The 144159-nt window shown below is 40.7% G+C and overlaps 4 protein-coding genes across 8 annotated transcripts; all 4 read left to right on the top strand.

Annotated features, from left to right (window-relative positions):
• The first annotated feature begins 13249 nt into the window (after positions 1 to 13249).
• LOC124150235 (putative ammonium transporter 1) lies at positions 13250 to 35156 on the top strand. 2 transcript variants are annotated; one of them, XM_046522193.2, is made up of 12 exons: positions 13259 to 13485; positions 20436 to 20482; positions 21205 to 21294; positions 22670 to 22897; positions 23428 to 23528; positions 24596 to 24733; positions 28468 to 28701; positions 30217 to 30355; positions 31488 to 31582; positions 32750 to 32876; positions 33802 to 33918; positions 34714 to 35156. In XM_046522193.2, the coding sequence occupies exons 3-12, from the start codon at positions 21207 to 21209 to the stop codon at positions 34872 to 34874; spliced, it is 1428 nt and encodes a 475-aa protein (XP_046378149.2). In that variant the 5' UTR covers positions 13259 to 13485; positions 20436 to 20482; positions 21205 to 21206; the 3' UTR covers positions 34875 to 35156. The 2 variants fall into 2 exon arrangements, with proteins under 2 accessions (XP_046378148.2, XP_046378149.2); XM_046522192.2 differs by lacking the exon at positions 20436 to 20482 and having other exon boundaries at positions 13250 to 13485.
• Positions 35157 to 42875: 7719 nt separating this feature from the next.
• Positions 42876 to 49906, top strand: LOC124150236. The gene is made up of 6 exons (XM_046522194.2): positions 42876 to 43072; positions 44019 to 44193; positions 45434 to 45558; positions 46860 to 46956; positions 47754 to 47882; positions 49721 to 49906. Exons 1-6 carry the CDS (start codon positions 43033 to 43035, stop codon positions 49725 to 49727), a joined length of 573 nt encoding a protein of 190 aa, XP_046378150.1. The 5' UTR covers positions 42876 to 43032; the 3' UTR covers positions 49728 to 49906.
• Positions 49907 to 56252: 6346 nt separating this feature from the next.
• Positions 56253 to 80713, top strand: LOC124150237 (monocarboxylate transporter 14-like). Of its 4 annotated transcripts, none has more exons than XM_048391294.1 (8): positions 56253 to 56773; positions 66059 to 66117; positions 70397 to 70490; positions 73179 to 73775; positions 75293 to 75436; positions 76572 to 77408; positions 80100 to 80150; positions 80548 to 80713. In XM_048391294.1, exons 4-8 carry the CDS (start codon positions 73580 to 73582, stop codon positions 80694 to 80696), a joined length of 1377 nt encoding a protein of 458 aa, XP_048247251.1. In that variant the 5' UTR covers positions 56253 to 56773; positions 66059 to 66117; positions 70397 to 70490; positions 73179 to 73579; the 3' UTR covers positions 80697 to 80713. The 4 variants fall into 4 exon arrangements, with proteins under 4 accessions (XP_048247251.1, XP_048247249.1, XP_048247250.1 ...); XM_048391292.1 differs by having other exon boundaries at positions 66059 to 66167; XM_048391293.1 differs by lacking the exon at positions 66059 to 66117.
• Positions 80714 to 103507: 22794 nt separating this feature from the next.
• On the top strand, positions 103508 to 131963 carry LOC124150238 (monocarboxylate transporter 14-like). Its single transcript, XM_046522197.2, has 6 exons — positions 103508 to 104098; positions 107712 to 107909; positions 124680 to 124823; positions 128837 to 129673; positions 130530 to 130580; positions 130929 to 131963. The coding sequence occupies exons 2-6, from the start codon at positions 107714 to 107716 to the stop codon at positions 131090 to 131092; spliced, it is 1392 nt and encodes a 463-aa protein (XP_046378153.2). The 5' UTR covers positions 103508 to 104098; positions 107712 to 107713; the 3' UTR covers positions 131093 to 131963.
• The last annotated feature ends 12196 nt before the right edge of the window (positions 131964 to 144159 follow it).

The following is a 144159-nucleotide window of genomic DNA, read 5'->3' as shown; positions in this document are numbered from 1 at the left end:
AAGCGCAACAGCAAAAGTTTACATTTTCGCACCTTTTCTCGCTCATCGTATTGCACCTGTACATCATACTGGCTACATAATGATGAAAGAAAAATATACTACTATTTTTCATGATTCGTGCACTTTACGCTACATCCATTTTTAATCAGGTTGGTTTCGGATTTATGAGTTAAAGCTCTCCACACAATCATCTCTACATGATTATGTCATGAAACCCAGCAATATGAGTTAATAATCCAGTATGTGTTAATCCAGTATTCTACCAATTCGTTATCCTCGATAATTCGGTGTTTTGTCTCTTCATACTGTTAATTGTAAATACACTGAACTAAGAAGTTCCGTTCAGGAAGTGACGTCACCATCTCAATCTCTGCTATTTGTGAACGGAAATCTCGCTCATGAGTGTAATTTGATTGTATGGCCAGGTTTAATGTCGCTACATGTGTACTTCCATTCCGCCTCAGAACGAAGCAGTGTATTTTTTTGTGAAAGAATATAAAACTAATCCACTGTATAATCGATTATTATTTGTCAGTCAGAAATCAACATAAATTGAAAAAATAAGACTAGATTTATATTAGAATAACAAATAACATGATTTTTTTCTATTAATTGATCAGTACGTGCTAATCTTTCATGTGCTGCTATTTTCACGTTATCCGAACGTTAAGGTTTTGTGTGTTTGTTGTTTTACGCCGCACTCAGCAATATTCCAGCTATATGACGGGGTCTGTAAATAATCGAGTTTGTACCAGACAATCCAGTGATTGACATCATGAGCATCGATCCACGATATCGGGATCGAGGACATGCTTTAACCAAGTCAGCCAGCCTGACCACCCGATCCTGTTAGTCGCCTCTTACGACACGCATAGTCGACTTTACGGCAAGCATGGGTTGCTGAAGACCTATTCTACCCCCCGATATTCACGGGTCGAACTTTAAGGTGAAGGCTCCCGTCAGTTTTTATTTTTTGAAGCCTTCCTTACTCAAACTAGATCTCTCACATTCTTTTCAATTGCACGTAAAGAAAATTATTTATCTGCTTTGATACAACACAGTAATAACCTATATTATGATAGAGAATACAATAACATTGTCTTAATTTTTTTATGGAAATAACAAGACTATTAAAAGGAGTTTGAACGACATATCACCACAGATATAAACATGGATATATTGCATGTGTATGTTTTCCAACACGTCTGTGTAGATAGATCGACAAAACCATATTGATTACAAATGTAGAAATATAATATTATGTTTGGTGTTTAGTCATTTATCAATCTATATAATTACAGTAAACTACGGTTATAACGAACACGCTTATAACGAACTAACGGATATAACGAACTAACTTTTTAGTCCCGACTATATGCTGTAGTTATGCTGTATATATGCTTATAACGAATTTCGGTTATAACGAACTAAAATTAGTAGTCCCTTTGAGTTCGTTATAACCGTAGTTTACTGTATATGCAATAATCATTTAGAATTACCATATGTATAGTTACAGCTGCACATCCCGCCATTCCCCGCCAGTACACGAGACAGTCCCCAGTGTGACGTTGTGACTGAGACAGTGACTGAAGCGGACATAGAAGTTACCTGTTCACGTGTTATCTGTTGTCTGTACAAATATCACAATGTCTTCACTTGACTTAGTTGTCGTTTTTATCGCATTCTATTTTGTACAAGAGAAGTGTAGAATTCACGTAGCTATAGTTGAAACATGAACTTATACAAATATTTAAAATATATATTTGTATGTGTTTATGGAGGTATATAAAAGAGCTACGCGATAAATCGCACATTACAATGAAGAAGGAAGCGTGGTTTATTTCACCATTAAACATTGTTCTATCATGACGTCACTTCTGGAGATACTAGCATCCTTAAAGAGGCTGCACGTACTGTAATCAAATATAAGTAATAAACGTAAGATTTATGCAAATTGTACAAAAAGGTTACACGTTTATAACTCCATAAGCGTATGGAAGTATTTTTCTTATAAATTAATACCTGAACAATAATTTCACGTATTGACTATTTATGTATTAACGAACAAAAACACAAGTACAAGTGCATAAAAAAATACCAAATATGTGACATCGTTTAGCCGAAAATGCAACACGCCGTCCATTCTATTATCAGCCATCAAGGAATCAGAAGGTCATTTCAAATCGTTTTAAGCCAAAGAACGTGTTTAGTTAATCACTCAAATGCCACAGAATCACGGAATCTGACCATATATCTGGACACAACAGACTGGAACAAACGTCTGTGTCACAACACGGAGTATAATAACAAAACCCAAATATGGATTAAGAATATATTTATTAAATAAAGTTAAGAATTATGTTGATAATGACGTAACCAACGCATCACACCCATTCAGCTACCTTCCGCTTACTATCACCCTTCACACACTTCACACACTTCACACTCTTCACACACTTCACACTCTTCACACACACACTGTCCCTCTAACATACACTTTCCAATTACAAATACTTACGGTTACTCAACCCTACTAACAAATACACAAATATTGTGCTAATGCTCTATCTCCTAAATCCCTACTAATACATCAATAGACCATTGCATCAATATCAGAACATATTAATACATTAATGTCATCTTGAGAATCTGTTACAATTGTTTTATTTTGGTGGGAATTGTTTTCTTAAGTAAGCCACGTATAAACTTCACTTAGAATTCACATACAAATAGTTTTACAGTATTTTTATTCCGATCTGAGTCACAATAATGACCGAATGGACATACAGTGAATCTCACAGTCGAACAGTTAGCGCGCTGTTTACAGATATTCTCTCTTGGGGGTGGAAATGTCTGTGTAGTAAGTGTATCAATATTCCAGCAATATTACGGCGGGGGACACCAGAAATGGGCTTCACACAATGTACCCATACCCGGGTCTTCGGCGTGACGAGAAAGGCTTTAACCCCTAGGCTACCCGACCGCCCCTATTTCAAGTTAAAAGAAAGTTACGAAGTCTGCTAAATGTGATATTTTACTTCACGAGAGGATTGTACAATATGTACAAAGTATCAACATTTATCATATTAATATCTTTATGTTGAAATTATTGCTGTAGTGACCTCCAACATGAGACATTGTGTGATGTTTTCAAATTTGATGTGATACGATAATTAGTCACGTGGCTTAGTCCATGTTTTCGGACTTATCTGTGTATTATAACAGTTCTCAATCTAAACATGAATAGTTTCTTGATCATATTACATTATGGACGCAACTCCTATAACTCCGTATGGAGTGACTCATACATATTTTGTCTACACTTTTTAAATGCAATTGTGATGAAACTCATACAAACAATCTGCAGCCAAACTGCCTAGCATCACCGACATAACTGTGTTCTTGGCTGACTTCAGTATTTCAAACAATGAGTTCAAGGGTCATTGTTAGGGTCATACCGCCCCACTGAATGTGCGGTGAGCCGAGTGGGTTGAATGAGGTGAGGTGAAATGGGGTTCAAGATTATTGTATTAACAAAACGACGAGAGAGTGGCTGACTGTACTAAAAGAACTAGTTTATTTATGTGTCACTCGTTAAATGAGCTGTTTCGTCGCTATAAGGCTGAAATAATGCCCATGTGACTACATAAACTGTGCATATATAGAAAATGGAAAATCATTTAATTTACAACTAACGCCCAGATATAATGATTATGAGACAGAATAAAACCATAAATACATATACAGTAAACTACGTTTATGACGAACACGCTTATAACGAACTGACGGATATAACGAACTTACTTTTTTGTCCCTACTATTTGCTGTTGTTATGCTGTATATATGCTTATAACGAACTACGGTTATAACGAACTAAAATTAGAGGTCCCATTGAGTTCGTTATAACCGTAGTTTACTGTATACATAAAACATAAGAAGGATACTGTTCGTATTCTGTACGAAACAGTATTATGCACGGTAATATACTATAAATAGTTAATACAATCTTCATGAATTACATTGTAAATTGTTTACGTTTATAAATTTGGCCTATTGTTATTTACATTATTTCGATCAACCCCACAGTTATCTCTTTTTTTAGTTTGGGGCGATGTTAAAATGTCATTTAGGTAATTATTATTACAGTTGAGTACAGCGTTGAGTACAGTGATTTATGCTGTACTGAACTGATGGGAGAACCCACAGAGATGACGGTGGCAGCGATATGCGGCAAGGATGGAATAATGTGTTATGGAGTTGCAATTGAGCTACGGTTAGCTTTAGGCTGCCTTCGTGCTTGCTAATTCAGTATATGGGTTTATGAGTGAGTTTATTACTTCCCGCGCTCTTATTATGAGAGATGTTCGGCATGATCCTTCGTATCAGCTTTCCGTTATATCTGAACAAGACTGCCATGTCGCCATAACGCTATGTCGCCGTACTGAGTTACACTATCGCAATGTCTTGTCATGTTATCGCCATGCCGTGTCGTATTAACGCAATGTCGTGTCGTTCTATCGCCATGTCGTTGCGTTTTATCGCTATTTCGTTTTTGGCTGTATCGACATATCGCTATATCATGTCGCGATATCGCAATATCGTTTCGTGCTATCGCTTTGTCCCCATATCGCGTTGATATCTCAGGACGATATAGCGATGGCCCTTGTCAGGCACCATACTATTGCTATGTCGTTGCATGTTATCGTTATTTCGTTTGTTGCTGTATCGCAATATCACTATGTCGTGTCGCGATATTGCAACGTCGTGTCGTACCATCACTTTGTGGAGATATCGCGTGGATATCTCAGGGCGATATAGCGGTGACGCTATAGCGATGACGCTATAGCGATGACCCTAATCAACCACCATAATATCGCTATACCGTGTCGCGATATTGCAATATCGTATCGTACCATCTCGTTGTCGCGATATCGCTTTGCTATCTTAAGGCGATATGGAATGGCCCTAATCAGCCACCGTAAGATTCGTTTGGGTTGCTACAAATGCAGACCTTATAATTAAGCGCAACAGCAAAAGTTTACATTTTCGCACCTTTTCTCGCTCATCGTATTGCACCTGTACATCATACTGGCTACATAATGATGAAAGAAAAATATACTACTATTTTTCATGATTCGTGCACTTTACGCTACATCCATTTTTAATCAGGTTGGTTTCGGATTTATGAGTTAAAGCTCTCCACACAATCATCTCTACATGATTATGTCATGAAACCCAGCAATATGAGTTAATAATCCAGTATGTGTTAATCCAGTATTCTACCAATTCGTTATCCTCGATAATTCGGTGTTTTGTCTCTTCATACTGTTAATTGTAAATACACTGAACTAAGAAGTTCCGTTCAGGAAGTGACGTCACCATCTCAATCTCTGCTATTTGTGAACGGAAATCTCGCTCATGAGTGTAATTTGATTGTATGGCCAGGTTTAATGTCGCTACATGTGTACTTCCATTCCGCCTCAGAACGAAGCAGTGTATTTTTTTGTGAAAGAATATAAAACTAATCCACTGTATAATCGATTATTATTTGTCAGTCAGAAATCAACATAAATTGAAAAAATAAGACTAGATTTATATTAGAATAACAAATAACATGATTTTTTTCTATTAATTGATCAGTACGTGCTAATCTTTCATGTGCTGCTATTTTCACGTTATCCGAACGTTAAGGTTTTGTGTGTTTGTTGTTTTACGCCGCACTCAGCAATATTCCAGCTATATGACGGGGTCTGTAAATAATCGAGTTTGTACCAGACAATCCAGTGATTGACATCATGAGCATCGATCCACGATATCGGGATCGAGGACATGCTTTAACCAAGTCAGCCAGCCTGACCACCCGATCCTGTTAGTCGCCTCTTACGACACGCATAGTCGACTTTACGGCAAGCATGGGTTGCTGAAGACCTATTCTACCCCCCGATATTCACGGGTCGAACTTTAAGGTGAAGGCTCCCGTCAGTTTTTATTTTTTGAAGCCTTCCTTACTCAAACTAGATCTCTCACATTCTTTTCAATTGCACGTAAAGAAAATTATTTATCTGCTTTGATACAACACAGTAATAACCTATATTATGATAGAGAATACAATAACATTGTCTTAATTTTTTTATGGAAATAACAAGACTATTAAAAGGAGTTTGAACGACATATCACCACAGATATAAACATGGATATATTGCATGTGTATGTTTTCCAACACGTCTGTGTAGATAGATCGACAAAACCATATTGATTACAAATGTAGAAATATAATATTATGTTTGGTGTTTAGTCATTTATCAATCTATATAATTACAGTAAACTACGGTTATAACGAACACGCTTATAACGAACTAACGGATATAACGAACTAACTTTTTAGTCCCGACTATATGCTGTAGTTATGCTGTATATATGCTTATAACGAATTTCGGTTATAACGAACTAAAATTAGTAGTCCCTTTGAGTTCGTTATAACCGTAGTTTACTGTATATGCAATAATCATTTAGAATTACCATATGTATAGTTACAGCTGCACATCCCGCCATTCCCCGCCAGTACACGAGACAGTCCCCAGTGTGACGTTGTGACTGAGACAGTGACTGAAGCGGACATAGAAGTTACCTGTTCACGTGTTATCTGTTGTCTGTACAAATATCACAATGTCTTCACTTGACTTAGTTGTCGTTTTTATCGCATTCTATTTTGTACAAGAGAAGTGTAGAATTCACGTAGCTATAGTTGAAACATGAACTTATACAAATATTTAAAATATATATTTGTATGTGTTTATGGAGGTATATAAAAGAGCTACGCGATAAATCGCACATTACAATGAAGAAGGAAGCGTGGTTTATTTCACCATTAAACATTGTTCTATCATGACGTCACTTCTGGAGATACTAGCATCCTTAAAGAGGCTGCACGTACTGTAATCAAATATAAGTAATAAACGTAAGATTTATGCAAATTGTACAAAAAGGTTACACGTTTATAACTCCATAAGCGTATGGAAGTATTTTTCTTATAAATTAATACCTGAACAATAATTTCACGTATTGACTATTTATGTATTAACGAACAAAAACACAAGTACAAGTGCATAAAAAAATACCAAATATGTGACATCGTTTAGCCGAAAATGCAACACGCCGTCCATTCTATTATCAGCCATCAAGGAATCAGAAGGTCATTTCAAATCGTTTTAAGCCAAAGAACGTGTTTAGTTAATCACTCAAATGCCACAGAATCACGGAATCTGACCATATATCTGGACACAACAGACTGGAACAAACGTCTGTGTCACAACACGGAGTATAATAACAAAACCCAAATATGGATTAAGAATATATTTATTAAATAAAGTTAAGAATTATGTTGATAATGACGTAACCAACGCATCACACCCATTCAGCTACCTTCCGCTTACTATCACCCTTCACACACTTCACACACTTCACACTCTTCACACACTTCACACTCTTCACACACACACTGTCCCTCTAACATACACTTTCCAATTACAAATACTTACGGTTACTCAACCCTACTAACAAATACACAAATATTGTGCTAATGCTCTATCTCCTAAATCCCTACTAATACATCAATAGACCATTGCATCAATATCAGAACATATTAATACATTAATGTCATCTTGAGAATCTGTTACAATTGTTTTATTTTGGTGGGAATTGTTTTCTTAAGTAAGCCACGTATAAACTTCACTTAGAATTCACATACAAATAGTTTTACAGTATTTTTATTCCGATCTGAGTCACAATAATGACCGAATGGACATACAGTGAATCTCACAGTCGAACAGTTAGCGCGCTGTTTACAGATATTCTCTCTTGGGGGTGGAAATGTCTGTGTAGTAAGTGTATCAATATTCCAGCAATATTACGGCGGGGGACACCAGAAATGGGCTTCACACAATGTACCCATACCCGGGTCTTCGGCGTGACGAGAAAGGCTTTAACCCCTAGGCTACCCGACCGCCCCTATTTCAAGTTAAAAGAAAGTTACGAAGTCTGCTAAATGTGATATTTTACTTCACGAGAGGATTGTACAATATGTACAAAGTATCAACATTTATCATATTAATATCTTTATGTTGAAATTATTGCTGTAGTGACCTCCAACATGAGACATTGTGTGATGTTTTCAAATTTGATGTGATACGATAATTAGTCACGTGGCTTAGTCCATGTTTTCGGACTTATCTGTGTATTATAACAGTTCTCAATCTAAACATGAATAGTTTCTTGATCATATTACATTATGGACGCAACTCCTATAACTCCGTATGGAGTGACTCATACATATTTTGTCTACACTTTTTAAATGCAATTGTGATGAAACTCATACAAACAATCTGCAGCCAAACTGCCTAGCATCACCGACATAACTGTGTTCTTGGCTGACTTCAGTATTTCAAACAATGAGTTCAAGGGTCATTGTTAGGGTCATACCGCCCCACTGAATGTGCGGTGAGCCGAGTGGGTTGAATGAGGTGAGGTGAAATGGGGTTCAAGATTATTGTATTAACAAAACGACGAGAGAGTGGCTGACTGTACTAAAAGAACTAGTTTATTTATGTGTCACTCGTTAAATGAGCTGTTTCGTCGCTATAAGGCTGAAATAATGCCCATGTGACTACATAAACTGTGCATATATAGAAAATGGAAAATCATTTAATTTACAACTAACGCCCAGATATAATGATTATGAGACAGAATAAAACCATAAATACATATACAGTAAACTACGTTTATGACGAACACGCTTATAACGAACTGACGGATATAACGAACTTACTTTTTTGTCCCTACTATTTGCTGTTGTTATGCTGTATATATGCTTATAACGAACTACGGTTATAACGAACTAAAATTAGAGGTCCCATTGAGTTCGTTATAACCGTAGTTTACTGTATACATAAAACATAAGAAGGATACTGTTCGTATTCTGTACGAAACAGTATTATGCACGGTAATATACTATAAATAGTTAATACAATCTTCATGAATTACATTGTAAATTGTTTACGTTTATAAATTTGGCCTATTGTTATTTACATTATTTCGATCAACCCCACAGTTATCTCTTTTTTTAGTTTGGGGCGATGTTAAAATGTCATTTAGGTAATTATTACAGGCATTTTTTACAACACTATTTCTCTACGAATGCTTATACTTAATAGCTTCTTGCTCACACCCTAACTGGGTATCAGTTTCATCACTTGGCTTTATATAGAGTCTAAAATAGTGTATATGTTGTTAACTACTGGTGATATATAGAAAATCTCACCCGAGTGCTTTTTGTAATCCAATATATAAACGAGTGTTGATATATTTGATATCAAAAGACACGAGGGTGAGATTTTATTTATCATCCAACATCATTCGTCCAAGTTTTTCAGTTTGTAGACAGTATTAAGCAGTGTCTAAGGTGTAAAAAGTACTGCTAACAGCTTCAGTAGCAGAGCCATTAGTGATGTCATTTGAATGGGACGTCATGGTAACAATGACGTCACAATGGTCTGCACAGTACTGTGATGCAATTTCATTGCAGCGATACCTACTATGTTGATATCGCTTGAGCTCATCCCAGCGATATCTCCTTTGGGAGCCAGTTTTGGATGATAAAAATCTCATATCTCCGTTCGAAACTACATTGGAAGAGCGCTTAGTGATGCCAAGGAAATACGTACTTTATTGGTATTTATACCCCAAATCCCTGATCCATAATACATAACTGGTTCAACAAGGGTTTCATATAGTTTCTTAAACACAAGTTATGGCATACCTCCATCTACGTTAAATTTTGCAATTGAAGATGATAGAGCGCGAATCGAAGATTTATACTATTCTCTAACAGTCTTCTTCATGTCTAGGTTCTCATTTGTAACCATATGCATAGACCAAAGTATCTATGAAGTTCAATATAATCAATTGTAAAACCATTATATTTAAAATCAAACTGCGATCTGTGCTGTACTACTCCGGACGTATGCCGGTTTTATAGTGTTAGCCAACTGAGATACCATGCCACATACTGACTTCGGGCCGACCAGACCTTCTTTTCTCACATTCATACCGAGCGCCAGGCAAGGTCAATGTAGGCACAGTCATTTGACTTTAGTTTGGTATGACCCTGCCAGGGTATCGAACCACGGACCCTTCCGCTATCCTGACAGGGGCTCTATCCACTACACTACAGAGGCGACTTGGAAAGAGTAGGTGTAACTGTTTTGAACAGCATAAGGAATGCGGCACGTCAGCTTGATGACATGGGAGGGAATTATCATAGACGTATATAGCGTTTATAGTGCCGGTGTGATGCTGTCAAATGCACGGTGTTAATGTGGGTGAACTAGATTCGAACTCAAACAACGTATCCTGGCGAGATAAAGGGACGCAGCTTAAACCACTGTCACATTATAGCATTATAACAAACATACAAACAATAACAAAAGCATTAATCAAACAGACAAGAATGACACACTGTCGAAACGCAATGTTCACCAAGGAAATGGTGCATATACCCTCTAAAACTAACCTGGATTATCAGATCTGTTGAAATGCTATATACAAGGCCGAACATACAAAGCTTTCGCTTTCGAAATGTCACGCTTGCATCCAAAGTACCAAATTGTCCGACTCCCCATTGTTCTCTGTGCCTTAGGTTTAGTACCTGCAAATCTGTTGACTGACATTGGAAGAGTACCCGTTTAGAAATAAAAATGTGCACAAATCTAAATATCTATATTTGCAATTGCAGAATAGCAAAATATAAAAAAATAGATGTGAGAAGAAATTGTAAAAAAAGGTCCATAGTTGATTATGTTATCTCTTGCGCTATGTGTCTGCCCCTCTCGAGGGACTTTGAAAGACTGGATATCTCACCTCTATATTCAGATGTCTGTTGTCCTCCTTCTGTCACATTGTCATCTCAAGACACATCACCAACGACCATGAACAATCACGAATCACAGTAAATCCAGAGTACGTCACGACATCCACAGCTAAGCCAAATCGGTGTGGTAGTCAGTGGAAAGTTGACCATTGGAAAGTCGAAGTCATCCCTCTTGTCATACAGTCTTGTGGAGAGTGGTTTGTCATAAAGATTCAGAGTGACATTCAGAGTGATATATATATATATATATATATATATATATATATATACGCACACACACACACACATTTATATGAGTCAGAGTGACATTCAGAGTGATACACACACACACACACACACACACACACACACACACACACACACACATATATATATATATATATATATATATATATATATATATATATATATCAAATCCAAAAGAATCATTACATTCTGTCATTAAACTGCAATATACATGTATGTACTGAGTGTGTTGTCGAGGTTGCCGTAGTATAACTTGTACCTGGAGTTTACAAGTGTGATGCTTCCATACGCCACAGGGTCTCATGAGCACTGGATTAGGGTATCACTGTTATAACACCTTGACCCACAGTGTCAGCACAACGGACTCCAGAACACATTTACTAAAACGTTTATGAATGAAATTGAAACGTATTATCATTTTTCAGTACCTGACAAACTGGTGACTTGCCCGTCTTTGCTAAACGTAACAAGTGACGCACTTCCTCTGAAGATACAGGTGTATTAATGTCTCCACCACAGTCTCTATTTACACAACAGTTGACCAAGTCCATAAGATGCATTTGCCCATGCCACTGATACAGTATGTGTGTATGTGACAGTCATCCTTCAGTTTCAACTCCATGAAAAAAAATCTTCATATCATAGGTTCGCTGTAAAAGGCGACTATGCTTGTCGACTAACGGGATCGGGTTGTCAGGCTCACTGACTCAGTTGATGCATGTCATCGTATCCCAATTGCGTGGATCGATGCTCATGACGTCAATCACTGGATTGTCTAGTACAGACTCGTTTATTTACAGACCGCCGTTATATAGCTGGAATATTGCTGAGTGCGGCGTAAAACAACAAATAAACAAACAAATCCTACACCAACCTTGCCGATCTTCCACCACAGATATCACTGTGTCGAACTTACATACCTATGTGGTGAGTTTAATAGCAGGAATGGGATTCTACTTGACTACATTGTAGGGGTGGGGGCACGGGTGGCCAAGTCGTCTAAGGCGCTGCAATTCGCTGTGCAGAGTTGCGTCCCTTGGGCACGCCAGAAACCTATCATTGTGGGTTCGAATCCCGGGTCGCGCCGATTGTGTTTCTAGGTTAGTCAGCACCATACCCGTGCTCGTGGGTTTCACCGAAGTGGTAAACGTCTAAGACCTGCATCACTTCGGGCTTTCCTCCCACATTAAACTGACACGCCGTGATATCACTCGAAAACTGTTAAAAGCGGCGTTAACCCCAACTCACTCACTCACTCATTGTAGGGGTAGATAACCTACTGTTCGGAGAGGTGTTCTTTAATACGAATAACTCACACAGGCGTCCGTTTACAGATCGTCTAATAAATGGTCACCACTGCACTGTAAACGGGAGAGTAAACGCCGGTTCTGACTTCTTAACGCCCTCATTCTCATTACAATCTGGCTATCGCTAAACAAAGATCTGATGACATCCCCTTAAGGGCCACGTCAGAACGACCTTTCATCCAACCAATCAGAGCGTCGCTTACCAGATCATGAAAGTGACAGTCAGAATGTGTGTTCTAATCATGCAACCACGAAATATTTATTCCGAACGACAGTTATGGGTTTTCTGATTATATCCATACAATTTAGGCCATCTATTAGCCATTCCAAAATGTTCTTATCAGTTTTAATTTATTTTAATCGAGAATATGTCAAAATATGTTTCGAAGCGTAGTCGCCAGTTTGAAACTTGTGTCGTAAAGCTCGAGAAAACTGCCTACTGATTTGATAATGTCGATTTCGTGTCAGTCATTTCATTGTTCGGTCAAAATTCGCGAAAGGTCGTTCTGACATGACCCGTAATGGAATGTCCTCAGATCTTTGTTTAGCGGTAGTGAAAACTAAGATCTGATTTGAATGAGATTGTAACGCCCTACACCTCAGTGTCTTGAAACTGGTTCTCCCTTGTGATCTTTTTCAGTATCAATGTTTACGATCAACCCACTGCCCACAATAGCTTGAAACACATGCTTCGTAAATGCATTGACACACCACGTGCTTCACGCATGACACAGCGTTCACCAGAGCGTGGCCACCTGGCCAACCTGAGATACATAGCCAATCGCCTGCGGTTTAAGCGCTTGCAATAATCAACAGTTAAAATGCACTTGGTTTTCATTTCGTAAAGTTTTGCGCACTAGCGAAGACCTGGTGACAACAGGCGTATCAACAACATGGCGGTCGTAAACGTAACTTGGGAGCAGTATACGAGTCTTCAAAAGGGTTTGGATGACCTTAAAATTAATCTGGATCAGTTCTTCCTCATTGTGATGGGCATGGTAGTGTACTGTAAGTACAAATTTGTTCTTGTTGTATCTATGTTGTATGCATTACGTAAATTCAAACGGCGGGGAATAAGCAGTCTCGAAAATATGTCGTTGGAGTTTCCATCGAGTGAAAAAAGCAAAATAGTTGTTAACATTTTATGATAGGATCACTGAAAAGCATTGATCTTTTGGGATGGCCTTGTGTTTGAAGCATTCACTTGTCACGCCGAAGACCCAGGGTAGATTCCTCACACGGGTACAGTGCGTGGAGGCCACTTTTTGGTGTCCCCCGCCGTGCTATTATTGCGATATGTTGCTAAAAGTGGAGTAAATCGATACCACTCACTCCAACACCCTAAATGCATCCCAGCCAAGTTCGACCGCCTCCGTGGTCTAGAGGTTGAGCGTCCGCCCGGAGAGCGGAAGGTGCAGGGTTCGATCCCCGATACTTGTTGTTACCCTGCCTGGCGCTCGGCATTAAGGTACTAAAACAAGGATTGGTCGGCTGGATTCAGTATACTGGGGTATTCATGTTAAACTGCGGCATGGTATCTCACTGGGCAAGAACTATAAATCAGCATCAGTCCGGACTAGTACTAGCAGCCACACACACTTTTTTTTTCTATGCAACTCTCCCTTCACTACAGCCTCTGGCTATTGTTGTGACATGTGCCACAGTATTTCGTGAGTTGGTGGCCCAGTCGTCTAAGGCGCCGCAATTAGCTGTGCAGAGTTGCGTCCCTTGGGCACGCCAGAAACCTATGATTGTGGGTTCGAATCCCGGGTCGCGCCGATTGTTTTTCTAGGCTAGTCAGCACCATACCCGTGCTCGTGGGTCTAGACTCGATTATTGACAGACCTCCGACAGGCGCCATTGCTGTGAGCCGCACCTGTCAGTACATTTCTTTCTTCAATGCTTCTGTCAATCGTTTTCAGACACGAGGCTTTATAGTACACTAAAAGGGATGCCTGCCACACATTTAGGTGTACATAATGACCCCTACTTGTGTAGACTGTCAGTTATTTTTCACAGTAAGACACTGTAAACCGTGGGAAGGGACTGCAGTGAACGTCGGGTTAGTAAAAGGGTACCCGTCAGGTTGCATTTTATGTTTTTTTTATTCTAGATGCATTTGCACTACATCATATCCATACATACTGTTGTTGAGATATACCTACATAATATCGACAGATGTTAATTTGCCGTAGTTCTTCATATAATGTATGACCCGAGAAGATCCCGGGTAGAATAGGTCTTCAGCAACCCATGCTTGTCTTAAAAGGCGTCTATGCTTTTCGACTAAAGGGAGGCGACTAACGGGATCGGGTGGTCAGGGTCACTGACTCAGTTGATGCATGTCATTGTATCCTAATTGCGTGGATCGATGCTCATGACGTCAATCACTGGATTGTCTAGTCCTGACTCGATTATTTACAGACCGCCGTCATATAGCTTGAATATGTGGCGTAAAACAACAAACAAACAAATCCTGCCATAGCCAACACCAACCTTGCCGATCTTCCACCACAGATATCACTGTGTCGAACTTACATACCTATGTGATGAGTTTAATAATAGGTATGGGATTCTACTTGACTACATTGCAGGGGTGGGGGCACGGGTGGCCCAGTCGTCTAAGGCGCTGCAATTAGCTGTGCAGAGTTGCGTCTCTTGGGCACGCTAGAAACCTATGATTGTGGGTTCGAATTCCGGTTCGCCCCGATTATGTTTCTAGGTTAGTCAGCACCATACCCGTGCTCGTGGCTTTCACCGAAGTGGTTAACGTCTGAGACCTGCATCGTTTCGGGCTTTCCTCCCACATTAAGCTGACACGCCGTGATATAATTGGAATACTAAGGCAGGGCGGGACAACTTAGGAATGGCCAGGAGTCCGAACTTGACCACACAGAAGGAAGCGAGCTACAAAAACATGTTTTATATCATTGGAAAGCTCTCGAGAAGACGAATCCAAATAATGTGTGTCCCAGTGTGTTCACATGTTCATAAGCTCAAAAATTGGCTCAGAAAATGCATTACTGCAGAAATTTCTGGCAGTATTTTTTTTTGCTACAGAAATTTCTGACAGAATTTTTTTTTTTTCTGCCGTAATATTTAGCAGAATTATTTTAATTCAGGAGAAATAAGATTCAATCATTGGATAGTTTAACCTGGAGTTGCTTCAAATGACCTTTTTCCTCAAAACAAACATTTTTAGTTCACATTATTACAAGCAATAAAATAAAACTAATTTCGTGAGATATTTCAAAAAAAATATTTATTCACGTGCTATATTACAAGACAATTCCTTGGGAGACTTTGCACTTTTCATTCTCATGATTGAGTCGTATTTTCATGGGTGAGGTGAATTTTTCAGAGATGGGTCCTGTCACAAAAGAAAATAGATGTATAGATGAGTGGATCCATATTGTCTAATATAATGGATAATGGCAGCCTATACGCAGCTAGAGTTTAACTTTACAATAGAGCCTGCGGAATAAAATGTATTATTAATGTAAATAGTGTGTTTTACTTACGTTTTCTTCTCAACATACTTGAAATGAATTCTTTTTTTCGTCTGGTCATTGAAAGCTATGTTCATATTCTGAAAAGATATGAAAAAAACATTAAAATGCTTTTCATTTCAGTAATTAACAGATTCCACAAGCTTTAGACACATGAACAAAGTAAGATAAGAGAGGTGAGTTGAAATTGGGTTGAATGTCTAGTCCAAGATAATTGCACTTATATAGCATGTGCGTGCGTGCGTGTGAGTGTGTGTGTGCGTGCGTGCTTGTACTAGTCGTCTGCATCTTCCGTTTTGTACAGGTCACTCCATAAGTTGTCAGTGACTGCATACTTGTGTAGGGGGCACTCAATGTTCACACTGTCATGAAGCTTAAATTATATAAGGATGAGTATACTGCGAAAATTACATTGGATTAATTCGTTAAAAGAGACTTATGTATCATGTTTGGGAGAGGCATTCAGATAAGCAAAATTTGCTTGTTTGCCAATCCCTCCACTTTTGGAAATAAAGATGTTTATATCAAGAGACTTGTAAACCATAACCGAACTCAAAACTAACCCCATGTGTCGTAAATGGGTGATCTAAGGTAAAAGGATGGTAAACACGTGTTTCATTGGCAAGGGATACTCAACCCTTATGATCGGAAAGGGGGTCCAAGGACAAAGGAGAGACCAGACCTACTACCCAGAGGGGCCAGCCTGGTATAAGACTTAGTGTAAAGCTAGCCTAGTCTATGTCATCAGCAGCTGGTCACTGCGGCGGAATGTGGTTTTGGCGTTGCTGTTCAAGTTCGAATTTCCGATAGGCATGTCTCCACTAAAAAAAATAGATAAATTTTCGGACAGCATAATCTGGTGTCAGATCTTAAAAAAGTTCCGAACGACTGTGAAACCATGGTAAGAAGTATTATTATTATTGAAGCAACCTTCCCAAATGTGTGTGCTGCATAAGCTGGAGTGGTTCCCCTTGAATTTTTCAGAATATGAATCGACAGACGAAACGAAAATTAGTTCGCTTGACATATCCAGTTGGGGGTTATTCTTTTTTAGTTTGGTGGAAAAATGATATGAAACACTGGGGTCTGACTGACTGATATAGGAGATTTAACGTGCGCTTTCCGACTGTAGGGTATTTCGCACACGGGCCTGGCCGGACCATTTATTGTATTTCCGAAAAGGGTGAAAGTGATGTGTGCAACCCAAGAGGGGGCTTTTAGGGGTTGCTTATATTAAAGTTTTGGAATTTTTAAATTTGGAATAAATGCCGAGGTGGGTGGAGGAGGGAACTAAGGGAGCCGGGTGAGGTGGGTGTTTGTATGTTTATTGGATTTTGGATTGGTAGATTAATTAGTTTTTAGATGCGCTTAATTAGGTCTGTTTTGATTAGGAATACGCATAGGGCCTTGAAGTTTTCTAGTTTATTTTGAGGGTTTAGTATTTCATCTAGAGTTGGAACCTTATTTAGATTGAGGGTGGTTTGTAGTGTGGTTCTGTGTGTTTGGTAGTGGGTGCAGTGGATGAGTGCGTGTTCTGTGGTTTCGGGTTGTTTGCAGTGGGGGCAGTTGCCTGTGGTGTGTCTTTTAAGTTTCTTTAGGTGGTTATTTAGGTTCGTGTGTCCTGTTTGGAGTTTTGTAATAAATCTGTCAATTTTGTTTAAAGGGGTGTAGGATTTTAGGTTTGGCTAGTGGTTTTCTGAGCACTTTTTTGATTTGGCTATTTGAGTTTTGCTATTGATTATGCCATTTTTTGGTTATTTTTTGCTTATTTACGCTTTTAATTTCTGATTTTGAGATGGGTAAGTTTAAGCTTATTTCTGGGATTTTGAGGGATAGTTTAGCTGCCTTATCGGCGTTTTCATTACCGTATATTCCTACGTGGGCGGGTATCCACAAGAAGGTTATTTGTTTGCCTGCGTTAGTTAGGTCGTTGGAGCTTTTAAGTATTTTATTTATTAATTTAGGTGGGTTTTGGGTATTTTTGTTTTGGAGGGCTTGCAGTCTACTTAGGGAGTCGGTAAGTATTAGGATTTTATTGTGGTTTTTGGATTCTTGACTATGGAGGGCTGAGGCCATGCCCATTAGTTCTGCCGTGAATATTGATTGGTTGTTTGGGAGTCGGAAGGATTGTGTGGTTTAAGTTGGTTGTGTGGTATTGACTCCGAAACCTGTGTGTTTGGAGGTCGGATCTGAAGATCCGTCCGTGTAAATGTGACACCAATTTGGCCAATTTTCGTGTATGTATGCTAGTGTGGTGGTTTTAGCTATGTTTGGGTTTGTTTGTTTATTTATTTGGCTAGCTAGTGTTGTGTCTATTTTGGGTATTTTAAGTTTAGGGGTGAAGATATCTGATTGTTTGCAGTTTTGTTTAAGATTTTTAATTTGGTGTTCATTTAGGTAGTTTGTTATTCTTTGGGATATTGGGGTAAGTAAGGGGTGTTTACGAGCTAGAGCTTGGTTTTTGGGGCTGATATTTTGGTTTATTAAGTTTTGGATTAGAGGGTTTGATTGGGATGCGGCCCAGAAATTTAATAAGCTTAGCTGTTCCCTGCGTAGATTTAGTGGCATTTCTCCTGTTAAGGCCTGAAGTGAGGTGTAGGAGGTGCCATGTTGGGTGCGTGTAATTAGTTTGAGAGCCTGATATTGTATTGAGTCAAGTTTTTTAGATAGGGAGTTATTTAGGGTGTTGTATATGGCGCAGCCGTAGTCTAGTTTTGATCTAATTAGTGATATGTAGAGTGAGAGGAGGGTATCTTTGGAGGCTCCCCAGTTTGAGCCAGTTAGGCATCTTAGGGTGTTTAGGTCTTTACTGCATTTAGTTGTTAGGTTTTGGATGTGAGCATCCCAGGTGAGATGTTCATCGAAAATAAGTCCTAAAAATTTCGTTTGTTTTTGAAATTTGATTGTTTGGTTGTTTAGCTGGAGGATTGGGGAGGCGGGTTTCATGTTTTTATGTTTGAATACTATTCCTGTTGTTTTTTCTGAGTTAAGGGAGAAGCCCCATTTGTCAGCCCATTGTTGTATTTTATTAAGAGATTTTTGGAGTAAATTTTGGGCCATTTTAATGCTTTTAGTGCGGATCCAGAGGGCTCCATCATCCGCGAATTTGGATGTGTTTATTTTAGGGGATAGGCCCTCGAAGAGATCGTTTATCATTATATTAAAGAGTGTGGGGCTGAGGATACTGCCCTGGGGAGTGCCATTTTCTAGGGGACACTGGTCCGATAGAGTATGGTCTATCCCCACTGTTATTTTACGTTCGTTTAGAAAGTCCTGAATGTAGTTTATTATTTGTCCTTTTAGTCCTATTTTTTAAAGTTTTTGTATAAGCCCGTTGTGACAAACAATGGAGTAGCACGCTTACGGTTTTCAATATATACGATAACATACTACTTAGATGCGAACTGTTTAATTGACAGCTGTTAATTGGTAACGGTCAAGCCTCAGTGAATTTGCATTGGGTGTGTGTGTGTAAGGTGAGTCTGAAATAAAGGTGGATTCAGTCGGAATAAAGATAAGATAATGATCTCATAAATTTTATTGAAGGCTTTGAAAGTTTAGGATCGGCGAGACCGTAACACAGAGTAATTAACAAAACGATCACGTGATCGTTGCGCTGATAGACAATACCCACCGACCACGTGCGCGAGACAATGTACCATCGCATGAAGTGACAATACCCGAGGATATTTAATTGCCAAGTTGGCAGGAAGTCTGGCGGCACGGCACGTACGATATGCGTCGTTTGGGTATTCTAAATTGTCTCAGCACCAGCTTTGATGGGGCAATAAGAGAAGATGATATATATGTATATTTTAGGAAAACATTAATACAATAATTTGTTATATTAATAAACATTGGGTCTATAAAGTTAGTTTTATCTAAATATTTCTAACGTTTTAAATAACAGAAAACTCGCATGTAAATTATCAAAATACTGCATGGATTGGTATTTTGTAATTTTCCGAGTTTTCACTTTCACTGATCACCACAGGCAAATTCATGGTCACATAGCTAAACTACAAGTGTCGCCATACAGCTACAATAAGTTGCCTAATGTACATGTAGACAGTATACAAGTCGCAATAACACCACAGGGGATGGAGATATCTCCTTTTCAGATTAGATTGTTTGCGTATTTTGTTTATCAACAGTGGTAGAAATAACTACACTAAAATTAGACTCTTACAAAACGCGTTTCGCATGGCAGCAGAGCCACACATTAACTGTTTGGAGTACAGGTTGTTATTTGGTTGTTGTTATATGAAATAACCGTGTTACCAAAATTCCACGTTCTAGGGTCGGCGTTTCCAGAAATAAAACAATAAATATTTTGACGTCTTACCTGTATCGTAACTGCAAGATGGTAACCAGACGCTGTAACTCTGCTGACTGCACGTGGTTCGGGATCTTTGCTGTGGCTGAAATAAAGAGTGCTATTTTTTACAGAAAGAGACCACATTGCTTGTGTCATTGTGCAAAGACATTGTGCGAAGGTACGATTGTTTTGTTGTTGCATTAGGTGTTTAAGAGGTCGCCTTCTGCCTAGGCAATTTCGGCTGACCTGTCCCTCTTTGGGACTCCTGTGTGTGAGAAGGGTTCACATATCTATTGTGAGTTCGGTGTTCACATAATTTCTGTTTTTGCATTGATATAATTTCTATTTTCTTATATTGATATGATTTCATTTTTATCCTTGGCTGCTCTGTTTATATACGTTCGAGCAGCTGTCCATCTCTCAGAAATAGAGTTAGTTTGGCCTTCGCTATTGCATCTCTTGGCTTTAGGAGATCTATGACAGATAGCGGATCTAACTGCAATAAACAAATCTTGTTTTAACCTAGCCCGGGCTGGGGCATGGACATTCTAGTAACAGGTGGTCAATATAATAATAATACAGTTAAAAGCAGCGTTAAACCCAACTCACTCACCCACTCCTTTCTACAGTTAACCACGTGAGGTATTCGGTTACGAATAGGTCAACTGCAACATGTACTTGGTCAGACTCGGTCATTGATTGGTGGGTGTGGATCGTTGCTCATAATATCAATCACTTGATTGTTCCAGATTTGATTTACAGACTGCTTTTATTTTATTGGAATATTGCTGAGTGCGGCGTAAAATATCAAACAAACAATATCTTAACACAAGAAAAGCCTAAATAACTGGCTACGTACTACATATGTGTTAAGTTTTGTTGTGTTGTTTTTCATTTCAGTGATGCAATGTGGTTTTGCGTTTCTGGAAGCTGGCGCCGTACGGAGCAAGAACTCCACCAACATTTTGATCAAGAATCTTATGGACTCCTGTGAGTTTGCATGAATTAGTTAAAAAGCACCACTACTCGCTGTGGAGATTTGTGTCTTCAGGCGTGCCGGAAACCTGAGAAAACGGGTTCGAATCCCAGAACAAAATTAATGTAGAAGATCTATTCTCCCCCGGATCTTACCCAACACAGTTGTTTAATTTATTCACGCATTATTCACGACTGTAATGATTCCGGATGAGAATAGATCCCTGGTGGACGTCACAATAGATATGTTTTACCTTGAACTTTAACCATCCAGCAGAGTTTGGCGTGGTTTCGAGGGTTCGAGGACGATGTTAGAGTGTCCTGTATGGCGGTGGGGTTGTGGAACAGCTCGATTCCCAAATCGGTACAATGCATATGTGTGAAGCCTATGTATGGTGTCTCCATCTTAATAGGGATGAGTGGTCCAGTCGTCTAAGGCGCCGTAATTTGACGCCGGGAGTTGCGTCCCTTGGGCACACCTACATGTCTGATTGTGGGTTCTAATCCCTGTTCACCCCCATTATGTTTCTAGGTTTGACAGCGCCTTACCCGTGCTCGTGGATTTCATCAAAGTGGTAAAAGCCAACCATTAGGCCTGCATTGCCTTGGGCTTTCCTCCCACATTAAGCTGACGCGTTTTGATATAACTGGAATAATGTTAAAAGTGGAGTAAAACCCAACTCACTCACTCACCCATCGTCATATGGCTGGAAGCTTTGATAAAAAGGATGTACATTTCACTCATTCACTGCGATGTTTCAGCACAAAATGTAATTGAGAATCAGGTTTTGACGATATCACCCAAAACTTGCTTCCAAAGGAGATGTCGTTTGGGTGAGATCGGGTGAGATCGGGTGAGATCGGGTGAGATCCTAAAAATGAAATGATCGATCATTGTGTTGTCGATGGCTACCAAAACGTAACGCTCAAATAGCGTCATTTATCTCCAAGCTGTTGAAGCTGGTCGATGTGCTTTTACACTCGAGACACATGTTTGCATGAACCCGTGAAGATCCGGGTGAGATTTGGTCTTCATCAACCCATGCTTGTCGTGAGAGTCACAAGGTACCCGATAACTCACAAGCAAATCTACAATACTTTAGCAAGTCAAGCTGTCTTCTGAATATGAAGCTATCCTGTAGGCTCCTTTGTAGTACTCTTTAAATGTTATGTTCCTGAGACAAAGTCGTATAAATTAGTATACGGGATGACCTGCATATGTTATTTCATCACCTTGCTCCTTCTGGGGCGGTCGGGTAGCCTAGGGGTTAAAGCGTTCGCTCGTCACGCCGAACACCCGGATTCGATTCCCATTTCGTGTGTCCCCTGCCGTGATATTGCTGGAATATTGCTAAAAGCGGCGTAAAACTATTTCACTTGTTCCTTCTAGTTGTGGCCGGCATTGCCTACTGGACAATAGGGTATCCCCTGGCGTATGGTGCGGGCAACAGTTTTATCGGCTACTCCTACTGGGCGTCTAAAGCTCTGCCGGACACGGAGTTCGCGAGCTTCTTCTTCCAGTACGTCTTCGCCGCCACCGCTGCCACCATTGTGTCCGGCGCCATGGCCGAGAGGTGCGAGTTCCTGGCCTACTTCATCTACAGCTTCTTCATAACGGGTGCGTGCAATAAAGGATTTAATATCAATTGTTCAAGTCCATATTGAAAACTTACCTCATTACCTCCCACAGCTGCTGTTCGAGAAATTGTCCACGTTTCTCGTTTTATGTGTGTAAATACGTACAAGTAGATATGAATGTGCTTACTTCCATTGTTAGCACTTTGAGCATTTCAGGCACGTTATTATTATTGTTATTGTTGTTGTTGTTGTTGTTGTTGTTTCGATGTATAAGTAGAAGCAAAGTTTTGGTTGTGTGATGCCGTCATTTTCATTCAGACTTGCGACGGTCATTAATAAGTCAAAAATAATCTTTCATCCATATTACCAAAAGACGCTTCCAACTCATAATCTGCATCATTTGTAGTTTTACTAATCACACAGAGGAATGGTGCAGTTAAAGAGAACAGTTATATAACAGTTTATAGACTGTAATTTGTGACCTGACTACAACGAACAATGTCTTCAAATTAAGGTTACTAACAATTGATTGATCGTTGTCAACAGTATGCATGTTCCCCTTCCCCTTAGGCTTTGTCTACCCTGTGGTGACACACTGGGTGTGGTCACCTGCCGGCTGGCTGGCCGTCGGCGCCACGTACGACAATGGCACCATCACCGCCGTCTATCAAGTTAGTAAACTCATAACATCAGGGTGATCATTTGATTAATTAAATAAATAACATACAAAAAGCATTTGTCTTGAAGCAAATGGGGCGGTCGGGTAGCCTAGTTGTTAAAGCGTTCGCTCGTCAAGCTGAATACCCGGGCTCGATTCCCGACATGCATGGGTACAATGTGTGAAGCCCTTTTCTGGTGTCCCCCGCCCTGATATTGCTGGAATATTGCTAAAAGCCGCGTAAAACCTAACTCACTCACTTACACACTGAAGCAAATGGTTTATTGTTGATGTCATGTGACCGTGTTATCAGTACAATGGTTCAAAAAGGGTAAGCAGAGATCGATGCTCATGATGTCAATCACTGGATTGTCTGGTCCAGACTCGATTTTTTTTACAGACCGCCATCATATAGCTGGGATATTGCTGAGTGCGGCGGTATACAACAAACAAACAAGCACCATTAAGGGTAAACGCGTTGGAGACAACAGAAAATAGATCTCTTTGTCGCCTCTTGGGTGGTGGATTAGGCTAGTGGGTAAAGTGTTCGCTCGTCACGCCGAAGATCCGGGTTCGATTGGCTTCATGTGTACAATGTGTAAAGCCAATTTCTGATATTCCCCGCCGTGATATTGCTGGAATATTGCTGTAAGCGGCGTAAAACAATACTCGCTCACTTTGTCGTCTCTTAAGATACGAAAGCAATAGGATGCTGGGGGACCTATTCTCTCTCGGAGTCTCTCGAGACACCATTGTGAAACAAACAGTGTAGACCCGTGAAGATCCGGGGTAGAATAGGTCATCAGCAACCCGTACTTGCCGTAAAAGGCGACTGTGCTTGTCGTAAGAGGCGACTAACGGATCGGGTGGTCAGCCTCGCTGACTTGGTTGATGCATGTCATCATATCCCAAATGCGTGGATCGATGCCAATGATGTCAATCACTGGATTGTCTGGTCCATACTCGATTATTTACAGACCGCCGTCATATAGCTGGAATATTGCTGAGTGCGGCGTTAAATAACATACAAACAACAAACAAACAAAACAAACCGTGACAGTAATGCTGATTTGTCTCCAGGACTTCGCCGGCAGTGGTGTCGTGCACATCCTGGGAGGAACTGCTGCCTTCTGCGGGGCTCTCCTGCTTGGGCCAAGACTTGGCCGATTTCATCGTGACAAGCGCGGACCAATCGACCTCCGAGGACATTCAGTTCCTGTAAGTAATAGTTCCAGAACGAGTACTTGACGCATGTACCATTGATCATCTCAATATAGACCACTGAGTCCCCCGTCAGATACGTTGTTTATTACAACTCGACCACTTCGAGCGAAAACGATTTAGATACGTTTTGAAATACACAAATTGTTATAAAAAAACTGCATCTCACGTGAACGAGTGAAGTAATTGATTTTATTACTCTCTTAAAGTTTGCATATTATCTTAATTAAACGTTAAAAAAAGATGCTGTTGTCATAAGAGTTGCATACGGATACAACATTCGAAGCTCATGATTCGATTATAGATTAACTCTCAAGGTGCGACCTGAACTGTTAACCTCCAGTGACGTCATCCTATTGTCCTCCAGTCGCGTTAAATCGTAAAAACAGGGATTTCATATAATATCCCAGGGATTTTATAAACATAACTACCGTTTATATTGTAACATATGATTGTTTCTCGCTAGATATTTATTTTGCATTTGAACACAATGTAATGAAATGTAAAATCAAATGACAAATGTTTTCTTCATATTCCCGAGGACTGAACAGGCAACCTTCGTATCGGTAGCCCAGTTTGTATATCACAACGCTAAAGAGGCGCTGACAAATCACAATGCTTTTTAAATGTCTTATTCGTACGCCAGCAACAGATATTTTACGCCCGTTTCCAATGGTTCATGGAGAGAATGGTTGAACGCTACAACGCATTCAGAACTATGCAGCTAGATGCATCTCTAAAGTTCCAAGATCCAATCATATCAGTCCTGTCCTCAAAGCACTACATTGGCTTCCAGTCTCCTTTCGTATAAACTATAAGATATGTATCATCACTCACGACTGCCTCAACAATAGCGACTATCCAGACTATCTCAAAGATCTTATATCCCTGTACTCTCCAGAGCGTGCTCTCCGATCCTCTGGTGGAACTCTACTGTATCAGCCTCTGTCTACTTCTGCTATGTCTGACCGTGCCTTCTCCTTTTGCAGTCCACAGTTATGGAACTCTTTGCCTTTGAATCTGAGAAACTCTGCTTCTAAGGAAACGTTTAAGTCTCTCCTCAAAACCCACTTCTTCACTTCAGCTTTTCAATAGATCTCCTGATTGTTGGCATATGTACATAGACATTACATTTTAACTTTGTCACAGCGCCAGTGAGCAACTGTCGATGGATATTAGGCGCTTTACAAATCAATTATTATTATTATTGAATCATAAAAATACATTGATAAATGTTGTTTTATGATATTTTTTTCGGTTTATAAGTTACATAAAACACCAACCCTCGGGTTTTTCTGAGATTTAAAACCCTCATCCTCGGGATAAAATCTCGGGGCTGACGGACTCATTTTTATTCCTTAGATTTGGGTTTTATATCTCATAAAAAAAACCTTTGACGTGTTTTATCCTCCATATAAAGTGCGCAGCTGTATCAGAGGTCGATGACACGAAACAATTAGACGACAATTTTAAATCGAAGTTCAAGGTCGTATGTAAACGCGACGATGACTGTCGTGATGATCTTTCGAGATCGTGTTTTGTTTATTAGTGATGCTCTGAACCTTTATGTAGTCTTTGAATGACATTTAGAAGTGATACACATAAAGAAGAGAATTTATGGATATCGACTTCTTTATTATGAGGAACACAAAATTTCGGAGTACATACTTACTCCTTCATCAGGTGAATTAATGCTATGAAGCACAGAACATATATATGTAGCTGTAAGAACAACAAACGTAATAAGTTAACAAACATGGAAACTAAGCAAGGAAAGCCAACAGTTAATTGGCGCTCATTTAATAGCGGATTTCCGGTCTGGTGTTGAGTGATCTGAGGGTTTCTCCAATGTATTGGTGGCCACACTTGCAGGGGATCTGGTATATACATCTTATGGGACTTGCGCTGCTGGTGCCTCTGCCATTGGCCCGCAGACTGTTAACTGTTCCATTTTACCATAATGATTGCTAATCACCTATCACCCTTGTGAAGTTTCCACCTTAATCATGTTATTACTTTGTTGTTCTTACAGGAAAATATATATGTTCTCTGCTTCATAGAGAAAGTATTTACTCCCAAACGTTGTGTTCCTCATAATAAAGAAGTTGACGACCATAAATTCTTTTCCTTATATACCTCTACGTGTCTTGTGATTGAGTCCACAGTATCATCTGATTGTCCATTTTGAGGGGGAGCAGCTATTTTGTGTGTCTTGTATAAATCTATTTTTAATGAAATTAGCAATGGGAATATAAAAATTACACATTTTGACAAAATTAGAGGCGGGGTAAAATATTACTAATTTAAAAAAAAAAATCATAAAAGCTATGTGGATTTTGAACACTGCCGTCTCCTCATAATACTTATAATTCATTACGGTTCATTTTCCAATAACTGGAAAATGAAAATAGAGCAAAATTTACCCCGTTTTGGCTTATTTGTACATATATCTCAATTTGTGAGAAGCTATAATTAAATAAATAATAATAAATCAAGTCTACTATGTGTTAACTATCACATAAATCATAAAAATAAGGACTTAATGCATACACTACCTTTGAAGGGGACTTTATTTTATTTTCTCTTTTTTTACAAAATAAGAGTGCATTTTGACCCCAAAGCAATTTGCAAAAGTTTGCTTTGTTCTACAACGGGGAGGGGTATGTCGGCAGTTTGAGGGTCTGGCCACTGCTCTAAATGTGCTCTGACGTTTGACGTCAACTTACTTCAGTTAAGATCGCCATGTGTGCGGACTGTAGAAGAAAATGATCTTATATCTTCTCTCGTTAGTTCGTAATGTAATACAAACGATATGTGTAAAACCTGCAATTATTACATAAACAGTTATACGTCGGAAACTGAGTCCAAATGTTTTATGTCATGTATCTCTGTAATAACTATGAATTGGTGATTGTGAAGTTTTGGGTTCCGAAGATACTGTATAGTTTTGAATATAATGAAAAGTTCAAATGTCATTTTTCACGTATAAGGCCCCTTATCTCATGGTTGGTCACAAATAGAGTTTTGAGATGTATGCGTATTGTGTCCATGCATCTCTGGTGATTTTGTGGACGATAGAAGATGCCATAAAATTAACTTACATGTAAGTGGAGCCTGATTAATATATATGTTGGTGTTTGTTTGACGACTATAGTTTTAGCAATGAAGTCTTATCTCAGTCTTAGATGAATCTTTGATTCTTCACAGATACTACTCTAATAAACCTCGTCGGGAAATATGATAACCGGGCTGAAAGTGTCAATGTATTTCGGAATACATTTATATAAATAAAAGCGACAAAAAGCATTTTCATGATCATAAGAAAGCGCTTCTAAAAGCAGAGTCCATTGTAAGATTCCGTCTATGTTATGAGCATGTGTTTATAAATCACTACCAGGTGTTCGTGAAAAGGTGAGCGTATCCTGTCAAAACGGTGGCACACGTCACAAACAAGTCAATTGTTCACCTGGAAAAAGATGGTACAAGAGAAAAAAGGGAATTTATTTTTGTCACTGATGCGTCAACTTTGGAAATATCCTCCACATTCCTACAAAAAAAACTTTCTGAAAGTTTTGCTGAGCCTTTTAATAAAACTCGAATGAAAGTCTTGAAGTCTTGTCGATTTCCTCCCGAGCTTTACTGCATTTAAACAAGGAGTACGAATATCCGTTGAAGACAGATACTGTATTCGGGGGAATCTCGTGGATCATGTATGTCTTCATGTGTTCCAGTTGGCCGCTCTTGGAGGTTTTATCTTGTTGTTTGGTTTCCTGGCCTTCAATGGCGGGTCTGCTCTGAATATCTCCGGCGAGGGTAGCGGGGCCGTCATCAGCCTCTCCGTTGTCAACACCATCATCTCCGGTTCAATGTCAGCCTTCGTCTCCCTCTTCATCCACAAGACTGGATACTTTGGAACGCGCCACTGGAGCCTCCTAAACACCCTCAATGGTGCCCTCACAGGCATGGTAAGTTTGTTTGTTTGTTTGTTTGTTTGTTAATGTAGTTATATTCCAGCCTATGACGGCGAGCTGAATATATTCGAGTCTGGGTCAGATAATCCAGTAATTGACAACATGAGCATCGATCTACACAATTGGGATACGATGACATGCATCAACCAAGTCAGCGAGCCTGTCCATCCGATCCCGTTAGTCGACTCTTACGGCATGTATGGGTTGATGAAGACCTATTCCACCCTTGAATTGTCATTACGTGATGTAAGAATAAATATTGTAATTTAATCGTATCCTGTATTAATTAACAAAACACAATTGTTCTTGTTTACAAAGTCATACATTTATCCTGAAGAACAAAGGTAGATATCGTTTAACTAATGGCTTGTTTTGCAACCTTTCCATGATGGTAGTTCTTTGACTACCCTGGTCTATGCTTCATCCGCTTCTTTGCATCATTGCCGATTTCTCGTGTCCCCCGCCATCATTCGCCTTGTAAAATCATACTCACTCAGCTACGCTTTGCATCGTGCTGACAACCAGAAGAGAAACATAGATTGTTCTTTGCCAACGTTTTGGTAGGTATTGGTGGCATCAAAGACATATACTGACTGAGTGAGTATTGTGTTACTCCGCTTTTAGCAATATTCCAGCAACATCACGGCGGGGGACACCAGAAATGGACTTCACAGATTGTACCCATGTGGGGTATCGAACCCGGGTCTTCGGTGTGACGAGCGAATGCTTTAACCACTAGGTTGCCCCTACGCCCCAACACATAGACTTAGAGAAAAGGAGATTAATGCCATCAACGGATCTGTTACAAATGACACAGTCTAATCTCATACAGGACACACCCGTGAATATCCGGGGTAGAATAGGTCTTCAGCAACCCATGCTTGCCGTAACGGGATCGGGTGGTCAGGCTCGCTGACTTAGTTGAAGAATCCCGATACCGTGGATCGATGCTCATGATGTCAATCACTGGAGTGCCTGGTCCAGACTCGAGTCTTTACAGACCGCCGTCATACAGCTGGAATATTGCTGATTGCGGCGTAAAAAACAAACAAACAAACAAACAAACAAATCATACAGGACGCACTGTGTAGTGCTTGTTTAACGCTGCTCTTGGACAGTTGTGTAAGTCACTGGTATATCACAGTTGGATTAGTACAAATTAAACCCAAAGTCATGATGGTGTTGGAAATTTACAACTTTGGCATTTGGACATGCTGCATTGGTCGGCTCTTTTCCAACAGATACATAAAAGTTCAAGCTATCTTAACATAAAAATGGGTAGTACATTACTTGTTCCATGAGTGTATGTGACCCATACCTTTTGCAGACACGCTGCCAAGCCTATGTTTGTTTGTTTGTTTGTTCTTTAACGCCGCACACAGCAATATTCCAGCTATATGACGGCGGGACAAGCGAACAAATCAGAGGCCCAGACCAGATGCTATCTTTGCATTTCCGACTGTCAGATGTCCAGGTTTGACTACCCCAATGACGGAATTGTTTCTACAGGTCGCAGCATGCGCTGGGTGTAACGTCTTCTCTCCCTGGGGTGCTCTCGTCGTCGGCTTCTTCGCCGGAATCTCGTATAAAATGTGGTCCAGTCTCGTCGGCAGAATAAAAGTCGATGATCCATTGGACGCTGTGGCAGGTGAGGAAGGAAAACTCACATTGTCTCACTCGTAGAATACAGTTACAATATGTCATATAAAAACATATAAACATAAAGTTCTACAACCTGTCGCTAGGTGACTTACCAAAGACAATATGTCATTAAAGTAAACAGTAATACACAGCGATAAGATGTACATATGTACATTAATGACATAAAATCGAGCGCCGTTATGCTGAAATGTTATTGCAGGTTTAGCCACGCAGAAAGTAAAATCAGCGTTTGATAAAATATGTGTAATCATTTCACTATAAGAGTAATTATTAAATTAGTAAATTTAAGACTTCAGCAATTGAGAAGATCACCCCTCGCGTCGTCGTATAAAGGGCAAATAAGTAAAACATGGATCTCGTCTTCCTCCCGGTCTGTACAATAAAAGCAATATCTCTTTTATTGGTATATTTGTGGAACGTCCAGTTTGCCTTAAAAGGAGCCATTCCGCATCTGAATTTACCTTGAGAGCTCCTGTGAGCACGGTTGAGAGTGTATTCACATATTTTCTGTGCTATAGACTTTCTTAATTCGTTTCTTCCACGGTTTTCTTTTTAATAAATAATGAGTGATGTTCTTCTTCATAACTAATCGACCGTCCAATATTGGGGTGGGATTGGCACCGGGACCCTGGATTTTAAGATGTCCTTTTAACACGTTTCTTAAAACCCGTGAAGATCCGGGGTAGAATAGGTCTTCAGGAACCCATGTTTGCCGTAAAAGGCGACTAACGGGATCGGATGGTCAGTCTCGCTGACTTGGTTGATGCATGTCATCGTGTCCAAATTGTGTGGATCGATGTTCATGATGTCAATCACTGAATTGTCTGGTCCAGACTCGATTATTTACAGACCGCCGTCATATAGCTGGGATATTGCTGAGTGCGGCGTTAAACAACAAACAAACAAATTTTAGTCAGGATATTCAGCATATCATGTGAACAATGCTTTTGTGTGTATGAAACATGAGACCAGTATTTCATTTCAAACAAATTATGTTTCTGAACTATATTTGCGCCCACTCTTGAACCTACTGCCGAACACTATTTATACGACGAAGCAACGAAGTGGTCAGTTGTTTATTAATGTCGTTTATCTCTGATACTCTTTTCATGTTTCAGTTCACTTCGGGGGCGGTCTGTGGGGTGTGATTTCTGTAGCGTTTCTTAAAAAGGATGAGGGCATTGTTTTTGCCTGGGACAAGAAATCAGGACTGGTAAGATTACTTTATACTTAATGTTGGATACAAAAAGTGCAAGCGTCCTCGTGCTTTAACTATACCAGTTCAGGGCAAGACTATACCTTTTTACACTGCACGAATACACTTCGTGTGAGGGTGTCAATACTCTGAATTTCTTGTTTCGTCTCATCAACAACCCCAAAAGGATACGAAAGGGCGGGTACAGCATAAGTATTTGTAAAATTATAATTCTGACGAAGTAATGGGCGCCTACGTTACAGTCCATTTCAGTAAAATTGTCGATACGATTCCATGGTACTGCACTGTTACAGCCCACATGAAGGTAGATTGGTAGATACTCGATTTTTCATAAGCAACAGTCTGTAAAACACTTTATCTTGTCCGAACAGGCAAAAAGCATTTTTCGATCATTTCCGACGGTACTTTCATTACGTCAAAGTCAGACAAGAGTCGAGATTGACTGAAGCACGGGCATGTGGTTGGGCTCATTTGACTTTTGTTTCAGTACCTGACATTAGACAAGTTGGTGGAGGAACGGCTTGTATACAAACCCCGTGACGTATTGATGATAAACTTGCAAAATGACATCATGCGCGTGTTATTTATATGGAAGAAAATGGCGTCATCAAAGCGCCCATCATATGTGATAGTGGGCAAGCGGTCAAAAGCGCCAGGTGCTCAGATCGTATCCCGCTAGTAACCGGGTTGTTATCCAGCCTTGGGACCTACAATGTTTACAAGTCTTTAAAGTGTGTCACTGACCCTAGTGTACAGTACATATACCCTATGCACTCAAAAGAACCCGTACGTACATACGTACATACACCCGAAACACAAGTGTCAAAACGTGCAGTGTACAATGGGCAAGTGACGTAGTCCAAATGTGCCTCTGTTCACCCAGCAGGGAAAGGGTACTCAATATTTGAAGGGAATGTAAAAATCTTACTGTGCCCCTAGGCAGCTTGGGCTGTATACTCCGCAGGGAGTTGAGAATGATAACTGAAATGCAAACGGATCCACTGGTCGGGGAACAAAATAAACCGCATTTGAGCGGAAACGAGCACCTGGATACCTGCGGTATATAAACGTATATGGTGATGATGATGATGATGATGATGATAACATGTCTGTCTTGAAGTGGAACCATGATTGCAAAACAAATAATTAGTCTGTTAACTTCAGAATCTGGCGTGGCAGCTTGCAGGCGTCACGGCCATCACTGCATGGACAGCAACACTGTGTCTCGTCATGTTCGGCATTCTCCGGCTGCTCGGTAAACTTCGGGTGGACGAGGCTGTCGAACGCAAAGGTTTGTACTGCCTGCTCTTAATGTACAATAGATCCATGTTTGACCTTAGTCGGGAACAACACTGCGAATATCTTTTTTTCATTAAACGTAATGGTTGAGGAAGGGTTAGAATGTTAACGCAAAATCTAATTTGATATTTTAAATATCTTTTCAATAAATTCATATCAGCTTTTTCCACATTAAACGAGTGTATGACGGCTATATATATTCTTTGTTGGTTTTGTTAATGAAATATATAACCAAATAGAATATCTTCACGAGGCAAGGGCGTTAACTGACTATGAAAGTCCAGTTTTTCCGCTTTCAAAGTCAGTTAACTCCTTGCCTCGGGAGACCGCCTCCGTGGTCTTGTGGTAGAGCGTCCGCCCGGAGAGCGGAAGGTCCAGGGTTCGATCCCAGGCCGCGTCATACAAAAAGACGTTAAAAGATTGTACTTGTTGTTACCCTGTCTGGCGCTCGGCATTAAGGGTCTAAAACAAGGACTGGTCGGCTCAGAGTCAGTATACTGTGTCTGAGTGGGGTATTCATGTTAAACTGCGGCATGGTATCTCAGTGAGCATCAGTCCGGACTAGTACAAGCAGCCACACACACACATACACGTGCATGCACGTCGCTATATAAGTGCAATAATCTTGGACGCGACGTTAAACCCAATTTCACCTCACCTCACCTTGCCTCGGGAAGATGATTAATGACATGAATACGTTGATGTTATGGGGCGTTTAGTTAGCCAGTTGCTTAAATTGTTCACTTGTAACGTCAAAACTCCTAAATCGATTCCACTATACAATACGCTACGGTACAGTATGGTGTCCCTGTCGCGATATTGATACTGCTTAAAGGTTTACACAATAATTCGTGATAAACAGTATGTTTTCGTTATCATGATGGGCATATGTTGGAGTGTTTTCTATATCTGTATAGGTCTCGACATCCATAAGCACGGCGAACCAGCGTACCCCATGGAATCGTATGGGCACGGTTGGGTGGAGCGCATCTTAAAGGTCTTGGAGGACGGTAGACTGTCAGAAATAAAGCAAGGTTTGGTGCTACTATAACTTAAATCTAATAATGATTTGGTACCGAATTGTAGGCATTGTAAGCGTTTTATTTGTTTGTGGCTTTTATATTTTTTTTACTTTGAAATCTATTCTTATTTTGTATTAAACCGATGATGCAGAATACTAATAAATCTTTTTTCACTATTTTTCTTTACATTTTTACTCATTGCCCTATCAGCTGCTAACACATTTTGTAAATGACTTAAATGTAATACCAAGCATAATGTCACACATATTTCCAGCATATTATTCATTATTTGCGTGACAGCCGTAATCAAAATTGAATAATGTTCAAAGTTGCGCTAACCCGTGATTTGGTTGGTTGGTTGGTTGTTTTACGCCGCACTCAGCAATATTCCAGCTATATGACGGCGGTTTGTAATAATCGAGTCTGGACCAGACAATCCAGTGATTGACATCATGAACATCATGAACGCCTTTTACGGCAAGCATGGGATGCTGAAGACCTATTCTACCCCGGATCCTACGGGTCGGAGAGCCCATATGACGTTAAACCCTTAAAAGGCGACAATGCTTGTCGTAAGAGGCGACTAACGGGATCGGGTGGTCACACTTGCTGACTTGGTTGATGCATGTCTTCGTATCCCAATGGCGTGGATCGATGCTTATGATGTCAATCCCTGGATTTAGTGGTCGAAGGCCACATGAACGGACTAGGTACATTTTATTGATCGAAATATGAAAATGACTGCTATTTTGAGGATTTCTTTCATCAATGTTGTATTTAAAATGGGAACTTTTTTAATATATTTAGTTGTTCCTGGCATTGACAACGATGGATACAAATATGAAGAAAATCATTCTGTTGGCTTCGACTCACCGGAAGTAGAGGTGATGAATAAGGGCAGAATCAAGAGAACCGAACACCCCCTACCAGTCGTTCAGAGCGGAAATACCGTGACGACGCCCATGTAGCGGAGTCAGTCATTGAAGTTGGTCAACACACTCTGCCATCATCTGTAATTCTAACGCGTATAAGCTTTGTTTAGTTGGCAGGCATCGGGTACGTTGATTTGTAGCAGTCATCAGCTTGGATTATTCTCATCGATGAGTCGCTGATACGGGACAGCTTCTTTAAAAGCTGATCTATGCCGAACGTTCAAAAGTGTGATTTGTTTTCTGGATTGCCAAAAAACAGATGGAATACGGACGCTCTGCTTTACGCTTTGAAGCGTTTTTCTAATAATTAACCATTAACAAGTGGGGGGGGGGGGGGGGGGGGGTATATATATATGTAACACCCAGCAGCTTATATACCCTTCAAAAAAGGTAGGGGGGCACGGGTGGCCCAGTCGTCTAAGGCGCCGCGATTCGCTGTGCAGAGTTGCGTCCCTTGGGCACGCCAGAAACCTATGATTGTGGGTTCGAATCCCGGTTCGCCCCGATTATGTTTCTAGGTTTGTCAGCACCATACCCGTGCCCGTGGGTTTCACCGAAGTGGTAAACGTCTGAGACCTGCATCACTTCGGGCTTTCCTCCCACATTAAGCTGACACGCCGTGATATGACTGGAATACTGTTAAAAGCGGCGTTAAACCCAACTCACTCACTCACTCAAAAAAGGTAGGGGTTATAAAATATAGATGTTAATACCAAGTTTGGAACTAAAACAAGTGTTGACGCCAAACATCCTGTGCAAGGTCAGTTAAGCCATGACGCCTGGTCAGCATCGGGTCATCTCAGTCAAGCAGTGATTGGTCTATCTCCGAATTGCCTCCATCAGCATTCATACTCAAATAAGAAAGAAAGGCAACACCAGCTTTATACTCACATAAGTTTTACTAACTCATAGTCCATCTATCAATACGCAACAGTATCAGACCAACCAGGCTCGTCGCTCAGTGGGGACCTTAGAACGATCTGGATTCGACTCGATATATATTTCTTACAATTTGTTAAAATTTTCAGTTGTTTCCGAGTATCGACTCCTTTATTAAGAGACCCGTGAAGATTCCGGGGTAGAATAGGTCTTCAGCAACCCATGCTTGCCATAAAAAGTGACTATGCTTGTCGTAAAAGGCGACAAACAGGATCGGGTGGTCAGGCTCGCTGACTTGGTTGATGCATGTCATTGATCCCAATTGCGTGGATCGTTGCTCATGATATCAATCACTGGATTGTCTGGTCCAGACTCGATTATTTACAGACCGCCGTCATATAGCTGGAATATTGCTGAGTGCGGCGTTAAACAACAAACCAAACCAACCCAAAAGCCTTAATTAAGATTATATATTAAATCCCGTGTATTGCATACGCTGGACATTTTATGAGATATAAAGAAAGGAGAGAGGAGAACGGAATGACTGCAGGTATAAGACAAGGTAAACTAGATGGAAGAACTCCATCTCCGATACAAGATAAGGAGATAAAACACAGTGGGAGACACCCCTTCCCCCAGTTTCACTTAAAGTTTGGGATTCATGTAAATTATGAACTGATTGCACTTTAATGGTCATCATTTCCCATCATTATTACCGTATACAGATACATCTGTGATCTTCCCATTACCGAGACGAAGTGTTTGTATTTTTTTACAAAAGTCTTTATAGTTTTGTACTTTTGTTTATACATCTTTATCAATTTATGTTTTATGCATGATTAATGAGTGCTCTAACAATGTGTGCATCACCCTGTAAAAAAGCTAAGCCACTGTTTTAAGAAGACAGGTATTGACAATGTAATATTGCATAATCATAGTTCTTATAGTTCCTTCAAATATCACTTGTATTTTATGTATTTATGTCATGAATAAATATGTATTTTTTCTGGTTGAATCCTTTAATTCTATATAACACCCGGTGTTGTGCAGAGAAAGTGTGAGGGCGGTCGGGTAGCCTAGTGGTTAAAGCGTTCGCTCGTCACGCCGAAGACCCGGGTCGGATTCCTGACATGGGTACAATGTGTGAAGCCCATTTCTGGTGTCCCTCGCCGTGATATTGCTGGAATATTGCTAAAAGCGGCGTAAAACCATACTCACTCACTCACTCAGAGTCAGTTTGAGGACGTGCTAGCTGGTCCCAACATGGGGGTTGTTCTTTCTGACACCAGCCATTACCAAAGGAGGCGTGTGGGATGGACATTCGGAAAATTGTTCGGTATTTGTAAAGAATGATCATGGAACACATCAGTGAGCTGTTAGAGTGCATACAGTATAGTGTCTTGGAGAGAATATTAGATCAGGACATTCTTGTATGTCTGTTTTTTTTCAATGGTAAAAATATTTAACTGTTACCAAGTGACGGTACTGACGGTTGCGATCTGAAGAACAGGACCCCCGGTGATAGCTTTGAATACCGAGCATAATGTTAATGTTGTCAAATATTGGACCCTTATTTGTTCTTCAGAACTCTTCCGGGAGCACAGGTTGCACAGAGACTGAATGCTGCTCAATATGTTTTGGTCCATTTCGCGTACATGAATGAATCCAATGATCTTGGGTTGAAATTCCGGCAACATATCAATACTCTTTGGTAAAGTTCTGTGTCACCTCTTCTCCCATTTAGTCGAGTGGTTAAAGTGTTAGATTGTCACACTGACGGTCAGGGGTCGGACACCAACACATAGGTACAAAAGTTCATTTCTATGATATTGGTGGAATGTTGCAAACGGTGGCGGGGAAACTGTTGCATGACCGAGATACTGCTCAGTGAGTTGTTGAACCTGACATACACGGATAACTTCCGAGGACAGTTTAGACCGCCTCTGTGGTTTGGTAGTAGAGCATGCGCATTCGCCCTGAGAGCGGAAGGTCCGGGTTCGATTCCCGGCCGCGTCATACCAAAAGACGTTAAAAGATGGTACTTGTTGTTAACGTGTCTGGCGCTCGGCATTAAGGGGCTAAAACAAGGACTGGTCGTCTCGGAGTCAGTATACTGTGTCTGGTATTCATGTTTAACTGCGGCATGGTATCTCAGTGTGCTAGCACTATAAATCGGCATCAGTCCTGACCAGTACACGCAGCCAGACACACACATGCATGCACGTCGTTTTATAAGTGCAATAATCTTGGACGCGACGATAAACACCATTTCACTTCACCTCACCGAGGACAGTTTTATGTAAAGTGGTATTTGCGTTACAAGAGGTAACACAACCAAATAAATTGCAAGTCATTCCGTGGCATTTGACAGGCTTAACAAGCATGATTTGCGTCTATGTTAAGGGAGATGAAGGGTGACAAATCATACATTGGGGTAAAATGTTATTTTCATTCTCATTAATATTATTTAAATCCCTTCTCTTCAACGGAATTGAATTTTGGAACATAATATGAAAAGTAAGTACATATATATATATGAATAAGTTAAGAGTGCTCCAAAAGCTACAAATATCAAATTCCGTTTGTTTCGAGTCATCATATTGAAACACATTTATGTTCGATTTCCATCCGTCAGTAGTCTTCTATTATACCTTTTAGCACATAATTATTGCTACTTACTTTTTGTAGCATATACTAACAAGATCGACAGCGTTTACATTGCCAATAAAATATATATAGTTTCATGGAAGAATAATGTGATATTGATAATTATCCACAGCCCAAACACTTATGGATCTTATTATCATTAATGGGAGGATGGGGTACGTTTTAACGACCATCATGTATAGGGTACGCTTTATTGACGGTCACATGACATATACTGGTATTAATTCCACGTCACTACAATTCATGTTAGTAATTGTTATTTATACGATCTTATTGTAGCCTCGTAGTAAAGTAATAATACCTCAGTGAGCAGTAACATGCATGAGCATAAAGTATACGACTGTATTTCAAGTATTTCGTGTTTTTATATGGGTGAGTGAGTGGGTTTTGAGTAACATCAATTTCAACAGTTTTACAATTATATCCCTGTCAGCTGTGTTTGTATGTTTGTTGTTTAACGCTGCACTCGGCAGTATTCCAGCTATATGACGTCTGTCTGTAAATGATCGAGTCAGCTGTGACTGACATCATGAGCATCGATCCACGCAATTGGGATGCGATGAAATGCATCGACCAAGTGAGGGACCACTAGTTCACGTTAGTCGCCTCTTACGACAAGCATTGGTTGCTGAAGACCAATTCTAATCCGGATCTTCGAATTTGACGGGTATAATGACGGCATTAAGAAAGCACTGTTTTCCCATGAGTGAGTGCGTGAGTGAGTTGGTTTCGATTGACGTCACTTTCAACAATATTTCAGTTATATTTCAGTGTGTCAGATCAACTTATTTTAAGGCCTTTACATAATTTTATAGAAAATAGAGGTAGATTTGTACATTGAGTATGCCAAGCTTATAGGCATTTGACTGTAGTGTTGGTAACATGAGTGGTCTTCTTATATAATTTGTATTGTTTCTTGACCTTAAAGTTTTGATGTCAACACAAATGCAATTATGTAACAGGGAGTGATATTTACATAAGCCAGTTAGGCCTGTTTACCAACCCCTTTCATCTGAAGTTGAGTAAATTAAGAAATTCAAGTCAATTCTTTATATCACTAATTTTTACCTTAATGAATTATTTGATTTGCTCTTGTTCCATACATTCTAAACAGCGTAGGTACATTATGCCAGAAAGCCTTTTGAGCCCAAATGTCTGTTATTTCGTTTCGTTGTTTAATTTCACTTTTGTTATACTTGATTTCGTTTCTTTTACCATTTTCCAATTTCCAGATATACCAAAATGGCAGCCTCCAGCTAGGAGTGCTGACCATGTGCTTGACCAACAGAAATACAATCTTTTGTGTCTAAAACAGCCTTGGCGTCCTATATCCATCACGAACCGCCCAGCCCTCGCCCGTGCATGCAAGCACCGTGTTTTCACATTATACATTACTATTGTTATTGGTACAATGAAGTCTTTTTAGTAATGATTTTGACTTTCGTCCAAATTAATTATTCCATTCTTTGACTGTTGGTGGTAGAAAAAATGACTTTTTATTAAAATTCGTACTAAGGCTAGGAATTTATAGATGAAAAACTTCTTTAATACAATTAAGAGAGACGTTTCGGTGTAGGTACTAACACCGTTATCAAGCAATATCACCGTGATTAGAACCTACACCGAAACGTCGCTCTTAATTGTAATAAAGAAGTTGTTCATCCATAAATTCTTATCCTTACTTAGTCCCCCAACTTCTAAATGCCAATCAAAGAAGGAAAATCCGTACGGCACAATGGTATTTGGAATCTGTTTCATGACCTCGTATTATATGCGGAGGTGTCAGGTACATTATATGGAATATGGAACAGGTTCACGCAGATAGTGCGGAGCTTTACCAAAGATCATTTTGTGAGTTTGACTGCGAACGCTCGTGGCTCTAAGTTATCTAAGAGGCACGGAGGAAGCACCGTTATGGCAATAAAACACACGTCCATACAGATCCATTTCTTGCACTCAACATATATACACGCATACTGTTGGGATAAAAGAGTAGAACCCAAGTTCATCCTTCAGTGTAGATTTGTCACGTTAACGCAATTTGAGGCAAAGGGTAATGTGTGTCGGTCGTTTTCAGGGATTATGTCGGACAGTGATTGTGCCCTAGATATGTCATCCTTACTTGTGTGTAGGGGCGGTCGGGTAGCCTAGTGGTTAAAGCGTTAGCGCGTCACGCCGAAGACCCGGGTTCGATTCCCGACATGGGTGCAATATGTGAAGCCCTTTTCTGGTGTCCCCCGCCGTGATATTGCTGGAATATTGCTAAAGGCGACGTAAAACCATACTCACTCACTCACACTCACTCACTCCCTTACTTGTGTCATTCAGTATATTACCCTGGTGTATATTTATGATTTATGGCGGTGTTCTTCGATTTATCGCAGTAGTATATTAAGTATAATAGTGCCATTCTCGCAGAGAATTGTTGTTCTGATAATCCCAAAGGTATAGGCTGTATTTAAGAAATGGTAAATAGCGAAATTATATTTTCCTACGTGACAGATTATAGACATATAGGTCTGTTGAGATGTAAGGTTGGACAGTGGTTGAGATGTTTGCACCATGACATTCTATAATCTGTTTTAGGAAAATAGTTGTAATGTCTGGCAGAGACTGTTTACTTCAATTACAACACAACTACTTACAACTACACAGAAATTAATATAGGAGAAGAAAATTAATAATAATTGTATTTACTTAATATCTAAATCGTGATGATGAACACATTTTGACCGAAATGAACACATCTGTCGGTGGTACAATGTATCTGTCCAGAGATAACAGCCTCCAATACGTATTTCGTCGGCGGTATATGTCTAGACATGACCGTCTTTTACCAAGACGTACACTGTCGGCGGTGTCTGTCTAGACATGACCGTCTTTTACCAAGACGTACACTGTCGGCGGTGTCTGTCTAGACATAACCGTCTTCTATCAAGACGTACACTGTCGGCAGTATCTGTCTAGACATGACCGTCTTTTACCAAGACGTACACTGTCGGCAGTATCTGTGTAGACATAACCGTCTTCTACCAAGACGTACACTGTCGGCAGTATCTGTCTAGACATGACCGTCTTTAACCAAGACGTATTCTGTCGGCGGTGTCTGTCTAGACATAACCGTCTTCTACCAAGACGTACTCTGTCGGTGGTACATGTCTAGACATAACCGTCTTCCACCGATACGTACACTGTCGGCGGTATCTGTCTAGACATAATTGTCTTCTACCAAGACGTACACTGTCGGCGGTATCTGTCTAGACATAACTGTCTTCTACCAAGACCTACACTGTCGGCAGTATCTGTCTAGACATAACCGTCTTCTACCAAGACCTACACTGTCGGCAGTATCTGTCTAGACATAACCGTCTTCTACCAAGACATACACTGTCGGCAGTATCTGTCTAGACATAACCGTCTTCTACCAAGACGTACACTGTCGGCAGTATCTGTCTAGACATAACCGTCTTTTACCAAGATGTACACGGCCGGCGGTATCTGTCTAGACATAACCGTCTTCTACCAAGACGTACACTGTCGGCAGTATCTGTCTAGACATAACCGTCTTCTACCAAGACGTACACTGTCGGCGGTATCTGTCTGGACATAACCGTCTTCTACCAAGACGTACACTGTCGGCGGTATCTGTCTGGACATAACCGTCTTCTACCAAGACGTACACTGTCGGCGATGTCTTCCTTTACATAACCGTCTCCACCAAGACGTTGATTGTGAAAGCTATGGTTGTGGGTTCGAATCCCGGTTCGCCCACATTATGTTTCTAGGTTTGTCAGCACCATAACCGTGTTCGTGGGTTTCACCTAAGTGGTAAACGTCTGAGACCTGCATCACTTCGGGCTTACCTCCCACATTAAGATGACACGCCTTGATATAACTGGAATACTGTTAAACCCAACTCACTCACTCACTCTCTAGCTTATTATAGAACCTTTCCCAAAGCTTATTGTATAACGTATTGGTGTGTCAACTAATGTTTGTTTTAGTCACACATATTACCCTATCCGATGTTCATGTCACAACCGTCTTGTAGGTTATGTACCACATCGCCTTTGTTCAAACACATGAAGATCAGAACATCGACAGTAAAGACTACACCACTGCAAACATACAGATGCAGATGTTAGTTTCTTGTTATGTTAGCCACATCAATAACTACTATTTTCCTGTTTTCACAAAGTCACCAGAAATGAACATATTTGCTGATAGACAACGGCTACCTCTCATGTGGAACGATTGACCACACCCCGCGGGTTTTCAGTGCGACTAACGGTAAAGGTTATTTGCCGTAACACAGGCTGACATTCTGTGGGCGACATAACATGCCACATACTTTATGTATATGTTAAGGTCATGTTTTATTCACCTCTTAAAACATATCCCACAGTGGATATGACTTTCAACTTACCATAAATAGTTATAAGCATTGGCAGATTATAAGGTTATTTTGACATAGGATGTGGTGACGTTCGATAAATACAGGATGTCGATGATTTGAATTCTGTTTGTGCCAGAGTTGAGTGGTGTTACGTTCGCGTGCAACTGATAGGTTTTCTCTTTTTGTGGGAGAAGGACCACTAAACCTATTGCTATCTTTCAGACCAGGATCAAGAACTGTTCTGTTCAAGCCATGACGATATCCCGTGTACTCATCCTTCTTGCCATCACAGGTAGGTTTATTTGATTTTTTTATAAACCATTAGACGTTACAGGCAAAACACAATGGTGATTGAACGATTTGCATCACTTGTTCGAGTCCTTTCCCTCTTACAAAATGTTCATGCGATCAATACACAGCAGCACAGAATAAATACATAACTTGGACAATATTGTTAACTTCATGTCCACGTTTATAAACGTAATAAACTGCATGGCAAAAGAAAGTATATACCCATGTTTGATGGTGGCTAAGAATGAAACAAACAAGACATTGTTTTTCGATGGTGATGTATTTTATATGGGCATCAGAGTTGTGTTTTTAAACCTTAAGTCAGCAGTGTTTCGGAGACTGTTTTGAGACTGGTAACGTTTTAACAACGTGTTTCATGTTTCTGTGTGGAGAGTTTCTTCCCTTAGATGCGCAAGGAACTCATGATAGTTTGTTCGATTCCACGATTTGTCCTGATTATGGTACTTGGTTTGTCAGCACCATACGCGTACTCGTGGGATTAAAAAGGACTAATGATCACTTTGAGCTCCTTACCCACCTTAAGCTGACACGCCGTGATATATTGGGGAAAAAATGTTCAAAGCTTAAACGCACGCAACTCACTCACTAACTGGGGCGGTAGGGTAGCCGTGATGTTGCTGGAACTATTGCTCAAAGCGGCATTAAACCATACTCTCTCACTCTTCTGGATGCATTGTACTTGCTGCAGTAAAACGAACTCTTTTCGTGTATCAGAAATGACTATAAATTTTACCCCCGAAGAACTGGAGGAGAAGTCGTTGTCAGTTGACATGAGTCTTTATAAGAACTGCATTAATATTAAGAGGGATGCAATGCAAATTATAATTAACACCCTGTTTGTTAAATATATACGCAAATTGTTTTCCTAGTTGTGTATGAAATGTGCTTAGTAATGTAACCTGTTGATGTGCATGCGTGATGTACAGCTGCAGCTGCATCTCGCCACTTCCGGAAGAGAGACTGGGTTCCTCCCTTAGACGTGGATCAGTGCCAGGAGCTGGAACAACAGACGCTGAACAACCTCACAGTTGTCAGGGGGATAATGAGAGGCGACGGTCTCAACACTTTGGTGACTGATGGGGCCTTGAATCTAGACTGCTCGTAAGTCGAACTGTAGTGATGTTGCTTTCTGTTTTCTCTTTTTACACTGTTATAGTGAGTGAGTATGTTTTTACGCCGCTTTGAGCAATATTCCAGCAATATCACGGCGGGGGACACCAGAAATGGGCTTCACACATTGTACCCATGTCGGGAATCGAACCCGGGTCTTTGGCGTGACGAGCGAACGCTTCAACCATTGGGCTACCCGACCAACCCTACACTGTTGTATATTGTTTATTTGTTTTATTTCTAAGCAAAGAGGAAGGTTATATACCTCCTCAGCACAGATCCCCAACACTCCTTACTCACGTCATTTACATGGATGACCTTGAATTTCTTGCCAAATCAGAATCAGCACTAGAAAACAGATTGTTATTGTCGAGTCCTTCCCTGATGATATCAGTATGACCTCTGGACTCGACAAATGCAACATTGTTCATCTGAAACGTGGCAAGGTAGAAGAAATTGATAATTTCAAGGAAGGGCAGGCCTATACGAAATTAGGTACATACAGTTTATGGATAAACTCCAGAATGCCCATATCAAATTAAAGAGATCCTTCGGGCAGAATACAAATGCAGACTTCAGAAAATCTGGAGTTCAGAGCTGAACGCTCGCAATAAAGTTTAAGCCACAAATACTTAAGCGTACCCCTCCATTCATATTTTGTGTGTGTTTCGATAGGACGAAACAAAAAAATCAGGGTACTGATCCATGAGACCCTCACACGAAGAAACATGTCAGACATTAGATCTCTCCACCCTCCCTCTACCCTCAATCACTTTTATTTACCTATCATAATAGGACTGTACGTGGTTGGATTTACGTGGAGGCTCTTCATGACATAATTGTTTTGTGCACTTTTGCACACATTTATTTTTCTGATGATCCTCTTGTGAAGCATGTCAAGACTCATGATGAAAGGATGTGGGACATAATTTCAATGTCAATGTTGATTTTGTTGATGGTTCTGTACTGCTGGACGGTACAGAAATGAGTGTCAACCAAGCGAAGTGCCATATCAAGTCGGCCCAGAGTTTTTCAAGTTTTTCAAGGAGAGGCTATCTTAAGGGGGCAAGGGCCCTGAGCTGATGATGAGCCTAACCAGCCTGACTGTGCCAGGATCACCCAAACCCTCTTTGCTGCATTTTTTCATTTTAATCTGTAAATAATAACAATAACAATAATAATAATAATGATGATGATAATGATGATGATGATGATGATGATGATGATACAGGGCGGCTACACTGAGAGGAAACAAGGACATGAGCGATGAAGCCTGGGGTATGTGCGTCAGTAGCTTGGATCTCGATGTGCCGTTCTTCACCGCCGTGTACACCTACATCTGTGCCAACCAACAAGGTAATGATCAGAGACTCAAAGTAATTCACAGCTGCCCCAGGTAGCATGATGCAAACGACGACAATGAAAACTAAACCTCTTCACGGATGCTAACGAATTCAAAACGTCAACGAACTATGCCAGTTTAGTCTTTCCACCTACATTGTACTGGTCAACACGTCGTGACAAAACCGAAAACTAGGTTTGATCCAGTTCACTCACTAACTACTGAATTTCAGGTGTTTTCAAATATTTGGACGCTCAGCTTGAATTAGCGGTAATTAAAGTCGACCATACATTGGTGCACACTCGTTCTACATGCATAATATACTGGTATCGATTAATTGCACATACATGGAAATGACAAGTTTAGCTACACATTCGTGTATACGTATACTTGATTGGTTTTGATATGTTGTATAATTAGCTATCCTCCCCGACGCCCTGCTAAATTGCATCTAAATGGCACCGGTCTGTAAATAATGGAGTCGGTACCACAGACAAGTGAGGCACACTATGGGCAATGTCCCACGCACCTGAATACGATACCAAACATTCAATAAATGTTCTGCTTCAAAATGACCTAGATCTGTGCGGTTATTATGTTTTAGTGAACAGTGAGAAAATGTTAACATTATTTTCATGGGGTGAGATTAAAATGTGCCCCCCCCAAAAAAAAAAAAAAAAAAAAATTAAATAAAAAAAATTAATAAAAATAATAAATAAATAAATAAATAATTTAACAAATATTTAAATAAATAAAAAATAGAAATAAAAAAAATAAATAAAATTTCAGCTCTCTTTTCAGAATACAAAATCTCAGCCATACTGTTCAAAGGAGCGTTAAACCCAACTCACTCACCCACTCAATATAAGAATTTTCATGTAACGTTGTTAAAGTCTATATATTGATGTTTTTGCAATATATTTTTCGTTTTAAAGTTTTCTTATTTTATAAACATAGATAAAAGCGACAAAGCCCTTCCCATATTCATAAAAAAAGGTCTACCAAATGCAGAGTCGATTGTACGATTCCGACCCTATGACAGGATGAGGGATCACTAAAAACAGTGATGATAGTGTTGGCAAAAAGGCGAATGTATCTTGCCCCACTGGTGGTACCCGTCCCAAACACATACAGAATGATTAGAACGATAAGTGCAATTGCTGCTGGTTCTGAATACAATCGTCTGTCGTGCTTTCTGGGATGTTCTCTCATTTTTTCCGTACGTTCCTAGTCGGACTTTGTATATAGTTCAATTAGATCTCTGGATAGACTCGTGATAGTACTGGATGACAGTATTTAACCTTTGTGTTTTAAGCCTTCGTGCAATCGGAACCATGTCTTAGCAGTGGTGGCCCGGTGGAAGCGAGACGTAATTGTCACATGGAATCCAGGGACTATGAAGCGAAATGCCGGTAAGATTATGATTGAATAGTGGGGTTTCATGTAGATAGATTATAAAGTTCGGTGTTCGAATTTTGAAAGCGTGAGGTTGCTATCAGAAATATATGCATGTGGTCACCTGGATCTCTCTGAATAATTTGCGGATAAAAGATGTGAAGCTGTGAGTGAGTGAGTGAGTGAGTGAGTGAGTGAGTGAGTGAGTGAGTGAGTGAGTGAGTGAGTGAGTGAGTATGGTTTTACGCCTCTTTTAGCAATATTACAACAATATCACGGCGGGGGGCACCAGAAATGGGCTTCACACATTGTACCCGGGTCTTCGGCGTGACGAGCGAACGCTTTAACCACTAGGCTACCCGACCGCCCCTGAGAGTAAATGAGTTGAGTTACATGTTAAGTATTCATTGAACAAAAGTATTCTTTTATTAAGGGAGGTTCCCACTTCCTACAACAGGAAAAAGCGGGCGCCGCTGAAACGCTTACATCTTACTATTGACTCGGTTAGAATATGGGAATCGTTCCTTTAAAAATGGTTCTCGTGTTCGTACGCCAATGTGGCTTTGAACTTTTCTCGGAATGGCAAGAGTTGGTTATGAATGCGATACAATCCAATCTAATATAGCTTACAATCGTCCCGAGTCTTCAAGGATTGGTAAATTGCGTGTGGGTGAATGAATGTTGTTTATCCCCGCAATCAACAATACTCTCTCAGTGTGACAGCACCTTGTACATGATGGAGTTTTCGTAGTACTTATTCTGATTGTTAAAGTAGACGTTGTAATTTTTAGACGATTACTTATCCCCTTTTCAGTCAAGAACCTGTTTGCATTGAGAACAGCCTCAGCAACAGAACTGAGTGTTCAACCGACACAGCATCTCTACTTCGGGGCATGGCTGGCATTGAATACAGCGTCTTCATGGACGACTGTCGGTACCGAATGTAAGTTGCAACACAGCGGGAGTAACGACTGAAGCGGTCAGATGTGCAGTTATTACTTGTTAAGAGGCTAATCATCATGACGTACCTGAGTACCTCGTCTGTGGTCTAATGGACGGATCTAGCATCTGCCCAGAGAGCACAGGATCGGCGTTTCAATCCCTAGCCGCGTAATACAGCATCAAAAGATGCTTAGTGTCGTTGCCTGCCCGGTGCTGGCCTTAAGGGGATAAAACCAAACTGATCGGCTCGGATTTAATGACAGGGTATTCCTGTTGAATAATGACATGATGTTTCAGTGGATTAGCTCTACTGTAATTTGAATTAGTGTGAGCTGCACTCTGATTGGCTGTAAACATTCTTACCATGAATTGGATCCCCGAAACACCCTGGACGTTTCACTGTACACAGATTTGTTTTGTCTCAATATTATCGCAAGCACTACCCTAGTTAACATATAGACAAGCAACTCACCCCAGGCAATTTTTCTGTCATCTCATTATATTAAAGATGATAGCATATATTTAGAATACAACTCCAGAATATGACCCCAGACTTGACAATGGGCTCACTTAAAATATTATTACATTTTTGGTTAGTGCCGGTGTCACGAAATATATTCGCCCCCAGAATAAAATCTCCCCCCCCCCCCCCCGGCGAATTTATACCGGTACAGTTCCGCCCCTCTCGAAATAAACTCTCCCCCACCCTACGAAATAAAATCTCCCCCCCAGAATATTTCCTCCCCCGGTCGTTTTATAAATACTTGCCATGCAGTTCAATAGTTGCCAAACACTTCTGATAGAGACGATGTTGAGAATGTGGAGTGAAAAGGGCTTCACTTTGAGCACTGTGCTTTCTTTAACTACCGCAATATGATATGGAAGGTACAGTTACCAACAAAATATGCTGAAATATCAATTCATTATGACCATATTTCATAATCTATTTTTTAAAGTAACCCTCCTTACATTAAAGATAACTATTTAAAGAATATAGTACTTAAAGACATTGCAACAAACCGAATAATCAGGGGGGAGACTTTATACTGAGGGGGGTGCGAAATATATCCGCCCGGGGGAGATTTTTTTTCAGAACAGATTCTCCGGGGGAGAATCTGTACTGGTATAAAATCTCCGGGGGGAGAATTTGTACGGGGGAGAGCTTATACCGGGACACCGGTCCAGCTGCAATATTGCTGAGGCGGCGTTTGACTCGCTGACTCCGGTTACCTCCTCATCCCTGGTTATGCATCATGTGTTTGTTGCTTCACCAAGCAGTAAACGTTATCCCAAAAAGACCCGTGAAGATCCGGGGCCGAATAGGTCTTCAGCAACCCATGCTTGTCTTAAAAGGCGACTATGCTTCTCGTAAGAGGCGACTAACGAGATCGGGTTGTCTGGCTCGCTGACTTGGTTGATCTATGTCGTCGTACCCCAACTGCGTGGATCGATGCTCATGATGTCAATCACTGAATTGTCTGGTCCAGACTCGATTATTTACAGACCGCCGTCATATAGCTGGAATATTGCTGAGTGCGGTATCAAACAACAAACAAGCATGAAAAAAATCGAGTCTGGGCCAGGTAAACCAGTGGCTGGGGTACTATGGCACACTGACAAATAGACATACTACCAGAGCCCCGTTCCACAAAGCGATCTTAGCGCTACGATGATCGTAAACCTATGTTAGAGTATGGGACTTACGATCACCTTAGTGCTAAGATTGCTCTGTGGAACGGGGCTCTGGTCGCCATTAAATAACATCTGTGTTGTTGATGTGTTACCATTTTATCATTCCTTTACCTCCTAATAATTAAATGTATATTTTTTCGTTTTCAGATACTGAATAATGGCTGATGACTGTTTTCCGACAAAGGTTCTGATTCCCTGCGAAGCTGTCCGTACACTGTATGGTCTCGAATAACACGCGTCAGTCCAGAAGACGCGACACTGGTTATATCGCATGTTGTCTCTCTTTAATGGCGTTCTCTTTCTTTGATAAAATAAAAATGATGTTCCAACGTATGTTCCTTGGTTTGTCAGTGGAAAGTATCCATTACTATTTTACAATAGGGGCTGTCGGGTAGCCAAGTGGTTAAAGCGTTCGCTGGTCACGCCGAAGACCCGGGTTCCATTCCCGACATAGATACAATGTGTGAAGTCCATTTCTGGTGTCCCCCGCCGTGATATTGCTGGAATATTGCTAAAAGCGTCGTAAAACCATACTCACTCACTTCTACAATATTTGACTTGCTTCTTCATTACATGTTTACATTGAAATGGACCGCCTCCGTGGTCTAGTGGTAGAGCGTCCGCCCGGAGAGCGGAATGTCCGGGGTTCGATTCCCGGCCGCGTCATACCAAAAGACGTTAAAAGATGGTACTTGTTGTTACCCTGTCTGGCGCTCGGCATTAAGGGGCTAAAACAAGGACTGGTCGGCTCGGAGTCAGTATACTGTGTCTGAGTGGGGTATTCATGTTAAACTGCGGCATGGTATCTCAGTGAGCTAGCACTATAAATCGGCATCAGTCCGGACTAGTACAAGCAGGCACACAAACACACACACGTACATGTACATGCACGTCGCTATATAAGTGCAATAATCTTGGACGCGACGTTAAACCCCATTTCACCTCATCTCACATTGAAATGTTGGATAAATGTATATATTGATGGATTATTTCATGGTCTTTACTCTCGGCAAGTATAACAGATACAAAATTATTTCCTTTGTGTCGACACAGTTCTCTCTCCATGGCCTTCGACAAGCACAACGATGAGTTGATCAACTCTTTGTAACTGAACAGAGAATCACACTTCAGCAGATCTACAGGCGATGAGTTGGTCTACTCTTTATAACTGAACAGAGAATCACACTTCAGCAGATCTACAGGCGATGAGTTGATCAACTCTTTGTAACTGAACAGAGAATCACACTTCAGCAGATCTACAGGCGATGAGTTGATCAACTCTTTGTAACTGAACAGAGAATCACACTTCAGCAGATCTACAGGCGATGAGTTGATCAACTCTTTGTAACTGAACAGAGAATCACACTTCAGCAGATCTACAGGCGATGAGTTGATCAACTCTTTGTAACTGAACAGAGAATCACACTTCAGCAGATCTACAGGCGATGAGTTGATCAACTCTTTGTAACTGAACAGAGAATCACACTTCAACAGATCTACAGGCGATGAGTTGATCAACTCTTTGTAACTGAACAGAGAATCACACTTCAGCAGGTCTGCAGGCGATGAGTTGGTCTACTCTTTGAAACTGAACAGAGAATCACACTTCAGCAGGTCTGCAGGCGATGAGTTGGTCTACTCTTTATAACTGAACAGAGAATCACACTTCAGCAGATCTGCAGGCGATGAGTTGATCAACTGTTTGTAACTGAACAGAGAATCATACTTCAGCAGATCTACAGGCGATGAGTTGATCAACTCTTTGTAACTGAACAGAGAATCACACTTCAGCAGGTCTGCAGGCGATGAGTTGGTCTACTCTTTGAAACTGAACAGAGAATCACACTTCAGCAGGTCTGCAGGCGATGAGTTGGTCTACTCTTTATAACTGAACAGAGAATCACACTTCAGCAGATCTGCAGGCGATGAGTTGATCAACTGTTTGTAACTGAACAGAGAATCATACTTCAGCAGATCTACAGGCGATGAGTTGATCAACTCTTTGTAACTGAACAGAGAATCACACTTCAGCAGATCTACAGGCGATGAGTTGGTCTACTCTTTGAAGCTGAACAGAGAATCACACTTCAGCAGATCTGCGGGCGATGAGTTGATCAACTCTTTGTAACTGAACAGAGAATCACACTTCAGCAGATCTACAGGCGATGAGTTGATCAACTCTTTGTAACTGAACAGAGAATCACACTTTAGCAGATCTACAGGCGATGAGTTGATCAATTCTTTGTAACTGAACAGAGAATCACACTTCAGCAGATCTGCAGGCGATGAGTTGATTAACTCTTTGTAACTGAACAGAGAATCACACTTCAGCAGATCTACAGGCGATGAGTTGATCAACTCTTTGTAACTGAACAGAGAATCACACTTCAGCAGATCTACAGGCGATGAGTTGATCAACTCTTTGTAACTGAACAGAGAATCACACTTCAGCAGATCTACAGGCGATGAGTTGATCAACTCTTTGTAACTGAACAGAGAATCACACTTCAGCAGATCTACAGGCGATGAGTTGATCAACTCTTTGTAACTGAACAGAGAATCACACTTCAGCAGATCTACAGGCGATGCGTTGATCAACTCTTTGTTACTGAACAGAGAATCACACTTCAGTCAGCAGATCTGCAGGCGATGTGTTGATCAATTCTTTGTAACTGAACAGAGAATCACACTTCAGCAGATCTACAGGCGATGAGTTGATCAACTCTTTGTAACTGAACAGAGAATCACACTTCAGCAGATCTACAGGCGATGAGTTGATCAACTCTTTGTAACTGAACAGAGAATCACACTTCAGCAGATCTACAGGCGATGAGTTGATCAACTCTTTGTAACTGAACAGAGAATCACACTTCAACAGATCTGCAGGCGATGAGTTGATCAACTCTTTGTAACTGAACAGAGAATCACACTTCAGCAGATCTACAGGCGATGAGTTGATCAACTCTTTGTTACTGAACAGAGAATCACACTTCAGTCAGCAGATCTGCAGGCGATGAGTTGATCAATTCTTTGTAACTGAACAGAGAATCACACTTCAGCAGATCTACAGGCGATGAGTTGATCAACTCTTTGTAACTGAACAGAGAATCACACTTCAGCAGATCTACAGGCGATGAGTTGATCAACTCTTTGTAACTGAACAGAGAATCACACTTCAGCAGATCTACAGGCGATGAGTTGATCAACTCTTTGTAACTGAACAGAGAATCACACTTCAGCAGATCTACAGGCGATGAGTTGATCAACTCTTTGTAACTGAACAGAGAATCACACTTCAACAGATCTGCAGGCGCTGAGTTTGTCAACTCTTTGTAAATGAACAGAGAATAACACTGAAATACATTTAAGGGCCTTTTTTACTGCTGACAATTGATCTACTTTTGATCCCTTGATAAACATGTGGATGGGAACCCAACCCACTTGGTCATCGAGTCACGTATTCATATAACGCCATCAGCTACATGAAGCGAATCAGGTGTTCAGAACAAAGGTCACTCGTGCTTTGTTTGTTGCACTCAGCAGTATTGCAGCCATATGACGGCGGTGACTGATATCATGAGCATCGATCCACGCAATTGGGAAACGATGACATGCATCAACTAAGTCAGCGGGCCTGACTACACGATTCCGTTAGTCGCCTCTTTCAACAAGCATAGTCGCCTTTTGCGGCAAGCATGGGCTGCTGCAACCTATTCTACCCCGGATCTTCACGAGTCGAATGTGATGAAGATCATTTGTTTGTCATATGGTGGATAGTGTTATCGTTCCGATAAACATGGTTGTAAGATCCGATAATTGTCGCAAATGAACCCTTGAGGAAACTATTCAAATAATACATCGGCGCAATGTCCACTTGTCCAATTTACTACTGCCTGACGTTCCCAATATGTTCCCAATCATTATTATTTACAGATTAAAATAAAAAATGCAGCAAAGAGGGTTTGGGTGATCCTGGCATAGTCAGGCTCATCATCCGCTCAGGGCCCTTGCCCCATCTACACGCAGCCCAGACAGCGAATGGGACTTCTCCCAGGAAGCACTGCCTAGTCAAACCCACCCACAACTTTTCGGAGAATGTGAAGACTCCACTGCAGCCTTCTGCATTACCCAGAATAACAGAAGGTCTGTATTCCTGGTAGCAAACCCGTGAGGTCTCCCAATGTCAGTCAATAGATTGGGAGGTACCAAACCTAAGGCACCGAGAACAATGGGGAGTTGGACAACTTGGTACTTGGGATGCAAGCGTGACATTTCGAAAGCGAGGTCCGCATATTTGTCATGTTTTTCCTCAATCTTGTCAATCACATTGGTGTCATGATCAGAGGGGACAGAAAATTCAATGCTATAAATGATTTCATTGAAATTATCAAGATTTGCTATGGTTGAATCACTTGATGATTTTTGGTCTAGACCTTGGATGACTCTGGCAAAGTACCGTTGAACATTCTCTATCTGAATCGTATCTTTACCACGTATGCCGCTAAGCAGCTCACATGCATAGAAGCTGGTAGAGAGAACCATTCGGTGCCATATTTTAACACATACAATAGGGTGGAGATCATAGCTATTTAATCCTACAGATCTGAGTGAGTTTACTCTGCGCCTTGCGTTTTGGCAACATCGCACTATCATATTTGTACATGTCAGCTTAATGTTTAGAATGTGCGGCTGGGACGGGTAACTCGGGTCGGGTGGGTACTGAGTAGGACCCGGGTACCCACATGACTACCCGGACCCGTGGTTAGTCACGTGATTATATTGTTTAATGGCAAAAAGTATCTATGGTTACACTATAAGTGACAAATAGGTACATTTCTTTCCGACTATGCACACCTTCCTTCTGACTTTATATGTTTGCATGAAGATAAAACTTCAGTCAACTTCAGTATATGCATGATCAGATCGGTTTATAGTGTGTCTAAATACATTTTGACAGGAGTACGGTCAAATTTTCCCAATCGGACATTTTGTACCTATCTCTTGAGACCTACAGCGGGTACCCGGGTAGGGTCTGGTAATAGGGGGGTGGGTACCCGGGTAGTAAATGTGCACTCGTCCCATCCCTATAAGCATGACTCCCCCCCACATGTTACACAATCTGATGTTTTAAAAGGAACACTACCCAGTTCAAATTTGAAGGGATTATGTTGGAAATTCAATCTACTGAATATGGCTTGGGTTTGAGTGGCATTGTAAGCTAATCTCTATTTATAAGGGGGCGGTCGGGTAGCCTAGTGGTTAAAGCGTTCGCTCGTCACGCCGAAGACCCGGGTTCGATTCCCGACATGGGTACACTGTGTTTAGCCACTATTGGTGTCCCCCGCCGTGATATTGCTGGAATATTGCTAAAAGCGGCGTAAAACCATACTCACTGACTCCAATCATACTGTGTAACAGTGTTAAGAGCAACTTGTAGACCTGCAGGTGTGCTCTGAGTAATGCAGTGTCATCAACAAGCATAACAACTGAGACTTTTAGTCCCTATACAATAATACCCCAATCTGAGAATGACGTTATTAGATGGATGACGTTAGTAGAATCTCATCGTCGTGTCTTTTCATACACAATATACCAACACCCTTCGATACAGTTTAACTTAACATTTCCCAGCAAGCCTTTGAGTTGTAAACTTTTTAGCGATATGTTTTGACATATTTGACTTCAAAGAAACTCAGGTGAGATTGTTTATTTATAACGGAGAACAAATGTGTTATGGGTACCTTTCATTATCTACGCCACGTTTGATTAGGTCAATCTATTATTCATGGATAAATATATCATAAGTGTATTCGATTGGCAAATGCACTGTACCAAGTTATTAAGATGATCACGGTAGATCTTCATGAATGAATATGTGTAATTTCTGCAGGTTAACAATTAATTTACAAACCCACATGAACATATATATTACCATTTCATCTACCATCGAATACAGTCAAGTCCCGTTAATCCGACATGGTTGGTTGCATATGAGTATGTCGAATTAACGAGTATGTCGAGTGTACTTAGAGAGAGAGAAAAAGAGAGAGAGAGAGAGAGAGAGAGAGAGAGAGAGAGAGAGAGAGAGGGCGAGAGAGTTGTTTTATTAACGTGTCACGTGTTACAAAAGACAGATATATACAGTACATGTTCTTTGGCATATTAGGTAAGTACCCAGCAATTAGGCTTGTGAGACACAATAAAACATTATATACATTATATACTATAAAATACATTGACAATAAATTTTACATGTCTCGGTAAATGCTTAGCTAAATGATTGCTTACGTTTAAACGTCTTTAAAAGTGTACTGGCTAACAAAGGCTGAATTTCTTTACATTTTAAAATATAATTGAAAGCGTCACCAACGCTAATATTTTCAAATAACGGATTTAAAACAATACATTATCTAAGTAAAATACTTCTAAGATCATCATATAAAGGACATAACATTAAAAAGTGAAATTCATCTTCGACAAACTTTTGATGAACAAATTTAAAACAGTACACATATATTATTTGATTTGCAAGATGCACTTTACCATGTTATCACCACGATCGCTGTAATATATTGGTATATCTTGCCTCGAGAGGGCATAAAAAAGATGACGTCAGAAAGACCGATTTGTCCGGATCTTAATAAAGAACGTCTTGTTGTGACACGGCTCGGGTCGGATATCGTGTTCTGTTGACACAATGGCGCTGTTGTCTTTCGCGGGTATTCCTGTATATGGTATAGCCTCTTAAGCTATGCAACGATACTGTTTATTTATAGAGTGGGTCAAGTGTTCGCAAACAACGAACAACCAAGCGCTGTATAAAGAAACGACGTGGGAAGGCGACGCTAACAGCCACGATAAAACCGGCCGCTGTTCAAACCAGCAGTGAGCAATTTCCCTCGGCGGGACACTGGACTGCACCTGCACTTTGGCTGACTGAATGGACATGTTTGTGGCCGAATTAGCAATTATCTCCCATATTATTGCTCATTTCGGTTTTTTCACCACCTTAAATATCGGTTGATTGGACCAGCTTAAAGTTACTCCATTTCCGTGTGTGACATCGAAGTGTGATTATGTGAACATACCGATGGGGGTAAACGGAACAGCGCCATTCTGTTGTCCGGGAAGCTGTTCTTTGTGGACGAATCACGCGCTATCGGAGTCTTTTCATCTGCCATGCTGGAATACATAATCGGGGTAAGGGTAACACCTAATGATCAAGGAATTAAAGGTCAGGCAATATGTCACCACACGTTATTGCTAATGTGTAACAGCTGAGCCCGAGACCATTTTCCGTGGGACGGGGACCGACTCCGTGGTCTAGTGGTAGAGCGTCCGCCCGGAGAGCGGAAGGTCCGGGGTTCGATCCCCGGCCGCGTCATACCAAAAGACGTTTAAAGATGGTACTTGTTGTTACCCTGTCTGGCGCTCGGCATTAAGGGACTAAAACAAGGACTGGTCGGCTCGGGGTCAGTATACTGTGTCTGAGTGGGGTATTCATGTTAAACTGCGGCATGGTATCTCAGTTCGGACTAGTACAAGCAGACACACACGTACATGCACGTCGCTATATAAGTGCAATAATCTTGGACGCGACGTTAAACCCCATTTCACCTCACCTCACCTCACCGTGGGACGGGCCTCAGCAGGAAATTATTATTAACGAGCATTGCCGCGCCTTGGGTCTTATTGATACATTTGGACTTCCGGCTGCTTTTGTCTTGGCAGCGGTCAAGATGCACGACAATTGCGCAGATGCTCTTACCTGAGGACTTCCGTAGTCCAGTAAACAATCTTACGCAATGCTTGAATGCTGAGAGTTAATTCCCTTCGCCTCCCCGGTCGGGTGGCCTAATGATTAAAGCGTTCCCGTGTCACGCCGAAGACCCGGGTTCGATTCCCGACATGGGTACAATGTGTGAAGGCCATTTCTGGTGTCCCCCCGCAGTAATATTGCTGGAATGCTGCTAAAAGCGGCGTGAAACCATACTCACTCACTCACTCAAGCGCACATACTGACATTACACTGATAGTTCAGTATAGGGTAAAGCACAGACAAAAACTACATCATATCGCTCTAGGGACGAAAAGAAGATCGATACTTAGGAAACTTGGTCAATGAAAATGTGAAAATTGCGACAATACATCACTAGATGTGATGTGATTCATCATTTCATTTATTATCCCTCGGGGATATAGAAACGGGCTCCGTCCGTCCGTCCGTCCGTCACGTTTCGTTTCCGAAGCATAACTCATAAACCGTTCAATATTTTTTCATTAAACTTTGCAGGTCTGTCAGGTACATACTGAACTGGTGCCTTTTGCAATTGAGAGATTTTAGAAATTTTTATTTTTTACGTTTCCATGGCAACAAGATGGACTTAGGTTCTGTGAGGGTAGGGTTCGTTTCCGGAGCATAACTCATCAACCGTTCAATATTTTTTCATCAAACTTTGCAGGTCTGTCAGGTACATGCTGAACTGGTGCCTTTTGCTACTGAGAGATTTTAGAAATTTTTATTTTTTACGTTTCCATGGCAACAAGGTGGACTTAGGTTCTGTGAGGGTAGGGTTCGTTTCCGGAGCATAACTCATAAACCGGTCAATATTTTTTCACCAAACTGTGCAGGTCTGTCAGGTACATGCTGAACTGGTGCCTTTTGCTATTGAGAGATTTTAGAAATTTTTATTTTTTACGTTTCCTTGGCAACAAGATGGACTTAGGTTCCAAACTCATTTTTTCTTTACAATTTCCATGACAAGTTCCACCTCGGTTAAAAAAGGTAAGGGTTTGTTTAGATTTAATTATGTCATAAATTCTGCAACAGGGGCGGGGGATATAGCCACGTTAGTGGCAAACTCTTGTATTTCCTGTTTTGCAAAGCATTGTTTTCTATGGAGAGATTAAGACAACCGTGTGGATTTGTGTCGCATACTAAGCCCGAAATGCAGTGGTCAGAAGAAATTGTAACTGAAACTATCATATTTCCAACTATGGTATATTCCATGATCGGGTAATTATTCTGCAGCTTTATAAAATAATAATATAAATTATTAATAATAACCTTAGGTGAGCACTTTGATACACAGCCGGAATTTGGTCTAAGGCTGAGTATGGAGACTGATACACGCTTGTATTGTGACTTGCGTACAACTCAATAGAAATAAAAGAACACCTGGTGTTTTTACATAAGTATAGTTAATATGCCAAGACAGGACATGATAACTATAGTCATGAAAAATGCGGGTGTCCTATAACTTGTATTGAGTGGTATGTATGAGAACATAACAATGCCGGTATCTTGCTTCTCAATGTGTGTTTGATTAATCATTACGACCGAGTTTCTGATGTTTACCATTCATTGTAGCGATATTCAATATATTTCATAGAGTTTTTTACTTGATACACCTGTTTGTCTTCAGCAATCCGTGCTACTAACGGGATCGGATGGCCAGGCTCGCTGACTTGGTTCATGTATGTCATCGTATGCAAATTGCGTAGATACTCATGATGTCAATCACTGGATTGTCTGATCCAGCCTCGACTATTTCTAGTTCGCCGTCATATGGCTGAGATATTCCTGAGTGCTGCGCTAAACAACAAACAAACAAACCGGCTGTCTGGAGCATTTGTGTTGGATGATTGATTGAGATATAAACATTTGACGAAACTTCACCCCATTTAAGAGAACAGCGTTTATTATGAGCGCACCTTCCCTGACGCTTACATGCAGTGTATATTGGTATCGAATTATATGGATTTCTATACAGGTGGTCGGGACCGGACAACGAGTTCGACATAAGGGATCTCCAGATAACGGGTCCGACTGTATAACGTCACTGTCGTACACCAGGTGTTCACATAACGTAGAAGTGAAGGTAACATGTGTTCCCAGTTACGAGGGGTGTTCATTAAAGATTTCCCCTGACCCACTTCCGATGGGCCTAGTGGAATGAAACCTGGCATAGGTATTAGTCTTTCTCCACATAGGAACCACCAAGAGTTACACACTTCTCCCATCGTTTTATGCAACTATGGAGACCTCGCTTGTAAAAGCCCTCATGTTGCGTCTCAAACCAGGACTTGACTTCAGAAATCAGTGTTTCATCATCTGTGAAACGTTTTCCCTTCAAAAATGACTTCATGGTTGGAAAGAGGTTGAAGTCAGATGGTGCAAGGTCAGGAGAGTAAGGAGGATGTGGAAGGATTTCATAGCCACAGGACCGCGCTTCTTTCTGGGCAACATGAGAGTTGTGTACTGGAGCATTGTCTTGCAGGAGACGGACATCCTTGGTCAGCATGCCACGCCTCTTAAGCTTGATAGCGTCCCGCAATTTCCGCAGCAGTGAAGCATAATAAGCTCCTGTAATTGTGGTACCCTTTGCCAAGAAATCCATCATCACTACTCCGTGCTGGTCCCAAAACACCGTGAGCATGACCTTGCCTGCAGAGGGTTGGACACGTGCCTTCTTTGGGGGTGGTAACTCCACATGCTTCCATTGCATCGACTGAACTTTAGTCTCAGGATCAAAGTGATTGACCCATGTTTCATCCTGTGTGATAAGTCTGTCAAAAACATTTGCCTGTTTTCTTTGGCACATGTCCAAAAGATCCTTGGAGCAATTGACTCGTTCCTGCTTTTGGAAAGGTGTGAGAGCAACCTGGGAATCCATCGTGCAGACACCTTATGCATGTTCAAATTGTCATCGATGATTTTTTTCCACAGACCCTACACTGATCTTGAAATCTTGTGCTAACTGGCGAACAGTTATACGTCGGTCTGCCAAAATGGCGGTCTCCACTTGATGGATACTGTCCTCATCAATGGCTGAATGGGGGCGACCAGGAATGGCAGCTGTTTCCACAGATGTCCGACCACACTTGAACTGGCGATGCCAGTGATTAACAACGTCATACGATGGGGTATCTTTCCCATAAGTTGCTTTCATTTCATCGAAAGTTTCTTTTGGTGTGCGACCTTTCGAATATAAAAACCTAATCACTGCTCGGTATTCTACTGGCTCCATTGTCACACCCTACTCGATCATAACACCTGTAAAAGTGGTAAGATTAATAGTTCGGTGCTGCAAATTCAGACATAACCCATTATGGATACATGTATCATTACACATGTGAAATTTCAACCAAGTATGATAACCCTAAGTGGTTTAGGAGAAATCCTTGATGAACACCCCTCGTATGTTGGGACGACTGTATCATTGCACACACATGGTGACGACCTGTGACTGTAACGTTGTATAGGTACTTATGATACATAGTGTGTACGTGACCAGAGATGGGAGATTAGAATATAGAGTTAATGTGCATCTGTTGTCTGGTACCTGGTTCTCACAGCTTTGTAAAACATCACTGAATCCACCATGCGTTTTCAGTATTGTCAAGATACAAGGATGCCACCCGTTGTTCGCTACATTGTCTAGAAACACATGTAAGTTTAGTTGTTTGCAACATCGCACAAGTACAGAGATGCCTTCAGTTGTTTGATGGATTGAATGGCAATATAGATGCCATCCGTTGTTTGCAACGCCGTACAGATGCCTTCAGCTGTTTGCAACATTGTGGAGCCACATAGAAGCATGTTCTTGTTTGCAACGTTGTATAGCTACACAGACGCCGCCAGTTGTTTGCAACGTTGTTTAGTTACACAGACGCCGCCAATTGTTTGCAACGCTGTACAGCTACACAGACGCCGCCAATTGTTTGCAACGTTGTATAGCTACACAGACGCCGCCAGTTGTTTGGCCACGTTGTATAGCTACTCAGACGCCGCCAATTGTTTGCAACTTTGTATAGCTACACAGACGCCGCCAGTTGTTTGCAACGTTGTATAGCTACACAGACGCCGCCAGTTGTTTGCAACGTTGTATAGCTACGTACATTTCCCATGTTGTTTGCAACGTTGTATAGCTACACAGACACCGCCAGTTGTTTGCAACTTTTTAGAGCTACACAGGCGCCGCCAGTTGTTTGCAACTTTGTATAGTTACACAGACGCCGCCAATTGTTTGCAACGTTGTACAGCTACACAGACGCCGCCAGTTGTTTGCAACGTTGTATAGCTACACAGACGGCGCCAGTTGTTTGCAACGTTGTTTAGTTACACAGACGCCGCCAATTGTTTGCAACGCTGTACAGCTACACAGACGCCGCCAATTGTTTGCAACGTTGTATAGCTACACAGACGCCGCCAGTTGTTTGCAACGTTGTATAGCTACACAGACGCCGCCAATTGTTTGCAACGCTGTACAGCTACACAGACGCCGCCAATTGTTTGCAACGTTGTATAGCTACACAGACGCCTCCAGTTGTTTGCAACGTTGTATAGCTACACAGACGCCGCCAATTGTTTGCAACGCTGTACAGCTACACAGACGCCGCCAATTGTTTGCAACGTTGTATAGCTACACAGACGCCGCCAGTTGTTTGCAACGTTGTATAGCTACACAGACGCCGCCAATTGTTTGCAACGCTGTACAGCTACACAGACGCCGCCAATTGTTTGCAACGTTGTATAGCTACACAGACGCCTCCAGTTGTTTGCAACGTTGTATAGCTACACAGACGCCGCCAATTGTTTGCAACGCTGTACAGCTACACAGACGCCGCCAATTGTTTGCAACGTTGTATAGCTACACAGACGCCTCCAGTTGTTTGCAACGTTGTATAGCTACACAGACGCCGCCAATTGTTTGCAACGCTGTACAGCTACACAGACGCCGCCAATTGTTTGCAACGTTGTATAGCTACACAGACGCCGCCAGTTGTTTGCAACGTTGTTTAGCTACACTGACACCACCAGTTGTTTGCAACGTTGTATAGCTACACAGACGCCGCCAATTGTTTGCAACGTTGTATAGCTACACTGACACCACCAGTTGTTTGGCCACGTTGTATAGCTACACAGACGCCGCCAGTTGTTTGCAACGTTGTATAGCTACACAGACGCCGCCAATTGTTTGCAACGTTGTATAGCTACACAGACGCCGCCAGTTGTTTGCAACGTTGTATAGCTACACAGACGCCGCCAGTTGTTTGGCTACGTTGTATAGCTACATACATTTCCCATGTTGTTTGCAACGTTGTATAGCTACACAGACACCGCCAGTTGTTTTCAACTTTTTAGAGCTACACAGACGCCGCCAGTTGTTTGCAACTTTGTATAGTTACACAGACGCCGCCAATTGTTTGCAACGTTGTACAGCTACACAGACGCCGCCAGTTGTTTGCAACGTTGTATAGCTACACAGACGGCGCCAGTTGTTTGCAACGTTGTATAGCTACATACACGCCACCAGTTGTTTGCAACGTTGTATAGCTACACAGACGGCGCCAGTTGTTTGCAACGTTGTATAGCTACATACATTTCCCATGTTGTTTGCAACATTGTATAGCTACACAGACACCGCCAGTTGTTTGCAACTTTGTATAGCTACACAGACACCGCCAGTTGTTTGCAACTTTGTATAGCTACTCAGACACCGCCAGTTGTTTGCAAAGTTGTATAGCTACACAGTCGGCGCCAGTTGTTTGCATCATTGTATAGCTACAAACATGCCTCCAGGTACATTATGCATTATCAAGATGACTTAAGTGGCTTAAAGTTTGAACATTTAACAGTGAAACTTGATGTTTGCGCTATTATACTAATACAATCATGACGCCAAGTGCAACGTTGTAGCTCGCTCTAACATCATGGTAACATAACACATACATATTTTGTTACCTATATTCTAGAATCAATAGATAAACAGATTAAAGTAGATGTCCCTTTTGTGGCTAAGTCGTGGATTCAAGTGAACCGTTCAGTTTGAATGTGGATATGCCATTCATGCGCATTTTTATCTCCGCTGGTAGTGGGGATGTCTTGACCCCATGTAAATGGCTCTGATGTGTTTGAGGTTTAGGTATTGTGTTTAGGTTCCCCAAGTGAAAAGGTCATCAGCAGTAATATGAGCATATGCGTCAATAATGAGACAAGCATATTCATGGACAGTGATCAATGCACCATGTGTGAACAAAGTAAACAAATTGCACAACAGTGACTGAAGGGCAATGTTGTATCCATGTACAATGTATTTCTTAGAAGTTTGACAATATTATGTCTTATTTAGCTATTGTAGCATGTATGAAGAGTATGTTCGCTATATCTAATGGCATATTTCAGAGGCCAGTTTGAATATTTCGTCGCTGACCTCTTCATGGTCATACAACGTCCACTTTGTGTGTTATTCATGGAATGATTTTGCTGGGGACAGGACACGAAACTGAACAGAGTTGTTTTGGAGAGAGTATGCAATCTGGTGATTACGTACGTCTAGGGCGTCTACAGCAGGTGTGGAATGCAAATAAAGATAACGCATGACTGACCTATTTACGCGGTTTTCGTTGTTGGTTTGCAATAGAACAAGGTATACACCATTATTCACTTTTGTCATTTCTGTTGGATGACTGATTGAGTTCCATACAGGTGTTTGACGAAAGTTCTCTCCATTTAAGTGGACAGCGTATATCATGAGCGTACCTTCACAACAGGTTATGATCTCAGAGGGGGCACGGGTGGCCGAGTCGTCTTAGGCGCCGCGATATAACTGGTATACTGTTAACAGGGGGTAAACCCCAACTCACTCACTCACTCACTCACTCACTCACTCACTATGATCTCAGAGGGGGCACGGGTGGCCCAGTCGTCTTAGGCGCCGCGATATAACTGGTATACTGTTAACAGGGGGTAAACCCCAACTCACTCACTCACTCACTCACTCACTCACTATGATCTCAGAGGGGGCACGGGTGGCCGAGTCGTCTTAATTAGGCGCCGCGATATAACTGGTATACTGTTAACAGCGGCGTTAACCCCAACTCACTCACTCACTCACTCACTCACTCACTCACTCACTCACTCACTCACTCACTCACTCACTCACTCACTCACTCACTCACTCACTCACCCTGGTATCTACAACCTAGCGGAAGCCTGTTGTAACTTGGAGATATCAGGACGATCGATGTATCGAGGCATGGACAGCCGGACAGATCAAGTAACAGCATTATAGATCCATAGCAATGACATTGCATGCGTTAGAAACCAAACACGCACCGCGTGCATGCAATGACAAAAAGAATTGTATTTCGAAGGCAAAAAGCAATAACAGCTGTGACAGATTATGTACAATGTTCACGTCGGCTTGGTGAGACAACGAGTACACAATGTTGTAATCAGCTGACAATGCATCCGTCCTGACAAAGGGAATGTGTTGTTCAATGTTTAACGACCCAACAGACATCCCAGTAATTCACAGTTTGATTACAAGAATCAAATTATGTTGTGCAAACGCGTGTATATCGTTCACATTATCTGATTATTGATATTGGTTGAACAATTAGTTAAATTTGCAATGTGCGTTTACAGCGATGGTAGATGTGAAATGCCTTTTTACGCTTCTCAAAACTGTGAATGTGGCAAACGCCAACTCCGAGATAAATGTACAAAAATCAAGTACAAATAAGTCAAAGGATCGAGATATACACTGACGGTAATAGTCAAATGTTCTTACTTGGTGAATTTCACTCTCCACTCTGACACCAACTTGTTAGGATATTTTACTAACCAGTTCGTAAATATTTGCTTCTTAGACCACTATAGGTCGTCTAGTAGACTAGTACAATCTACTGATCAGTTAGTAGATGTTATTTTCCTTCTTTCAAAGAATCTGCTTCTCATACTTTACTAACCGCAATATTACTAAGCTTGTAGTAAGTTTTCACTTCACTTTAATAACGTGTCGTTTCTTAGTCATTTTGCGATCCCTGTTGCCCGCTGCTAAATTATATTAGTAAAAGAGACCGAGTGAATAACATTAATGTTGCGGGTGAAAGATCACACATAGGGTTTTTTAGGGGCATTTGAAGACTTAGTTTATTTACACAAGACTACGAAAATGTAATTGGCGGGTGAATAAGAAACACAACTATTGTTTTACACTGGCAAACGTACCAAACCTTCATTGAGTACATGCTATAAAGTCCCAAATTTTGCCAGTCATGTAACAAATTACATTGACATTGTTGTTGCTGTACGTTTCAACATATTTTTCATGTTTGCTGCAAACGAGGTGTTAATCTATAATCACGTGTAGAAATCTTGCGGATTTTTCGAATTTATAGAATTGCTTTTTATGGAGAGACAAGGTATCATAACATCTTTCCCCCAGCATTTGAGTAGCACTCCAACACTATTTTGCACTTGAAAGGGTGAACCCCCTTTCATTGCACCATTAATCTACTCCAACAAGGGCTCACTGGATTTTTTTTCGGATTTGTGAAAATTCTGTGTTTTACCCATGTAGCTCCGTCATCACCGCATTTAGAAGTTTGGGAAGGGGAGATGGCATGATCAAAAAGATCATTGATCACGGGTTTGGCTTAGGTATTGTCTGTTTAATTTGTCTTTTCTTATTTCAGTTTCCAGCCTTAGTATGTGATCTAGACATGAGTGTCCCTCCTGAAATCGCTTTGATCAGGTTTGATGTTGTTGCCTTTTTGTAACCATGGCTTCCATAGCTTTGCACAAGTGAGTGATATAGGTCAATATGTGTTTGGTTGGGCTTCGTCTTTACCTTGTTTTAGAAGCGGGATAACTTCAGCTTGTTTCCATGCTTTTGGGACTTCTCCTTAGGACCATATTGTGTTGTACAACTCAGTGAGTAAGTTTTTGGTTTGATGAGGTAGGTTTTTCAATATACCTTAACTGGTTGTATCAGGACCAGGGGCAGTGCCTTGCCTATGTTGTATTGCATCCTCAAACTCTGTCACAGTAAATGTTATACTGTATACCAGACGTTTGCTCTGCGGCTGTTTTGACATCTTGGGCACTAGCATTTTTTATCCTTTTGGAATTCTTTCCTGCAATCTGTGTTGCTGCTGACAGATGAGAAGTGCTGAGATAGAATGTTGGCCTTTTCGTTGACTGTACGGGCGTTGGCTATCTTGAGAATTTCTGTTGGCTTACGCTTACCCCTGATTGCCTGTATTTTGCTCCAGCATTTATTTTATTTCATTTAGAGAGTTGCAGAAGGTCTGCCATGACTACCCTTAAGAATCGTCTATGAGGTGTCCTAGTTTTGTCCAGACTGCTCGGACTTGTGCGAATGATGATTTATCCCTTTTTGACCTATTTAGGGCTTTCTTGCTCACTCTCCTAGCTTTTGCTATGTCCATGTTCCACCGTGATATCGTAGTTTGGCCGGTTTTGTGGTGGTATTTGTATTGATTTTCAGCTGCGGAAATAATTGCTGAGGTGAGTTTTTGGCGAAAAAGATCAGGATTATTTTTAAGCAACCCTCCCTGAATTTGAGCCAATCAGCCCTTGTCCAGTCCCGCCTAGGATTGAGCTGCTCCTTTAATTGTTTTGGGTTACCTATGTAGGTGAGTGTGGGAAGGTGGTCGCTTCCCCAAGTGTCATCATGGACTTGCAATTGGCAATGTGAGGCGAGGTTCTTTGTGGCAGTTGTGAGGTCATTTGAACTCTTGGTGTCGCGGACATGGTCATCGTGTGTGTGACTGTCGTTGTTTAGAGTTAGGAGACTGTCGTCCTCAAACCGAATTGTTCCTATCTTCCCATAAAGAATTGTGTGCATTATAGTCACCAAGGATTATGTCATTGTTGCCTACTGTTTGAGCTTCGTCAGCTCTCCCGTCTGTGGTTCATGGGTAACCCTGTGGTATATGTAAGCTTTGCGTAATTCATTGCCATTTGCCAGTTTTCAGGGGAAGTTTGGGGTTTCAAGGTTTCTTACATTTTGTTTCAGTATTGATGGAGGTACAGTTGGGGACAAGGGTGATAAGTCCTCCTCCCTATTTGCCAGGCTTAATATGTTTTTCTGTATTTTTTCCTATATTGATTGTAAGCAGGGAACGTGACTTTTTCGCTGACTTTAGTCTCCTGTTTTCCACGAGTGCTTAATGTAATTTGTCATGGCTCTTAAGGCCGTTAGCGGCTCACTGTAATTAATTCAAGTCCATGATTGTCTTGATGAGTGTTTATCAAGGGCATACCCTATTTTGAAATTGTTTCTCTGTATTTCAGTATCTTGAAAGCCAGATTGAGGATGCAGGTTGCTTTGGCTTTGACCCTCATTTTCCTGCCTATAATTGTGATCAATGCAATGGCATTGAACTTTACCATGAAGACCGCCACCGTGGTCTAGTGTTAGAGCGTCCGCGGCAGTTTCGGGGTTTGATCCCCGGCCGCGTCATACCAAAAGACGTTAAAAGATGGTACTTGTTACCCTGTCTGGTCCTGGGCATTAAGGGGCTAAAACAAGGACTGGTCGGCTCTGAGTCAGTATACTGTGTCTGAGTGGGGTATTCATGGTAAATTGCAGCATAGTGTCTCAGTGTAATAACACTTTAAATCGGCATCTGCCAGGACTAGTACAATCAGCCACACACACGCCCACACGTGCATGCACGTCGCTTTATAAGGATCAGTGCTCTTAGATTCGCTTGTGTTCTAGGAGAGTAAAGAGTAGTCGCTTGGGATTTTTCGACCTTTTCAACCTGCACATATTTTGATTCAGATTGCTGAGTAGGCGATTTATTTATGCATTTCCTTATGAGCAAGCGCTTTTGACATTTTAGCGCTAAAGATGAGCGACCCTCCTTTTTGCAGTTTTTACTCCAAGTGTTTCAGTTTTCTTTGCAAGAAACTCGGGAGCAATTTTTGGACGTGGTGGCTGGTTCATAGAACATACAGTTTGTGCATTGTGTCAGCCTTTTCCTATATGGCATAGTTTCTATGTTCGTACCGCAAAGATTGCGGTGGCAGGGGACTGACTGTCCTAATGACGTGAGTATTACTACTCGTGTGTTGGTGGTGCCCATCGATTTCACCCTGAACGCCGACAGGATTGTTTATTGGTTGATTTTATTGGTTACTTCCCACGACGTAGACCTTCCAAGGGGTGTAAAAACAATGTGTCTGGACTGCAGGGGAATGTGTTCAATGACTAGTGATCTCAGCCAATAGGCAGCAAGTGTGATTACAAGCACTAGGCTGATTTTAAAAAGCGAAGTGATAGAAAAATGAAATAAGTAACTGATGAAAGGAATTTTACCGGAGGCAAAAAGGTCTGTTTCGTGAAATACCTCATTTTATTTTGGGCTTGACAGACATGTTGATAGAGATTGTCTGCAGCGACATTTTGTCGATGTGTACACCACACATGACATGACAAAGGTCCGCCTCCGTGGTCTAGTGGCAGAGCATCCACCCGGAGAGCGGAAGGTCCGGGGTTCGATCCCCAGCCGCGTCATACCAAAAGACGTTAAAAGATGGTACTTGTTGTTACCCTGTCTGGCGCTTGGCATTAAGGGGCTAAAACAAGGACTGGTCGGGTCGGAGTCAGTATACTGTGGCTGAGTTGGATATTCATGTTAAACTGCGGCATGGTATCTCAGTGAGCTAGCACTATGAATCGGCATCAGTCCGGACTAGTACAAGCAGCCACACACACACACACACACGTACATGCACGTCGCTATATAAATGCAATAATCTTGGACGCGACGTTAAACCCCATTTCACCTCACCTCACCTCACCTCACCTCACATGACAAAGCCACCTTGGGGTATCCCATTTTAGTTTGATTTCGTTAATGCTTTGGGGCATGTCAATTGATTCTGTAAGGTAGTCCCCGACGACAACGTAGCCTCTTCCACACTTATTTATTTTAATAATACTTTCATACTTTTGTGCTTCACATCTTTGGCAATATCCTAAGCTGTTAGGGTTTTATTAAGATCTAGGAAATGGTCTGCGCGAACGGCTACTTCTTCCGATTTGTTTTGTGATCGTTTATTCTGTTGTGTCTTCGATTCTGATAAAACCGTTCTTGGTCTTTTCTGTTTGATTTTGAACAGTTGTTGAGGCAGTTTACGTTTAAGCATGCCTTGAGGCCAGAGGGCACTATAATCGATTTTGACTTTGTTTTTAGTCCCGGAGAACGTAAGTGTGTCCTGGAAACGGCCAGATACATTGAGTGCAGCTTGACTATTGGTTTACACATATTTATGTTCACAAAAATGTGAATATGGTATAGTAAACAAGCGAAGAGCTTATGTAAATACCGCTACATAACACATAAGACATGATATAATAAAAACATCAATGAAGGTTAGATGTAACAAAAGAAGTGTACATGCCAAGCTAGATGTGTATATAAAATAAATGTATTTGCAGTTTATATTAAACAATTCATTTAATTGAAAATCTGCCAGTTATTAATATGAAGTTTTGAATAGAATCTAATGTTTGAATTTCCTCTTCCTTACTCAAATACGAATTTCGGCATAGCACTGATTGTAAAGAGTAACCATGTTGGTAAAAAGACATTTCATTTCGAATAGTAATTTGTACACACTAAAAGAAGTGTAGAGCATCTTCGGTATGATATCTACAGGAACAAGTTTTTGTATCCAAACTATATCTGTCATATTGACCTGCGTTAAGATTGCTGAAGCCAATCCTGAGGAGTCTGTGAATAATTTGACATAAGCTGTTTCCATAATTTAAATCCCAGTGTAGACCATTATCTCCCCTTACGTGAAGCATTCGTCATTATGGCTTTTTATGGACACATATTCTCGTCAAATGTTAATCTAACTGCTTTAAATATGAACGTTGTTATAGTAACTTGCTCTACATCAACACTATCTACAGTTTTTTAGCTTATAGGGATTATAGGGACTCCATTAATATTAAGGCATGGAGAGTTACTAAGATATTCCCCTCTACACAGGTTACCCCTTCTCACCGCCGCTGCCTCATGCAATCTACCAGAGAGGATAGTGAATTCACTGTTTATGAACCTTCTGGCCACTGTTACTAATTACGTAAGTAGAATTCACTTGATTGTTTTCTTAGTGTATATTTGTATCTCAAATTAGAGATAAGCGGTCTAACTTATACACAGAATCGGACAATGAGTTCGAGATAACGGATCTTGAGATAACGGGGACCGACTATACAACGTCACTGTCCTATACCTCCCCCACCTCCCCCACCGTATCCTCCCCCACCAATGGCACCCGTCACAAACACATGCAAAGGCAGGTCAAAGAACATAATTGAATTTACCAGGTGTTTGCAACGATGAATAGCTACATAGACTACACCATTTTTTTGCAGCGTTGTATACCTACATAGATGTCTCAAGTTGATTGTGTCGTTACATGGACGCCGCAAGTTGTTTGCAACGCTGTACAGCTACACAGATGACACCAGCTTTTTGCAACGTTGTATATATACATAGACGCCACCAGTTGTTTAACAACGTTGTATATATACATAAACGCCGCAAGTTGTTTGCAACGTTGTATAGCGGCATAAACGCCACCAGTTGTTTGCAGCGTTGTATAGCTACACAGAGTCACCATTTGTTTGCAACGTTGTATAGCTACACATACACCACCAGTTGTTTGCAACGTTGTATGGCTACACTGACACCGCCAGTTGTTTGCAACGTTGTATAGCTACACAGACGCCGCCAGTTGTTTGGCAACGTTGTAGAGCTACATACACGCCGCCAGTTGTTTGCAACGTTGTATAGCTACACAGACGCCGCCAGTTGTTTGGCAACGTCGTAGAGCTACATACACGCCGCCAGTTGTTTGCAACGTTGTATAGCTACACAGACGCCGCCAGTTGTTTGGCAACGTCGTAGAGCTACATACACGCCGCCAGTTGTTTGCAACGTTGTATAGCTACACAGACGCCGCCAGTTGTTTGCAACGTTGTAGAGCTACATACACGCCGCCAGTTGTTTGCAACGTTGTATAGCTACACAGACGCCGCCAGTTGTTTGGCAACGTTGTACTTATACATACACGCCGCCAGTTGTTTGCAACGTTGTATAGCTACACAGACGCCGCCAGTTGTTTGGCAACGTTGTAGAGCTACATACACGCCGCCAGTTGTTTGCAACGTTGTATAGCTACACAGACGCCGCCAGTTGTTTGCAACGTTGAAAAGCTGCACAGACGCCACCAGTTGTTGCAATGATTCATGGCAACACTGATGCCTCGAGGTGGATATTTTAAACATTAAGCATTATGAAGATAACACCAAGTGTTCGCAACGTTGTTCATTGAGAGGAGAAACTTGGCTATAGTACGGTTACACACATGAAACCTGGGTTTTGCAACTTTGTATATATGGAGAACTGTCCGGTCATCACTTAAATATGCATACTTGTAAAACACCCGAAGCTCGCACTAAAATCATGGTAACATTATACATAAATAGTTCACCGAGATATAAATAGATACATACACAACAGTAATTATCCAAATTGTGACAGTACACAATTTATGATTAAATACTTCATATTTATATATTAATTGTTATGTATATATATGCCATATATTTCTTTTAAGTCTTTCTACAATAACTAATATTGAAAGGTCACTTTAGTTATCCATCATGCCAAAGGCCAAGCTGACGATAGTTCACCTCGCAGCTGAAGTTGGGTTTAACGTCGCGTCAAAAATTATTGCACTTATATAGCGACGTGCATGCACGTGGTTGTGTGTGACTGCTTGCGCTAGTCCGGACTGATGCCGCGTTTATAGTGCTGGTCCACTGAGATACTAATATGAATTATAGTTTAACATGAATTACCCACTCAGACCCAGACAGGGTAACAAGAAGTACCATCTTTTAACGTGTTTTGGTATGACGTGGCCGGGGATCGAACCCCGGACCCTCCGCTCTCTGGGCGGACGCTCTAACACTAGACCACGGAGGCTGTCCGAATACTAGTATGTAAGTGAATTAGATGTGTTGACATTAATAGTTGTGCATTTATTGCACTCATGAGCTATACAGCTAATAGAGAACTAATACAATATTTGACTACAAGGCAAAATATCTATGTTATCTACATGCCTGCCTTTGAAGTATATTGATATTTGATTAAGGTAGATTGTCGAATTGTTCCTGAATAATTATTATCCAATGTTATGCTGAAAGAGTATATAACATTTATAAATACAAAATTCTATCACTGAAATGATATTTTCCCCATCAAAATGTGTATGTCCGGTTATTGTTGGATTATTTATTTATAACGCACTGAACCTCACAATGAATACTCAAACATCTCTTTGACTGATCGCTGACTCACGGAATTCTCGCTTCTATTTTGGAGTAAACGTTATAACTTGTTATCCAACAAGATTCAGGATAACATATGTAAGCAAACAGATCAGTTTGGAGGCGGACATTTCAGTCTTCCCCACATCTTTATTTACACTGCTAGTCGAGATATCTTGTCCACGTGTAAATGTCCCTGATGTGTGTCAAAGGTATTGTGTTTAGGTTCACGAAGTGGAAAGGTCTCCAGCAGTAACATGTGCGTAAATATTCATGAACAGGAATACACCTGTAAACTAAGTAAACAAAACTGCACAACAAGGGCAATGTTGTATCCATGTACAATGTATTGGTTGCAAGTTGGACAATATTTTCTTTTTCATAATGTATGAAAAAAACGTTCACTTTATTCTTTGGTACATTTTCAGGGGCCAGTTTGAGATTTGGGTCAACGACCCCTTTGCACAGCGTCCGCTTTGGGCATTATTCATGGAATGTTTCCGCTGAGGCACGAGTCTTCCTTGCGAGATGACACACTCTGGTGATAACTAACTTCTGTTTGGTCAGCTCTACCCGTCACGAACTACACCTGCAGCTGGTGTGACAGCTATAAGATGACGCATATCTGACCGAATTTAAGGGCTTTGTTGGTTTGATTGTAGCAGAACACATCACGCAGTACTCCGTAAAAAACAGTGTTTAATTTTATGAAGGACGATCCACACCATCGAGATCGATGTCACCAAGGCAACACCCGAGTGTCCCCTCTTGTGGAAAGATGGTTGTGCTGTTCTAGTTTATCCCAGATTCCCCACGGATTTATAAGGAGATGGCAGTTCACAAGAACATTGACCGAGGGTATGCGTGGGTGGTGTTGGTCACCAGCTGGCTACAAGTGGTCATCTCTGGCATCTTCTACTACACAACGGGTGTGGTCAACACCGCCCTCCTGGAGAATATGCAGGAGGGCGTGGTCAAGACATCGTGGGTGGGGTCTACCTTGTATGGGACGATGATGCTCACAGGTGAGTACTAAAGTATGGAAGAGAGGTATTTGTAAATAATAAGCTATCATGTTAATTTGAATATGCCATTGATTGAAGTGACATTTTCGTGAGGGGGCACGAGACGTCCAGTCGGCTAAGGCGCCGCAATTAGCTGAGCAGAGTTGAGTCCCGTGGGCACGCCATCAACCTAAGATTGTGGGTTCGAATCCCACTTGGCCACGACTATGTTTCTATTTTTGTCAGCACCAAAAGGTAAACGACTGAGACCTGCATCACTTTGGGCTTTCCTCACACATCAAACTGATAGGCCGTGTCATATGACTAGAATACTGTTCAAAGCGGTGTTCAACCCAACTCACTCCCTTATTGTCGAGAGGAAAAGCGTGCAGGGTTTGGGTGTTTGTCGATGAAATCGACTCTGGTACCAGAACATACGTCATAACATACGCAGTCCCTCTTAGGCATTGTTGCCTCATTCGTGATCAACTCGTACCATAAGGAGGAATAGAGAGTCCTGCCCCTCTAGAATGTTTCCTCACTGGTGTATGAACACAAAAAGTACTTCTTTAAAGAAAGATAACCCTTATTCTACCCGCGTCTTATAGTAAAATGTGGGCATGCTGTGGTTGTGATGATGGTAGTGGTAGCAGTGGTACAAAGAGGTGACTATGCTTGTCGTAAGATGCGACTAACGGGATCGGGTGGTCAGACTCGCTGACTTGGTTAATGCATGCCATCGATCCCAATTGCGTGGATCGATGCTCACGAAGTTTATCACTTGATTGTCTGGTCCAGACTCGATTATTTACACACCGCCATCATATAGCTGGAATATTGCTGAGTGCGGCGTTAAACAAACAAACAAACAGAACAGAGACAGCGGGTTAAAGTCATAGTAAGGGCCATCTCTCAATTCCACAGGTCTTAGTAGCGGTACAAAATCTTCTCCCGCGAACGAACTATCGCACAGGTTGCACCTGATGTCTATATTATTATCATTAACATCTTTTATCTCGACTTTGCCAAACTGCACCAGACGTAGCCACCACATTCAATCTTACTTCAACCGCTCGCTGACTTAGTTGATGAATGTCATCGTATCCAGATTGCATGGATCGATGCTCATGATGTCAATCACTGGATTGTCTGGCCCAGATTTGATTATGTACGAGCCGACGTCATATAGGTGGAATATTGCTGAGTGCGGCGTTAAACAACAAAGTTTTTAAACAAACAAACAAAACATGTAACATATGGCAAGCAAACATGACGTCAATCTTACATTTCCAAATTTTCATTCATCACACTAATACAGTAATAAGCCGTGTCAGTACGTATCAGAGAAACTTCGATTTTGTTGCTTTTGTCCACATTCTGCTCAACAGGCGGGCTCAATTATAACGAAAACATATGGCGTCATACATTGAAACATGTGTCGTGACGTCATGTCACTCCAGAGTGATGTGTTCACGTAGGGACTACAAATATTATCATTATTTTTATTATTTTTTAACAGAATACTACTATTCTTTCAGCACCGGTGACTAGCTCTTTAACGAATGTGTTTGGGTGCCGCATTTCGGCAGTGGTTGGAGGTCTTCTGACTCTGGTGGGCATGGTGGCTGCTTTCTTCGCCAAGTCGGTAGATTGGGTGATTGTGTCCTATGGACTTACTGCCGGTAAAGGGTCACTTTTATGGAAAATGATATAATTGTATTCCATAACAAATCACATTGAACTTATATTATTGTGGAGTTTTCAGAATCATTCATGATAATCCCATGAATAAACATTTTGTCATGACTTCCCATCATGAACAGTGGCATGCAATTGGAATGTTTAAAACAGGTATTGTACAAAACGTTGTTGCTTGGTGTTTGTCGTTCATGACATCAATATTGTTCTGCTGCAGATTCGTTCTTTTGCTTTTGCTTTTGCCTATGATAGTCAGTGATGCACAGGAACTTGTTTCCACAAGTATATATATACCATCATTTAGCGGCATTAGATTTTGGATATGTAAGTACTGACAACATATTGTAGACGATCAACTACTTAATTACATGTGTATATTGTCATTAGTTCATTCATATGATTATATATATACACGAGGAAAGCAATAACGTTAGTAACAGACAATACTGTACCCATGTTATTTTCCACATTTGCAATGACGAAACTGCTGCAGTACGTTTATGTTGCGGTTGAATATAACAAAAATAAAAATAAATTTAATTGAATCTTCCACAAACTTACAGGAAAGAAAACACTTTCATTTAGTCGCCATGACATGGCAGCATGACATCTATTGTTCGTTAGCTTGTAATCTGTTTACGCCACAAATGACACCATCATTACCATTATCGACCAAAGTATAATTCATAGTTGAGCGAATGAAGATGGATGCCGCGTTTAGCGACATCAAGGAAGGAGACACCAGAAATAAGTTTTGGCATCAGATATCACACACGTGAATGATGTGCGTGCATGACTTCATTTTCCTGAATCATGTACTCATCCATAATTGTCAACCTTTAACTGACGTCAACTAAAGGATCGATCTCTACGCCACATGGCTAGTCGTAAAATTAATACAGGATACAATTATAAATCTTCAATTTCTATCTTGCAACCTTATGTTGGAAGCTGAGAGAGTAATTTGAATGATTATTGACCATTGACCGGGCTAATTATATCAAGCTTTGACAATCCTTTCGATATATTTTTTTTTTTTTACTATTTTAATTTTATTTTTATTCCAGGTCCAGGGATAATTCATTTTGCTTTATATTTATATTTATATTTTTATTCCAGGTCTAGGAATCGGGTTCCTTGATACATCAGCGAATGTTATCAATGGTCACTATTTCCAGAAATACCTCCCTCTTGCCTCGGGGCTACAGGTGTCAGGAGGAGGGTCAGGGATGCTCATAGGTGCTCCGTTAGTGAGATTGCTGCTTGATACGTTCGGTCTCAGTGGGACCTTTCTCTTACTGGGCGCCATAGGAGCTAACACATGTGTGTGTGGTATGATGTTCAGACCATCACCGCATGAGCAACAAGCAGGAACAAAGACAAGAGAGACACCGGGAGACTTGACCAATAATCTTGTGGATCAAGAAGTAGAAGAACAACCAGAAGTCAGAACCAGTTGTCTGCAACGTTTACGTTCGACAGTCAGTGAAATGAGGACAGTTTTGTCTAATGTTAGCTTTATGCTATATGTCCTTTCCTACACATTATGGGGATTTGGAGAATCTATTATATATGTACATCTACCTAATTTTGCGGAATCCAAAGGAACAAGCCAACAAAATTCCGCCATGTTGTACACAGCTATGGGAATTACTAGTATCATAGCTCGTGTGTTGGCAGGGTTTGCTGGTAACGATCCAGCAATAGGAGTCTTCATGCTACATACAGGTATGCTGGGTGTAGCGGGAGTCCTGATTATGATGTGTCCCCTTCTGGCCAGTTCGTTCACACTGCAGCTCCTGTTCTGTAGTATCTATGGCATCTACAGTGGTGGGCCTGTGGCCTTTTTAAACCCAATTATTGTTGATCTGGTAGGCGTGAAACAACTGGCGACTGGATACGGAATGGTTAATTTCATTGGTGGCTTTGGATTACTTCTCGGACCTCCGTTTGCAGGTAAGTAACACATAAACATGCATCAACGTTGTACGATGATAGAATTTTCTCATTACACTGTCTCATTACATGTCTACGTATTGTCACTTCCCAACAAGCATATTACGATATGGCGTAGCTGTCAAATGAAAAATGCACTGTGACAAACGAGTGAATGAGTGAGGAAGGGGGCGGTTCAACTCGGCTCAGAACACTGTTTCGGTTATAACAAGCTTATTTATAAGCAGCAGTTACCGGTCTTCAAAAAACGGTCGTCATAACAGACATTATAGGCAGCGTGAATTGGCATAACATCTGTTACATGCACTACCCCTACTCGATGTGTTGTATAGTAAGCATGGTGGCCCCGGGTTGAGTAAAGGAGGGATTCTGACAAGCCTAAGAGACTCAGCTGCGGGGAAAACCAGAGAAGAACAAGCTAATTTCTTTTAACAACTTCTAGCTCTCAGGACACCCAGCACGTCCAGCGAACATGTTACTTTTTTTCGGGTAAAGCCTAATTAACGGCATTATTAAACCCCGCCACGAGGTGGAAGGGGAATATAGGAATGGGGGGCGTCCGTCCGTCTTTCCGCCCTTCTGTCCTTCCGTCCGTCACATTTCGTTTCCGGAGCAGAACACAAAAACCATGAGAGATATCGTAACCAAACTTGGCATATAGATAGGTCTAGTGGTCAACTGGTGCCTTTTGATAGTTTGGGATTTAAAAAAAAAATAATTCAAGTTTCCATGGCAACGACTTTGACTTAGACTGAAAATAGCGGTAGTCCTCGTATCCGGGGCAGATCTTGAAAACCGTACAATATTCCTTCACCAAACTTGGCATATAGATAGTTCTAGTGGTGAACTGGTGCCTTTTGAAAGTTTTGGATTTAAAAAGAAATGTTGAGTTTCCCTGGCAACGACTTGAACTTAGACTGAAAATGGTGGTAGTCTTTGTTTCCAGAGCAGATTTTGAAAACCGTACATTATTTCTTCACCAAAATTGGCACATAAATAGGTCTAAAGGAAAGCGGATGCCTTTTGATACTTTGGGACTTTTTAGAGAATTATTTTTCGAATTTCCATGGCCACGACTTACACTGAAAATCACCAAATTTGCCACAGATCTTGAAAACCGTACAATATTTCTTCCAAACTTGGCATATAAATAGGTCTAGTGGTAAACTAGTGCCTTTTGATAGTTTGGGAGTTTTTACGAATGTTTCCTTAGCAAAAGTTAACTCGGACACCGTTTACCTATTCTACAAAAATATTTACGCAGGGTTGTCTGAGAACGGTTAACATAATTACCTAATTGAGATGTTTACCACTTGACAAAGGAACTTGGTCAAGGTATATGGTGAATTATTGTGAAAACACAATTTACAAGTGGCACCTGAACCAGCCTACTTCATCGTAGTGCATGGTGGTAACATGAACAGTGGCACCCGAACCAGCCTACTTCCTCACAGTGGGTACCGGTAACATGACCATGGGCACCCGAACCAGCCTACTTCCTCGCACTGGGTAGTGGTAACATGAACAGGGGCACTTGAACCAGCCTACTTCCTCGTAGTGGGTAGTGGTAACATGAACAGGGGCACCCTAAACCAGCCTACTTCCTCGCAGTGCATGATGGTAACATGAACAGTGGCACTTGAACCAGCCTACTTCCTCGCAGTGGGTAGTGGTAACATGAACAGGGGCACCCGAACCAGCCTACTTCCTCGCAGTGCATGCCGGTAACATGAACAGGTGCACCCGAACCAGCCTACTTCACGGTGTTAGTTTGTTGGTGTGCTTCATGTTTTGTGTTTCATAGAAACACACATGAATGATTACAGTGAAAGAGACCTGCCAGGATATCAAGTCTATCCAGGAGACACTAGACACATGGTATTGCTGTGTATGTTTCAACAAGTTTCAAGAACAGTGTCCAGCTATGTGATGTAATGTCATCTCTCAGTTTTGAATACCTTCCTTTCTTGTTGGCAAGTTCTGCATTGCTTGTGTGTATGTTCCTCCAAAAGTGTCATGGACACGGTTGTCACATTCACTTACTCATTTCAAGCAGCATGAATTTGAACGTGTCCTAGTTACTGGGGATTTCAACTGTGATCTGAGTGAAAAGCTGAAACTTGAAGATTTCTTTAATGTGCGGTAAATGACTCAACTCATTCACTCTCAACTCACTGTCTTGGAGCTACACTGGACTTGTTTACTGATCATGCCAGTGCTGTAGCATTCAAGACTCCAGTCTACTGCTCAGTTCTTCAGATAATTGGTGCTGTATCTCTCAGTACACCTCATGGTGACCCCTGCTCTCATTAATCTCAAAGTAAAGTAAGAACTCCCTTACTTCTCTGATTACTGTTTAAGTAATAACACAGCGCATTACTAGTACAGTTACATATTCTATCATAAACTGCAGATGGCAAAACAACACCAGTAATTTCTTTTTTAGTGCTGCAATTACGCCATTTACATAAAGGTCCAGTGAACATAGTTCACAGGATATAATGCATTGCACACAACCGGACATTTAATATTGGCGGGGAATATGAGTATTTCTAGCTTGTTTCATTTTACCAGTCTTTTGTCCCACTCCCTTCAAATGGTTGTTCCCTTCGAATCCCATTGGTCTTGTCAACATCTTATACGTTCCTATAATCTAGACGGATTCGTATCATATTGTTTATTGTTGTTCAGGCTTCATCATGGACGTCTCGGGAAGCTACGACGTTAGCTTTGCTTGTTCTGGTAAGAACCATAAGTCTTGATGTTTCATATTTGGCTATCAAAGACAACGATACACTATAATTTATTGTAGTAATATATGTGAACGTTATTTGAATGAGATGGTGATGTTATCATTATCGCTTCACACTGAATGTTACATGAAATATAATAAGCTTGTGTACTCTAATGTAGTTGCAAACTTGGAGTTTCTTGAAATAAAAGTGAGTTTCCACATCCACCATGGATCATTCACGTGACCAACTTGTGATAGGAATCTCTTAAAGAAGTAAAGTGATGATAATATTAATGAATTCTACATATACATACCACACACCATGCAATGTGAATGGGAATATATTTCCAAACAGGAGCTTATATGTAAATGTTAGTAGGTAACCCAGATATATAACTGTTTCAGGAAGCGCACTTGTGATAGGAAGTCTACTGTCTCTGGGCATACCGATCTTTAAGCGACCAAGTGCATCAAATGTCTCCCGTGACAGGGAAATGGACATGGCAGTTTCTGAAGAATACAGAGCTGTGGCATGTGGAACAGAGGACCAATAAATGTCATACACTCACTGCCAAAGAGTTCTGTTTTTCGTTATATTAGACCATCTGTCATTTTACAACATATGCCTTTCTGCAATTGTATATTATCCATTTTTAACTTGGTGGACTCTCTTACAGAGACAGGCTGATGGCTCTACAAACATGACATACAGCTAAGCTCAAAGTTCAAACAGCTTAGTTCTAACAAAACAAACAGTTCAATTCTGACAATACATTCAGTTCAGATCAAACATTACATACAGTTCAGATCTAATAGTACATACAGTTCAGTTCTGACAGTACATACAGTTCAGTTCTGACAGTACATACAGCTCAGTTCAAACAGCTTAGTTCTAGCAATACGTGCAGTTCAGTTCTAATTCAGCTCTAACAGTACATACAGCTCAGCTCAAACAGTACATGCAGCTCAGTTCTAATATGTCATACAATTCAGTTCTAACATTACATACAACTCAGCTCAAATAATACAACAGCTCAGTTCTAGCAATACACACAGCTCAGCTCAAATAGTACAAACAGCTCAGCTAAAATAATACAACAGCTTAGTTCTAGCAATACAGACGGTTCAGTCCTAACAATACATACAGCTCAGCTCAAATAGTACAAACAGCTCAGCTCAAATAATACAACAGCTTAGTTCTAGCAATACACACAGTTCAGTTCTAACATTACATACAGCTCAGCTCAAATAGTTCAAACTGCTCAGTTCTAGCAATACATACATATAGTACTGCGAACTGTTTTGTCATGAAGCAGAAATTAATATGTATTTATATGTAGTTCTAGACTTTATAGCTCCTGACTGGCACACTGGTGTCTCAGAAAATAAACTACTTTTTTATGTTCCAGTTTACGCCCTTTTGAGGATTAAACACAGAAGAACTCTTTTTTCACATTTAGACATGTTTTACACTTATAATTACAAACAATTACTTTGTTTGCACATCGTGTGCGTGGCGGGTGCTTCCGATAGCGCAGAACATGCTTACCCTTTTCCCGAATACCTGGAGTCATCACTGATCAGATTTTCAGTGATTCATTCATATAATGTTCATAACTCTTTTGCTTTTACATCCGACGAAGTCTGTTTCGGCAGATAATCGACACTGATTATTTCCTAACGTTTACTTTTGAATGTAATGCGTTTGTAGTTCATTCTGGTAGAACATGCGTTTTAAGTTAGGACTGTTTGAACTGTGTTAGATAACTTAGAACTGTGTCGTCTTTATAATGCTTTAATGACCGAACCTCAAGTAACCTTGAGGGATGTTGCAGTGTTTCCCCTGATGTATTGAGAATGTGTGCAAGCTGTTCACTAACGTACACAAGTTTTTGTACCACTGACCAAAGGGATATATTTGGACTATTGTTTTCTAAATATTGATATATATATATTTCTGAAAGGCTATATTTGAAAGGCGAGGAGAAATGCAAAATACAGTGTCATTTCTTAAAATGCAAACAACTGAAGCGCTCGTAAACGAACCATCTGTCCTGCATGCACGATTACCATACATAACAGGATGTTTCTGCATGTCAACAAGCCTACACTTCTTGATGCTAAGTTAACAAGATATACGGCTTGTCCACTGGACGAAAGGCAAGTCACATGACCGAGAAACTGGCGTTCTTTGCCATATGAACAACTAATTTTGACGGTCGTACGTTTTTTCACGAGACAGTTTTCTTGAAATGAGTAAATACTGGACTACTTCCCCATTCCTGGTGAAAACCTTGGAAATTCCCGAGCAGAAATAAATACAGAAGCTTTGTTTCTTGTCATATATCCAATATAATCTTGAATTCAGTGATTGTGCATACATTGAAAACACTTACAGTGTGAGACTGCATGCCCCTGGTCGAATATCCTTGCAACAAAACCTCAACACAAGAGGCTACTAATTCTCGATCACCTGCTTAAATAGATTACATTGAGCATTAGAGGAAAATAACAGTGAGAATTATATGAATGGGCAACTGTAAATCAGGGATGAGTCAAGGTATTTGCAAACAGGGTAGGCATGTCCAGATTTACCGGTAACACCCACCATTCACTTAATGTCAATGAAAATGTTAATGTTTGTTGTCTGACGCCGCACAGCAATACTACTCTCATACGACGGCTGCCTATGAAAAATCGAGTTTTAACCAGACGAGGAAATGCAGACCCAAACTATGGACACGATCCGTGAATGAGCTACCCACATCTTATGAAGGTCGGAGCATGCAGTTTGGCCCACGGTATACTACAATGAACTGAGCGAAAGTCAATTTAAAAACAAACAAACAAAAACATGTCTAATGCCTTCTTTCACTTCGCAACTCAAGTAATACCTAATGCGCATTGGTTTCTAACGAGGCACTACACAGTGAACTGAGTGTACTTTATATCAGATGAGGTGGGGAGGCCTCGTGGAAAAGGCGTTCGCTTGTCACGCCAAAGACCCGCGTTCGATTCCCAACTTGGGTACGATAAGTGAAGCCCATTTCTGGTGTCACTCACTCACTCACTCACTCACTCACTCACTCACTCACTCACTCACTCACTCACTTTATAGTACACGTAAAGTCTCGTTTCTTCATTTACGAGATGTAACTTATAACACAGGAAAGCACAATACTATCGTTTTCGGGTAAACTTATCCAAACGGTTGAAGTTAGATGGAGTGTGGTGGCTACGTCTGGTGCAGTTTGGCAAAGTCGAGGTAAAAGATGTTAATGATAATAATATAGACATCAGATGCAACCTGTGCGATAGTTCGTTCGCGGGAGAAGATTTTGTACCGCTACTAAGACGTGTGGAATTGAGAGATGGCCCTTACTATGACTTTAACCCGCTGTCTCTGTACTGTTTGTTGTTTAATGCCGCACTCAGCATTATTCCAGCTATATGATGGCGGTGTGTAAATAATCGAGTCTGGATCAGACAATCAAGTGATAAACTTCGTGAGCATCGATCCACGCAATTGGGATCAATGGCATGCATTAACCAAGTCAGCGAGTCTGACCATCCGATCCCGTTAGTCGCCTCTTACGACAAGCATAGTCGCCTTTTACGGCAAGCATGGGTGTCTGACGACCTACTCTACCCTGGATTTTCACGGGCCCGTTACCGCATGTGCAAATGAGATGTCAAATGTTTGAACCTGTGTAACCATGGTAACTGGGTTGGCGTAAAGCATGGGTTGCTGCAAAGTTTAGGCCCTTCATATTTAATCTGGAACCCCTGTCTGTCGACAATCGGGGAACATGAGCCAAGACTTATTGAGATGGATCAAGGGTATAACGTGCTCATCAAGCGTTGACAGAGATCTCGTTCCCCAGAGACACACTAGGAGTATATACGAGGGACACCCTACGAAGTATCAAACAGACAATACCTAATCGTAGAGGATGCGAATATGTGGTGAACACTGATTCCTCAAATCCAGGAAGACAACGCTGAGTGGTATTTACTGTAAAAAAATGTGTTTGTGATTTTTTCGTTTGTTTTGCAATTGGACATGTACCCGATTATTTCAAGACTTTGTTCGCTTTTTGAGTGAGTGAGTTAATATGTAACGTCACATCTGCAGTATTTCAGCCATATCGTGACGAGAAGTACATTAATTAGACTAAATAAAGACCTGTCAACGATAGACAGTAAATATATTTATCACAGATTATATTTAAATCTAGTAGATAGCCATACAAATATAACATCATACGTAACAATACAAGATACAAATGAGCTATAGATCGCCGGCCACTGAAGAGAGATCACCATGCCAGGGTCCATGGGGACTTACAGTACTTTTGCTACCTGCATGGACCCCAGCCGGATTTACATCATTCCTACAGCTGTTGGCGATTATTGACAAATTTAGCAAACATTAAAACCACACATATGCTACGATTAAAAAAGTGGCACAAATAAATATACTTTGAAAGACGTGGTCTTACATACTCTCTCAGGGGGACAATAACTTTACACTACTTTAACCCCCTTCAAGGATACAGCCACTAACAATCTCAATTATTAACTTCATTCAACCAAATTTTAAAAAAACCAAAACACTGATTATATACAGAATATATCATTCAAAATTTATGTAATAATTCAATTTCCTTTATAAAACCGATGATTAAATACGAACTTAGATTAAAACGATTCTTGAAGAATGAAACTTTGAAATAGATATCCCTTGTGATGGAAAAATCAATACAGTCAAGCAAGACATGCTTGACTGTGATTCTTTCATCACAAGGGATGCAAAACGGAGGATCTTCACCTTTCAACAAATACTCGTGTGTACATCTGCTATGGCCAATACGACATCGTCGCATAATGACCTCTTGATATCTGGACTGACAACCCAAGTAGGTGTATTCGCTTTTTGAAAACACGTAGTAGAACATTTAAGTATAACTCCTAAGTGATGCGACGGTCTACATCAAATGTCTTTTATATTATTGCTGCAGACAATTGGGGCAAGGATATAATTGTACATATTGTGACTACCTTTTTATACGTCATAAACCTCAAAATGACAAGTACGTATCAACCATATTTGTCGTTATTTCAGATATGACATGACTTCAAAAGTCCATTGTGTTCAATAAACTGTTAGCATTGAGTCCTATATTTTTGTTATGTATTGATAGAGAAATGGAAAAAAAATCTGCTTACACTATTCATGTTTCATTCCGAAGTGTGACGTTGCAAGCGATAGACGATGGCACGATATGTGTTAAGACATCATGATTTCACAAATTAGTATTCAATGATATTTTGGAATGTATTTTATGCATGACTAGTTAGAGAGCAGATGTTAGGAAAGGTAGCCATTGTCCGCCGGTTGCTGGAGAACCGGTTACCCATGACTAGAAATGAGAAGCGGAGGTTTCTTCAAAGAAACCCCAACAATCCGTTTTTATCTGTCCTGAGTCAGTTGCAGTACTACTGATCCCAGTCGTAAACGATTACGAATTCGACATACGCCCCTCGTACATTTCATGATCACCACATCAGTACTGTAAAAGATGAAGCTGTCAGAGGCGCGAGAGTTCTAGCTCGTGCTACGGCTTAAATAAGCATGTATATAAGCTATGTATTAAGTCGAATCTTACAGTATACAACATGTCCAGACCGTACAATGTATGAACGCACAGGTTCAACAAGTGAGGTGAAATGGGGTTTAACGTCGCGTCCAAGATTATTGCACTTATATAGCGTGTGTGTGTGTTTGTGGCTGCTTGTACTAGTCCGGACTGATGCCGATTTATAGTGCTAGCTCACTGAGATACCATGCCGCAGTTTAACATGAATACCCCACTCAGACACAGTATACTGACTCCGAGCCGACCAGTCATGTTTTAGCCCCTTAATGCCGAGCGCCAGACAGGGTAACTACAAGTACCATCTATTAACGTCTTTTGGTGTGACGCGGCCGGGGATTGAACCCCGGACCTTCCGCTCTCCGGGCGGACGCTCTACCACTGGACCACGGAGGCGGTTTCAACAAGTGAAACCCCAGTCCAAGCAGAATGTCTGTACAAACACCCACGACTGTTTCGCTGATTGGTGGAAAAGACCCATCTCACTAAAATAATCTTGCTTAATGCTGATGTGTTGTTTGAGAACAACCTAACCAATTAAATCGTCTATTGTTATGCAATATGACAAGACTTGTATACACAAATGCAAGAGGTTATTCCTCATATTCTGTTTCACCTCCCAACAGAAATAGAACTGTACTCCTGGTCTGACTAATCTGATAACAAAACATGATCCTTGTGTTAGATGATTTAATGATGGAAATATGTAAAAGCCGTCTCGCACTTAAGACATATACCACCTTATCATCTCGGCATCACTGTCATCAACATACAAGAGTCAGCCTATCCGAAAGGCGAGTACAACAGGAGCATTTCGTTAAAATCCCTTGGTCTAACCTTCGTTCAGCGCGGCTTCCCAAATGTTTCAGGACAAGTTGAATATTTCTTCGAGGCAGTACGAGATGCACTAGAAAGTAGATGGTACGGTTATCTAATCATAGATCCCAGTCCCTACAGCGAACCACTGTACGGGCGATTTGGCACAGGTACATTTCCTGGTGAACTGTGTACTGTGTATTTACCAAAAGAGTGAGGTTAGTTAATACATATAATCCCCTGTCCACACCGAATTGATGTCACTTTGTTCACGACTGCGAGACGAGACAAGCCTATTCCTAATTCAACCACTGTCCGAGGTTATCTGCTTTCCCCCTGAGCAACTATCCTCCCATGAGAGCCAACATGACTTTCTTCAAAAGAGAGAAAATCATCTTTGAACCAGTTGATAAACTGAACAGATTTTCAGGTCAAAACTTGCATATAAAGGTCAGACTTTACCTCAAAGACATGGGTGAACAGATTAATAAGAATATTGACTTTCTCCACTTGCTATGTTAAGTGATTCCGATCCAGAGACAGATACTTGTACCTTTTATACCTGTCATCACCGCTTCACATATGTTACTACCACAAATGCGAAATGGAACAACAGAACAGAGAAAGTTTCTACTGAACAACGGAAGCTCTATGTTATGTTCAGAAAAACACTGCAGTATGGTGTTAAGAGGTTGAAACACATGGACGAGGATTAGATATTGCTACTGTAACTCAACTCAAAACAAAAATAAATTAGTAATTATAAACTTCATCTTTTATTCCATGTAGAGAGATATTTAAGCGCCGAGGGTGTATTATCTATACAGGACTACCAGAATTCTGTATACACACGTAGAAGTAGAGATTGCTGCAGAGCATCAATTGTTCCCCGCCATATAATGTCATATGCAGAGGAAGGAAGTGTAAGCAATGGGAGTCGAGGAATGGTGTAAAGTACAAATTGGTTGTTATTAATGTAGTTATCTTTGGGAATGACAATAAAAGAAACCACATTTACTAGTAGTACCAGTAATATAAAAAAATAATGATTACAAGTCCTATATAGATCACACAAGAAATGTCATTCTAAAAATATGCTTTGGCAGCAAATATCAATCTTCCTGGTCAAACTGTTGGCTGGGTTAAGTAAAAGAAACTTTTGAAATCATAAACACAAAAAATTTAGTGAATCCACTGTAAATAAACTTAAGTCCAAATGTAAAAATATGTTCACGCATTCAATATGGGATTCCCATTTATCCAACTTTAAGTTAAGAACCTACAGGTTGGTCAATAAAATTTTAGAATTATCTTACATGCTCATAGGTCACATTTCTCAAAACTTCGTTCAAATAATCACAAACTAAAAATTTACACTAGAAATACAACAACACCAACCCCATTGAAACATCGTCTCTGTGAAACATGTGATGCCTTAGAAGACGAGCAACATTATGCAATGTCTCGTATAAAATACAACCGAGAAGTAGAATAAAATAATCCTCAGTCATGATAAAGAGTTTGTACACTCTGTTAAAAGGAACATTTCTTAATAATGTTTAACCAACAGTTATACAGAAGCAATTTCAAAGATCGGTTATCATATCTACACTTATAAACAAATTCCTTGTATGTTCAACATTACCATAGTTTTCTCAATTCTCATTTTGTTTCCATACTGTTATAATATACTTGTTTTAAAATAAATTGTTATAATGTACCTCCTTTGTATTTTGAATGAACCTGTGTGTTTTACCCTTATTGTGCACAGATTTGGAAGTTTGTGATAGTGTACTACTGCCACTGTTTCTTCATGGAATGTTACGCAATACATAGCTCATCTAAAACTTCTTTGTAGTATGATAGTTTGTTACAGTTGTGTACGGGGACACGGTTCGCCCAATCGCCAATGGTGCTGTATTCGCTATGTAGAGTTGTGTCCCTTGGGCTACCAGAAACCTATGACAGTGTGTTCGAATCCCGGTTCGCCCCGATTATGTTGTCAGCATTAATATCCGTGCTCTTAGATTTCACCAATGTGGTGAACGTCTCAGACCTGCATCACGTCCGGCTTTCCTCCCACGTCAAGCTGACACGCTGTGATATAAGTGGAATACTATTTAAAGTGGCGTTAAACCCAACTCACTCACTCATTGCTCTCGTGTACGGTTCCGTTTGGTTAACTTGGTTTGTGTTGTGATTATTGCCGGTTAAGATTTGAAGTGTGTTTAGAAGAATGTTGCTATGTTCAACCCAAACATCGTGAATATATCATGCAACCGTATTAGTTTTTAGGAATATAATTGCAAACTACAGTCCAACCTGTTGATTTACTATGTATCCATAAGCAAATATACGGTTGAAAAATCTCTGTCGGAAATTTTAAAAAAACTGTCAAAGCAATAAACCATGCAGAACCGTAAACCGCCGAAAGAAACGGTATGAATCATACATTACATACAGTAAACTACTTGAAACAATACTGTGCTAAACTGTGCACAGCAAGCACCATACATGTGATTATGAAGACAACTAATCGCAAATTTCTCGCATCAAACCCGATGTTTTACATGTTTTGTTTATTGAACAAAGTCATTCTATAGAAGGCTGGCATTTAATCGCGTTGAACTGTAAGTTGCAATAGCAGTTTGAAGGGAGAAAGATTGAGTGCGCACAACATGCGTGACTTGAATTCCTCGCTGAAAACTTTCTCGTTGGCTGCCTGATTAGCATACGATACAATGCAAAGGTACATTCGTGACCCAACTCGTGTTATTCCGGGTCAAGCCGAATAGCGACTCGTGCCTCTCCCATGGCCATTTTTGCGACCGGCCTCCGTCTTAGCGCAAACAGGCATACCTATAGCTAAAACTCGCTCCGTAATGGTTCGCATATATTTCCCAATATGTTATAAATATTTCAGATGCAATTTAAAACACATCTGGACGTGCGGAATTATACAGTGTGATTGAATACATTTAACCGTGTCTTGGGTATATTTTTAGATGCAAGACGTATGTAAAATCAAAAAAATATTTCTGAGGGATTCTTTGACGAAGAACTTGAAATCATGCGCGCATTATGGTTTGTCGTATTTTCGCACGTAACATTCATCGACAGGGGGACGAGTCTTCTTGCAAGTTACAGAAAGAGGCGACTAGTGACGAATGTGCAAAGGTTGTGCACAATAGAGCTGTTCGGGTAAGGGAGATAATCACTCGCTCTCAGTGATACAACTTGAATAAGATACGATGTTCAGCATTGCAAGGCCAGTGCGTGATAAAGCTCTTTACTACGCCTATAGCTGAAAGAGACAATCGCTCAATGCGCAATAGTTTATTCTTACAAAATTTATGCCGGTTAACTTTAGCGAAAGGAGATATATTTCCCCTGAATATTTTACCTCTTTTAAAACCAAAATGAACAAATTGAATGGGTTATCTACATTACGAAGCATGACTAAATCACTGAATGTGACAGGCGGTTGGTAAAAACATGTCCGGATTAAGTTAGTCTCATTTCATTTTTAAATCTCGATTTTTTTAGAGACTCCAAAATGGCGCCCTCCTTCAGTCAAAATTAAACTAACCCGTATATGAACCCGGCTTCAGGTCGGGGAAGAATAAAGCAACATAGAAAGAATAAAGCATATATATATTTATTTAGATAGATAGATAGATATATAAGGTAACAATCTTTCATTACTCGATATACAATACATAATCGTGCCTGATTATGTTGGTGAGTGCCTCTCTATGCCTCTCCTATGGACTAATCAGATTCCACCTCTCGTATCACTTGCATTTGCTTCAAAACAAAATGGCGGCGCCCAGTCAAGACGATCTGATCGATAATCAAGATCTATATTGTGATAAAACGGAACTAACATCGCGAAGTGCGTCAAATCACGTTAGCACCTTGATTAAAAACATGAAAAGATTTGGAAAATATCTGTTGACAACGAGTTGGCGGTTCACATGCTTTGCAAATCCTGCAATCGTCCGAAATCTGCATGACAGTTTCATTGCACGATTTTGATTGGACTATGCATAGACTCGTTAGTTCAGTTTATTTCTCTGAAAAACCACCAACGGTGGTACAAGAGTATTTATATATATACAACATATAATATACAATGCAGATCAAGATGGTAACAAGCCTAAAATAAATAAAAATTAAGCAAATAAAGTAATAAAAATAATCATCATCATCATCATCATCATCATCATTATCAAAAGAAATAAAATTAGACACCTTAACGCAATAATGAGTTCAAATTTATGATGAATCTGGACAGATGTTTCAAAGTGGATATATTTTTAGGTGATAACGTTTTACGCAGTTTACACATATTTGGCCAGATATAACAATTTTGTGGGATGTAGAGAAGTCGTTGCTGGAGAAGTGCCTCACACCTAAAAAGATAGTGAAATTCGTCTCCAACAGCAGATGAATTGCATAGTGTACAGACACGGTCTTCTCTCAGTAACCCTCTCCATCGGCCGGTTTCAATGGGCAAATGATGATTAGATGTGCGAAATTGTAAAATTGGCAAGTAGATAGTTTTGGGAAGTAATAGAAAGTTTTCGAATTTTGGTAATTCTTTTAAATGTTGGTATTATAAACCTTTTGAACTTGATAAAATAGATTCTCGCCACTGTTGAATAAATTGGTCTTTAAGAGTTCTCTCGACCTTTGAAACCAGCCATGAAGTAGAGCAAATAGACGGGTTTATGAATATTTCTGACAGTCCGACATCATTTAGTATTTTTTTACTGTAGCTATCCACTTAAACGATTTTGCGTTTGCATCATAGTCTTTTATCAAATAGTTATATAAAATATTAGATAACTTTGTGGGTCCGTTATAATTCGTTAGTTTATGCCAGAAGGAAATCATCCGTTTTAATACTTTAATTTTGAGGGGTTCCCTGCCAAGTTCCCCATAAACCATAAAATTAGGTGTTGAATTCCTCAGACCAGTTACTATTTTTAAAAATTTCAATTGCATTTTCTCTATCATTTCTAAATTTTCAAAACCCCATATTTCGGAGCAGTACAAAAGGATTGGCACTACCATCACGTCAAACGCCTTCAATAAACAATCTAATGGTAGGTTAACATTTCGTGCTCTTTTTATTAGGCAGTACATTGCTTTTGTCGCGTTTGCTCTTAGTGATTTCATACAAAACACAAGCTGTCTATTTCTGTGAAGATTTATACCTAAATATGTATAATTATCAACAATCTCCAGTATCTTTCCCCCAAAATAAAATATTGATTTGGTTGATTTGGCTGGACCCCCACCAAAGATTATTATTTTTGTTTTTGAAATATTTACGTTTAGCTTTTATTGTAAGCAATATTGGTTAAAGGAATCTAACGATTTTTGCAATCCAGATTGGGTATCGCTAAATATGACTGTATCGTCTGCGTAGAGTAATACTAAAATATGTAACCGAACTGTGATGTCATTTCCCGATATACAATCAAATGAGATCCCTTGGCATCCTTGTTTTGTAAGATACGATTCAAGATCATTTAAACATATTGAAAACAGTAGTGGTGATAGATTTTCGCCCTGTCTAACACCTGATTGACAAGGGAAGTACTCTGATTCTGCATTATTTGATTGTACCATTGATTTAATATTACTGTACATATTTTTAACTAAAGTTAGGAATCGGCCCTCAATTCCACTGTTTTGCATTTTAGACCACAGTCCTACTCTCCAGACAGTATCAAATGCTTTTGTAAAATCTATGCACGCACAATAAAGTGTTTTTTTTGACAGTTTCAAAATATGCATCAACGAATGGATAACGAATATATTATCAGCAGTTTGAAATTGTTTCCTAAATCCTGACTGTGCCGGAGTTAGGATATTATTAGCATCTAGAAATTTTGTCAGTCGTTCGTTTAGGATACTGGTGAAAAGTTTTCCGAAACAGCTTAATATCGTAATGGGTCTATACGAGTTTGGATCAGATGGGTCGCCTTTATTTTTGAAGATAGGTTTTATAATTCCCGAGAGCCACGTTTCAGGGATTACACCGCATGAGAGTACAAGACTGAAGAATTCCGAATATAGTGGGGCAAGTACTCCAATGCTATCTATTATATGATCATTCTCGACTAAACCTAGCCCAGAAGCCTTATTTCTTTTAAGTTTCTTTGCAGCCTTTATAATTTCTTCAGTCGTTATATCATCGTTTAAGGTTTTACAATCATACACCAGTGTTGCAGTTGCACATCTTTCTAATTCAGAGTCATCAATTTTGTTTTCATTTTAGTTTTTATAAAAATTATAGAAGGAATTAATATCAGGAGCATTCGGGTTTGTGTCTTTCTTACATCCTGTTAGGATCTGCCAAAATTCTTTAGGCGAATGGTGACGATTTTGGCGAAAGGTCTTATTTAATTTGTCTTTATATTTACTTATATTCCTATCCATACATTTCTTGTAAGCCTTTGCTTCTTGGTGATATGCCAATTTATTAAATACTGTTTTCGATTTTTTAAGTCGCCGTTTTGCTTTATTAAATTTCTTTCGGGATCGTCTGCATTCTATTCCGAACCAAGGTTTATCTTTTTCGCGTTTTCTGTATTTAACATTGTTTTCTCTGACTCCGAATGTTGCTCGTGCAGCGTTAACAAGCACGTGCGCGATTTCATTCGCGAGTCTGTTTACACTCGGCGGGTCGCCGTGACCTGTCCGTGCTTCGTGCACAGTCTTCATCAGTTTATTTATCTGTTTTACATTTATATTCTTTATGTATACATCTGATTTATCAAGCTTGTAATGTTTATGTTTGTTAGCGGCATTTATATAGATGCATGGTAGGCCTTTACATGGATTACTGACAGGAGGTGTGACTGCGCTAAGTGTAAAGGTGAGAGGGCAGTGCACGTCTGAGTAGAGGGGTGAGTAGTCAATTATATTAAAATCAGAAAAGAGCGGAAGGCACATTTGCGATACGATAACATAGTCGATAACACTTTTATCTTTACATGTTGTTTTACCTATCATTTTATCATTTCCTAGCCTGCCATTATCAATAAACAGATTTAATTTTTTACAGATTTCAATAAGTTTAAAGCCAAAGTTATTTATTCTTGTTTTGTCCTGTGTTGCTCTCACGCGTGGCAACCCAAGTTCATCGAGCACAGATTCAGGGTTAAGTTCTGATTTAATTTCATCAATATCCAGATTAAATTCTTCGATTATGTATTCATCAAGAATTTCGTACTCGCATAGATTATTTGTCCGGGCATTAAAATCCCCAATTAAAATGATATACTCACTTTTTGACATAATATTAATTATTGATTCCTCAATTTCATAAAACGTATCGTTTATATTATACTTTGATCCTTCGGGTGGAATATAAACAGTCTCCAAGTACAGATCCTGATCAAAACTAAATAGTTTTTCACTTACTTTAGTCCAATGAATGTAATCGCATTTTTCTTCAGTTACGGATATATAATCTCTATATTTACTTTTATATGCTACACCTATACCTCCTGATCGCCTTACAGTACCCAACCTATTCTGAAGAAAAAGAGTATATCCGGGTATATCTAACTCATCCAAACTGTTTGTTTTCGTTTCTTGAAATCCAATTATGTCTCTTTTAGCTATTAGGTCAAAAAATTCCTTATATTCTAGGCGATGTCTGAGGCCACATACATTTAGACTTAAGAAATTAAGACTATTATTTTGGTCATGAACAGTACAGTCACCACCATCATCATCATCATCATCATCATTATCATTTTCACCATCATGTGCAACAACATCATATGCAACAACATCATGTGCAACAACATCATGTGCAACAACATTGGCATCATTATCACAATTACTAGCAAATTCCGAACCGTGGTTTACAGCATTTATATTATTAAGTACAGATTTCTTTTTCCATAATATACATGAAATCTTTGCTTCACGGGCTGTGTTAAAAATAACTGGGGTATAGGCATGATAGTTCCGGACATCTGTGACATCATTGGTATTAGGTACATCTGTGTTTGCATATGTTTTAGTGGAAACATTTACATCAGTTAAATTGGTTTCCTTATCTTAGAACACATGGTTATTCAAAATATTAACAGAGTCCATTGTATTATACGCATTGTGAGTACCATTTGGTTTGCTCGGTACATTTATCTTTAAGGTTTCCCTGGACTCATGTGTAGGTTGTGTGTGATCTATGGTTTTCAGAATATCAGATAGATTGTGAGCATGGTTTGTGTTTTCTGTTGAATTAACTATTACCTGTACATCAGAACAATTGCCAAGATTACATACAGTAGGGACGCGGTTCATCAGTGCATTTGAAGAGTTCGCGTTATCAAGTACTTGGTTGACAACATTAGTGTTTACAGTTGTTTGACTTGAGATATTTACCCCCGAGTGTGTATGGTTATTTGGGATAGTCTTAGGGTTATTACACATATCTTCTGTGTCAGTAACATTTGTGTTTACATTTAGTTTATATTGAATGTTTTTCTCAGAGTTTTTATTAATCTTGTTTATGGTAGAAACATCCTTCTTACCCCCCTCTGCATGAACCTCTTTATTGATAAATGTTGTAATTGGAGCACTTACATCGACATCTGTTATTTTATCAGCTGTGATACAGATGTGATTATCCAAAGCCACTGCAACAGGCATATCATCACATATATTTCCATCAAATTTGTTTACATTTAATTGGGTTGAGATATTTACCTGACCTTTTGGAATATCATCATCATCATTTACAACATCATTTGCAACAGCTTTGGCGTCAATATCACAATTAATAAATAGCAAACTCTGAATCATGACTTACAGCATTTACATTATTAGGAACAAATGTGTTTGCCATTGGTTTGCATGAAATACATTCTTCATGAACTCTGTTAAAAGTAGCTGGGGTACAGGTGAGATAATTCAGGGCATCTGTGATATCAATGTTGTTAGGTACATCTGTATTTATGTATGTTTGAGTAAGAATATTTACTTCAGTAAAAATATTTTCCCTATCTGAGGAAACATTGTTATTCAAAATATTCACAGAGTCTATTGTGTCATAAACATTGTGAACACCATCCGTGTTTTCATTTGCCTTGCTTTTAGTACTTTTACATCAGTCCATTCAAAATCTAACTCCATAATACAAGCCTAGTTCGGCAAGGGTGGAAACTGGACTTTTATAGTCAGTTAACTCTCTTGCCTCGGGAAGATGGGTATCTCAGTCGGTTAGCACTATCAATCGGCATCGGTCCGGACTAGTACAAGCAGCCACACACACACACACGTGCATGCACGACGCTATATAAGTGCAACAATCTTGGACGCGACGTTGAACCAAATTTCACCTCACCTCACCTCGGAACTTGTTTTGTGATTCAGTTATCATCACCTCCCTTATATGACATTTGATTTCCATCCATGTTCATTGTGCTTGGGAAACTGTTCCCTTTCATTTGTAACCGAGTCACAGACACAGGTGACAACAAACTCCAACAAATACACATGGGTTTGAATTTTCTAATGTAGAACTTTACACTGAAGGCATTTGAAAGGCCTTTGGAAGCGGTACACATAAGTTCCACCGCCCATCAGAATCACCATATCCTACCATGGCCCTGTCCCTCATCAGATTTCCCTCCTCATCAAGATCAAAGCCAGCACAGATGTCACATTCTCTTGCGGCAAGTCCATGAACATGAAGCACCAATACCATAACATCGTATTGGAAGCCACCAAAGTCCTGGCGACAAAGAAAACCACAAGAAGCCATTGACATCAGGAGACCCCAGCCAGCCATGAACCGTGACCAGGGAACCTATCTGCCTCGTGTTCGGGACTTTGATCTTTGTCGGTGCTAATTACCAAGCTGGTTTCCATTTGCCCTTTGCTATGTCCATACTTACACCTGTCAGTGCTAATTACCAGGGCCTCCCGTTTGCACATTGCCCATTACCAATTACTTACCTGTGATAACTCAAGTGCTGGCTTCCATACGATCAGGGCTAATTACTGTAAAGTGTTGGCCTCCATTCTCTGTTGCTAATCACCTATCAGCGCCAATCATCTGTTGACTTCCCTTGTTAGTTTCTACCCTTTGTTATTTTCCACATTTTGTTATCCTAATAATTGTGTTGGTGTCGCTCTGGGCACAAAGACACACAGAAATTATGAAAGATGAATTTGCGCCTTTATATACAACAAGAACGAATCTTGTTTTTCTCCGCATTCCTGATGTGTATCATCGTAAACTGGTTCATTTAATTACATGTATGTTTGGAGGCGATATCAAAGGGGCAGCCCAGCAGACACAGACAGTGTCGTCCGTTTCGCTTGAATGACCACCCCATTTTCCCGTTTTATTATACACGAGAGTTGGGAACACTGACAAGTGCAATATGGTTATGCAAACAAATTGAAATAGATTGTTTAAAAAAGACATTGTACTGAACAATTTGCCGATGAACAAGGGGATTGCCTAAAAGACGGGCCGGGCCGGGCCAGCGGGTAATACTAAAAATGGATTGCATTATAATAAAACGAAACGTGCATATCTTGGTAGATCTCAAATGTCCACAAATGTACAGCTTTGATCATTGAATCAAAATGCATCTTCAACAATGAAATAAACTGATAATTATGACTACATACCGTGTGTCCCCGTAGAAAAGTCAGTGTCTTGACTGTGTGTATTCTTTGATGAGAATGTTTCTCATCGACCTTGGCGTGTAGCGTGTGATGTCCTGGGCAGGAAACGACAGTGTTTTGACTACTGTTCTTTCATTAATTAACGTGTTGGGCATCCCTAGTTAACCTTTACTAATTCATGTTAAACCAACACAGGATGTTTTCTGGAAGTGGATATTCGCGAATGTCATAGGGCTGACATGACATGTGTTAATAACTGTCCTAGCATTTCTAAAGTTACTAAAAATTCTTTATATCTAAAGAGTAGGAATATATCTAATTATATACAACTGTATTGTCTCATATTGCGGTAGTTAAAGAAAACAGTGCTCAAAGTGAAGCCCTTTTCCCTCTACATTCTCAACATAGTCTCTATCAAAGTGTTTGGCTTGTGTTGGGTCCGACTTGGCCCGGGCTGTCAAAATCAACATTAAACAGATAGATGTATCATCAAAAGTGTTTATCTCTGTAGCTTAGTATTATATCTACCTATATACCACTTTATAATGTCTCAGTACATCGTATTTAAAGAAAACAAGGGGCTCAAAATGAAGCCCTTTTCCCTCTACATTCTCAACATAGTCTCTATCAGAAGCGTTTGGCTTGTGTTGGGTCCGACTTGGTCCGGGCTGTCAAAATCAACTTTAAACACACAAATGTATCTTCAAATGTATTTACATCTATAGATTAGTATTCTATCCATATATATATAACACTTTATAATGTCAATGTACATCGTATTTAAAGAAAATAAGGCATTCAACGTGAAGCCCTTTTCCCTCTACATTCTCAACATAGCCTCTATCAAAAGTGTTTGGCTTGTGTTGGGTCCGACTTGGCCCGGGCTGTCAAAATCAACTTTAAAAACATAGATGTATCATGTAATGTGTTTACATCTATAGATTAGTATTATATCTACCTATATATACCACTATATAATGTCACAGTACATCGTATTTCCCAACGGATAGCTTATTGCATAGACAACACAAACCTTTTTGACTATTTTGAGTTGTTGTAGACTGGCGAATAGCACCAGGCGAATAGCTCCGAGAGGAATTATTTTCAGTTTATTGACAGCTTTGATTAATAGGGATTACGTACATTAGTCCCTTTCTCTAATTTATCTGCTAATTAGAATTTTTCAATTCTCATGTGATAGCACTGTTACTTAAATCTGGCTGTTTTTTTAGTATCGGGTAAGAAAAGATCATTCGTCTAGTCATTCATTTTACGATTCTTACCCGATCGAATGATTGATACCACATCGTTCCATCAGAGAGGTTTTTATTTTAGCTTGTTATATACATGTATTGTAAATAAGGGGATTTGTACGATCAGCTTATCTCACTTGGCCACAAACGAGGAGATATGTTTGGGAAATATTTCAATTTTGTTTAGGGATAATTTGTGAGACTTTTATTTTGAAAAAAGGGGATCATCATCATCATCATCATCATCATCATAGTGGTTAAAGCGTTCGATCGTCACGCCGAAGACCCAGGTTCGATTCCCGACATACAATGTGTGAAGCCCATTTCTGGTGTCCCCGCCGTGATATTGTTGGAATATTGCTAAAAGCGGCGTAAAACTATACTCACCACTCAATCACTCGCCGCCATTTTGTTTGAAGCAAATACAAGTGATACGAGAGGTGGAATCTGATTGGTCCATAGGAGAGGCATAGAAGGGACATAACTCGAAAAAGCCACTGCTGGCGCTACGATCGAGCCCAGGAATTCCTGCCTAGTTCGCCAACGGTGGAAACTGGACTTTTACAGTCAGTTAACACTCTCCGGAAGATGGAGATACCATGCCCCAGTTTAACATGAATACCCCACTCAGACACAGGATACACTCCGAGCCGACCAGTCCTTGTTTTATCCCCTTAAAGCCGAGCACCAGGCAGGGTAACAAAAAGTACCATCTTTTAACGTTTTTTGGTACTACGCGGCCGGGGATCGAACCCCGGACGCTCTACCACTAGACCACAAAGGCGGTCCCAAGTTCCAAGGCTTATCCCAAATCGGAATATATACTGAACCGCAAAGGAAACGTCACCCCAAGTAACATTGCAAGAAAAGTTGTCATTTAAATATCTTTGTAATTTTTGTCAAAGTTTCTAAAATTTAACATGACCTTATCCGGAAAAATGAAATTCGATGATAAAAAACAAAGCAGATGACAATAAATCCGATCGCCCAAACGCATCACGGCAACGGCCATGGTAACCCGATGCACGTGAGTTCCGTGCAAATAGAAATGTACACGCGTTCCCCCATTTCTTGCCCTATAAAAATCCACTCAGATCGGATAACATTCATTCGTTATTAAATTGCTACCACATACCAAGATTGACAAGAAATCAGCGACAACAAGCCCTTGGACGATTGCAAGCTGGACAAACCGCCCGGCAAGTCACCAGTGCATTTCAAGTCCACGTAAGGACCATATACAAGCTCCAGCAACGGTACCAGACCACCCACACTACAGATGACCGACTACGTAGTGGAAGACCAAAGGGTCACCAACCGACGTCAGGATCGTCAGATTGTGCGACAGCATCTTCAAGATCGCTTTGTTACTGCTGCGGAATCTGCTCGACAGACCAAGGGGACACACCAGCGACACATTAGTGCGAACACCGTGCAGAGACCTCCACTGTCACAGGCCAAACCGAGGACACCACGTCATCGCCGGGACCGTCTTCAGTGGGCAACACAGCACCAGCATTGGCGCCAACAACAGTGGAGAAGAGTCCTCTTCTCAGACCAGAGCCGTTACTGTATCTCAACAGCAGATGGCAGAGAAAGAGTCTGGCGACGCCGTGGGGAACGTTATTCGGATGCCTGTGGTGTTGAGAGAGACGCGTTGGGGTGGTTCGAGCATCATGGTGTGGGGTGGAATTGGTCTTGCACAGTGGTCTTCCAGAACATCGGTACAGGGAGAGGCAATGGTGTCACAGCAGCTCGGTACATTGATCAAGTCTTGAGTCCACACGCCACACCTCATTTGGCACGTCGCCGCAACCTCGTGTTTCAGCATGATAACGCCCGTGCCCACACTGCGAGAGCAACAAGAGACTTCCTCCAGCAGAATGGCATCAGAACCATGCAGTGGCCTGCCCTCAGTCCCGATTTAAATCCCCTTGAGCACCTGTGAGACGAGATTCAAAAACGGCTGAATGTCGTCCGACCAAGGCCGACAACTACAGCTGAACTGCGTCAGGCGTTCCACAGAGTGTGGGCTCAAGTGCCTATGGCCTTCATCAACCGCCTCATCCATTCCATGTATCGACGTTGCACGGCAGTCATCAATGCACATGACGGACACGCGAGATGCTGACTTGTGATGCCATTTTCTCAGAGACTATTGTTGTGTTTCACTTTTAAGAACATTTGACACTTGAATTTCAACCTTAATGATCAGTTTTGCCAAGTTTCAAGTGTATGTTTACAGTGTTTGGACAAATAAGTTCTCATATATCTATCCATGGTGACGTTTCTTTTGCGGTTCAGCATATATTGGGGGGATTGCGAAAGATTAGATTTTTCACTAGAGTGTAATAACTACATGTATATCGTAGGTACACAATGCGTAAATACCAAACGTGAGAACAAATTAAACCCGGTTATTTATTATATTAAACTTACATTATTAACACACACACATTTATCTTTAACCATCATACAGTTATTTTCGCTTGAGTGAGTGAGTGAGTTGGGTTTAACGCCGCTTTTAACAGTATTCCAGTTATATCGAGGCGTGTCAGCTTAATGTGGGAGGAAAGCCCGAAGTGATGCAGGTCTCAGACGTTTACCACTTCGGTTAAACCCACGAGCACGGATATGGTGCTGACAAACCTAGAAACATAATCGGGGCGAACCGGGATTCGAACCCACAATCATAGGTTTCTGGCGTGCCCAAGGGACGCAACTCTGCACAGCGAATCGCGGCGCCTTAGACGACTGGCCAACCCGTGCCCCCGTTTTCGCTTGAGAGTTGTACACATGATACATTTGCCACAGTGAACTGATCATTCTGAACATATTATGGATACACACCGGTTATTAAAAAGTCCAGCACTATATCGCCAGGAAACGTCTATGTAGATGCACCAGATTACAGGGTTCACATTGTACTCATATGGGACATCAAACCGAATTTTAGCGTGACAAAATAATGCTTCAACTACTACGTGTACCCTAAAGAGGTTTCAGAAGCCATAGATTCCCTCAAATATGGTAAAGCAGCTGGTCCTGATGGTATTTTACCAGAGATGATAAAGTATGGCAGTGATGTTTTAATTCCACATCTTCTTGTTCTTTTTAACAACATTCTATGCAGAGGTAGTTTTCCAGATCGATGGTCTAAAAGTATTATCTTCCCTCTCCATAAGAAAGGTAATGTTCATGTTGTTAACAATTATAGAGGCATTTCCTTGATGGATATTTGTGGTAAGGTTTTTACCCAGGTTTTGAATAATAGATTAAAGCATTTTGTTAAGTTATATGATAAGCTCCCGGAATGTCAGGCTGGCTTCCGAAAAGGATATTCCACAGTGGATAACATGTTTATTCTTCAATCATTAGTGCAGATATATTTGTCTAAGTCAAAAGGAAGATTTTACTGTATGTTCATAGATTTTCAGAAAGCTTTCGACTCTATTAACAGGGATCTTCTTTGGTTTGTTCTGCATTCAAAAGGAATTCGTGGTAGAGGGATATTTGTACACGAGGATTTACTGGAATTGGTTCTTCTCTTATATGCGGATGACTTGTGTATTTTTGCAGATTCAGTTCTTGAACTACAGAAGAAGATTGATGTTTTACACAAATTTTGTAACAAATGGGGTCTAAAAGTTAACATGGATAAAACTGATATCTTAGTTTCTCGTAATGGTGGTAAGTTAAGGAACAACGAGAAATGGAAAGTGGGGCGTATGCCTGTCAAGGTTTCTACATATTACAGTTATTTGGGTATTATATTTTCAAACAGGCTGTGTTGGTCGAAAACAGTTCAGACATTAGTTTTGAAAGCAAGTAAAGCTTTAATTCCTATAAAACAGCTTAGTTATAAACTTCGAAATATCGCTCCCAAAGTGTTGTTTAAAATGTTCGACTCTCAGATTAAACCTATTATTTTATATGGTTCAGAGATTTGGGGGGTTCATAAATGGTTGTTTCTCGAAAGTTTCCAAGCAAAGTTTTGTAAATTTGTTTTGGGTATCGGTTCCAAATCTACAAATGTTGCAGTGCTCGGAGGGTGTGGTCGATATGGTATTTATATTGATTCTTACACGGAATGTTTAAGATACTGGTTTAAGCTTCTTAATATGTCTCAAGAGAGATTTCCAAAACGGGTTTACGATGTGTTAGTTAGGTTTGATGCCGTTGGTAGGAATACATGGGTTTCGGCTATTAAGAATATGTTATATTCTCATGGCTTCAGACATGTGTGGGAATTTCAAGGTGCTGGTGATCCTGAAGATTTAATAAGTGAGTTTATACTGAGGGTTAAGGACTGTCATGTACAAACATGGTATTCTGAATTGTCTGGATGCTCGAAATTAGAACTGTATTCATTATTTAAGACATCATTATCACTTGAACCGTATCTATTAAATGTATTATCAAAAGAAAAGCGACGTATGCTTACCCTTTTACGTATTGGAGAACTGGGAATTATGCATAACACAGGAAGGAGGGAGTGCATCGATAAGACCGTCCGGTTTTGTCCATTGTGCAAGTTAAGGGCATTATAAAATGAAATTCATTTCATTCTTGTTTGCCCTATTTATGAAGATATTCGCTCAAAATATTTCCCATATTTAGACTCCATTACTGGTAATAATCGTAAAGACACACTGGTTAGAATGTTAAACTCTTCTGATGTAAACCGCCTTGAGAACTAAGCCAATTATGTTAAAAATGCTATCTGTCTTCGTTCTTCTTACCTGTAAATATTATTTCATGCAGCACTTGATGTGAAACTATTTTGTATATATATGTACGTGGGCCTGAGGCCTTATTACCGAATAAACTGATTGTATCCTACATATTCAGTAAAGCATTACGTGAATGCGCTGTTTAATACCTGGAGCAAACCCACTGGATACAGTGTGTGCGTTCAAGCGATTTCCCCTTCTACGCTTTATTGCGCCCCGTTCACTTACCCTTGCATAGGTGTCCTTCGAAGGAGAAGATTTGATCTGTCGTGAGATGCACTGAACAGACCCGTGTGCTCCATTCATGTTCGCCACACGCTTGGGACTTGCTTGCGGATGGCTCTCGGGATAGAAACACATGACCACACCCGCACATTTCACATATCCCATGAACAATCAAACACTGGGAATTCCGTCAATAGCGACCACGATACTCATGCGTCAATGTACGAAAAACGAGAGCTACATGAAGAGCGAAAACCTGCAGTAAATTGGGTCATCGAAGGCTTCCACTCGCTATTGCGTTGACAGCCAGGTCAATTCTGAAAACACCATTGGATAGTCCAAAGACGTGCGCACGCATCTCACGCCTGAACGACATTTTCCAGACGCATCCTGTTTCTGACGCCTGTCTCAATCCCAGAGTAGTAAACAACAAACTTTCCCTTGGATAGCTACTTCTGTTTATTCTGAGGATGTGATAGTGACTGAGTCACACATGACATCAGGTATTGCACTCTGCTGTTATGAAAAGTTATCAGGTCACCAAGGATCATGATAATAATTAAACACAGCGCCTGCTGTTTCACGTACACAAACTGATAAGGTAAGTGGATATATAGAGGTTATCACGCGAGTGTGTTTCGGGATGGTAAATATCCTGCATTAAGAATAAACATTGTATTTAGCGAGCCTTGGCGAGCTAAATACATAGTGTTTATTCCTAATACAGGATTTTTCCCATCCCCAAACACACAAGCGTGATAACCTCTTTATCATATAATGTCATTCTTTAATTCTGTGCTTTAAAATCGCTTTCCCTCTCTCACAAACATTACCGAAACATTGCGACTTTTCCTGGAATGCGTGCATTAATATTTATTACGTCACAGGGTAGGTGATGTGTCAGTCGGACAGTGACAGTAGCCGATATAGTTCCAACTGAAATCTGTTTCTTATACAGTGGCGAAGCAACATATACGCAAAACAACAGTTGTTTTTAATTGCCTTTCGCGGCATTCCATCGGTCTGTCCGCTAAAGTAACTGCCCTTTGTCAAAGGGAAGCTACTCTTACCCTAGTCTATGAGACGTCACGGCCAGACGTTGTTGACAGTCGGTCTGTCCTGTTATAACGTTAAGAAGTGTAGTCAGATGTACACACAGCGTCAAATCGAAACAAGGTAACAATTCAAACTTATTTCGGCCAAATCCAACTATTTTAATTTGTGGAGAAGGTTTCAAGCCGCAGAGGTCTACAAGCACAGATATGGTTACTGATCCCGCTTGGCTAGGCCTCGTGCCCTCGCAAAATTGTTTTGAAATTTATATCTCCAAAGTTGCCAAAACTTATAAATTGCCTTAGCTACGTCACAGTTAGACACTGATTTTCAGTATATTAGACTGTTCTTTTGATAATGATAGTTATAATCCCTGTAGTTTATCCAGATTCCCGATGGTTAATTCTGACTCGATCGCCGAATGACGAGGGCGACACCATGTTTGTTTATAAACAGTGAAAGTAGTCCTACTTGACCTTTGATATTTGCATCTCTATCCGCATATGACCCCAACGGATATCGTTTTTATCCGTAGGCTTTATCCTGCCGAGAAACCTACCCATTATATGATAAAAAATAATATGTGAACATGAGCAGTTACTTGGTAACACCGAATCGTGTGTGTTACTAACATAATACTTTATAAATCAGTGATGTTGCATGAGGTGATTGATCAAATGATTCATATTTTTCCTGAAAAAGAATTATATATAGTGGGCGTTTGTAGGCAAATGGTGTAATATGCAAGATATTGTTTTTGACATTAATTTCAGATATTTAAACATGCTTGAGTTTATTAAAGCGGTATTGTTTATACATTCATACTGAGCGAGTGAGTTTGATGTTACGACGCCTTTAGCAATATTTCAGTAATATCACGGCGAGGGACACAAGAAATGGGCTTCACACATTGTACCTTCGGCGTGACGAGCGAACGCCATCAAATAAGAAGGAAACGATATATACTCATTTTCGACTGGTGAACATTTTGTAATCCATTCCAATGTGACGTACTCGTCCTTTCTTTCGAAAAGCAAGATCCCAAAATTATTTATGTCACAGATGTGATATTTTTCTCGACATGTGTACAGTCAAGTCTCGTTAATCCGACATCGTTGGTTGCACATGATTGTGTCGGATTAACGAGTATGTCGGATACACTATTTCGTGTATTTTGCCGCATAGCACAAATATATTTCTATTAAAAAACAAATGAAACAAAGTTTATTTTATCAATATTTCATTATATCTATGTTCATATATATTCTTGGTATATATGTTCATGTTTTTTTAAAAATCCATGACGTTTTCTTCCGTGTGAATACTTAGAGTTTAGTGTTTTTTGGTAAACAAACATGAAACTTAATTTTATCACATCTTGTAATGGATGTGGTCAATTTGTTAACACAAAAGGTAACTCTGTACCCATATGTGATCATGAGTTACAGGTAGTATGTAGTTCATTAAACCTGACTACACACAAAATCCGGTATTTGAATTGGATATATTTTATTGGAAAATGTTGGTGGCCTGACATTCGACAAACGGTGCGTCAAAATAGGTCATCAGCAACCCATGCTTGCCGTAAAAGGTGACTGTGCTTGTCGTAAAAGGCGACTAACGGGATCGCGTGGTCAGGCTCGCTGACTTGGTTGATGCATGTCATCGATCCCAATTGCGTGGAATGATGCTCATGATATTAATCACTGGATTTTCTGGTCCAGACTCGATTATTTACAGACCGCCGTCTATAGCTGGAATATTGCTGAGTGCGGCGTTAAACAACAAACAACCAACAAACCTTGCTTATGATACTGATCATGTGATTTTCTGGCTCATATTCGATTGTTTACTGGCCCCCGTCGTCTGGCTAGAGTATTACTAATGGTAATTATGTGAGTGGCGAGAGCTACTGGTGGAGCAGAACATGCTGACCCTTTTCGCGATCACCGGAACACCTGATGACGTTCTGATTTTCAGTGAGATGCATTCACATCATTTTCAGCACTATTTTACTTTTTACGCCCACTGGAATCTGGTTCTACGTGTAAACGACACGTTGGCGTTTTGATAGGATTTGCTTCATGTTCATTGCAACGTACCCTTTCGATTTTTGAGAACTAGGACAATTGCAACATATATTTCTGACATTTAGAGAATAAGCAACGAGGATTTAATGATGTTCTGTCTCGAGTGAGTTAATTTTGTAGCCCGAGTAACCTTCGTCACCACTCGCCCCTTTTCGTCACCTGCAAGAAGACGATGAATGTTATGTGCGAAAATACGATAAACCAATCAGTCTGCACGTATGACTTCAAGTACTTCAGGCAAAGAATCCCTCGGGGATAATTTTTGAATTTACAATGTCTTGCATCTAAAAATATACCCAACATACAGTTAAATGTGTTCAAACATGCTGTATAATACCGCAAGTCCAGATGTGTTTTAAATAGCATTTGAAACATATATGTATGGGGAAAATATACATGAATTATTACGCAACGAGTTGACAATTCTTTCAGCTATGCTCGTAAAAAAAATGCCACGAGAGGGTCACGAGTCGCTATTCGGCTTGTACCGGAATAACACGATGCCTAAGTCACGAGGGGCAGATAATCCGTCATTCCGATCCCTATTGCGTGGATCGATGCTCATGATACCAATCACTGGATTTTCTCGATTATTTACAGACCGCCGTCATATAGCTGGAATATTGCGGAGTGCGGCGTTAGACAACAAACCTACCAACCAACCAATAAAAAACATTTCTATGAAATAAAAATAAATAAGTTTTACATTAATAGGAATTTATTTACCCCACCTGTCACTTTCTTAAGTGGGGGGCACGGGTGGCTCAGTCGTCTAAGGCGCCGCGATTCGCTTTGCAGAGTTGCGTCCCTTGGGCACGCCAGAAACCTATGATTGTGGGTTCGAATCCCGGTTCGCCCCGATTATGTTTCTAGGTTTGTCAGCACCATACCCGTGCTCGTGAGTTTCACCGAAGTGGTAAACGTCTGAGACCTGCATCACTTCGGGCTTTCCTCCCACCTTAAGCTGACACGCCGTGATTTAACTGGAATACTGTTAAAAGCGGCGTTAAACCCAAATCACTCACACTTTGTTTAATGTGTCCAGTATCTGTCACTTTCTGATCTGGTTAGAGATGGCCCAGCACAAGAACACTGACCGAGGGTATGCGTGGGTGGTCTTGGTCATCAGCTGGCTACAACTGGTCATCTGCAGCATCGTCTACTACTCACCAGCCGTGGTCAACACTGCCCTTCTGGAGAAGATGAAGGAGGGCGTGGTCAAAACATCGTGGGTGGGGTCTACCGTGTATGGGACATTTATGTTTACAGGTAGGTATAATAAGCTTTAGAGATGGGTGCTATTCGTAAACACTAATCTATTTTACTTGAAGTTTTCCCTTTTGTTGTCCAGTTAAACACCGTTGTGTCAAACCTGATGTGCCGAACCTACGGTTGTCTCGAAGTAAAAGCTTGGTCCTTTATTTTCGATAATGTTGAACCTCGGGTAACTTGAAGAATTAACGCGGGTCCCTTCAACTTCGACACAACGGTGTTTGACTGTACTTCCATTGAGTGAGTGAGTGAGTGAGTGAGTTTGGTTTAACGCCGCTTTTAACAGTATTCCAGTTATATCGCGGCGTGTCAGCTTAATGTGGGAGGAAAGCCCGAAGTGATGCATGTCTCAGACGTTTACCACTTCGGTGAAACCCACGAGCACGGGTATGGTGCTGACAAACCTAGAAACATAATCGGGGCGAAACGGGATTCGAACCCACAATCTTAGGGTTTCTGGCGTGCCCAAGGGACGCAATTCTGCACAGCGAATTGTGGCGCCTAAGACGACTGGGCCACCCGTGTCCCCTGTACTTCCATTGAAGTAGACGCAACAGGCGAAACTCTCGCATTATCAGGGATAGGAACCTTTGCAATTTGTCTGACCTTCTGAAGTGATGTCATGTAAACATCTGTCACATTGGCGTTGTGTCCTTGGGTGAAATACTGGAACATACCGAGATTACGTGGGTTGTCAACCAGCCTGTTGCATTAATGAATGTGCGACAAACCGTTACTGATAGCACATTGCTGGATCCATAATAAATTACACTAATATTTCGCAACGAATTACCATATTCCATGAATCTGTGAGTATGTCCCCATTTATTCCACATCGAACAATGGACTCTTATCATTATGGAAATGGTTGTGTGGCTTTGTATTATATGCATAATAAACAATGTGAAATGATTTAGAACGCTAAGTGGGTCATTAGAACAATGGAGTAAGCTGCAGGCAATCAAAAAACCTTGTTAAAAACACAAAATCGGATCAATATTTATATGACTTAAAACCGCATATATGGTCCCGCGAAAATGTCCATTTTCATGATCAGCTGTGAATTAAGATGTCAAACTCTGTGTGCGCAAAATCAAAATTATAACCATCATCGCCCTAATCATCTCAGCTTTTACCTCGTGTAACTCATATTTTATACAGTGCTACAGATTTCTAAATATGGTTAGATTAGTAAAGTGGTTACCACTCTTCTCGACCTTTTTGTGCCATGTTGAGTTTTATGCGAATGACGGCGAATGTTTTTATTATGCACCCATGCCACATACACGTAACTGTTATATTATCAGACAGCCAATTTGAAAAAGAAAGTGATCAGACGGGTCAGAAATATTTACTTTTCCCCACTGCACAGTTATTGGCGTGAGACTACTAACGTTTAGTCCGTAAAGGAAGTGTTTTGTTCAAGTATTGCATATGTTTATCGACTGTGTGTCATGGCGATTTAGCACGGCGCTAGAGACGAAACGGCAGCGCAGATTGCCTTTCTGTTTATGATGCTGATTTACAGAAATGATTCAAATCTAAGATATGGAAAGATAGCTATGATCGTTAACATAAAGGTGGTATAGTGTATATGTATGGGCAGGAAGTTCATGATTAAAACGTAAACATTGAATGTAGTAGTATTGGTAATGATGGTTCTGGCTCACTTCCACTGGAGCAGGATTCATATACCTATACCACCACTACAGAGGGAATTTTTTATGCCAAAATGATTATGCGATTCAACGATAGTCATGAGATTAAGTTAAATTGACTCCAGCTCACCACCACCTGGAGCCAATGATATAAATTTTTATAGGTAATGATGGTTCTGGCTCACTTCCACTGGAGCAGGATTCATATACCTATACTGCTACTACAGCTGGCATTTTTTATGTGTAAATGATGATGCGATTCAACGATAGTCATAAGTCGTATTAAAAGAAACATCAATATTAATTAATAATGGATAAATTTACTATAGCCCACGAGTTTATTGGAAAAGTATAGGAGCAATAAAAAAATTAGCCACCGCGGCTAAGGTATCTAAGGATGTGGCCAAGGATTGGTTAAAGAAACAAGCGATGTGGCAAATATATTTACCGGCACCGCGTTATATACCGAGGAAGAAGTTTGATATTTTTACAACGAATGAAGTTCATCAGGCTGACCTCTTGTTTCTTCCCCACGATAAGGTAAAATGCAAAACTTATAAATACGCTTTAACCGTAGTGGATGTGGCTAGTCGATACAAAGAGGCTGAGCCATTAACCTCGAAAGATTCAACAGAGGTAGCTAATGCGCTGAGCCGCATATATAAACGCGGACCACTAAAATGGCCTAAGCTATTTCAAGTAGATCCCGGTCGCGAGTTTATGGGATCGGTAACTAAACTGTTAACAAAGCACGATGTCGAAATCGTCCGTGGTGAAAAAGAGGCCCGACGCAGTCAAGCTATCGTCGAAAGATTTAACAGGACATTAGCGGAACGTTTGTTTGGCTATCAGTATGGGATCGAAATGAAATCCGAGCGATTGAGATCAACCGAATGGGTGACACGATTATCAGCCGTTATATCAGCGCTGAATAATGAAGTAACGAGATTAATAGGGAAGAAACCATTCGATGCTATTAAAATGAAATCCGTGACTTTCGAATCTTCAGCACCGAGGAGAGGCAAAGAACGTAAACTTCCGGATAGAGTAAGGGTAATTTATTTATACCAGCCCGGTGAACTCGAAGAAGGCCTACGTCGCGCAACCGATCCCATATGGTCCCTTAAGACATAAAACATTAGTCGATTGGTTACAAAAGAAGGAGAGCCTATTCTTTATTATCTTCAAGATGGACAGGGTAGGGCATTTGTACGAGAAGAGTTGTTCATAGTTCCGACGGTACGGTATTACCACCATAACCATAAGCATAGGTAGTTACACCATCATTATCAATCCATCTCTTTGTATCTAAGGGGGATAATGATGTCTTGTTCATTCTTAATCCATATATCCTATGATCGTAACTTCTTAAAGAGTTCATCTCCTGTTTGAATGTTCTACCGTTGAATAATGATTCTTTATACTGTTCGTGTTTGATATGCTTTTTACAACATACTTCTTAACGCGCTTTTCTTATCTCCCCATTATCGGACTTCTTTATAGAATACATCTTAAGGTCTTAATCCTACATACTCCGCTATAGGGGTCCCAGCACATTCATCCTTCATCTTACCTAACACCTTTTTATTTACTACGTTGTGCAGTGGATTATCTTTAGGGTAATCGCTCGTGTCGTACATATCTATTTTTTCTGCCATATCTTTATACACATCCTCGGTTTGTATTTCCATCAACAAAGAATCTGTGTCGGTATATAACACCTCGCATCTATCGCCGTATTGCTTCTTAAGTTCGTTGTAATAAAAGTCATACATTAAGTGTTTTGACAAGTCGAGAATACTCATACCGACGTACACCGGTCTGTTGAATTTTATATTACTCTTCTGCATATGCAACGCGGCTAAGTCGTTATCGAATATCTTGCTTCTGTTAAAAGCCGGACTGGCTATAAGTGTCCTGAGTCTTTCTTCCTCATTAGATCTAACAAATTTAACATCAACACGCTTCCTTAGATTCTCCACAGTTTTACCAAATACTGAGTTATTCATGAGCTTATACAGGTTCTTTTCGAAATCGCTGGTAGCTATCTTTCTTAAATCTGTGTTCAACCTTATATAGGGCTCCATCCTAGGGCTTTGATCGAACTTTAGAACTCTGTGTATTTTCTTAATTTTCATACCTAACGATAGATACAACTGGAGATTTCTGTAGTGAACTATATATTTTGTCTTATCCATCAAATTTGGTACGAGTTTTTCTACCTTAGCTAACCCACTATTACCCATCAAGGAGCGTTGATATTCTGACATCCAATCTTTATTAACCATTAATCTTTCGGGAGCTAGCGGATAACTGTTATGGTCTTTATGTAACGAACTTGGATATTCCAAGTCAACTTCTAGTATGTACCCTTTATTCGCATCATTATTATGGATATCATTCTCATCGACCCATTCAAAACCACCCGTGGGTAAAGGTTGACTCATAGCCCATCCGTACAAATTGTTAGCGTCGAGATATAATATGTGAGTGTCGGGTTCACTCGGATCGTATCCTTCCACTAATTTATTATTAGCCTCAGAATACCTTTTAGCTGCCATCGATATACCACCTCTTAATCCTTTCTCAATAAACAAGTGCATATCATAATCTGTGAGTAATTTTAGTTCTACACCGGTCTTCTTTAACAATGCATCCCAAGATAGTCCGGGACTGGAATAGTACCATGCCGGGTCCAAGCCGTATTGTTTTAAACACGTCTTTCTAAATATCTCGAATATATCGGCGAGTAACAGTACATCGGTTTTTAAGTACAGATCGTGATGATCGCCTAAATTCTTACAACCTAATTTATCCCAGACCGTCAGAGCGTGTTCATAATCGGCATCTGTTATTCTAGATTCTGTTAAGTTACTATAGAATGATTCGAGGGGTGGTAATTCAGTTTCTTCGATTCTAGACCAATCATCCATATATTCGTAAATGACGAGATATCTTATCGGTATATTAATTTGTTATCACAAAGTCATCGGGATTGTTCGCATTAGCTAAATTGTCCAGGGAAGATAACAGAAACTGTACGGAGTCTATGAATCTAAGCCCATTACTTTGCTTTATTCTAGATTTCCCATCCTTGTCCCTAAAATGTATAGGTTTAGTCAACGAGAACGATATGTATTTTTCCATATTATTAGGAATGCACGTTCAACCGCCGTCGGTCTTTGAGATAGCTTGCATAATGAGATGTGAATCGTATCCCCTAAGGTTATGAAACACAACGGGGATGGGTATTGTTTGAGCATTCATTTTTAGTTTCAAGTTACACTCGTTATGCGCGGCTCCCCAATAATTACCCGTGACGTGACAATGATCTCTTACGGAATCCCCATCCAGGGGTTTATTACAAACGTGACAACTCTTTGACTTCTTATGGGCCCTCCAATCATCCCTTGTCATTCGCATGGGTTTCTTACACGATAATTTTTCCCTGATTATTCTCTCTTCATTTTGTAGATATTCTAGGAACTTTCCCGCTGCATCGCGTCCTCTGTAAATCACGGGAGTGTTTGTTTTCCCATCATACCTTACAGCTATATATCCAACCCACAAGTAATATGTTCTTGAGTTTTGTACGTAAAACTATCTTGATTGCTACGGTTGGTATTTTCTATGGGTTTGATAAGCGCTTCGAAGTCAGCGTAAAATACTTACGGTACTGGCATTTGATTACAATAATGTGCAAATTTTAATATATTTTTTCCCTCTTTAGGCATATCGATCCTGATAGCATTCTGTCCAACACCTCTACAGTCTTCTTTATGCGCTTCTAAAAGATCTTGTCTGCTGTACCCATGTAGGCATCTTTCGCAGAAATATTTCTTTCTAGCATGTTTTGTTTGATCGTATAATAGGCTGTTTAAACTCTTTATCCATGTATAATGATATTTTCCATCTTTTTCGATCAGAAATGAATTGATTCTGGGAATATGTTCCGGAGCGGAGCTTATCCTGTGTACAACAATTCCTTTAGAATGTCCGAAAACATTTATAGCTAAATTAATTTGCTTTTCCACCTTATCAATTTGTGATATTGGTGTAGGTTCGTCTATACCATCGAAGTTGAGTCCATCGTTTTTGGGATAGCTCGAAGGCCTATCCGGATTTTTGTCTACGGGGAACAATGCAGATCTTATCATCATTCTTAAACAGTCATCGGATTTATTTTTTACGTTAATTATGGCTTTTTTCTTCTAATAATACGGGGGTAAATCTATATAAGATCCACCTTTGAAAGGCATATAATTCGCTATATCTAAATATAAACTATCGATTCTATCCACACCCCAACCCGAACCTCTATTAGTCCAGCGTTCTAAAGTTTCCTGTATTCTCTGAATTGATGTATCTAATGATGCGTTTATAGTATCGGATTCGGTTATAACTTCTTGATTGCTTCGGAAATATGGTTCGGTATATTCAGTGCTATCGTCTGTGTTACTTTTACTCAATGACATTTTAATCGTCAGCTGGTATTTTATACTATGTAAATCATCTAACTCCTCGTTAATTTTACTCCATATGATGGGCTTAATATCGTTAACATCCATGTTGGAATTAATATCCATCTTCCAACCTCTTAGATATTTACCAACGCCGGCGGATGTAGGTACAAATATTAATTCTTGTTGTTGTTGTTGAATATCATCATCATCATCATTATTATCTAGTAAAGCGACCAATTCAGCTCTTCTCATTCGAGAATAACCTCTCAGCCCACTGTTTCTCGCTCGAACTTTGAGTTCTCTAACAGTCTGTGGTTTGTTGTATTCCAAACCTAGTAAGGTAATCAATTCAGCTTTTCTCATACGAGAATATCCACATAGACCACGTTGCTTTGCCATAGCTTTTAACTCTCTGACAAAAACCATTGTGGTTGAATGGTAAATGCAAAATGAGACAAATGTCTAATTGGTTGTTTTCATATATCTAAATACGTATTCTCCCCAACCTATTCCTCTCATTGATGTAATCTCTCTTCCTAGCATAAATAATCTGGTTCCTGACCCTATCAGCACCGTGTTTCTTACATAAACAATAACGACCTTTGACCCCTATCCCGCATTCAGAACACGTATAGTTTATGTTTCTGCGCCTGATGTAATAATTGTGTATACAGCAGTAAATTTCATCAACACAGCGTCTATTACATAGAGTCGTCTTCCCCATGAGTGTAAACTTGCAGTTATTCATGGTATATACATCTATCATATCATTTGTCTAAATGCAAATCACATCTACACTAGGCGAGATATTGATTAGGCTATTTATAGATCGCTATAACTAGGGAATGGTTTATGCATAGCCACAGCTGTCACTGCGTAGCTATTGTATAGCTGAAAATCAATAGAGCAGATAACCCCATAATCACAAATGTGACCTCTCGGTCTTTCTGAGCCTCTGACGGTGTATAAAACTGACTCATTGTTGGTCTAGGTATTGGGTCGATTTTTTTCTCATAAATGAGGTAGTATTCATGCATGGCAGATTCAACATCCTTAAACGTTTGAACTGAATGTCCTTCCTTAAGCAGTTTTTCATGAATAAAGTCTAATCTCTTCATTCTCTGCTGCGTATATTGTAACTGGGCTGCTTGGAATTGTTCTAAAGCTTCGTTATGTCGTTTACGTTCCTCTTCAACTTCTTTAGCATTTGATTCCCTCATACTAGAAAATAAATAATTACTCCCCGAAAAAGCTAGAGCATTAACAACAGCACCATCATCGCAATTGATGCCATAGTATATGAATATAAAATATTCAAATGTTTAATTACTTCATTATGTCTTCCGGGATAAGTCCTTGTTTGATGAGCATATCCTTCGTTGCCATTGCTAATCCAATATCCAGAACCATCATTGGTATGTCAAAACTTTTAAAATCTAGCTTGGGAGGTGTGGCTTTAGTAATCATTTTAGCCATACGGGCATAGCCAATGGCCAAGCCGGTGACCACAGCTGAATGATACGTCGCGTTTACCAACATTTTACCGTCTGTAGCTGGAGTAGTCATGTCCTTATAGCATTATATGCGGGCTAACCTCTAATTGAACTTGTTGTTGCGGCGGGGGTGACGTTTTCTCTTCTCCGGTCTTATAAAAGAACCATACAGCCGCTATACCAGCAACTCCTACTAGTGCCCATGTTTTAATCGGATAAATATTTGAATTATTTATTAATTTCGCTTTGCGCGCCAGCCCACCCTTCCTTCCTGCAGCTATTTTCAAAGGATTCTTTGTCACTCTGGGTTGTTTTTTTGTTTTCTCATTCACATGTGGTGCATTCACATGTTGTATTTTCTCATTCACATCCTCATTCACTTGTTGTTCCTCATTCACTTGTTGTTGTGTGTTCACAATCTGTTGTTCCTCGTTCACAATCTGTGGTGTCACCTGTTGTGATTGTGTTTCCGCAATCTGTTGAGTCTCCATTATTATTAAGTGGGCATGTATGTTTAAATTGACAATACCTAGCCGTTATTAAAGCTGTGGTGAACGGAGCTAAGAACATTCCGAATCTATGATAAAACTCACAGCTCACTGCACTTATAGCGTGTTCAATGAATGGGTCTTTCTCGAGAGATTCGCATAAATACATGCGATGTTCTGCCGGGATGGAGAGAAAAGTACTAGGTACGATTGTGTATAGTTGTAATATAGACAACCCCATCGTTTTAGTCATGGTAGCTCCCAGTCTAGACTCGTAACGCGCGTACAGTTTTTTAATTTCTTCGTCGGTCATGTTATCCATTTTTTTTATGGTATAATTTGGGAACATTTTCCACCGGCTACCAAAGCGGCGAGTCTTTCTCTATGTTTATCTAAAGATTTATCAACATCAGGCTCAGATTCTTTGAGCATTTGTTCGATAAGTTCGTCGCATTCCATAATGTAATACCTAAGGAGATATTTAAGTCTAACATCATATAATATGACATATCCAATACAACCCGTAATAATGAACTGTTGTGAAAGAATGAGGATTTCGAACCACATTTTATGTAATATTAACCGCTAATGTTCAATTTGCTACATTTTGCTACATTTTGGCTACATTTTGCTATAATTTTGCTACAATTTGCTATAATTTTGCTACATTTTGCTAAGCAATTGCATAAGCAGCTGGTTGATCGGTTTTTAATATGAGTTTACAGTGCTTCGTTACCGCTAACAGTTTTCTGACTTTATCTCGTTCGATCTTGCTATAAATGACATCATTTTCGCGTAAACATTCCTCGAATGAATCTCGGTCTTTGCAATGAAACAGTGCTACCCATTTGGTCTGCTCTCTGAGATCTTTCAGGACAGAGTTGTATTTTTGAGTAAGTACCCAAACGCTATGTTGAGTATGCCATCCGGAGAATGCTAAATAGGAAACCATATCTTTCGTTTTGGTGAGTTCTTTACTCGCGCTGCAATCGTCTATTACGAAAAGGGTTGATTCTCCTTTGTATTTTTCGTGACATACTCGGAAGCAGTCTTGTAAACGATCGCCCGGATCGACTCTGTGTACCCCGTCGTCATTCATTACCCAATCTCTCGATAAGTATGTTTTATTTACGCTTATAGTCGGGCACAGAATAATAATATGATTGAAAACGTCCCGATAATGACTTTCAAAAATGCCTAGAATAAAAGCTGTTTTTCCGCAGCCCGTTTGCCCGCATATGATAGCGCAGTGCGGATCTTTAGGTAAAAGATTATTAATAGATTGCTTGCACGAATCTCCCATTCTGTATATTAAGTTGCGCATCCATAATCACGTACAAATATATGTTTAATTTACCAGCCGAATCCTGGCGCTTCGTTATCTGTATGGTGACACCCTCGCTAGCATTTTCTATTCTCCTCCCACTGCCGTGTAGTTGGTCATTGTCCGTTGTTCGCATGTCGAGCCATAGCGCGTACTTCGTGGTGAGGTATTCACCCATCGATACACTCCCGAGAGACAGATCTTTCACGACCGCGTTAACTTCCGGAGAACGTTTTATAGAAGGAAGTTTTTTAATCTCATCCCACTGGTGATACGCTAGCATTCCTTGGCTATATAGTTGATTAGGAACGCCCTCGATAGTCAATTCTACTTTTGTAATCTTGGGATTGTAGAACTTCTCGGTATTTCTTTTAAATGCATCGGAGGGGTCCTCGAACAACATTAAAATACCCTTCAACGACCTCGTGGGGACGTTTAGATTTATATTCCACATCGTATCTTTTCTGTCCCTCGTGATCTTTCGGTGTCGCAGCACGCGATCGTACAAAATGGCTAAACTTCCCGAATAATGGTTACGAATTTGTCTGGCTAATTCGGGATCCGTTATCATATCGTACTCGAGCGAGATATTGTCAATGGAATAGTTAGCATCATCAGCAGCTCTGATTACTCTATCGTAGTCATTAAAAGTGAGTTCGTATTCTAACCTATCGCCTAGGGATGCTTGATAAAAGGGCATGTGGGAATCTAGTAATTCAAAGTCTAGGGGAACATAGAATCTGTTACCTAATGCGTCGGCAACGGCCTTATCTTTTTCGTTGGCATCAACACCATTTTCAGCACCTACGCGCAGTCTCAATGTGTTCTTATTACAAATACCTTGGTACTGTAAGTTTTCCCGCTCTTTATCCGTTCTCCAGAGATCCATGTAGTAATAGTATACATCACTATCGTCGATACTCAAAACCTCATTACCGCTAATTTTAATGGCGATTTTCTTAACAATAGCACGACCTATGTTCTGAACAAGCTCCCTGTTAACGTCTGTAGAAGTCAAACTAATCGTAAATGCTAGTCGGACATTTCCCGGAACTAACACATCGTGTGCGCCGAGATTAGGAAAGCGAACCAGAAGCGTTTGATTCTGATCGATGGTACTAGGGTTATTAGTTATAGTTACAGACTGACAAATTGCTTTCACCCCTAATGGATCTCGAAGTCTACGTTGTGGGTTTAACTTGCGTCCTTATTGCGAAGACATTGTTATATTGAAAACATGTACCCTATGTTTGATATAAAAATGACTGATTTTGATATTAATGACTTTGATCTAAGTACCTTTGATGACTTTGATAATCCAAACGAAGAGGGTACTGATGAAACCAGGTATAGTAGTCTTAACGATGAACTTTTACAATCGTCCGTCAATGATTATTACGATGCATTATAAGATGATACCCCAATAGGTCGTGACTATTCAAAGTTTGAGATAGATAGTAAAGGAATATTGCGACTGCGTGGCGCTCCGGATATTGATCTTATGCATTCTCGTACTCGTAAGCCCCTAGCCTTGTCTATGATAGCCACTAAACACGGTATCGGCACTGTTCGTGATAAATTAGGTTTTGTGGACTACTGGCGACTTTCCGCGAAGACTACTAAGGTTCTTCGAACCGTGCGTGATGAACTCAGTAATACAGATGATTTGGAAGCAGCCTCGATGGTGGCCTCGAACGGACTCGGAGAAATCTTAGATACCTATTACGATAATTTCACGTTACAGGTATCGGAGTTTAGTATTAGGGAATTACGAGGTCTTGACAAGGCAATGCGAACAATGCGGGGAGAACTGATAAATAATATAGCCAAGATATCCGAAATCGACAAGCATATAGCTCAAGAGAAAACAAAACTTGAACAGGCGGGCGATGAGTTCAGTAGACGCCGCGTAGCGGTAAGATTGCGTAACTTAGAAGACGAAAGATCGGCCCGCCTCGAAGCAGCTTCCAGTAATAGAAAGGCACTTCGTTCACAAATCAGTCGTATTTGAGAAACTATCGAGCAAGTCCTCAACGATGATTCTACACTGGCCGATAAAATTAAAACATTGTTCAGAGAACAGGGAATAACCATTGCCAGTATTTTAACCGCGTTGGGATTTATTATATCGAATTTGACTCTCCCTTAACAGGTGGCAGTACAGGTGGTAGTACACCGCCTAACGATAAAAATGGTATTAAAGAGTAGATAAAAAAGCATTTAAAAGCATTAGGCTAAGCACTGGGAAAGCTCGCTGAGAAAGCCGCGGTCGCACTTCCCTGTATAATAAGGAGTGTTGTTTCCCGGCTATTGAATTTATTAGCTAAGACCACCACTTGGCTTAGTCAAAACTTGTGGGGGTTGATCGTAGCAATTGCAGGGCTGTTGTACGTATCCGCTAAGAACTATTTAACCACCAAATCATGAGTAAACCAACCGCGACTCCACCCACTACAAGCGCTGTTTTTTCATCGATATGTTGTTGATTTTTAGCCTCAATATGCGGTGACACTTGTGCGTTAGTAGATGTGTTAGCGATAGTTGGTGTCTGTGGCTTGACTATTCCCTTTTCACCCGTGATTGTTTGCGTTATTAATTCGACGTGATTATCTGAATTTATACCTGGTTTTTGTTGATCGGTAGCGATAACAATTTTATTATTATAGCCTATCACTTGACCGATCTTAAGTTCCATATTACTCGGAGACATGTATAGTCCCGGCGCATAAACGTAGTCCACTTTGGATTGAGCGTTCTGTAATGCATCTTGAAAACGCTTTATAGACGATGGTATGTCAACTGGTGAATTAATGGCGTCCTCCACGTTTGCGACAAACTGTTTTTGCGCATCGAACGCCATCCCAGTACCGATTATGGACGTTCGTGTTTGCGATTGTGCTCCGAGAATTGCCCACACATAAGTTCTTATCGATTCATTAACTCTTTCAAATCCTGGGTTAGTAAAATTATTTTTTCCGTTTTATCATTAAGAAATTCATTCCAAGCGTCTGTTGTATCGTTTGGATACACAAACTTTGTTATAATATAAGGAATGCCACTCTCAAAGTTCATACGATCTGCTCTAAACTGTTTACTCGAGAGAGCAAAGCCTGAAGGGATCACACCCTCTTTAATTAAATAATCGCTTTTATCTTTAATAGTTCTTTGTCCATTGTACGGAATACCTAGACCATGGCTAGGTCCTTTAATGCGCCAATCTTTACTCGTAGAAACATTAAATTCATTACAAATACGTTCGAAGGCCCTCTTATTATAATGATTATTTGCGTGATTCCATGCTGGATCCAGCGGTAAAGGAGCACTAATTTCTTTAAGTATACGTCTTATCTGATAGTACACGTGAAATAATATAACAGACTTATATAGTTTAAATCCTGGGGCATTAACAGATACGCCACATCCCGTTGTGGCACACCATACGGCAAAGTTAAAATGATTCTGCCAAAAATGCATCGAACGGTTAAACCAATCGTCCACCATTGTAGTGTTAGTTGCCGTGAAACTGTATTTTTCAAAGATATCGTGGAATTTAACGGTAAACTCAGCACCGGAGGCAGTTACTATAATTGATTGATTAGTAATGTAAGTTGATTTCATATTTAAGTTATGATATAGTATCATTGTATATTTAATATGTATGTTACACACCTGGGAATAACAAATGGTCAGTCTATTGAACTGCTTCATACTATCGATAACTCGTATGGACAACTCGAAGTAGCTCTATGCGATGTAACGTATTACCCACGGTGGACCAATATAAATGCTACAAAAAGAAATTATAAGATATTTACAACGATAAACGAATATACAATTGACAAATCCATTAATATACCTGATGGGTATTACAGCGTATGCTCACTCAATGATGAAATTTTTAAGCCTAATGGAATGAGTCTCACACAAAATGAGTCGAATGGGATGCTGAAATTAGCCACTGGAGAAAAAGGTGTAATTATTGCCGTCAACTTAGTAACTAAACTTGGATTTCCACTCGACTATGAATCTATGAAACCCAACATAACAATACATGGAAATACATTACCCGATTTAGTTCCCTATAAAGAGTTGTGTATCCATCTTGATCAAATAAGCACGACGGATAATATTCAACTAGAAAGTCCTTCAACTCTGCTCAGATCTATTCCAGTGAAAAATGAAAAATATAATAGCGGTAGAACGGAATCTTTCTCGTTATTACAATATAAAAAATTAAAGCGGGGTATTATTTCAGACCTCAAAATTTCTGTATTAGATGTAAAACATCAACCTGTACATATAGGATACTTAAGTGTAACACTCCATATTAAAAATAATGGTTGATTCCATATTTAAGTTATGATATAGTATCATTGTATATTTGATATGTATGTTACACTCCCTGGAATAACAAATGGTCAGTCTATTGAACTGCTTCATACTATCGATAACTCTGATGGACAACTCGAAGTCGCCCTATGCGATGTAACGTATTACCCACTGTGGACCAATATAAGTGCTGCAAAAGATAATAATAGTATGTATTTATCAATTAAACAAAATATTATTGAAAAATTCATTATTATACCTGATGGGTATTACAGCGTATGCTCACTCAATGATGAAATTTTTAAGCCTAATGGAATGAGTCTCACACAAAATGAGTCGAATGGGATGCTGAAATTAGTCGCTGGAGAAAAAAGTGTAATTATTCCCGACAACTTAGCACCTAAATTTGGATTTACACTCGACTATGAATCTTTAAACATTATAAAACCCAATGGAACAAAACATGGAGATACATTACCCGATTTAGTTCCTAGAGTTGTTCATCCATCTTGATCAAATAAGCACGATGGATAATATTCAACTAGAAAGTCCTTCATCTCTGCTCAGAAGTGTTCCAGTGAAAAATGAAAAATATAATAGCGGTAGAACGGAATCTTTCTCGTTATTACAATACAAAAAATTAAAGCGGGGTATTATTTCAGACCTCAAAATTTCTGTATTAGATGTAAAACACCAACCTGTACATATAGGATACTTAAGTGTAACACTCCATATTATAAATAATGGTTGATGCATCAGGCCCTGGAACACTCAGACAATGTAATACAATTGCGCTTTCCGATCTCGGAGACACGGAAGGATTTGATAAACCCGGTTACAATGGTAAGTTATACGCTTTACACTTACATGATAATGTATACAAGCGGAAAGAAATCACATTCACGGGTAATCTAGAAGATTTAAGCGATGTCGACGTTAGTAGGCTCATTAAAAACACTTCGTACAATATTATTCTCAACGGCGAGAATAAATGGACTATGGTCGAAGCAAACATCGAGTGGCTACTGAATATAGTCATTACCCCAACTTATGTGATGATGGGTAAGGGACATAATTTAACTAACATAATGAATAGTGGCATCGTACTCTCGGCTTATATCCCGTCAAAACGAAAAAGTGTGTTAGTCACTCCCCTGCCAGAAAACCCAGGTCATATGTTATATAGTCGTCCGGCAATCCAAAACGTTAGTTTAAATTTGGTTACTATTATTATTGAAGTCTTGTTCGGAGATGCACCGGAAAATGCCTTCGAAATATTACCAGGTCTATCGATTAAATGGCAAAAGAAACACCAACGTCAACGTTGCAGTATTATTCATATCTGAGCATCACCCGTTGCAACCCTCGAGGGGGTCCAAATTATTAAAAGTGACAGTATTTCTCTTACTAAGATATTCTTGCCGTATAATATATATTTGATAAGATTGATGTATAGTCTCAAAACATTTAAGCAAGACCAATTAAAGACTATTATATGATCGTAATATACACTATGAGTTTATATCCAGCGCTCGATGAAGCATTTGAAAAGATGGAAACTGTTGATGGATTTCGATTACATCAAATAAGCGATATAAAACATCGAATAGAGAAGGATAGGGCCAAATAATATTATTATCTTTGACTGAACTGGAAAGATCTAGTACATAACGATCGGGTAGATTTCCACAGCGACCGACGAGTGAATGAGACGGTTTATCACTTGACTAACACTGTCAGAATATTAGGCGCACTTTCAACTTTGGAATGTTGACATATGTATGTGCGTTTCATATCTGTTTGAAGACTTGCCATTCCAAGGAAATAATATGCATATAGAGAAATGGAATGTTTTACTGTGAGAAAGCTATCAAAATGGATCCAATAATAAACAACCTTTTTTATATTTTCAATATTTTAAGTATTACTTATTAGATCTACACACAATACATATAGATAATCGATTTCTGAATGACAAAATGTTCTAGATTTCATTATTGTTTTTTACTGTGCATTATCTAAATGATCAAATACCTCGAACAGTGACATATGTATTAGTAATACTTACTTTGTTTTGTATCCTTAGTAAGAAATAGAATTTGGGTTAGAATAGATCTTCAGCAACCCATACTTGTAGAGGCGACTATGCTTGTCGTAAGAGGCGACAAAGGGGATCGGGTGGTAAGGCTCGCTGACTTGGTTCGATACATGTCATCGTATCCCTAATGGCTTGTCTGATCCACACTCGAATATTTACAGACCGCCCTCATAATACCTGGAATATTGTGTTAGGCGAGTGAGGCGTTATACAACAAGCAAACAAAATATTCTGCCCACACAGAATGGGACTTCCCTCAGAAAGCGCTGCCCAGTCGAACCTAACAGAATGTTTCGGAGAATGTGAATACTTTGCTATATTGCAGTCGTCTGCATTACCTATAGTGTCAGAAGGGCTCTGTTCCTGGCAACAGACCCAGGTTCGCTCCCAATGACAGTCAACAGATTAGGAGGTACCAAACCTAAGGCACCGAGGGTGTCGGACAAGTTGGTGATTGGGATGCAAACGTGACATGTCGTAAGGGAAGCCCTTATGTTTGCCATTTTTTTCCTGAATCTTGTCAATCACATTCGTGTCAAAAGGGACAGAAATTCAATGATATAAATTATTTCATTGGATTTATCAAAAATCAGTGTCAGACTTGTTGGCCTGCAAACGTTTGAGGCTGTACAGGGGCCTATTCTGGACATTTGGTATTTATCGTTTTCCACCACGCCCTCTTCCTATTCTGTCATGCCATGACTCAAAACCACAAGCATGTCTATGACGGTAACAACGGTATGGAGCCATGTCATTATGTTGCTAAACATACAATGTGTTGGATCTTTTCTTTAAATTCATTGCATAATGTACATTGACATTACTATTATTATTGTTATTGTTATTGTTTGACCTGACATTATTGCATCTTCATCAAGTATCAATGTGATTGGTTGTTCCCTACTTTTTTTCAGCCCCTGTGACCAGCTCTTTAACGAATGTCTTGGGGGGCCGTATTGCGGCAGTTCTTGGAGGTCTTCTGACTCTGGTTGGCGTGTCGGCTGCTTTCTTTGCCACGTCGGTAGATGGGATGATTGTGTCCTATGGACTTGCTGCAGGTGCAGAAGAATATGCATAAAAACAAATGCTTTCTAACATGTATTTCACAAAACTTCCTCAAAGCATTCTTCATTGATTTAGAATAACTATCAATGTTAAATCCACTTAAGATTTGTAAACATTCAAAGTCAGCTGTCAATTATGTATTCTTCTTTTAGCATTGGTTCAGAAATATGTCGGAGACACACATCAATTAGGTTTTATGAAAGGGAAATAGAGGTTATCACGCGAGTGTGTTTGGGGATGGTAAATATCCTGCATTAGGAATAAACATTGTATTTAGCGAGCCTTGGCGAGCTAAATACATAGTGTTTATTCCTAATACAGGATATTTACCATCCCCAAACACACAAGCGTGATAACTTCTTTATCATATAATGTCATTCTTTTATTCTGTGCTTCAAAATCGCTTTCCCTCTCTCACAAACATTACCGAAACATTGCGAGTTTTCCTGGAATGCGTGCATTAATATTTATTACGTCACAGGGTAGGTGATGTGTCAGTCAGACAGTGACAGTAGCCAATATAGTTCCAACTGAAATCTGTTTCTTATACAGTGGCGAAGCAACATATACGCAAAACAACAATTGTTTTTAATTGCCTTTCGCTGCAATCCATCGGTCTGTCCGCCAGAGTAACTGCCCTTTGTCAAAGGGAAGCTACTCTAACCCTAGTCTATGAGACGTCACGGCCACGGTCAGACGTTGTTGACAGTCGGTCTGTCCTGTCATTACAATAAGAAGTGTAGTCAGATGTACACACAGCGACAAAACGAAACAAGGTAACAATTCAAACATATTTCCGCCAAATCCAACTATTTTAATTTGTGGAGGAGGTTTCAAGCCGCAGAGGTCTACAAGCACAGATATGGCTACTGATCCCGCTTGGCTAGGCCTCGTGCCCTCGCAAAATTGTTTCAAAATTTATATCTCCAAAGTTGACAAAACTTATAAAATGCCTTAGCTACGTCACAGTTAGACACAGATTTTCAGTATATTAGACTGTTCTTTTGATAATGATAGCAATTATCCCTGTAGTTTATCCAGATTCCCGATGGTTAATTCTGACTCGATCCCCGAATGACAAGGGCGACACCATGTTTGTTTATAAACAGTGAAACTAGTCCCTACTTGACCTTTGATATTTGCATCTCTATCCGCATATGACCCCAACGGATATCGTTTTTATCCGTAGGCTTTATCCTGCCGAGAAACCTACCCATTATATGATAAATCAAACTATGCCCTTCCACGCGACGGAGAGACCACTTTACTAATGTACACCACGAAAAATTATAAGCGCAGCTTAATATAAATTAGTGTCCAAAAGAAACGATACCACCTGTGTGCAACGACATAAAAGAAAATCTCAACAATGCAGAAGTTTAGGATTGGTGTTATGCTTTTGAGAAATCCTTTCACAACATCTGTACAAAAATTCATTTCAATAAAATCTGTACAACCAATATGACAAGCCTTTAAATATGGGTGGGGTCGAAAAATGAACATTTCGTTAGAGCACTGATCACAGAAACAACGGGAAATGTCACACCACACGTCTCAAGTCAAGTCAGTAGCGGGTATGTCCACCGTGAGCATCAATACATGCCAGAACACGCCTACGGACTGATGACGTCAAACGTCTGATGACGTTGGGAGTGATGCGTTGCCATTCCTCGAGGAGACATCGTTCCAAGTCCTGGACGTTGACTGGAGGCACACGGCGACGTCGGATTTGCCGATCGAGGTGGTCCCATAAGTGCTCGATGGGATTCATGTCCGGTGAACATGCGGGCCATGGCAAAACCTGTACGTTGGCGTTGGCAAGGACGTTCTGTGTCAATCTTGCTGTGTGTGGCCTTGCATTGTCATGTTGGAAAAGGAGTCCACGAGGCTGTTGCTGAATAAAGGGCAACACAACAGGCCGTAGGATGTCATCAAGATAAAACGCTGTGCATTCAGGTTTCCACGAATTACGACAAGCATCGTTTTGACATCACCACATATGCCACCCCAAACCATTAACCCTCGACCTCCAAACGGCCGGACCTGTTGGATACAGTTAGGCGCCAAACGTTCACCAAATCGTCGGTATACAAGCTGCCGTCCATCGTTTCTGAAGATGAGGAATCTGCTCTCATCAGAGAACATAACACGTGCCCAGTCCCGCCGTTGCCAATGTCGAACTCGCCTGGCCTAGATCAGTCTGTTGTTCCGGTGTCGAGGCGTCAGGAGCTGTCCGCGGTAGGGATGACGTGGCCGGATACCATACTGCCGTAGTCTCCTGTAGACGGTCTGTCGACTGATCCTGTGTCTCAGTGCTGTAGCCGCCGTGGACGTCGCTGTTACGGTGCGGTTCCTCAGGTGTAATACCCGGATGTAACGATCTTCACGGGGCGTGGTTACTCGTGGTCTTCCACTCCTGGGCCTGTCTGACGTCTGACCTGTCTGACGTAACCGCTGCATCAACCTGGTGATAGTGATGCGTGCGCAGCCCAACCTTCTTGCGACGTCGACGTGTGACGCTCCTTGTTGGACCATTCCAACGGCTCTTTCTCTCTCGATGGCTGTCAAACGTGGCATATCTTGTGTTCTTTTTGTTGCTGTGATATCAACGTGTCTGATCAGCCGTTTTATACAGTTTTTATGCTCGTGCAAAACATGCTAGAGAGGGAAATGTCACTTTCACGAAATTTACGTTTTTTCCCGGAAGTGATCACGTGTTCCCGGTATTTTTTATCGACTATGCTGTGTTTGGGATGTGCAATACGAATTGGCATGGTTTCATACTAGACAATTCACTTAGTAAAAAACAATTTTGAAAATAAGTTGGTATCGTTTCTTTTGGACACTAGTTTATGTATTTATAACAAAATAAGCATTAAAAATTGTATCTATATTATTTTTCTGATGAAACACATTTGCTCATATCATTACACACTAATATTAACACGGAGAAACCGAAATCGACGGTTCTAATTATTATTATTATTATTATTATTATTATTTTTTACCGATTAAATTAGATAAGTACAATAAAGAGGGTTCGGGTGCTCCTGGCACATTCAGGCTGGTTAGGGTCATCATCAGCTCAGGGCCATTGCCCCCTCTACATGCAGATAAAACAGAGCTTGGGACCTACCAGGAAGCGCTGCTCAGTCGAACCCACCCAGATCTTTTCGGAGAATGAGAAGACTCTCCAATACTGCATCCTTCTGCATTACCCAGATTGTTTGACGCGCTGTATTCCTGGCAGCCAATCCAGGTACCCTCCGAATCAAGTCAACAAATTGGGAGTTACCAAACCTAAGGGACCAAGAACAATGGGGAGTCAGACAACTTTGTACTGTGGATGCAAGCGTGAAACTAGAGGCCTGCATATTTGCCCTGTTTTTTCTTGTCAAATACATAAGTGTCAAAAGAGAAAGAAAAATCAATGATATAAATGATGTCATTGGATTTATGAAAAAGGACAAGATCAGGTTTGTTGGCTTGGATAGGTCAGAGGCTATAGTCGGGCCTATTCCAAAGAACTTTGGACGATGGTAATATAATGATGCAGCTACATCATCATGTCGTTTAAGATACTGTATTTTTGCCAAAGCTGGGCATGCACTGACAATGTGTTGGGCAATTCATTACATAATCTACCTTTCATATTTATATTTTGATGCAAAATCATACATTGACGGTTTCGAGTTGGAAGTGACTGGTCCTGAGCAGCCAACAGAAAGCCTACTGTTTCACTTTTCAGGCCAGACGACTTCATCCAAGCGACGGACTCCGCAGGATTGTTGATCTTCTCAACACACTGCACATAAACTCATTGCAGTGGTCATTCAGATAGCCTCTCTTTGAAAAATTGAGTCTGGGCCGACTTGATATGGCACTTCGCTTGGTTGACACTTATTACTGTATCATCATTATTATTATTACTGTTGTTATTGTTGCCCATTTAACATCCCCTCACCTCTTGTTATTATTTAGATTATTACAGTGTTATGTGTTCCAGGAATAGGATCTGGGTTGATGGACGTGTCGGCAGCTGTCATCATCTGTCACTATTTCCACAAATACCTCCCACTTGCCTCGGGTATACAGATGTCCGGAGGAGGTGCAGGGATGCTCATTGGTCCTCCTTTAGTGAGATACCTGCTTGATACGTTCGGCCTTTGTGGGATGTTTCTCATACTGGGCGCTATAGCAGCTAATGCATGTGTGTGTGGTATGATGTTTAGACCATCACCCCATGAGCAACAAGCAGGAACAAAGACAAGAGAGACACCGGGAGACGTGACCCGTAATCTTATGGATCAAGAAGTAGAAGAACAACCAGAAGTCAGAACCAGTTGTCTGCAACGTTTACGTTCGACAGGCAGTGAAATGAGGACAGTTTTGTCAAATGTTAGCTTTATGCTATACGTCCTTTCCTACACGTTATGGGGATTTGGAGAATCTATTCTTTATGTACATTTAACAAATTTCGTGGAATCCAAAGGAACAAGCCAACAGAATTCTGCCATGTTGTACATAGCTATGGGAATTACCAGTACTATAGCGCGGGTGTTGGCAGGGTTTGCTGGTACTGATCCAACAATAGGCGTCTTCATGCTACATACGGGTATGTTGGGTGTAGCAGGTTTCCTGATCATACTATGTCCCCTTCTGTCTGGTTCCTACCTGCTTCAAGTTTTGTTCTGTAGCATGTATGGTGTGTACAGTGGTGGGGCTATGGCCCTAGTAAAACCCATTACTGTTGATCTGGTTGGCGTGAAACAACTGGCGACTGGATATGGAGTGACAAATTTCATCGGTGGGCTTGGATTACTTCTGGGACCTCCTTTTGCAGGTAATGGCAACATGTGTCAGCATGTATATGTTGCAGGATAATAAATTCTCGTATAGAACATAGCACAGGTGACTGATTGCATGTACATGTGTTATGACTTCCCTACGAAAATATTATGATAGGAAATAGCTGTGAAATCAAGAACACATTATGAGTGAGTGAGTGAGCTAGATTTAACGCAGCTCAGAACACTATTTCAATTAATATCACTTTTTTAGAATATAACTTTATTTCTCTTGTAGAAGGTACATATATAACAATATAAGTTTAGTTTGTGTAAAAGTATATAATTATGAAAATTATTTTATAGCATTTGGTCTGTTATCCTATGCTTGTGTTGTATCATTGCAGGGGCGGTCGGGTAGCCTAGTGGTTAAAGCGTTCGCTCGTCACGCCGAAGACCCGGGTTCGATTCCCGACATGGGTACAATGTGTGAAGCCCATTTCTGGTGTCCCCCGCCGTGATATTGCTGGAATATTGCTAAAAGCGGCGTAAAACCATACTCACTCACTCACTGTATCATTGCACTGAAGTTTGTTTGTTTTTTTGTTTGTTGTTTAACGCCGCACCCAGCAATATTACAGCACAAGAATGGGTTGCTGAAGACCTATTCTATCCCACATCTTCACGGCTCTGGACATACATTATGCTGAGGAAATCACTGAATTCGTATCATTGTCTGCAGATCTCTTTTTTTTGTCGATAATTAAATAAGCATTCTGTGAAGTTATTGATGGCTAAATATCATGCGGATTTACCATATGCACACCGATTTTCACATTTGTACCTCCATAAGCGCACAAAACTATTGAAATCCCAAGTGTCATTATTAATATATCATAATGTCATTTGCAGGGTTTATCAAGGAAGTGTCTGGGAGCTATGGTGTTAGCTTTGCTTGTTGTGGTAAGCAGCTTCCAAAATTAAAGAAGCCACACTGTTTGTGCAAGACTTAATTATCAGTGTTAAACCAAAACTTTGATTGCCTTTGATTAATTGTTTTGACTGAACTGAACTAAAGATATAACCTCTCCACCGGAGAATATCCTGTCTCCATGATCCGCCTAAGTCACATTCCGTGGGTCTTAAAAGGCAAAACAGTTGTGACAATAATGAAAGTATCACTGAAAATCAGTAATGACTCCAGTTGTTTGTAAAAAGGGCTAGCTCATCCTGCCCTACCAGTGGCAATATGTATGACGATGTGTTTACAAACAGGGGGGTATATACAGCCGAAATGTATACTTGTTTCAGGTAGCGCACTTGTGATTGGAAGTCTTTTTTCTCTGGGCATACCGATCTTTAAGAGATCAAGTACGTCAAGTGACTCTCATGACAAGGATATGGACGAGGCAGCTGCTGAAGAATATACAGCCGTAGCGTCTGAAACAGAGGGGCAAATGTTACACATCCACTGATTATGAATTGCTTTTCTTCAATATGTGGAACTATTTATCAAGAAAATAGTACAATGTCTCACTCTCTCTTGTGGTAACTCAAACTACACGCATTATACGAATGGCAATATATCCGGTATCCGGTTTCCATTGCAAGACGGAATTTGCAAATGTTTTACAACTAATAGTGTCTACTAAGTTGTAATTTGTATTCACATTTAAGATACGAATTTTGGAATCAAGCAGTACACCTTGAAACCATGCTTTTATCTATGTCCCCTGTTGGCCAGTTCGTATTTCGTATGACTGAAAACTGTTAAGTTACACCCCTGGCCGCACTAGCGTCCACCAAGTTCAGACACAGAGGTGCTATTTCACTTTGGTAACGTGACAAAACCAACCCATTCAAACACCATAGTTGTAGACCTAATTTCACAGGAAACCTTACTGGCCAAGGCAAGATGTTGTCTAGTTGAAATAGTGTTTGTCCTGTTCTGTTGCAAGAACTGAAATACAACAATGCAGAGAGATTTGTCGATGTAATGCTGTCCAGTGATGTTTCCTTCCAATATCCTCAGATCTTTCTTGACTTGGCTACAGATGTTGTATTGATAAGACTCTCATGCCACATTAAAGGACCACTGATGCCGCATTGACCGGGCTACATATGCTGCTTTGCAGGACTAATGATGCCGCATTGACTGGGCTACATATGCTGCTTTGCAGGACTAATGATGCCGCATTGACCGCACTACATATGCTGCTTTGCAGGACTAATGATGCCACATTGAAGGGCTAATGATACCGCCTTGACGGGGCTGCTAATGATACTGCCACCTCCAAACGGTTCGACATATTGCTGTCACGACTCATAGTGATCTGCACTCTCTGACATTATACCCACGCTGTCTTCTGGACACTGTCCAGAGACTGACAGGATGAGTGTCTCAGCTGATGACGTCACAGTGATAATATCATTTCGCAGATGAAGGATACACTTGTGAAGTTTCCTGGGTGGTGGTGACAAGAGGTATGCCACAACTAGGCCTGTCTCTCTTTCACCCGGTCTGCCCGAATCTATAACCAAAACTTCTTGGAACGTGATCATGCATTGCTTCTTGACCAACAGCCTGTTCTTTCTGTTGACGAATTAATCTTGCATGCTACTGTCCAATGGTTTGGGTGTGAATGAACAGTAAAAAGTGTCTTTTATATCCACATCTTTGTAGATTGGAATGTTGTTAGTGCAGTTAAATTTTCAATTTAAAACTCAAGTTCCATTAATCTTGGTACTGTAGCACGTTCATTATTGAGCAAATAGTCTTGGTTGTGTTTGGGCGATTGATTCTCAACCATTTTGTAACGCTATTCGGTGTTTAGACCCAAAGTCAAATTTCAGTTCGGTAACGTTTCTTCGTCAGTTTACATTAAAAGTAATGCTATTTACGTCCATCATCAACATCATCAACAAGTTTACATTAAAAGTTATGCTATTTATGTCCATCATCAACAATCTTAGCCACTGAAATGTACATTCTTCGAGCAGCTGTGAGTACAAACATGTCAAGTTGACCAGTTTTCTGCCAATCTGAAGAAAACTGCGCACTGGGCATAAGTTGCATGTGGTGTAGTGAACTATGCTCTTCATAATGTAAAAATGCTTTATTAAACTGCAATTTGCAATCATCTGTTTTAAAATTACCTACATCTGTAATGTTTAAGTGAACAGTGAAAATATGTTTACGTTCTTTTCACATGTTGAATTTGAAATTTAATGAAAACAAATCTCAGCCTCTTAAAATGTAGGGGAAAAAGTCATGACTCTATCCATCAGTTAAGTGGATTAAGCATGGAAGGAGGAGCAATTGGAGGTTGTGCAAATAATTTTGCCCAATTGGTCGACGTCCTGGGAATATCCCAATAAAGGCAAACATGCCACATATACGAGTATTAAACATATTGTGCATTAACGAATATACAAACTGGTTCTTACACATCAACTTAAATTATAAATTGAAATATTTATATAATAAAACATATGATGCGTGTAAAACCGTGATAACAAATGGTGTTATATACCGTTACATCACTCACAAGTGTAAAGTTCTTCTTAATGGGGACCCAGTCGTCTAAAGCCCCTCAAAAGGAGTTAACATCCTGCGCTACCAGTAGCAGAAAGAGTTCACTGCAAAAAAGGACAGTCCACTATAAGATTCCGACTTTATCATAAGCATGTGCCTATGAGGCACAATGAAATAGTGATGATACCAGGTGTGCGTATCCTGCCCCATAGGTAGCAATCATCACAAACACATGGAATCGCCCAGTGAACTTGTGTCATGAGAAAGGATTTAGTCGCTTTTATTTTCATCCTTCTTTACAAGACAGATTCAAGTTATGAGTGGGAATGACTATTTACAAACATTTTTATCAAAACCCATACATTTAAGACATTGTTGAAAATAAAATTTGTTATGCTCTTTGTAGCTGAAATTAAGACTTCTCAAATATCCATCTTTGATTCGCATCCCTGGTGCATGGACTCATCACAAGGGTTGTATTCGCTCCAAGTGTAAGACATGTGTCTGTTGTTCCCATCTGAAGGCTCTTCTCCTGAAAGGTATAATATAAACTTCAACTTAATCAACGTGCTTATAGGAACTGTTTTATTCCTGACGTTTTGGTGATGTGAAGGGTTTTTTCATTCACAAATGTCTTGCTATGTTTTGCCTAGCAGGTTAACAATAAGCCCTTTGAATATTCACATGCATACATTGACGAAGACCGATTTACCCAGTAGCTGCAAATGCTTAATGATTCCTATTTGTATAAGCATGCATTGCCAACAACCAGTTTAACAAATATTGAAATAGCCAGAATAGGCACTATTACTTCCAGTATAATATGACGTCATCCCGTTTACGGTGCAGCAGCAACAATCCTAGACGGTAACACATTTGTGAATAGACAGAGACGATTGGGGTGATGTGTTTGTTTGTTTGTTTGTTGTAGAATGCAGCATTCATCAATATTCGAGATAACATTCATCAACCTCCTAGGGCATGCGACCGCCTCCGTGGTCTAGTGGTAGAGCGTCCGCCCGGAGAGCGGAAGGTCCGGGGTTCGATCCCCGGCCGCGTCATACCAAAAGACTTTTAAAAATGGTACTTGTTGTTACCCTGTCTGGCGCTCGGCATTAAGGGGCTAAAACAAGGACTGATCGGCTCGGAGTCAGTATACTGTGTCTGAGTGGGGTATTCATGTTAAAACTGCGGCATGGTATCTCAATAGGCTAGCACTATAAATCGGCATCAGTCCGGACTAGTACAAGCAGCTTCACACACACACACACACACATGCATGCACGTCGCTATATAAGTGCAATAACCTTGGACGCGACGTTAAACCCAATTTAACCTCACCTCCTAGGACATGCATTGCATCTGAAAGACCAGTTCTAAGTCGGATGTTCACAGGGTAAATGGACACATGAAGCAGACATCTTGCATGAAATCGTTATCTCATAAGAAAACTCCCTAGAAAATTAATCGCACAATGACGAGGAAACCAAAGGGTTTTACAATGTCTTCCTCTTTGGAGTATGGGAATATCTAAACCAGGCACGAAACAGTACTCTATATATCTACCGTCAGGTCGACCCATTGTCATGGACATATAACATGGTTTACAAATTCGAAAAAATCAAGAACACATCTCGGTATACGTCCAGTTGCCCGCCATGTTTCCCCAGCACTGGGCATGGGTGGCTCCCCTTCCTTCACACACACGCTGTGGGTATTTGAATGCCACATGACTCCCGAAGGGAGCAGCTGCCAGTACTGCGGAGAACACGAGGATGTATGTGTAACGACATAAAATGTAAAGTCAGTATGTTGCCAAGTTGAAGAGACGTAGCCTAGAATCATACACTAGCCGTCACGTTTCCACAGATACAGAGTTTTTGAAATAGAAAGTCAGACTGAGTTAATTTCCTGTTTACGACAGGTCGTGTATTGCTTTCGGCAAAAGAGACACGAGAAGTTCCGCAACGTTACCGGAACCTCGTGACATGACGTCATACTGTGGAGCGTCATCAGTGGAATATGAGTGAGAGCTTTACGTCACATCGGCAATATTTCAGCCATATCGTGACGAGTCAGCGGAATATGGCTCGGAGAGCGGAAGGTCGGTGATTCGATCCCCTGGTCGCGTCCTACCAAGAGACGTTAAGAATTGAGCTCGGAATTAGGGGATAAAACAAGGACTGGTGGACTCGGGAGTCAGTATTTAACATCTGAGTCAGGAATCCATGTTCAAATAGGGCATGGTTTCTCATTAGGCTAACACTATCAACCGACTAATACGAACAAGTCTGGACAAATAGAAACAGACACACAAAAGCGGCAGACACACACACAGACACAGACACACAGACACACACACACACACACACACACACAAACAATCATAGGTCATGTTAAGTGCAATCATCTTGAATGCGATGTTGAAAGCCCATTTCCTTAAACCACACCGTTCATATCACTCATGAGAGTTTACTAAATGCTATTTTCTCACGTCTAATCTCCAGCCCAATCAAGATTCAGAAATATCAAGGTGGTAGGTATAAACGATCCCAAGGTCAAATTAAAGCATGTGAAACATTCGTTGTGGAGGGGGTGGGGGGTGGTTAGTAAGCGGGTCTGGGAGTTGAGAAAAAGAAGTTGTCTACGAAAATTCTTAAAAAAAATAATTATGTTTTAGACTGTTGACTGGTCTGGAGCCATGCTTTTGTTTGACCACTAATGGGTTCAGTATAACATTAATACTGGCTATATCTACTGTAAAATATGCAATTAGGTGACGAGAGAGTGTACATCCTTCTGGCTGTCTCTGACTGCTGTGTGCACATCCTTCTGGCTGTCTCTGACTGCTGTGTGCATCCTTCTGGCTGTCTCTGACTGCTGTGTGCACATCCTTCTGGCTGTCTCTTACTGCTGTGTGCACATCCTTCTGGCTGTCTCTGACTGCTGTGTGCACATCCTTCTGGCTGTCTCTGACTGCTGTGTGCATCCTTCTTGCTGTCTCTGACTGCTGTGTGCATCCTTCTGGCTGTCTCTGACTGCTGTGTGCACATCCTTCTGGCTGTATCTTACTGCTGTGCACATCCTTCTGGCTGTCTCTGACTGCTGTGTGCACATCCTTCTGGCTGTCTCTGACTGCTGTGTGCACATCCTTCTGGCTGTCTCTGACTGCTGTGTACATCCTTCTTGCTGTCTCTGACTGCTGTGTGCACATCCTTATGGCTGTCTCTGACTGCTGTGTGCACATCCTTATGGCTGTCTCTGACTGCTGTGTGCACATCCTTCTGGCTGTCTCTGACTGCTGTGTACATCCTTCTTGCTGTCTCTGACTGCTGTGTGCACATCCTTATGGCTGTCTCTTACTGCTGTGTGCATCCTTCTGGCTGTCTCTGACTGCTGTGTGCACATCCTTATGGCTGTCTCTTACTGCTGTGTGCATCCTTCTGGCTGTCTCTGACTGCTGTGTACATCCTTCTTGCTGTCTCTGACTGCTGTATGCACATCCTTATGGCTGTCTCTTACTGCTGTGTGCACATCCTTATGGCTGTCTCTTACTGCTGTGTGTACATCCTTCTTGCTGTCTCTGACTGCTGTGTGCACATCCTTCTGGCTGTCTCTTACTGCTGTGTGCACATCCTTATGGCTGTCTCTTACTGCTGTGTGCATCCTTATGGCTGTCTCTGACTGCTGTGTACATCCTTCTGGCTGTCTCTGACTGCTGTGTGCACATCCTTCTGGCTGTCTCTGACTGCTGTGTGCACATCCTTATGGCTGTCTCTTACTGCTGTGTGCACATCCTTATGGCTGTCTCTTACTGCTGTGTGCATCCTTCTGGTTGTCTCTGACTGCTGTGTACATCCTTCTTGCTGTCTCTGACTGCTGTGTGTACATCCTTCTGGCTGTCTCTTACTGCTGTGTGCACATCCTTATGGCTGTCTCTTACTGCTGTGTGCATCCTTCTGGCTGTCTCTTACTGCTGTGTGCATCCTTCTTGCTGTCTCTGACTGCTGTGTGCACATCCTTATGGCTGTCTCTTACTGCTGTGTTCACATCCTTCTGGCTGTCTCTTACTGCTGTGTGCATCCTTCTTGCTGTCTCTGACTGCTGTGTGCACATCCTTATGGCTGTCACTGACTGCTGTGTGCATCCTTCTTGCTGTCTCTGACTGCTGTGTACATCCTTCTGGCTGTCTCTGACTGTTGTGTGCACATCCTTCTGGCTGTCTCTTACTGCTGTGTACATCCTTCTTGCTGTCTCTTACTGCTGTGTACATCCTTCTGGCTGTCTCTGACTGCTGTGTGCACATCCTTATGGCTGTCTCTGACTGCTGTGTGCATCCTTCTTGCTGTCTCTGACTGCTGTGTACATCCTTCTGGCTGTCTCTGACTGCTGTGTGCACATCCTTCTGGCTGTCTCTTACTGCTGTGCACATCCTTCTGGCTGTCTCTTACTGCTGTGTGCACATCCTTCTGGCTGTCTCTGACTGCTGTGTGCACATCCTTATGGCTGTCTCTTACTGCTGTGTACATCCTTCTTGCTGTCTCTGACTGCTGTGTGCACATCCTTATGGCTGTCTCTGACTGCTGTGTGCACATCCTTATGGCTGTCTCTGACTACTGTGTACATCCTTCTTGCTGTCTCTGACTGCTGTGTGCACATCCTTATGGCTGTCTCTGACTGCTGTGTGCACATCCTTATGGCTGTCTCTTACTGCTGTGTACATCCTTCTTGCTGTCTCTGACTGCTGTGTGCACATCCTTATGGCTGTCTCTGACTGCTGTGTGCACATCCTTATGGCTGTCTCTGACTGCTGTGTGCACATCCTTCTGGCTGTCTCTGACTGCTGTGTACATCCTTCTTGCTGTCTCTGACTGCTGTGTGCACATCCTTATGGCTGTCTCTTACTGCTGTGTGCATCCTTCTGGCTGTCTCTGACTGCTGTGTGCACATCCTTATGGCTGTCTCTTACTGCTGTGTGCATCCTTCTGGCTGTCTCTGACTGCTGTGTACATCCTTCTTGCTGTCTCTGACTGCTGTGTGTACATCCTTCTGGCTGTCTCTTACTGCTGTGTGCACATCCTTATGGCTGTCTCTTACTGCTGTGTGCATCCTTCTGGCTGTCTCTTACTGCTGTGTGCATCCTTCTTGCTGTCTCTGACTGCTGTGTGCACATCCTTATGGCTGTCTCTTACTGCTGTGTTCACATCCTTCTGGCTGTCTCTTACTGCTGTGTGCATCCTTCTTGCTGTCTCTGACTGCTGTGTGCACATCCTTATGGCTGTCACTGACTGCTGTGTGCATCCTTCTTGCTGTCTCTGACTGCTGTGTACATCCTTCTGGCTGTCTCTGACTGTTGTGTGCACATCCTTCTGGCTGACTCTTACTGCTGTGTACATCCTTCTTGCTGTCTCTGACTGCTGTGTACATCCTTCTGGCTGTCTCTGACTGCTGTGTGCACATCCTTATGGCTGTCTCTGACTGCTGTGTGCATCCTTCTTGCTGTCTCTGACTGCTGTGTACATCCTTCTGGGTGTCTCTGACTGCTGTGTGCACATCCTTCTGGCTGTCTCTTACTGCTGTGCACATCCTTCTGGCTGTCTCTTACTGCTGTGTGCACATCCTTCTGGCTGTCTCTGACTGCTGTGTACATCCTTCTGGCTGTCTCTGACTGCTGTGTGCACATCCTTCTGGCTGTCTCTGACTGCTGTGTGCACATCCTTCTGGCTGTCTCTGACTGCTGTGTGCACATCCTTCTGGCTGTCTCTCACTGCTGTGTGCACATCCTTCTGGCTGTCTCTGACTGCTGTGTACATCCTTCTGGCTGTCTCTTACTGCTGTGTGCATCCTTCTTGCTGTCTCTTACTGCTGTGTGCATCCTTCTTGCTGTCTCTTACTGCTGTGTGCACATCCTTATGGCTGTCTCTTACTGCTGTGTGCATCCTTCTTGCTGTCTCTTACTGCTGTGTGCACATCCTTATGGCTGTCTCTAACTGCTGTGTACATCCTTCTTGCTGTCTCTGACTGCTGTGTGCACATCCTTATGGCTGTCTCTTACTGCTGTGTGCACATCCTTATGGCTGTCTCTAACTGCTGTGTACATCCTTCTTGCTGTCTCTTACTGCTGTGTGCACATACACTCTTCAAAACAAGAAACGCACAGGTAGTATGTTGTTCATTAATCCTGACTACACAAACAATCCGGTATATAAATTGGATGTATATTATTGGAAAATGCTGGTGGCTTGATATTTGACAAGCCATTGTAGATTTGCAGTGTCTTAAACGGTATTGTTTTCACACTTGTTAAAAAATGTCATGGAGGGAAACAGTAAAGCAAAATGCACGTGCAAGTTATGACATTTGTAACTCGTGGTTGTGGCTACGAAAATACAAGCATAAGCCAATAATTTGTCATTCAATTGTCAACATTTTTCAAGTTGGAAAATGCCCACACTCAGCGCTGCCGATCGGAACATCGCCATAAGACGTATCCAAAGTGGAGAATCGCAGTCTTCTGTTGCACACCACTTCAACGTCCACCACAGCACCATATGCCGTCTTTGTGACAGATATACACAGTTCAATTCCACTGCAGACCGTCCGAGAACCGGCCGACCCAGAGTTGCCATCCCTGCACAGGATCGCTACATTCGACTGTTCCACCTACGTCATCGCAATGCCACAGCTACGGAGACTGCAGAAAGCATCCCTGGTTTGAGGAGGATTTTGGACCACACTGTCAGGAACCATCTTCGCGAGGCAACAGATCCGTCGACACCGACGCTTGCGTTGGTGCCATACCTTACAGCCTTGGAATTTGAGAAACTGGAGACGAGTGTGGTTTAGCGATGAATCACGATTTCTTCTTCACCGGCGAGATCGAAGACAACGTGTTTATCGTCGTCGAAATGCCCCACATTGTGTACGTGAATTCGACAATTTCGTTTGCTGTAGTGTCATGGTGTGGAGGGCCATGTCCTACACCACGTGATCAGACTTGGTTGTGGTTCAGAGATATTTGACAGCAAATCACTACATGACCTAATCATCTTCCATTCATTTACCGCCATAGCGAGCTGTTTCAACAGGACAACGCTCCAACGCACACAGCTCGTGTCACGGCAGACTACTTTCATAATGCCAACATCAACGACTTGCCCTGGCCGTCGAGATCTCCTGATCTCAACCGAATCAAACACCTCTGTGTTGAACTCGACCGACGTGTACGTGAACGTCAAAACATGCCGCAGACACTCCCACAACTGGCCAACGGGTTACAAGCAGAATGGCGACGAATTCCGTAGGACAGAAGCAGGACAGAATTCGTACACTTATCCAGTCAGTGCCGAGGAGATACAGAGCCGTGATTGCTGCCCGGGGCGGTCACACGAAATACTGAGTTCAGCGCAACCTTGTGGCCTTATGTGATATGATAATGAATAATTTTCAGTGCCTTTGTACAACGACAACATGTGACTATCGAACTCCAAATTTTCATAATTGTATCCATGATATTGAAATTAATTCAATATATCGACTTTATTAGGTACAATAAATTTACTAAAAATCTACCTGTGCTGTTCTTATAATGAAGAGTGTACCTCTGCTGTCTCTGACTGTGTGTACATCCTTCTGCTCTCTCTGACTGCTGTGTGTACCCCCTCCTGCTCTCTCTGGCTGCTGTGTGTACATCCTTCTGCTCTCTCTTAATGCTGTGTGTACATCCTTCTGGTTGTGTCTTACCGCTGTGTGCACATTCTTCTGGATGTGTGTCTGACTGCTAAGTGCACATTCTACACACTGTCTCCTGGCGCTGTGTGTACATCCTTCTGGCTGCCTCCAAACGCTGTGAACCCCCTTCTGGTGCCTAGCGAGGATTGAAATATTTCCTTGCTTCGAATTCTTGTGAAGTATCACTTTGCCATTCATATATCTCCCCACAGAAACATGATGTTCATTGTTTACACTCCATTCAACAAATTCTATTTCTGACTGTTAATTTGTTCATTATTGCGAGCCCCCTTGGTGAATTCCCGTGTTTGAGTCCTGGTATTTCAAAAGTCAACTGTTTATCGGCCGTTTGTATCAGGGATTTGGTTGTGTACAGAAATAATAACAACACACATAAAACTAATACCTTAATGACCCGTATCTTGGGCCGCTTCATATCATTAAAATGATATGCATTTTGAAAATATTGCAAACGTTAAAGGTCTTACCAAACGAAATATGTCTGCATTTTTCCGCTACTGCTTTATTACCAAAGCCCAACAGCGTACAGTTATCATTAGCAGAACAACATAACGTACACGTGTGTACTTCTATGTATGAATGTTCATCACCACTCCATTACACGCTCAAAATAGAATGGATACATCGGCTGTTTTTTGCGATAGTGGACGGCCATACACCAGTTGTCGCCACACAAAAAAAATCGATTTTTCGATTTTAGGCAAGGTTAAGTGACATGATGTATATTCTGCAAGGCTGAATTCACTGCAGGCTGTCCACATGGTACACACGCTGACAGTGTAATGAGCCTTAGTAATGCATGGATAAATCATTGTAAATTCCTGTTGAGCAAGTCGTATGTTGTAGACGATCATATATATATATATTGTATTCATGACATACGTCGTTTGACAATTTAGTCAATGCAAACAATATTCAGATGACTAATAATTCAAATCAGTACGTCAAAATGCAGTAAGGTTGGGCGTAAAGTAATTGGGCTTTACGTCGGGCGCATGCACATTGATCGAACAAGGGGATCGAAGGATCGACCTTCCGCTTCCCATGTAGACGCTCTATCATTTATACCACGGAGGCGGACTTATCCAAAACGATGAGGTATCGATAAATATTGTACACATAGAAACTGAAATATAATATGCAGAACCTTAAAACTCAGGACTGATGTAAATCAATAGTTTTGTTAAAACCACATTCCTAGTTCCACTAGGGTCTGTTTGATTGTCAAAACACCTTTCTAAATTTAGCCATAACCTTCAAACATATATTGCACTCGTTGTTATTGGATCCACACTCTGTGATATTAAAGGCACTTAGCAAGTATTTAACCATTCTTGATCTAAACTACGTTTTGGGGATACTCTTTTAACGGTAAACTCAAGATACATATTGTTAATCAAAGATTCAGCAACGGAAGCAATTGCATGAGCTAAAATTGTCGCAGCCATCTCATTTCCATTCAACTGAAGTTCAGTTGTCGATGGATTTACCTAAAAACAAATTGAAAAATAAGCATGTCGACATCAATACGAAGATACACAGTATTGATAACAATTTATTCTCAGCGTTGACAATATGACTATTAAGGTAATTTAAATCGTTGTTTGGGGGCACGGGTGGCCCAGTCGTTTAAGGCTCCGCGATTCGCTGTGCAGAGTTGCGTCCCTTGGGCACGCCAGAAACCTATGATTGTGGGTTCGAATCCCTGTTCGCCCCGATTATGTTTCTAGGTATGTCAGCACCATACCCGTGCTCGTGGGTTTCACCGAAGTGGTAAACGTCTGAGACCTGCATCACTTCGGGATTTCCTCCCATATTACGCTGACACGCCGTGATATAACTGGAATACTGTTAAAAGGGGCGTTAAACCCAACTCACTCACTCACTAAACCGTTGTTTACCAATAAATAGCGTAAATATGAAATTGATTACACAATTTTGTTTGGTTCATGTATTGATGATACTCTGTATTGATGCATGTCAACATGTTTCATGCACCTGTCCTTGTACTTAGTCCTGTAAATTATTGTCCTGTGTGACAATAAAACATTGATGTTTACTGTTAGTGTGTTTTGTGCTTTTCACGTATCACAATAGTTCCCTCAATGTGGCTTGACAGGCTAGACTGCGGACATATAACGTGGGAATAATGTAGTCCCATAAAACCAGTGGAACATAAACGTTTTTGTATGCTGAAAATGATTGTGCATACCTTGTTTAGTCCCCTCTAATCAAGGCCCATAATAAGGCTGCCCGCATTCCAAGGTAGGATGGTGGCGCTATTCGAACAAGCAGAGGAGGAGGATGAATATAGGTATAAACGTGTAGTTACCTACACTTCTCATATTGATAGAATGTGAAAATAGTTTAATGATTTTCGTACGAACCGGAAAACATATGTTGACCAACAATTCGTTGATCGTGTTGTATGCATGACTTAAGGGGCCTACATCAAACAATATCTGCTCGGGATGGAGTAGCCTTGTGGGTAAACATTCGTTCGTCTCGAAGGCTCGGGTTCGATTCCCAACATTGGTACAATGTATGTAATTGTTTTGTCCACCGACGTGATATGGCTGGAGCTTTGCTAAAAGCTCGCTCGCTCGCTCGCTCACTCACTCACTCACTCACTCACTCACTCACTCACTCACTCACTCACTCACTCACTCACTCACTCACTCACTCACTCACTCACTCACTCACATCTGCTGGGTTGACATGTCGACAACTGTAGCTCTCCACTGAAGGCATAGTTTGTTTGTTTGTTTGTTCCTTACCGCCACACTCAGCAATATTCCTGTTATAGGACGGCGGTCTGTAAATAATCGAGCATGGACCAGACAATTCAGCGATTGACATCTTGAGCATCGATCATCACGCAAGTGGGATGCGACGACATGCATCAACCAAGTCAGCGAGCCTGACCACCCGATCCCGTTAGTCGCCTCTTACGACAAGCATAATTGCCTTTTAAGACAAGAATGGGTTGCTGAAGACCTATATATTGTATACCCCGGATCTTCACTGGTCCCGAACACATAGGCAAAGCCAAGAAGATGCATTCGTACTCCAGTAACAACGTTTCAGTATAATAGTCTACTTGATTTTTAACATTTTTGTATAATTTTACAATTACGATTTCCCTATTGCGCATTACACTGCATTTAACAATACATGGTGCACCCAATCCCCTTTAAGTGACCCGTGAAGATCCGGGATAGAATAGTTTTCAGCAACCCGTGCTTGCCGTTAAAG

The sequence above is a fragment of the Haliotis rufescens genome, unplaced genomic scaffold (assembly GCF_023055435.1).
Source record: "Haliotis rufescens isolate VD_foot unplaced genomic scaffold, xgHalRufe1.0.p SCAF_9, whole genome shotgun sequence".
In the NCBI taxonomy this organism is placed as follows: Eukaryota; Metazoa; Mollusca; class Gastropoda; order Lepetellida; family Haliotidae; genus Haliotis; species Haliotis rufescens.
The sequence above is the reverse complement of the archived record's forward strand: the minus strand, read 5'-3'. Positions and strand labels throughout refer to the sequence as shown.

Excerpts from the sequence above, each read along its gene's own strand:
- LOC124150238 (XM_046522197.2), top strand. The coding sequence starts at position 107,714 with ATGGCCCAGCACAAGAACACTGACCGAGGGTATGCGTGGGTGGTCTTG. Across the intron at positions 124,824-128,836 it reads GTCCTATGGACTTGCTGCAG|GAATAGGATCTGGGTTGATG; the intron begins GTGCAGAAGAAT and ends TATGTGTTCCAG. Across the intron at positions 129,674-130,529 it reads TCTGGGACCTCCTTTTGCAG|GGTTTATCAAGGAAGTGTCT; the intron begins GTAATGGCAACA and ends TGTCATTTGCAG.
- LOC124150236 (XM_046522194.2), top strand. The coding sequence starts at position 43,033 with ATGACGATATCCCGTGTACTCATCCTTCTTGCCATCACAG. Across the intron at positions 44,194-45,433 it reads GCCTTGAATCTAGACTGCTC|GGCGGCTACACTGAGAGGAA; the intron begins GTAAGTCGAACT and ends ATGATGATACAG. Across the intron at positions 45,559-46,859 it reads CATCTGTGCCAACCAACAAG|CCTTCGTGCAATCGGAACCA; the intron begins GTAATGATCAGA and ends TTGTGTTTTAAG.
- LOC124150237 (XM_046522195.2), top strand. The coding sequence starts at position 73,580 with ATGGCAGTTCACAAGAACATTGACCGAGGGTATGCGTGGGTGGTGTTG. Across the intron at positions 73,776-75,292 it reads TGGGACGATGATGCTCACAG|CACCGGTGACTAGCTCTTTA; the intron begins GTGAGTACTAAA and ends CTATTCTTTCAG. Across the intron at positions 75,437-76,571 it reads GTCCTATGGACTTACTGCCG|GTCTAGGAATCGGGTTCCTT; the intron begins GTAAAGGGTCAC and ends TTTTTATTCCAG.
- LOC124150235 (XM_046522192.2), top strand. The coding sequence starts at position 13,371 with ATGGCGGTCGTAAACGTAACTTGGGAGCAGTATACGAGTCTTCAAAAG. Across the intron at positions 13,486-21,204 it reads GATGGGCATGGTAGTGTACT|TGATGCAATGTGGTTTTGCG; the intron begins GTAAGTACAAAT and ends TTTTCATTTCAG. Across the intron at positions 22,898-23,427 it reads CTACAGCTTCTTCATAACGG|GCTTTGTCTACCCTGTGGTG; the intron begins GTGCGTGCAATA and ends CCTTCCCCTTAG.